Here is a 144,179-nt window from a genome sequence, read left to right on the forward strand (position 1 = left end):
ATTGCGGTGGAGTACGTTACTTATGGTATTGACTGAAACCAATGTCCCTACTGCCATGAGATCTTCCCGGAGCTCCTTCCTTGTTGTCCTTGGGTTAGCCTTGACTCTTCAGACAAGCCTGGCCTCGGCACGGGTGGAAACTTTCAAAGGCTTTCCAGGCTGTGGAAGGCTAACAGTAGTTCCATAAGCCTTCCACTTCCGGATGATGGTCCCAACAGTGGAGACAGGTAGGCCCAACTCCTTGGAAAGGGTTTTGTACCCCTTGCCAGCCTTGTGACCCTCCACGATCTTGTCACTGATGGCCTTGGAATGCTCCTTTGTCTTTCCCATGTTGACCAAGTATGAGTGCTGTTCACAAGTTTGGGGAGGGTCTTAATTAGTCAGAAAAGGCTGGAAAAAGAGATAATTAATCCAAACATGTGAAGCTCATTGTTCTTTGTGCCTGAAATACTTCTTAATACTTTAGGGGAACCAAACAGAATTCTGGTGGATTGAGGGGTTGAATAATAAATGACCCTCTGAATAAACTTTTCACAATTTAAAAAAAAAAAAAAAAAAGAAATAACATTCTTTTTTGCTGCAGTGCATTTCACACTTCCAGGCTGATCTACAGTCCAAATGTCACAATGCCAAGTTAATTCCAAATGTGTAAACCTGCTAAATCTGCAGGGGGTTGAATACTACTTGTAGGCACTGTATATTTTTTATTCTACTCCATGGATACTATCATTTAAAAATAAAGAACATTAGCACACTGTTTGGTTGCAAACCTGATCATTTTATTACTTTTTATTTTCCCCTTCTTTATTTTTGCATTATAACATTTTAATAATTGCAACCAATTGATACATTTCCTCATGCAATTTATTTTTTGACATTTATCTAATACATTTCAGATTACAGAGATATAAGATTATATCTGGTAGAACATTATAACACGAGAGCAAAAAAGAATGTAACATATATAGGTAATGTCATATTCTCATGGTGCAGAGTTAAATGCGTCGCACATTTACTCATGCAGCTTTTATTACAATTACCAAATACTTCTCAGATTACAGATATAAGATTATTAGTAATTAGTGACATTAGTGATAGAAAGATACAAGAATACACTGGAGTAATATTCTCTTAGCACAAGGCACATTCTACCTATTACACACATTTCTAGGCTGGAACTTGGCTCCGTCCTGTGATTGATTATAAATATCTGAGATTATATCACCTCTGTAAGAAACACAACTTTACGAGAATGTTTAATAAATACCCATAAATATTTCTCTTAACAGACCGCAAATCCCTACAGTGAGCTCAGTGCGGACACTGAATAAGCCGGGAATGGCGAAAGATTAATGGGAAAGTGTAATCAGAAAGTAACTTATAGTTTAAAAGTTGTCTGTCACCCCTAAAACATTAACTAAACCTCTTATACAGGTACAGGAGAATGTAAGGGACTTAATTCCTATACAATTCATCCTTTTTTTTTTTAGCTGGCATAAAAGAAAAATGTTTCTTTCATATGCAAATGAGGGAGAATAAGCCCCCTTGGTGTGGCCAAAGTGCTCAGTGCACCATTACGCCCTCCTAAAAGTCTAATAGGGAAAACAAAAAAATAAGGTAAAAAAAGTTTACAAAAAAAATAAAAAAATCAAATAAACTTTAACCACAGTTTTAAATTCTGAAATTAAAAAGTAAGCATATTTGACATTTCCTCATCTGTTAAACACATCAAGAGCTTGTGATTTTCTATTTTTAAGCTTTCATTTTTCTTCTCTTTCCTCAAAGAGCCATTACTTTGTATTTTTCCATTAAATTAATTTGTTTTTGTGTAACAAGGGATTTTTGATGCTGAACGAGTTGTAGTTTTGAATGTCACCATTATTTTTTGCATTCATTGTGCAGAAAAGATACAAGTGGGTAAAAAAATGAAATTCAGCCATTGATTTTTTTATAGCTATCAATGGGCAGCAAAACTGACCAGAAAACGTGATTCTCCAGATTTGTACAATTACGGCACAACTGAATTTATAAAGGTTTTGTTCATTTAAGCAGTGAAAGAAAATGAAAAAATGTGGGAACAAAAATTGTTCTATGTCACTGAGTCTAGTTACATTTTCATTTTTCCATGCATGGAGATATGTGAAGGTTTCATTTGTTGTACGGTGAGCTAATATTTTTATTGATGCCATTTTGGGGTCAATACGTTTCAATCACTTTTTATAGCAATTTTTGGTAAAATAGAAGTAACAGTTCCAGGACAAAATATAGAGGCATGCAGAAGAAACACTGGTTGGTGAAACACTTAAAAGCTGACCTAAATGGCACAGGAACCTCAAGTCACCAGACGGGCAGTATAAATTACCGCAAGTACTTTGCATCAGGAACGTCGAATGTCAGTTGTCTGTGTTCTGCTCCCCTCTACTGGCAGAATCGCCATCCTTAAGTAGGTGCTTTACACACTGCGACATCGCTAGCGATGTTGCAGCGTGTAAAGCACCTTTTACACCATGATTAATGTGCATGACAAGTCCTATGTCATCTACAGGTCCCCATGAACCTTTACACTAGCGCATTTCAAGTGACAGCCTACAAAGGCGCCAAGCTCTGTAATGTGCTTATGCTGGCACTGACTTCATGCCATCTACATCAATTAAGGTAGGAAAATGGTTTAATCTGGTGAGCAGACTCCAGACCACCAACAACCATCAGACTGGACCGTGCAGACGGGAGAATTATAAAAGTATTTTTTTGGCATATGCATCAGGAGTTGGGGCTTATATAGAGGATGAGGGAAGAATTAGTTATTCGTGCAGGTTATATTAGGAAAACCTGAATACAGAATCATTTTAAACCCTCCCATATCCTAGTGATCATCCCCTTCAACTCCCGAATCATGATCTCCCAGGTCCTAATGCCCCCCTCTGTCAGGTGTCAGAGTATGATTTATTCAGATCTAACATTTCCAGATCCTTATGTTTGCTCTTATCTGTGTCTTTCTCCAGCTCATTGTCCATCACTCACATATATATTCTCAGCACCTTTATAATAATTGATTCACATATAGGAAAATATGTAAAGTAAATCTTTTGCTCTCATCTCCGATTCTTTCACAGTCTCGATCATATTCTAATCTACCGGTCACTTTATCCTGTTAATTCATTGGTCTCATTTAGACCATGCAGGTGTAAACTCTGTAATCAAAACATCCAGTAGGATTTGAGTCTAATTAATAATTCTTTGAACCGACATGATATGTTGGAATTGTGGTTTATAAAATCGGAATTTATACTTAAATGATGATTGCTGAATCTGTTTCTCATTGTTTTGGTTTTTGTAGGTACAAAAAAAATAATCTCTGTGGGGCCTCCAAATATCCTTGTTAGAGAGGATCTGATCTGAGACTCCAGAGAGGAATAAATATTATTACACGTGAGTCCTACAGGAGTTTAATTTTTTCATTTATCTGAATGATGCTCCGAGATTGTTTTTTTTTAATATGTATACTGGTTGTTTGAATTTGCGCGTTGCTCTGTCAGTAAATATTGCTTGACTGTTGTGTTGAGGTTCCTATGCAACTCAGTTCAGCTTAAGTGCAGGGATCCACAGTTCAACATGGTGTTTCCTCTTACTAGAACCATGCCTTCTTTTATTCCAAAAAATGTAATAAGAAAGTATCAAAATTTTGTTTCTATCGCAAATGCGAATGGAGCTCAGCTTAGCTTTATCGCCACTTTTGCTGTCAGATGCTGGCTGTATTAAACTTTCAGCATCTACAGGATAAGGTCCTGATCTCATTCCATACATGAGATCCATCCTGGGACATAGCAGTATAACCTAAGATCGAAAGAAGTAAACTTCAATCTTTGTACATAGAACAATTTGTTTAACCTAAACAGTAAGGCTATGTGCGCACTTACCGGATTTTGCCGCGGATTTTCCGCGGATTTGCTGCATGTTTCGCTGCAGAAAATGTTCATAACATCTCTGCAGTGAATCACCAGCAAATCCTATGGAGAAAAAAAATCCTGTGCGCACTGGGCGGAATTTGACAGCTGCATGTTTTGCTGCGGGAATCCCGCAGCAAAAACAAGTGCATGTCACTTCTTTTCCGCACATCGCTGCGGGATTTCACTCCATTGACTCCAATGTTAATCATGAAATCCCACAGGGAATAACGCAGGCATCAAATTCTGTGCGTTTCACTGCGTTTTCCTGCGTTATTCCCTCCGGTATTTCGCGGTTTACCTCCGGTAATGTACATCGCCTGTCTGCGGTTTTGCAGGGAAGTGATGTCATTACAGGAAGAGGAAGCCGTGCAGAGAGTAAACACACACACATCACAGACACAGAACACATAGACACAGACACATAGAACACACATAGAAAGCAAACGGAAATATAAAAAAAAAACACGTGGGCTCCGCTGTATATTTACCGTCCAGCCGAGGTAAACACACAGCGGCGGCCCGGTATTCTCAGGCTGGGGAGGGAGAGGGGCAGGGTTAATGTCCCCCGCCTCACTCCTCCTCCGGCAGCCGAGAATATCAGCCGCAGCTGCCCCGGGACTGTCGCATGCATTATGCGGCAGCACCAGAGTGTCCCCCGGCTCTTCCTGCCGCCGTGTAGCAGTGGCAGCAGGGTAATACAAGGGGTTAATGATGGTGGATCACCGCCATTAACTCCAGGCTTGATCATGGCAGCGTCTATGTGACAGCTGACATGAACAACCTGTAAGTAAAGTGAATAAAACACAGACTCCGAAAAATCCTTTATTTTAAATAAAACAAACAAGCCTCGTTCACCATTTTATTAACCCCTCCCGTACCAAAGCTCCGGCGTAATCCACAGGTCCTGCGCTGCTTACATCCAGCCGCGACTGTCACAGACACAGCGCTGAATGAATGCAGCAGACAGCAGAGGTAATTACCGGTCATTTCCCACGGCCGGTAATGTGAACTCACTGCCGACCGTGGGAAATGCAGCGATCTGTCCTCTATCTATCCCTCTATCTATCTATTTATCCCTCTATCTATTCTTCTGTCTATCTATCTATCCCTCTATCTATTCTTCTGTCTATCTATCTACTATCTCAGAATTAAATGACTTTTTTTTTTTTTCTTTTTTCCAATGTGCTTTATTGCATTGAATGCAATAAAGCACATCCCAACCCGCACGCGGCAAAACCGCGGCAATACCGCGAACAATACCGCGGTGAAACCGCAGCAAACCGCGGCAAACCGCATGCGGTTTTCGGGTGCGGTTTGCCGCGGTTTTTTACCGCGGGTGCGGTAATCTTTAAGAGCATGCGGAATTTTCTCAAGAAAATTCCATTTCCCAGTGCGCACATAGCCTAAAAGCCATAAACAAAAAATTATCAAGTTGGCAAAATTCAAATTTTTTTGTTACCACACCTCCCACAATAAATGCAATAAAAAGTCATCAAAACATCATAGCTACCCCAAAATGTAACTATTACAAATTACATCTTGAAATGTAAAAATATATATTTTTTTCAAAGGGAAAAAATTGTGGGTCTTGAAGAATGACAAAACAATCCATTTTTTTTACATTACGATTAGAATTTTTTTTAAACCACTAAAAAGTGAAATAACAAAAAATATTGTCACCATTAATGATGTGCAAATCTTTTGAAATTCAAAGTTGTCGGCTTTGTTGAATAAAACAAAAAAAAAGCTCTTCAAAGGGAATAAACTCACACAAATCTCATTACCGAAAAGCGTGTAATTGCTCATAGAGGGGAGAAGAGAGAAAAAAAGAAAACCTCAATGACTTAAGAGCTTACACTCTACAGGAAAGAGACAACCTCGCTGACCATAAGAACATTACACTCTACTGGAGAAAGAGGACCCCACTGACCATAAGAGCTTACACTCTACCAGAGAGAGAGGAACCCACTGACCATAAGAGCTTACACTCTACAGGAGAGAGAGAGGACCCCACTAACCATAAGAGCATAAATTCTACAGGAGTGAGAGAGGACCCCCACTGACCATAAGAGCATACATTTGACAGGAGAGAGAGGACCCCACTGACCATAAGAGCTTACACTCTACAGGAGAGAGAGAGAGGACCCCACTAACCATAAGAGCATACATTCTACAGGAGAGAGAGAGGACCACACTGACCATAAGAGCATACATTCTACAGGAGAGAGAGGACCCCACTGACTATAAGAGCTGACACTTTACAGGAGAGAAAGGACCCCATTGACCATAAGAGCTTACACTTTACAGGAGAGAAAGGACTATACTGACCATAAGAGCTCATTACCTGCCCCAGGGCCATGGGGTACTCGGTTCTGGACGTTGGATAATGGGATTATGTCATGGGGGCCTGTGCCCGGTCCCGTGGCCCTGGTGGTCGCTGAAAGTCAGTAAATAATAATAAAAAAATGTAAAATAAAATAAAAAAATAAATAAATAAAAATAAAAGTATTTTGTGGCGCCACCTACGGTTCCAGTATGGTTACTGGGGCCGCAGGTCAGACCTCTGGGGTGATGATTAGGCAGCCAGTTGTTTACACTTCCCATAGGTCCCCAGGGCAGTTTTGGTAGTACACAGATATGGCAGTTTTTCTTCACAGCCTTTTCAACTGTCACTTTAGTGCAGCAGCCTATGGCTCCTCAGATTAAGGAAATAAAGTGCGTCACACCAATGCATTAACTCTGACCAGGTTTAACTTGCATGTGTTATTAAAAAGGGGTTCAGTTTCTGATGTGACAGTTTTGGGTAATCTGGGAACAGTTCAGGATCTCTGCACCAGGTTAGTTGTGTGGCCTCCCTGCTGCGCTATGTTTCTCCTTGGTACTAGGTTGCCTGTAGCTATACCTTGTCCCTCTCTCACTGTCTTCACCTGTATGGCAGGCGGCGGGAGCTTCTCTAAGGGGCACTGCTGTACTCACTGCGGTCCCTAAGCTCTGTGTAGCGGCTTTGCCTTCAGGTGCTGCTGCGGCCAGGAGATCTGGAGTCTCCCTGGCCTCCGGTCTTTATTGCTGGGCAGATTAGATCCCTCACAATCTCGGACGCCGGTGTTGTTTATTGTGTAATACTATGGTATACCATTATATTATTGTGAGTTGGTGGGTAGACTCATACCGTGTTATCTAGTGTGTTTGTCTATTTTAAATGATTTTATGAATTTTTTGACACAATAAAAATTGTTTTTCATAATAATATTAGACTCTGCTTCCCATTATGCAGTTCTTTTCTTCTAAATATTGGGCAGATTAGATCCCTCACAATCTCAGACGCCGGTGTCCGGTAATCAGCGCTGTTCCTCTGAGATGAAACGATCTGGCTCCACCTCCCCGGTCACTCCTCTTTTGCCTCACTCCTGACCCTCAGTCTGTCACACAGTTACTCGTGCGGGCGTAGCACAGCCCTCTCCATTTTGATGTCTTCCCTCTCCACACTGGAGCTTAACTCCAACTGTCAACTGTCTCTCTGACTCCACCTCCAAACCTGGATATAAAGGGGACTGCACCTGAACTTGGCTTGTAGAGCTCCCCCTCCAGGCTTGGAGTGGAAGTGTTGTTTGTGAGATTACCTGATGTGGAGATCCTTCCCTGCCCCAGGTACAGGTATATTTGTGGCATCTGAACCCTGGGGTGCCACATTTACAATATACAGGAGAGAGAGAGAGGAGCCCACTAACCATAAGAGTTTACACTCTACTGGAGAGAGAGAGGACCCCACCGACCATAAGAGCTTACACTCTACAGGAGATCGAGTGGACCCCACTAACCATAAGAGCTTACACTCCACAGGAGAGAGAGAGGACCCTACTGACCATAAGAGTTTACACTCTACAGGAGAGAGAGAGAGAGGACCCCACCGACCATAAGAGCTTACACTCTACAGGAGAGAGACAGGACCCTACTGATAGTAGGAGCTTACACTCTACAGGAGAGAGACAGGACCCTACTGACCATAAGAGCTTACACTCTACAGGAGAGAGAGACAGGACCCGCTGACCATAAGAGCTTACACTCTACAGGAGAGAGAGAGGACCCCACCGACTATAAGAGCTTACATTTTACAAGAAAAAGAAACTCACCCAGTTACTCTGGAGATGGAAAACATCTCTGCCATACAAGCTATGCTCCACTGGGAGCCGCTGATCTGTGATGTTCAGGTACTGCCATTCTACAAGGCCTGATAATCCGCTTGATGTCACAGCTGCAAGGCATTATGAGGAGGCCACGCAGCCACACAAAAAAAATTAGCTTCCTCTCAGATGCTTCAGCAGGGTGAGAAATCATGTTGGTCAAATTGTAATGACCTAGGAAATTATAAGGCCAGGTCACTTTTCTTTTCTCAATGAATGGCTTATAAACAAAACCCAAAGAAATATAGTGGAATTGCAATTTTTTTTCAGCATATCAAAAAATAATCCCTCAATAGGTTATGTTGATGTGAAAGTAAAATGTTTTTGCTTTTGGAATGAGAGGAGAAAGAAAAAAAAGTAGGGGGGGGAAACATATCCAAGTCTCCAAGAGGGGAAGAGACTTCACATACAAGAGCTAAGAGATATATGCTCGGTGGCTCAGTGGTTAGTCTTGCAGCGCCGGGGTCCTGGGTTCAAATCTCACCAAGAACATCTGCAAGGAATTTGTATGTTCTCCCTGTGATTCCTTGGGTTTCCTAAGGGGTTGTCTGTTTTCCTCCCACACTCCAAAGACATACAGATAGGAAGATTAGATTGTGAGCCCTGATGGGGACTGTGTTTCTGATGTATATAAAGTGCTATGGATTTAATAGCGATATATAAGTGTATAAATATTAGTCTTAATATATATTACACATCAGTAGAGGATTTCCCGCATCTTCTCCTCTGCACAGGTCATTAGGATGTTCACTTACGTCTACAGGGGATGGATCTGAGGAAACCTTGTTTGAAATCCTGTCCCATGAAAGCATAAATGATTGGATTCATGCAGCTGTTAAGGGTAGCCAGGAGGGTAAAAATAGTGTATAGAATATGGTTCACAAGGTAATGTGTATGATACCGGGATATTAGTGGGCAGATATAATATGGAAACCAGCAGATGAAGAAACACGATATAACAGCGGTGATGATCCTCGAGGATCTCTGAGATCTCCGGAATATCTTACGTTTTCTAAGTTTAAAGAAAATTGTGACATAAGAGGTGACGATGATGAGAAAAGGGATCACAAACATTGTAATGAATCTGATCAGCTGCATGGTGTGATGTAACTCTGCGTAATAAAGACTTATATAATCATTATATAGACACCATTCATATACATCACCTACATGGTATACATACACATAATATAGTACACCCGCTACAATGAGGCTCAGCCCCCAGATGATCGCTGCACAGATTCTCACCACATTACAGGTTCTATTGACTCTGGCCCAGAATGGCCACATGACGGACACCCAGCGGTCAATGCTCATGGCCGTCAGGAGGAGAACACTGGAGGTCATGTTTATATTAAACAGGAACATGTTCACTATGCAATATGCAGGATTTGGGAATTGTGAGAAATATGCAGCCCACTCCACAATCCTCAGAGGCAGAGACGCACAGCACAGGAAGTCCGCGATGGCCAGGTGGAGGAACCACACGGCACCGATCGTCTTCTTCATCCTGAATCCGGCAATCCAGATGATTAATCCATTACCGATAATCCCGAGAGCAAAAACAATGCTGAGTAATGTAATTGATGTCTTCTGTATAATATTTTTATAATAATAATAGTCATAGTATTCATGAGATGACCTGTGAAGACAGGATAGGGTGGACATTAGGGACTTTTTGAATTTATATTTTCATAATTGTCTACTTTGCAGCCAGGGGCTGACATAAAATTGAGATCACTGAGGTGCTAGAGGTTATAACACCATATCCCCCCCAATCTCCCCTTCTAGAACAGGAGATCAAAGAATTGTTTGTTTCTTTAGACTTTATTTGACCAATAAAACCATAGGAACCTTTTACAATTTATGTAAGATAATGTTAGAAGAGTTATACGACTGATCCTTAATACATATGACAGAACATTCATGAGTATGAGTCCAAAGCAATATATACGAGATCATACCTATAAATGTTTCCATTCTACACTTTCCACAAACTTTAAACATTTTACAATAAAAATGTAATACAATATTACATAAGAACAGCAAATTCCTGACAGGCTGCAATACCCATCACAAGCACTGGGTGCGCACATGCAAAGAAACAGCAGAGACATGAGAACCCTCCATTAATCCCCAAATAATGTGCCTTAAAGTCAATTTTTCAGAAAAGATTATCCATTAGCAATTATCCCAAAGGCACAAACAAGTGTGTAGTGTGTACAGTATGTGATCGTATGGCTGACGTGTGTGTACAGTATGTGATCGTATGGCTGACATGTGTGTACAGTATGTGATTGTATGGGTGCAGTGTGTGTACAGTATGTGATTGTATGGGTGCAGTGTGTGTACAGTATGTGATTGTATGGGTGCAATGTGTACAGTATGTGATTGTATGGGTGCAGTGTGTGTACAGTATGTGATTGTATGGGTGCAATGTGTGTACAGTATGTGACTGTATGGGTGCAATGTGTACAGTATGTGATTGTATGAGTGCAGTGTGTACAGTATGTGATTGTATGAGTGCACTGTGTACAGTATGTGATTGTTTGGGTGCAGTGTGTACAGTATGTAATCGTATGGCTGACGTGTGTACAGTATGTGATTGTATGAGTGCAGTGTGTACAGTATGTGATTGTATGGGTGCAGTGTGTGTACAATATGTGATTGTATGGGTGCAGTGTGTGTACAGTATGTGATTGTATGGGTGCAGTGTGTGTACGGTATGTGATTGTATGGGTGCAGTGTACAGTATGTGATTGTATGGGTGCAGGGTGCAGTATGTGTACAGTATGTGATTGTATGAGTGCAGTGTGTGTACAGTTTGTGATTGTATGGGTGCAGTGTACAGTATGTGATTGTATGTGTGCAGTGTATAGTATGTGGTTGTATGAGTGCAGTTTGTGTACAGTATGTGATTGTATGGATGTAGTGTGTATACTGTATGTGATTGTATGGGTGCAGTGTGTACAGTATGTGATTGTATGGGTGCAGTGTGTGTATGGTATGTGATTGTATGGGTGCAGTGTGTGTACAGTATGTGATTGTATGGGTGCAGTGTGTATAGTATGTGATTGTATGGGTGCAGTTTGTGTACATTTTGTGATTGGGTACAGTTTGTGTACACTATGTGATTGTATGGGTGCAGTGTATAAAGTATGTGATTGTATGGGTGCACTGTGTGTACGGTATGTGATTGTATTCCTGAAGTGTACAGTATCTGATTCTATAGGTGCAGTGTGTGTACAGTATGTGATTGTATGGGTGCAGTGTACAGTATGTAATTGTATGGGTGCAGTGTACAATATGTGATTCTATGGGTGCAGTGTGTACAGTATATGATTGTATGGGTGCAGTGTGCAGTTTTTGATTATATGAGTGCAGTGTGTACAGTCATGGCCAAAAGTTTTGAGAATGACACGAAAATGATATTTTCACATGATCTGTTGCCCTCTGGTGTTTAATTGTGTTTGTCTGATGTTTACATCACATACAGAAATATAATTGCAATCATATTATGAGACCAAAAGGTTCTATTGACAGTTAGAATGAGTTACTGCAGCAAGTCAATATTTGCAGTGTTGACCCTTTTTCTTCAGGACCTCTGCAATTTTCCCTGGCATGCTGTCAATCAACTTCTGGAGCAAATCCTGACTGACAGCTGTCCATTCTTGCATAAGCAATGCTTGCATTTTGCCAGAATTTGTTGGTTTTTGTTTGTCCACCCATCTCTTGATGATTGCCCACAATGGGATTAAGATCTGGGAAGTTTCCAGGCATGGACCCAAAATCTCTATGTTTTGTTCCATGAGCCGTTTAGTGATCACCTTTGCTTTATGGCAAGGTGCTCCATCATGCTGGAAAAGGCATTGTTGGGCGCCAAACTGCTCTTGGACAGTTGGGAGAAGTTGCTCTTGGAGGACATTCTGGTACCATTCTTTATTCATGGCTGGGTTTTTAGGCAAGACTGTGAGTGGTGCGATTCCCTTGGCTGAGAAGCAACCCCACACATGAATGGTTTCAGGATGCTTAACAGTTGGCATGAGACAAGACTGGTGGTAGCGCCCACCTCTTCTTCTCCTAATAAGATGTTTTCCAGATGTCCCAAACAATCGAAAAGGGGATTCATCTGAGAAAATGACTTTACCCCAGTCCTCAGCAGTCCACTCCCTGTACCTTTTGCAGAATATCAGTTGGTCCCTGATGTTTTTTCTGGAGAGAAGTGGCTTCTTTGCTGCCCTCCTTGAAACCAGGCCTTGCTCAAGCAGTCTCTGCCTCACAGTGCGTGCAGAAGCACTCACACCAGCCTGCTGCCATTGCTGAGCTAGTTCGCCACTGCTGGTAGTCCCATCCCGCAGCTGCAACAGTTTTAAGATACGGTCCTGGCGTTTGCTGGTCCTTCTTGGGCGCCCTGGAGCCTTTTTGGCAACAATGGAAGCTCTCTCCTTGAAGTTCTTGATGATGCGTTAGATTGTGGCTGAGGTGCAATCTTTGTAGCTGCGATACTCTTCCCTGTTAGGCCATTTTTGTGCAGAGCAATGATGGCTGCACGTGTTTCTTTAGAGATAACCATGGTTAACTGAAGAGAAACAATGATACCAAGCACCAGCCTCCTTTTAAATTGTCCAGTGGTGTCATTCTTACTTAATCATGACTGATTGATCGCCAGCCCTGTCCTCATCAACACCCTCACCTGTGTTAATGGAACAATCACTAAAACAATGTTAGCTGCTCCTTTTAAGGCAGGAATGCAATGATGTTGAAATGTGTTTTGGGGGTTAAAGTTCATTTTCTTAGCCAATATTAACTTTGCAAGTAATTGCTGTTAAGCTGATCCCTCTTTATGACATTCTGCAGTATATGCAAATTGCCATTAGAAAAACGTAAGCAGTAGACTTTGTAAAAATTAATATTTGTAGCATTCTCAAAACTTTTGGCCATGACTGTACAGTATGTGATTGTATGGGTGCAGTGTACAGTATGTGATTGTATGGGTGCAGGGTGCAGTGTGTGTACAGTATATGATTCTATGGGTGCAGTTTACAGTACGTGATTGTATGGGTGCAGTATGTGTACAGTATGTGATTGTATGGGTGCAATGTGTCTACAGTATGTGATTATATGGCTGAAGTGTGTAAAGTATGTGATTTTGGGGTGCAGTGTGTACAGCATGTGATTGTATGGATGCAGTGTGTGTACCGTATGTGATTGTATAGGTGCAGTGTGTACAGTATGTTTATGTATGGGTGCAGTGTGTGTACATTATGTGATTATATGGGTACAGTTAGTGTACAGTATGTGATTGTATGGGTGCAGTGTGTACAGAATGTGACTGTATGGGTGCAGTGTGGACAGTATGTGATCATATGGCTGAAGTGTGTACACTATGTGATTGTATGAGTGCAGTGTGTGTTCAGTATGTGATTGCATGAGTGCAGTGTGTGTACAGTATGTGATTGCATGAGTGCAGTGTGTGTATAGTATGTGATTGTATGGGTGCAGTGTACAGTATGTGATTGTATGGGTGCAATGTGTGTACAGTATGTGATTATATGGCTGAAGTGTGTACAGTATGTGATTGTATGGATTAAGTGTGTGTACCATATGTGATTGTATGGGTGAAGTGTGTACAGTATGTTTATGTATGGGTGCAGTGTGTGTATATTATGTGATTGTATGGGTACAGTGTGTGTACAGTATGTGATTGTATGGGTGCAATGTGAAAAGCATGTGATTGTATGGGTGCGCTGTGTGTACGGTATGTGGTTGTATTCCTTAAGTGTACAGTATGTGATTGTATGGGTGCAGTGTACAGTATGTGATTGTATGGGTGCAGTGTACAGTATGTGATTGTATGGGTGCAGTGTGTACAGTATGTGATTGTATGAGTGCACTGTATGTACTGTATTTGATTGTATGGGTGCAGGGTGAAGTGTGTGTACAGTATGTGATTGTATGGGTGCAGTGTGTACAGTATGTGATTGTATGGGTGCAGTGTGTACAGTATGTGATTGCATGAGTGCAGTGTGTGTTTACAGTATGTGATTGCATGAGTGCAGTGTGTGTACAGTATGTGATTGCATGGGTGCAGTGTACAGTATGTGATTGTATGGGTGCAATGTGTGTACAGTATGTGATTATATGGCTGAAGTGTGTACAGTATGTGATTGTATGGATTAAGTGTGTGTACCATATGTGATTGTATGGGTGAAGTGTGTACAGTATGTTTATGTATGGGTGCAGTGTGTGTATATTATGTGATTGTATGGGTACAGTGTGTGTACAGTATGTGATTGTATGGGTGCAGTGTGTAAAGTATGTGAATGTATGGGTGCACTGTGTGTACGGTATGTGGTTGTATTCCTTAAGTGTACAGTATGTGATTGTATGGGTGCAGTGTACATTATGTGATTGTATGGGCGCAGTGTGTACAGTATGTGATTGTATGAGTGCACTGTATGTACTGTATGTGATTGTATGGGTGCAGGGTGAAGTGTGTGTACAGTATGTGATTGTATGGGTGCAGTGTACAGTATCTGATTGTATGGGTGCAGTGTGCAGTAAGTGATTGTATGGGTGCAGTGTGTACAGTATATGATTGTATGAGTGCAGTGTGTGTACAGTATTTGATTGTATGAGTGCAGTGTGTGTACATTATGTGATTGTATGGGTGCAGTGTGTACAGAATGTGATTGTATGGGTGCAGTGTACAGTATGTGATTGTATGGGTGCAGTGTGTACAGTATGTGACTGTATGGGTGCAGTGTGTGTGCAGTATTTGATTGTATGAGTGCAGTGTGTGTACATTATGTGTTTGTATAGGTGCAGTGTGTGTTCAGTATGTGATTATATGGGTGCAGTGTACAGTATGTGATTGTATGAGTGGAGTGTGTGTAAAGTATGTGATTGTATGGGTGCAGTGTACAGTACGTGATTGTATGTGTGCAGTGTGTACAGTATGTGATTGTATGAGTGCACTGTGTGTACTTTATGTGATTGTATGGGTGCAGGGTGAAGTGTGTGTACAGTATGTGATTGTATGGGTGCAGTTTACAGTATCTGATTGTGTGGGTGCAGTGTACAGTATGTGATTGTATGGGTGCAGTGTACAGTATGTGATTGTATGGATGCAGAGTGTACAGTATGTGATTGTATGAGTGCACTGTATGTACTGTATGTGATTGTATGGGTGCAGGGTGAAGTGTGAGTACAGTATGTGATTGTATGGGTGCAGTGTACAGTAAGTGATTGTATGGGTGCAGTGTGAGTACAGTATGTGATTGTATGAGTGCAGTGTGTGTACATTATGTGATTGTATGGGTGCAGTGTGTACAGTATGTGATTGTATGGGTGCAGTGTGTACAGTATGTGACTGTATGGGTGCAGTGTGTGTGCAGTATGTGATTGTATGGGTGCAGTGTACAGTATGTGATTGTATGGATGCAGAGTGTACAGTATGTGATTGTATGAGTGCACTGCATGTACTGTATGTGATTGTAGGGGTGCAGGGTGAAGTGTGAGTACAGTATGTGATTGTATGGGTGCAGTGTACAGTAAGTGATTGTATGGGTGCAGTGTGTGTACATTATGTGTTTGTATAGGTGCAGTGTGTGTACAGTATGTGATTATATGGGTGCAGTGTACAGTATGTGATTGTTTGGGTGCAGTGTACAGTATGTGATTGTATGAGTGCAGTGTGTGTACATTATGTGTTTGTATAGGTGCAGTGTGTGTACAGTATGTGATTATATGGGTGCAGTGTACAGTATGTGATTATATGGGTGCAGTGTACAGTATGTGATTGTATGAGTGCAGTGTGTGTACAGTATGTGATTGCATGAGTGCAGTGTGTGTACAGTATGTGATTGTATGGGTGCAGTGTACAGTACGTGATTGTATGTGTGCAGTGTATAGTATGTGATTGTACGGGTGCAGTGTGTGTACAGTGTGTGATTGTATGTGTACAGTATGTGATTGTATGGGGTGTAATGTGTCTACAGTAGGGGATTATATGGCTGAAGTGTGTAAAGTATGTGATTGTATGGGTGCAGTGTGTACAGGATGGGATTGCATGGATGCAGTGTGTGTACAGGATGTGATTGTATGGATGCAGTGTGTGTACAGTATGTTCATGTATTGGTGCAGTGTGTTTACATTATGTGATTGTATGGGTACAAGATGTGCACAGAATGTGACTGTATGGGTGCAGTGTGTGTGCATTATTTGATTGTATGGGTGCAGTGTGTACAGTATGTAAACGTATGGCTGCAGTGTGTAAAGTATGTGATTGTATGGGTGCAGTGTGTACAGGATGTGATTGTATGGATGCAATGTGTGCACCGTATGTGATTGTATGAGTGCAGTGTGTACAGTATGTTCATGTATTGGTGCAGTGTGTGTACATTATGTTATTGTATGAGTGCAGTGTGTGTACAGTATGTGATTGTATGGGTACAGTGTACAGTATGTGATTGTATGGGTGCAGTGTGTGTGCATTATTTGATTGTATGAGTGCAGTGTGTGTACAGTATGTGATTGCATGAGTGCAGTGTGTGTACAGTATGTGATTGTATGGGTGCAGTGTACAGTATGTGATTGTATGGGTGCAGTGTACAGTATGTGATTGTATGGGTGCAATGTGTGTACAGTATGTGGTTATATGGCTGAAGTGTGTACAGTACGTGATTGTATGGATGAAGTGTGTGTACCGTATGTAATTGTATGGGTGCAGTGTGTACAGTATGTGATTGTATGGGTGCAGTGTGTAAAGTATGTGATTGTATGGGTGCACTGTGTGTACGGTATGTGGTTGTATTCCTTAAGTGTACAGTATGTGATGATATCGGTGCAGTGTGTGTACAGTATGTGATTGTATGGGTGCAGTGTACAGTATGTGACAGTATGGGTGCAGTGTACAGTATGTGATTGTATAGGTGCAGTGTGTACAGTAAGTGATTGTATGAGTGCAGTGTGTGTACAGTATGTGATTGTATGTGTGCACTGTATCAACTGTATGTGATTGTATGGGTGCAGGGTGCAGTGTGTGTACAGTATGTGATTGTATGAGTGCAGTGTGTACAGAATGTGACGGTATGGAGGCAGTGTGTGTGCAGTATTTGATAGTATGAGTGCAGTGTGTGTACAGTATGTGATCGTATGGCAAAAGTGTGTACACTATGCGATTGTATGAGTGCAGTGTGTGTACAGTATGTGATTGTATGGGTGCAGTGTGTACAGTATGTGATTGTATGGGTGCACTGTGTATAGTATGTGATTGTATGGGTACAGTGTGTGTACGGTATGTGATTGTATGGGTGCAGTGTACAGTATGTGATTGTATTCCTGAAGTGTATAGTATGTGATTGTATGTGTGCATTGTGTGTACTGTATGTGATTGCATAAGTGCAGGGTGCAGTGTGTGTACAGTATGTGATTGTATGGGTGCAGTGTACAGTATGTGATTGTATGGGTGCAGTGTACAGTATGTGATTGTATTCCTGAAGTGTATAGTATGTGATTGTATGTGTGCATTGTGTGTACTGTATGTGATTGCATAAGTGCAGGATGCAGTGTGTGTACAGTATGTGATTGTATGGGTGCAGTGTACAGTATGTGATTGTATGGATGCACTATGTGTACTTTATGTGATTGTATTCCTGAAGTGTATAGTATGTGATTGTATGTGTGCATTGTGTGTACTGTATGTGATTGCATAAATGCAGATTGCAGTGTGTGTACAATATGTGATTGTATGGGTGCAGTGTACAGTATGTGTTTGTATGGGTGCAGTGTGTACAGTATGTGATTGTATGGGTGCAGTGAGTGTATGTGTCGCCCTGGGCAAGCCAGGGGACACAGGTCACACACCACCACACCCTACATCCCAGGTAGGCACATCTAAGCTGAACCAAAAATCCTTGTTGCCTTCCTCCAGAGGCTGATGATTCACACCAGGGGGTGGGCCAGGCGGTTGGCTCCGCCCACCGAGGAGATCACAGCTCTGGAGGCAGGAAGAACCAGGCAGATAGAGTTTGGAGGAGGAAGTGGAAGGGGTGGAAGATAAGCCCAGGCAGAGCAAGAGTGAAGTCTAGCTGAGGGCTAGCAAGGAGAAAACAACTAAGTGGAAATGAAGGAAAGAGGAGTAGTAAAGGAGGAAAGCAAGAGTGGTGACAGAGAGAGAAAAGCCTGAAGGTCCAGCTGTGTGCAGGACAGGTCAGCAAAGTCAGCAACGGCGGTGACTGTCTGGAGGGGGACCGTTTGGAAGTTCCTGGAAGGACCCCGTAGGCTGTGTGCCCGGTGGTCTGAAGCAGTGTTCCGAAGGACAGTCAGCACCAGGGCAGGGGCCTCTCGGACCCCGGCAAGGTTTGGAGTCGCCGTAAATTGCCGAATCCGTCAGTGAAGGGAACGTAGATCCCCCAACAACCAAGTCCCGAGTGAACGCAACAGCCCAACCTGTACAACAGAGACACCGCCACCGCCAGGGCACCAGTTTCTGAGGGCCAGCGCCTGCAGGCAAAGAGTAGAGCTCCCCCGGTCCAACTTGAAGACGGGGAGCGGGTTACCGGTGGGGACCAATCGCAACCAACTAGTACACCGAGGTGCAAGGAAGAGGGACATCACCGTCACCTACTGGGAGAGCAATTGCAGCCATCCGTGGGACCGTCTTACCAGCCGTTTGGTTTACCGTACAAACTGTGTCAACATCTCAGGCTGAGTGAGTACCACAGTGCCGCAAGGCACAGCGCTGCCCCCGCGTCCCTGCGCCCACCAGGCCCTGCACCTCCCAAGCCGTCACCGGGCCCCGGGATCACCAACCCCTACCCACGGAGGGGCAACACAACACCTGGCTGCTCCGCATCACCATCCCCGGGATCCCCGTATTGAGCAGCGGTGGTGAAATCACCACAACCGTGGGTGGCGTCACGGACTATAAACAATCCACACACCCAACAAACCCCTTTCACTCACGGGCGAGGAGTGCCGCTCGAGAACCCCCGGGATCCGGCATACAGCTCGAGCCACCACTGAGCAGCGGCCGCCGGACCCGAGCAGAAGGGGTGAGCGCGGTGTGCTGACACCCTCCTCCCCGCCCGCGACAACTTGGCGTCACGAACAGGATCTTACCGCTCTGCCATCTGGTAGAGGTGCGCCTTGTTACCGCCGGAGGTATCCGGCAGGAAAATTTCAGAAGCCGCCATCTTTGGCGCGAAAAGTTCCCGCTCGAGCGTCTTCTCGAGCAGTAGAGGCGCGAAGGTCAAAACCCCGCCCCGAGAGAGGAGGGGCCGGAAAGAGCTAAGGGGGACGCGATGGCGGCTGGCCGCATGTAGCTGCGGCTATGAAGGCAGGGACGCCAGGACTCTGCAAACATACCGTTCCTGGAAGCAAAAGAAGAAGCCATCATGTGGATGCCGTCCCGTGACACCGTAGCCCCCGCGCCTGGAACCGCGGCGTGGGTGGAGATCCGAACCGCGCAGCTCTACCGAAGGCTGCAGGTCAGGATGCAGCTCCTCATGGAGGAGTGGGAGGCCGACATGGCGGACGTGGTAGCCACCGTGCGGAGACGCGAGGAGGAAGCGGAGAAAGGGAGGGTGAGTGACCCACGTCCCGATGCCCTTGGAGGGCCGGTCATCGCGGCTGTGGGGCCCGGTCCAAGCCCTCTTCCCCCGTTGCCTCCCTCGCCACCCGTTCCGGAGGCCGTGACCCCGCCACTAGGCCTGCTACCACCGCAACCGGTAGCAGTACCCAGCGTCCCCGCCCAAGCGGGCCGACCTGTAGCCGGAGCCCGCGGCACACCGGAGGTGTTACCGTGGAAGACGCCGAAGGAGAAACCGGAGGCATCCCCTGAAAAAACCCCCGAGCCGGAGCCAATGACCCGCTCCGAGTCGAAGGCCCAGCAGCGGAAAGCCCCTATGCCCATCCCCCACACCTCGGCTGAGGTAGCGCCGGGTTGTTGTTGCAAGGCAGCGCCCAAGGCCAAGACACCGCGGGACCTGTCGCCCATACTCCTGACAGTGGGCAACGTCCAGGATGCCCCGCGGGGCCCGACCCGTGCGCCGGCGCTGGCAGCAGCGCCATATTGGGACAGGGAGCCGGTACCGCTGGGCCTGGAGATCACTGAGAGGGAGCGAAAGAAGGCCGAACTGGTGGCCAGAGCGATCCGGGAGAAAGAGAATCTCCGGCAAGCAACCTCCCGTGTCCGAGGACCGTTGTACGTGGGGCAGGTGAGGCGGTTTGATGTCCGCCGGGGCTACGGGTTCATCTACGAGCCGGGCCTGGAGGCCGAAGTTTTTGTAGCCCGGCGGGATGTGAATGCCCACCTGCCTGAGGAACATCCCGGCCGCAATCTGATGCCGGGTGACATCGTACAATACACCCGGTACTTTGGGGAGCGGGGGTGGTTTGCGCTGGACGCCAAACTAATGAGGGGCCCGGAGGCCCGAGTGAGCGCAGACCTCCCTCCCCTGGCAGCGGCATCAGAGCTGGAGCAACCGGAGTAGGGCAGTGGATGCCCACCATACCGTCCCCGTTGGGACCACCACTTTGTTTGTTTGTTTGAAAGAATAATAAGAAAGATGATTAACCGAAGTTTCACCTGATTTGCTTGTGATTGAATCGGCCGGAGCCGGCACCATTGTCCCCGTGGGGACCGTTTAAAAGTTACTTGCATGGGAACTATCCATGGACAAGCCCGTGAACTTGCAGGGCAACCACATACGTTAGTGGCTTGTAAATATGTTGTTTACCGTTACCGTTTTCCGCAGGCCGCCTCCGGAGAGGCAGGTTGGAGGGAGGGCCCAGAGCAGAGCAGGCTAGGGCCCAGCCACCAAAGGAACCGGTGGCTACCCTCTGGAGGGAAAGGACAGATCCCGCTCGGGTACCGTGTGCTGGACTGTGGGTCAAGGGGTACTGCCTGGGCTTTAGGGGCAGCATCAGGGCCAGGTTACTTGGGTGGGAGAGAGCGGAAACCGTAACCGTAAACCGTTTGCAACGTTAAAAGAAATGTGCCTCCCGTTTTGGGAAGAGTTATTGAAAATGTATATATGTTATTTTACCTTGTTATCCCTTTTTGCAGAAAAATAAATCCGGTGTAGGACGGCAGCCCGCGGACGGTCTGCATTTTGCTAAGGGGGAATGTGTCGCCCTGGGCAAGCCAGGGGACACAGGTCACACACCACCACACCCTACATCCCAGGTAGGCACATCTAAGCTGAACCAAAAATCCTTGTTGCCTTCCTCCAGAGGCTGATGATTCACACCAGGGGGTGGGCCAGGCGGTTGGCTCCGCCCACCGAGGAGATCACAGCTCTGGAGGCAGGAAGAACCAGGCAGATAGAGTTTGGAGGAGGAAGTGGAAGGGGTGGAAGATAAGCCCAGGCAGGGCAAGAGTGAAGTCTAGCTGAGGGCTAGCAAGGAGAAAACAACTAAGTGGAAGTGAAGGAAAGAGGAGTAGTAAAGGAGGAAAGCAAGAGTGGTGACAGAGAGAGAAAAGCCTGAAGGTCCAGCTGTGTGCAGGACAGGTCAGCAAGGTCAGCAACGGCGGTGACTGTCTGGAGGGGGACCGTTTGGAAGTTCCTGGAAGGACCCCGTAGGCTGTGTGCCCGGTGGTCTGGAGCAGTGTTCCGAAGGACAGTCAGCACCAGGGCAGGGGCCTCTCGGACCCCGGCAAGGCTTGGAGTCGCCGTAAATTGCCGAATCCGTCAGTGAAGGGGACGTAGATCCCCCAACAACCAAGTCCCGAGTGAAGGCAACAGCCCAACCTGTACAACAGAGACACCGCCACCGCCAGGGCACCAGTTTCTGAGGGCCAGCGCCTGCGGGCAAAGAGTAGAGCTCCCCCGGTCCAGCTTGAAGCCGGGGAGCGGGTTACCGGTGGGGACCCATCGCAACCAACTAGTACACCGAGGTGCAAGGAAGAGGGACATCACCGTCACCTACTGGGAGAGCAATTGCAGCCGTCCGTGGGACCGTCTTACCAGCCGTTTGGTTTACCGTACAAACTGTGTCAACGTCTCAGGCTGAGTGAGTACCACAGTGCCGCAAGGCACAGCGCTGCCCCCGCGTCCCTGCGCCCACCAGGCCCTGCACCTCCCAAGCCGTCACCGGGCCCCGGGATCACCAACCCCTACCCACGGAGGGGCAACACAACACCTGGCTGCTCCGCATCACCATCCCCGGGATCCCCGTATTGAGCAGCGGTGGTGAAATCACCACAACCGTGGGTGGCGTCACGGACTATAAACAATCCCCACACCCAACAAACCCCTTTCACTCACGGGCGAGGAGTGCCGCTCGAGAACCCCCGGGATCCGGCATACAGCTCGAGCCACCACTGAGCAGCGGCCGCCGGACCCGAGCAGAAGGGGTGAGCGCGGTGTGCTGACACCCTCCTCCCCGCCCGCGACATGTACAGTATGTGATTGTATGGGTGCAGTGTGTGTACATTATGGGATGGGTACAGTGTGTGTACGGTATGTGATTGTATGGGTGCAGTGTACAGTATGTGATTGTATGGGTGCAGTGTGTACAGTATGTTATTGTATGAGTGCAGTGTGTGTACAGTATGTGATTGTATGTGTGCATTGTGTGTACTGTATGTGATTGCATAAGTGCAGAGTGCAGTGTGTGTACAATATGTGATTGTTAGGGTGCAGTGTACAGTATGTGATTGTATTGGTGTAGTGTGTATAGTATGTGATTGTATGAGTGCAGTGTGTGAACAGTATGTGATTGTATGGGTGCACTGTGTGTACTTTAAGTGATTGTATTCCTGAAGTGTATAGTATGTGATTGTATGTGTGCATTGTGTGTACTGTATGTGATTGCATAAGTGCAGAGTGCAGTGTGTGTACAATATGTGATTGTATGGGTGCAGTGTACAGTATGTGTTTGTATGGGTGCAGTGTGTACAGTATGTGATTGTATGGGTGCAATGTGTGTACAATATGTGATTGCATGGGTGCAGTGTGTGTACAATATATGATTGTATGGGTGCAGTGTGTGTACAGTATGTGATTGTATGGGTGCAGTGTGTGTACAATATGTGATTGTATGGGTGCAGTGTATAGTATATGATTGTATGAGTGCAGTGTGTGTACAATATGTGATTGTATGGGTGCAATGTGTGTAGAGTATGTGATTGTATGGGTGCAGTGTGTACAGTATGTGATTATTAGAGTTGAGCGCGGTTCGTGGTTCGTGGATCTCCAGTTCGCGGCTCGAGTGATTTTGGGGGCTGTTCTAGATCGAACTAGAACTTGAGCTTTTTGCTAAAGCTCGATAGTTCTAGATGCGTTCGAGAACGGTTCTAGCAGCAAAAAGACCAGCTAATTACTAGCTGACTTTCCGCTGTAATAGTGTAAGTCACTCTGTGACTCACACTATTATGACATTTCAGTGTATAGTGTGCGGGAACAGCGCATTCAGATCACTGCTGTTTGGATAATGGCGATCGACATTTTTTTTTCTGCTCTTCCTTCCCTAAGCGCGCGCGTGTAGTGGGGCGGGCCAGCATGTCAGCCAATCCCAGACACACAAACAGCTAAGTGGACTTTTAGCCAGAGAAGCAACGGCATGTGTGATAGGATGTCCATGTCACATGTCCCTGCATTATAAAAACGGGTAATTGCGCGTCCGGACGCCATTATCTGCCTTCTGTTTCTGGGTGTCAGTCACCTCTCACGCAGCTCCTGTCTCCGATACTGCTGTGTACGCTCTATACACAGCGCTATACAGATAGGGATAGAAGTTTCTATTAGCCCTTGTAAGGGCTAATTCCAGCAGGCTCAGACCCATAGGTGACAGTCAGCTCAGTGGAAACAGATTTTAACAGCTACAGATAAGAGCGTCTGTGTAGCTAAGGTCAGGGACTTCCTCGCTGCATTTCCCCATTAGGAGGGATAGAAAGTGAGGCTTCCTTTCCTCTACACAGACCCACAACCCTGCCACTGTACCCTCCTGCCCTTTGCACACTCAAGCTCATTGTTACTAAGCCATTATACTAGCAAACACTGTGGAAACTTAGTGGCATCCTAAAAGTGGCTGTTGGACTTCATTATTGTCCCACTGGTGCAAAGATATTTGCGGCACCTCTGCATTGCACACGGAAACTCATTGTTACTAAGCCATTACACTAGCAAACTATGCTTCCAGCTTAAGGGCCGTAGTTGCATTGTCAGGGATAGTTATTGTTGTTTATTCTGCTGTTAATAAAGCTAGACCACCGCTGCAATCTACACTACCTCTCAATTTTTACTACCACATTTTAAGTGCACAATCTTGTCGCAATCAAAATGAGTGGCAAAATGACAGATGCTGGTGGAAAGGGGAAGAGGCGTGTTGGAAAAGGAAAAAAAAGGGTTTGTCCGTGGGGAAGGTGGCAAAGCTCCATTAACTTCTGCTGGAGATAGACCATCTTCCAGCAAAAGTAAGACATCTAATACTTACAATCTGATGTGCTCCCTTTTTTGACGGACACGAACAACTGGAACAAAGGTAGATGATGGCAAAAAAAAGAAAATGCTTGAATGGATCTCAAGTGGTCCAACAAGTGCCCTCTCCGCCACCTCAACTACTGCATCCAAAAATCACCAGTCCTCTGAGTTGTCATCCGAATCACACTTGCTTTCTCCCAGCTCTCAAGTCTCCATCCGCCCTACACAGTATGGTGGAACTGAGATGGCTGAGTCTGCAGAGCTGTTCAGTCATACTATAGCCTGGGAATCAGAGGTCTGCTCCCAAGCTACAGTGAGTATAGACCTGTAAATGGTCTGCAGTGATGCCCAGAACCTTTGTGACTCTCATTCAGGCCGTGAGGACCAAGTTTCTGAGCATAATGTTGACCCTTATTCACAAACTGTAACACCTGTTGTTATAGACAATGAGGAACATACTGATGACAATGAGATGCAGATACCAGATTGGGATGACAACTTAAATATTGGTTCACGTCAGCAAGAGGCTCGGTCTGAGGGTGAGGAGAGTGCAAACACAACGCTTGATGGGGAAGTTCTAGATCACACCTACTGTTAACCCATAGTCAGGCACTCGAGGAGGTCAACAGAGGCGGTGGATGAGGATGCTACTGACGACGAAGTTACCTTGCGCCTTCCTGGACAGAGGAGTAGTACTGGTAGCACGTCTACAACTGCATCCTCAGCCACCACTCTGCCTCTGCTCACTAGTTGGGGGGGCTCAGCAGGTCGCATGCCCTCTAAGCCTTGCCTAGCCTGGACCTTTTTTGACATAGAAAAAGATCGCCCAAATCATGTGATATGTAAAATTTGGAGTGATTCTGTTAGTAGAGGGCAAAACCTCAGCAGTTTGACAACTTCTTCCGTGAATCGTCACATGAATAAATATCAAAAGTCCCAGTGGGAAGGTCACCGTGCTGCAATGCGGCCTAGCGGAGCAAACCATCCACCGCCTGCCCCTTCCAGTGCATCCGCGCGCTATTCATCTTCTAGGACTGTGGGGAAAGCTGTCACACCTGGTTTTCCACGCACAACTTCCACCACTGTAACCGCGACAGGCAGTTTGCTTGGTAGGTCATCGTTTGGTTTGGAAGGGGAAACAAGTGCGTGTGTACAGCTCTCTCAGACATCGATAGCACAAATGTTGGATGAAGGCAACATCATGTCTAAACCTGCACTTTCCTCACAAAGCTGCAGTTTTCCAGGGACACCCTACTCAACACCGTCTACACACAGCAGCCAGATCTCTGTCCCTCAGATGTAGACAAATAAAAGGCCATTTCCTGCGACCCATGACAAAGCTAAGAGGTTGACTCTATCCCTCTGTAAGCTCTTGGCTACCGAAATGCTGCCTTTCCACCTGGTGGACACACAGGATTTTAGAGACCTTATGTCTGTCGCTGTGCCCCAGTACCAGATGCCCAGTCGCCACTACTTCTCTAAGAAAGGTGTGCCCGCACTATACCAGCATGTCGCACACAACATCACCGCTTCCTTGAGAAACTCTGTGTGTGAACGGGTGCATTTCACCACCGATACTTGCAGTGTGTGTACAATGTGTGATTGTATGAGTGCAGTGTGTGTACAGTGTGTGATTGTATGAGTGCAGTGTGTATACAGTATGTGATTGTATGGGTGCAGTGTATATACAGTATGTGATTGTATGGGTGCAGTGTGTGTACAGTATGTGATTGTATGGATGCAGTGTGTATACAGTATGTGATTGTACGGGTGCAGTGTGTATATAGTATGTGATTGTATGGGTGCAGTGTGTATACAGTATGTGATTGTATGGGTGTAGTGTGTGTACAGTGTGTGATTGTATGGGTGTAGTGTGTGTACAGTGTGTGATTGTATGGGTGTAGTGTGTGTATAGTGTGTGATTGTATGGGTGTAGTGTGTGTACAGTGTGTGATTGTATGGGTGTAGTGTGTGTATGTTACTTTAGACATTTCCCACACATAATGTCTAAGCCTTAGGGGCACTTTGCACACTGCGACATTGCAGGCCGATGCTGCGATGCCGTGTGCGATAGTCCCCACCCCCGTCGCAGCAGCGATATGTGGTGATAGCTGGCATAGCGAAAATTATCGCTACGCCAGCTTCACACACACTCACCTGCCGTGCGACGTCCCTGTGGCCGGCGACCCGCCTCCTTGTTAAGGGGGCGGGTCGTGCGGCGTCACTGCGACGTCACACGGCAGGCGGCCAATCGGAGCGGAGGGGCGGAGATGAGCAGGATGTAAACATCCTGCCCACCTCCTTCCTTCCGCATAACCTACGGAAGCTGCGGTGACGCCGGTAGGAGATGTTCCTCGCTCCTGCGACTTCACACACAGCGATGTGTGCTGCCGCAGGAGCGAGGAACAACATCGGACCGTCGCGTCAGCGTAATTATGAATTACGCCGACGCTGCACCGATGATACGATTACGACGCTTTTGCGCTCGTTAATTGTATCATCTAGGCTTTACACACTGCGATGTCGCATGCGATGCCGGATGTGCGTCACTTTCAATTTGACCCCACCGACATCGCACCTGCGATGTCGCAGTGTGCAAAGTGCCCCTTATCCTTTCTGATTGCTATTTTTATTTTTCAGTATTTTTTGTCTATTTGTTTTGTTTTTTAATATTTCTAATAAATTTGTAATTTTATAGCGATTTGAACCCAAAAGAAACCCACACAAAATTAGAAGAACAAACAAGCTTCTTGCAGATGTTCTCCTTGGTGGGTTTTCAACCCAGGAAATATGTTACGCAAACAAAAGTAATGATAATTATATATTTCTGTAGTGCCAACATATTCTGCAGCACTTTACAGTTCAGATGGGACTTGTGCAAATAAGATAAGTCATTAGAGAGTAAGACATAGTTCAACTCATACCAAATGGAGTAAGGTCCCTAGTCAGAAGCCTACAATTTATGAGGGTATAGGCATAAAACTGAAGGGCAAGATAAAGTTTTTTTCATGCAAGTGTAACATCTGCCTAGATTCACAGTCTCAGGATGGCTGTTGTCATGAACAGGCTAGAGGCTAACCAGCCACTAAGCAGGATCCAAGAACCCCAAAACCCTTTAACCCCTGTACAGGGATTTGGAACTACTACCCTTGGAAGGCTGCAATCTCAAAAAGAGTAGTCATCAGGCAGGGTAAAAGCAGGAGATACAGAAAAGGGACAAAATCAGCAGACAAGAGTGTAGTCAGGAAATCAGGCTAAGGTCAAAACTGGAGATGACAGCGAGGTACAAAAATGGCAGGCAGGAGAGTAGCCAGAGAGCAGGCAGGGGTCAAAACAAGGGAATCAATATACAGTGTAGGGCAAAAACCAGAGTTAAGCAAGATAAACTAAACTCCATATGTGGCGGCGACCAGCAGATATGCACAAAACGCCTTTTTCTTTCAAATACTGTTCCCTAATCTCTCTATATTTCTGTTAGTGAGAACTTCTCCTTTGCTGAGATAATCCACCCACCTCACAGGTGTGGCTTATTAAGATACTGAGTGGACAGCAGGATTATTGCACAGGTGCACCTTAGGCTGGCCAGCATGATTACTGCACAGATGTGTCTTAGACTGGCCAGCATGATTATTGCACAGGTGTGTGTTAGACTGGCTAGGATGATTATTGCACAGGGGTGCTTTAGGCTGGCCAGCATGATTATTGCACAGGTGCACCTTAGGCTGGCCAGCATGATTATTGCACAGGTGCGCCTTAGGCTGGCCAGCATGATTATTGCACAGGTGAGTCTAAAGCCTGCTTTACACATTGCAAATTCGCATACAATATTGTATGCGATTTCCAACGCCCCCATCGTATGTGCAGCACGTTCAATTTGTTGAATGTGCCGCATAAACGATTAACCCCCGTCACACGTACTTACCTACCATACGACCTCGATGTGGGTGGCGAATGTCCAGTTCCTGGAGTGGGAGGGACGTTCGGCGTCACATCGACGTCACGCGGCAGCCGGCCAATAGAAGCGGAGGGGCGGAGCTGAGCGGGACGTAAACATCCCGCCCTCCTCCTTCCTTCCGCATTGTGGGCCGGGAGCCGCAGGAGGCAGGTGAGATCTGTTCATCGTTCCCGGGGTGTCACACACTGCGATGTGCGCTACCCCGGGTACGATGAACAATCTGACGTTCAATTCGTCAGGAATGAACGACGTGCATGCGATGAACGGTTTTTCGTTCAATCGCAATTGCACGTCGCTGTCACACGCTACAACATACCTTACGATGCCGGATGTGCGTCACTTACGACGTGACCCCGCCGACACATCGTAAGATATATTGCAGCATGTAAAGCGGGCTTTAGACTGGCCAGCATGATTATTGCACAGCTACGAATTAAGCTGGCCAGCATGTGTCTTAGGCTGGCCGCAATAAACAGCCACTCTAAAATGTGCAATTTTATCACACAGCACAAACAACAGATATGTTGTAAGTTGGGAGGGGCATGCAGTGTACATTCTGACTGTAGGAATTTTCACCAGAGCTGTTGCCAATGTTCTCATCAAAAGGATTAGATTAATTTATAATGTACTATTCTTCCCAAACCGCTACAACTATACTTGCTAGTGAGGTGGAAAATTTCCCCCCACACTAACTCCTTGTTTCTGTAAAAAAAAACCTCTTTGGTCAAAAATAAAATATTTGTGCGTTAATAGAAACTGTATCCCCAGAATAAAAAAATCTATGATGGAAATTGAATATGAGCTAAATTTATTCAAAAAGTATCTGAGACTATCCATAACGATATTGTGTGGAAGGGAGGGAGACAAGCTCTCTATATCACAGCAAGGCCAATGATATTCTATTTTCCAACAAAAATCCTGCATGCCAATGAAACCAGACTTAGGCGGGCTTTGCACGTTGCGACATCGCAAGCCGATGCTGCGATGTCGCATGCGATAGTCCCCGCCCCGTCGCAGCAGCGATATCTTGTGATTCCTGGCGTAGCGAACATTATCGCTACGCCAGCTTCACATGCACTCACCTGTCCTGCGACGTCACTCTGGCCGGCATCCCGCCTTCTTCCTAAGGGGGCGGGTCGTACAACGTCAGAGTGATGTCACACGGCAGGCGGCCAATCAAAGCGGATGGGCGGAGATGAGCAGGATGTAAACATCCTGCCCACCTTCTTCCTTCCGTATAGCCGCCGGCGGCAGGTAAGGTGATGTTCCTCGCTCCTGCGGCTTTACACACAGCGATGTGTGCTGCCGCAGGAACGAGGAACAACATCGTACCTGTCGCGGCAGCGTAATTTTGAAAAAGTCAGAGCCTACACCGATGATACGATAACGACGCTTTTGTGCTCGTTAATCGTATCATCTAGGATTTACACACTACGATGCCGAAAGTGATGCCGGATGTGCGTCACTTTCGATTTGACCCCGGCAACATCGCACGTGCGATGTTGCAACGTGCAAAGCCGCCCTTATTGTCACGAATATAAGTGGGTAAACTTAAGGCCACTTCACACACAACAAAATCGCTAGCGAGATATCGTCGGGGTAACGGATTCCGTGACGCACATCCGGCCTCGTTAGCGATGTCGTTGCGTGTGATTCGTACGAGCAACTGCTAACGATCAAAAATACTCACCTTATCGTTGATCGTTGACACATTGTTCCTTTCCCAAATGTCGTTGCTGGTGCTGGACGCAGGTTGTTCGTCGTTCCTGATCCTGAGGCAGCACACATCACTACAGTTAGGTCCAGAAATATTTGGACAGTGACACAATTTTCGCGAGTTGGGCTCTGCATGCCACCACATTGGATTTGAAATGAAACCTCTACAACAGAATTCAAGTGCAGATTGTAACGTTTAATTTGAAGGTTTGAACAAAAATATCTGATAGAAATTGTAGGAATTGTACACATTTCTTTACAAACACTCCACATTTTAGGAGGTCAAAAGTAATTGGACAAATAAACCAAACCCAAACAAAATATTATTATTTTCAATATTTTGTTGCGAATCCTTTGGAGGCAATCACTGCCTTAAGTCTGGAACCCATGGACATCACCAAACGCTGGGTTTCCTCCTTCTTAATGCTTTGCCAGGCCTTTACAGCCGCAGCCTTCAGGTCTTGCTTGTTTGTGGGTCTTTCCGTCTTAAGTCTGGATTTGAGCAAGTGAAATGCATGCTCAATTGGGTTAAGATCTGGTGATTGACTTGGCCATTGCAGAATGTTCCACTTTTTAGCACTCATGAACTCCTGGGTAGCTTTGGCTGTATGCTTGGGGTCATTGTCCATCTGTACTATGAAGCGCCGTCCGATCAACTTTGCGGCATTTGGCTGAATCTGGGCTGAAAGTATATCCCGGTACACTTCAGAATTCATCCGGCTACTCTTGTCTGCTGTTATGTCATCAATAAACACAAGTGACCCAGTGCCATTGAAAGCCATGCATGCCCATGCCATCACGTTGCCTCCGCCATGTTTTACAGAGGATGTGGTGTGCCTTGGATCATGTGCCGTTCCCTTTCTTCTCCAAACTTTTTTCTTCCCATCATTCTGGTACAGGTTGATCTTTGTCTCATCTGTCCATAGAATACTTTTCCAGAACTGAGCTGGCTTCATGAGGTGTTTTTCAGCAAATTTAACTCTGGCCTGTCTATTTTTGGAATTGATGAATGGTTTGCATCTAGATGTGAACCCTTTGTATTTACTTTTATGGAGTCTTCTCTTTACTGTTGACTTAGAGACAGATACACCTACTTCACTGAGAGTGTTCTGGACTTCAGTTGATGTTGTGAACGGGTTCTTCTTCACCAAAGAAAGTATGCGGCAATCACCCACCACTGTTGTCATCCGTGGACGCCCAGGCCTTTTTGAGTTCCCAAGCTCACCAGTCAATTCCTTTTTTCTCAGAATGTACCCGACTGTTGATTTTTCTACTCCAAGCATGTCTGCTATCTCTCTGATGGATTTTTTCTTTTTTTTCAGCCTCAGGATGTTCTGCTTCACCTCAATTGAGAGTTCCTTAGATGGCATGTTGTCTGGTCACAGCAACAGCTTCCAAATGCAAAACCACACACCTGTAATCAACCCCAGACCTTTTAACTACTTCATTGATTACAGGTTAACGAGGGAGACGCCTTCAGAGTTAATTGCAGCCCTTAGAGTCCCTTGTCCAATTACTTTTGGTCCCTTGAAAAAGAGGAGGCTATGCATTACAGAGCTATGATTCCTAAACCCTTTCTCCGATTTGGATGTGAAAACTCTCATATTGCAGCTGGGAGTGTGCACTTTCAGCCCATATTATATATATAATTGTATTTCTGAACATGTTTTTGTAAACAGCTAAATCACAAAACTTGTGTCACTGTCCAAATATTTCTGGCCCTGACTGTACGTGTGACACCCCGGGAACGACGAACAACAGCGTTCCTATGTCCTCCGGCAACGAGGTGTTCGTGTCATTAATGCGGCTGCTCTCCGCCCCTCCGCTTCTATTGGCGAGCCGCTGTGTGACGTCGCTGTGACGGCGCACAAACCCCCCCTTAAAAAAGAGGTTGTTCGCCCCCCACAGCGACGTCGTTAGGAAGGTAAGTACGTGTGATGCACACTACCAATTTTGTCCGCCACGGGCAGCGATTTGCCTGTGATGCACAAACGACGGGGGCGGGTGCTTTCGCTAGCGATGTCGCTGCGTGTAAAGCGGCCTTTAGGCTTGTAAATAAAAATCAACCCTTGATCCTAAATTCTCATTAAGTGAGCCAATTCTGTAATGATAGGCTTGAACGAGGGGGGAACTGCTCCTTATGGATTTTTGGCATAGTGTGATATATGGGGATAATGGGACACTCAACAAATAAGAAATTTTTAAATTATCATCAATCGCTCCTGTATATATTCCTTCTTCTAATGGATTTCCAAGCTCCTCTTTACACATATATGTTGGATCTTTTTTAATTTCCCAGCATATATCACTATTATTCAGCCTTTCATGATTATGTGCCGTCCTGGCAAAACCAGGGTGTCATAGAGGTCTGCATCCATGTTTTTGGTGCAGATCTCACACTCCCTTGGGGAGTTTCCCACACACAGAAACACACCATCCAATCAGGTCTCACTCACCCCCTCCCCAGGAAAAGGGAGGGGCGGGAGGAGCTTAGAAAGAGCAGAGCAGAGTTTAGTTTCAGTCAGTCTGCAGGAGGAGAGGAGTCTGGAAGCAGCCCCTGTGTGGGGCTAGAGAAAGTGGTAGTAAGGGCCTCAGGAATAGGCCAGCCACTTGTGGGACCCGTAGTGGACTGGGAGAGGGTAGTGGCCCCCTGGTGCCAGCTGTTGGAACCCAGTCCGGACCTGTGTACGGAGCAGACACAGACATCAGGCAGGAGAAGAGCACCTGAATCACACACACACGGGTGTGGGACACATCCTCACAGCAGCCGGCCGTGGGCACCAGTTACCAACCATTTGGTTTGCAAAGGACTCTGTTTCCTGACCACACACATCAATCCAGCTTCATCCAGCACCATGATAACTGAACTGTAAGTGTACTATTCCCTGCAGTCCCTGCCACCACCACAACTTCTCACTGGGCCCCGGGACTACACCTCCCCTACCTGTGGAGGGGATTCCACCTTGCTGCCCCACACCACCAGTCCCAGGCACGGTCCCCAGAGGCAGCGGCGGTGCCACCACCTCATTATCGCAAACCACGGGTGGCGTCACGAACATTCTCCCTTACCTAATCACCTCTTTGCTGTGGAGCCTGGGATCACAGACCGGGTCACGCCACCGTGATAACCACCGAAGTGACCCCGTGGCCCGGATCTAAGTACCCCCTATCCCTGGGTGACACAATTACAGCTATAGTATAATGCTGTATCTAGTACAATGATTCCACCCACTCTATCAACCGGTCTCATCATGACATCCTTGTTATTTTTAAGAGTTTTTAATGCTATATTTTTTTCTTTAGTGAGATTGCTATAGGTTTCCCCTAGATGCTCATCTAAAGCTATCTATAGCTATAGGTACAGAAACTGATCTAGAACACTCCGTCTGAATTTTAGAGGGTAAAAATGGCAATTAGACTTGGGGAAAAATGTATTAAGCGTCATATCTGACTCATGGCTTTCTGATTCTAAATGTCTAAGCTTTGATAAATGCACCAATTCTTTGAAGTCAAATATGCAAACATCATCCATAACAGAGAAATCTTGTTTTTTTAAAATTTCATCAGCACAAGCACCTTCTTTGATGTCTTGAGCAAAGTGACATTATGTTTTAAAAAGAGAAAAGACAGTAGATGACAATAAATGGCTTCAACCAACCACTAACCATGAGTAGAGTTGAGCGCGGTTCGCGGTTCGAGGTTCTCCAGTTCTAGGATCGAGTGATTTTGGGGCCTGTTCTAGATCGAACTAGAACTTGAGCTTTTTGCAAAAGCTCGATAGTTCTAGAAACGTTCGTGAACGGTTCTAGCAGCAAAAAAACAGCAAATTCCTAGCTGGCTTTCCGCTGTAATAGTGTAAGTCACTCTGTGACTCACACTATTATGACACTTCAGTGTATAGTGTGCGGGAACAGCGCATTCAGATCACTGCTGTATGGATAATGGCGATCTCCATTTTTTTTTTTTCCTTGTCTTCCTTCCCTAAGCGCGCGCGTGTAGTGGGGAGGGCCATTATGTCAGCCAATCCCAGACACACACACAGCTAAGTGGACTTTTAGCCAGAGAAGCAACGGCATGTGTGATAGGATGTCCATGTCACATGTCCCTGCATTATAAAAACGAGTATTTGCCCGTCCGGACGCCATTATCTCTTCTGCGTCCTTGGTGTCAGTCAACACTGGCGCAGCTCTGTCCTGAGTCCTATCGCCGATACTGCTGTATGCGCTCCATACACAGCGCTGGACAGCTTAGGGAGAGCACTTTCTATCAGTCCTTTTAAGGGCTCGTACCGGCAGGGTCAGAGCCATAGGTGACAGGTCCTGAAAACAGAGACAGCGTCTGTGTAGCTAAGGTCAGGGATTTCCTCGCTGCATTTCCCCATTAGGAGGGAATAGAAAGGCAGGCTTCCATTCCTCTACCCAGAGCCCCACAATCCTGGCACTGTACCCTCCTGTCCTCTGCACACTCCAACTCATTGTTACTAAGCCATTATACTAGCAAACACTCAGTGTACCTAGTGGCATCCTAAACGTAGCTATTGGACTTCTGTATAGTCCCACTAGTGCAAAGATATTTGCAGCACGTCTGCCTGCATTGCACACTCAAACTGATAGTTACTAAGCCATTATACTAGCAAACACTGAGTGAACTTAGTGGCATCCTAAACGTGGCTGTTGGACTTCTGTATAGTCCCAGTAGTGCACAGATATTTGCAGCACCTCTGCCTGCATTGCACACTCAAACTGATAGTTACTAAGCCATTATACTAGCAAACACTGAGTGTACCTAGTGGCATCCTAAACGTGGCTGTTGGACTTCTGTATAGTCCCAGTAGTGCACAGATATTTGCAGCACCTCTGCCTGCATTGCACACTCAAACTGATAGTTACTAAGCCATTATACTAGCAAACACTGAGTGTACCTAGTGGCATCCTAAACGTGGCTGTTGGACTTCTGTATAGTCCCAGTAGTGCACAGATATTTGCAGCACGTCTGCCTGCATTGCACACTCAAACTGATAGTTACTAAGCCATTATACTAGCAAACACTGAGTGTACCTAGTGGCATCCTAAACGTGGCTGTTGGACTTCTGTATAGTCCCAGTAGTGCACAGATATTTGCAGCACCTCTGCCTGCATTGCACACTCAAACTGATAGTTACTAAGCCATTATACTAGCAAACACTGAGTGAACTTAGTGTCATCCTAAACGTGGCTGTTGGACTTCTGTATAGTCCCAGTAGTGCACAGATATTTGCAGCAAGTCTGCCTGCATTGCACACTCCAACTCATTATAACTAAGCCATTATACTAGCAATTTATGCTGCCAGTTTAAGGGCCGTAGTTGCATTGTCAGGGATATTTATTCTTTATTATTCTGCTGTTAATAAAGCTAGACCACCGCTGCAATCTACACCACCTCTCAATTTTTACTACCACATTTTCAGTGCACAATCTTGTCGCAATCAACATGAGTGGCAAAATGACAGATGCTGGTGGAAAGGGGAAGAGGCGTGGTGGAAAAGGAAAAAAAGGGTTTGTCCGTGGGGAAGGTGGCAAAGCTCCATTATCATCTGCTGAAGATAGACCATCTACCAGCAAAAGTAAGATGTCTACTACTTTCCGTGGACAATCCGATGTGATCCCTTTTTTACGGACACGAACAACAGGAACAAAGGTAGATGATGGCCAAAAAAGGAAAATGCTTGAATGGATCTCAAGTGGTCCAACAAGTGCCCTCTCAGCCACTTCAAGTACCGCATCCAAAAAACACCAGTCCTCTGAGTTGTCATCCCAATCAAACTTGCTTTCTCCCAGCTCTGAAGTCTCCATCAGCCCTGCACAGTATGGTGGACCTGAGATGGCTGAGTCTGCAGAGCTGTTCAGTCACACTATAGCCTGGGAATCAGAGGTCTGCTCACAAGCTACAGTGAGTATAGAACAGGAAATGGTCTGCAGTGATGCCCAGAACCTTTGTGACTCTGATTCAGGCCGTGAGGACCAAGTTTCTGAGCATAATGTTGACCCTTTGTCACAAACTGTAACACCTGTGGTTATAGACAATGAGGAACACACTGATGAAGATGAGACGCAGATACCCGATTGGGATGAAAACTTAAATATTCGGTCAGGGCAAGAAGAGGCTCGGTCTGAGGGGGAGGGGAGTGCAAACACAACAATTGATGATGAAGTTCTAGATCCCACCTACTGTCAACCCACAGTCAGGCACTCGAGGAGGTCAACAGAGGCGGTGGAGGAGGATGCAACTGATGACGAAGTTACCTTGCGCCTTCCTGGACAGAGTCGGAGTACTGGTAGCACGTCTACAACTGCATCCTCAGCCACCACTCTGCCTCTGAGCACTAGTCGGGGTGGATCAACAGGTCGCATGCCCTCTAAGCCTTGTCTAGCCTGGTCCTTTTTTGACATAGCAAAAGATCGCCCAAATTATGTGATCTGTAAAATTTGTCATGGTTCTCTTAGTAGAGGTCAAAACCTCAGCAGTTTGACAACTTCTTCCATGAATCGTCACATGAATAAATATTATATGTCCCGGTGGGAAGCTCACCGTGCTGCAATGCGGCCTAGCGGAGCGAAACATCCACTGCCTGCCCCTTCCAGTGCATCCGCGCGCTCTTCATCTTCTAGGACTGTGAGGACAGCTGTCACACCTGTTTTTCCACGCACAACTTCCACCACTGTAACCGCAACAGGCAGTTTGCTTGGTAGGTCGTCAGTTGGTTTGGAAGGGGAAACAAGTGAGTGTGTACAGCTCTCTCAGACATCGATAGCACCATCGTTGGATGAAGGCAACATCATGTCTCCGCCTGCACTTTCCTCACAAACCTGCATTTTTCCAGGGACACCCTACTCAACTCCGTCTACACACAGCAGCCAGATCTCTGTCCCTCAGATGTGGTCAAATAAAAGGCCATTTCCTGCGACCCATGACAAAGCTAAGAGGTTGACTCTATCCCTCTGTAAGCTCTTGGCTACCGAAATGCTGCCTTTCCGCCTGGTGGACACACAGGATTTTAGAGACCTTATGTCTGTCGCTGTGCCCCAGTACCAGATGCCTAGTCGCCACTACTTCTCTAAGAAAGGTGTGCCCGCGCTACACCAGCATGTCGCACACAACATCACCGCTTCCTTGAGAAACTCTGTGTGTCAACGGGTGCATTTCACCACCGATACTTGGACCAGTAAGCATGGACAGGGACGTTACATGTCGCTGACTGGGCACTGGGTAACTATGGTGATAGATGGTGAAGGGTCTGCTGCACAAGTCTTGCCGTCCCCACGACTTGTGTGTCAATCCTATGTCTGTCCAAGTTCCGCCACTGCTTCTGCCTCCTCCACCTCATCTGGGTCCTCCACCTCTGCCCCAAGCCTGCCTGGTAAGGCCACCAGCGTTCTCACTGCGCAGAAGGAATCACGCACCCCTCATTACTATGCTGGCAGCAGAGCGCAACGGCATCAGGCGGTCTTTAGCTTGACATGTCTTGGGAATAAGAGTCACACAGCTGAGGAGTTGTGGTCAGCTCTGCGGTCCGAGTTTAATAAATGGTTGTCTCCACTCAACCTGCAGCCTGGTAAGGCCATGTGCGACAATGCTGCAAACCTGGGTGTGGCCCTTCGCCTGGGCAAGGTGACACACGTACCTTGTATGGCTCACGTGTTGAACCTTGTCGTCCAGCAATTTTTAGCACACTATCCCGGCCTAGATGGCCTTCTGAACAGGGCACGAAAACTGTCTGCTCACTTCCGCCGTTCAAGCGCCGCAGCTGAGCGACTTGCATCGCTCCAGAAGTCTTTCGGCCTGCCGGTTCATCGCCTGAAATGCGATGTGGCGGCACGCTGGAATTCAACTCTTCACATGTTACAGCGACTGTGGCAGCACCGCCGAGCCCTGGTGCAATACGTCATGACGTATAGCCTGGGCCAACGAGATGCAGAGGTGGGGAAGATCACCCTGATGGAGTGGTCTCAGATCAAGGACCTATGCACCCTTCTGCACAGTTTCGACATGGCAACGAATATGTTGAGCGCTGACAATGCCATTATCAGCATGACAATTCCAGTGATTTACATGCTGGAGCACACACTAAACACTATTTGGAGTCAGGGGGTGGGACAACAGGAAGGGGATGAACTTCAGGAGGATTCATATGCGCAAGACACAACAACATCACCAAGGTCCAGACGTTCATCATCACCAAGGTGGCAGGCATGGGACCATGGGGGACAGGGATCAACAAGGGCGCATGGTAGCAGGCGAGATGTTGAGGAAGGTGCAGGAGAACATGAAGAAATGGAGGACGAACTGTCCATGGACATGGAAGACTCAGCAGATGAGGGAGACCTTGGTCAAATTTCAGTTGAAAGAGGTTGGGGGGAGATGTCAGAGGAAGAAAGAACGGTTAGCACCTCTATGCCACAAACACAGCGTGGACTTGGTCCGCATGGCTGCGCAAGACACATGAGTGCCTTCTTGTTGCACTACCTCCAACATGACCCTCGTATTGTCAAAATTAGAAGTGATGATGACTACTGGATTGCCACACTATTAGATCCCCGGTACAAGTCCAAATTTTGTGACATAATTCCAGCCATAGAAAGGGACGCACGTATGCAGGAGTATCAGCAGAAGCTGTTACTTGATCTTAGCTCGGCTTTTCCACCAAACAACCGTGCAGGTGCAGGGAGTGAATCTCCCAGTTGTAACTTGACAAACATGGGACGGTCTCTTCATCTTCAACAGTCTACCCGTACCAGTAGGACCGTATCTGGTGCTGGTAACAGCAATTTTATGGAATCTTTTCATAATTTTTTTAGACCCTCCTTTGCAAGGCCACCAGAGACAACAAGTCTGACACATAGTCAACGGCTGGAGAGGATGATACAGGAGAATCTCCAAATGAACATCGATGCCATGACTTTGCAAATGGAGCCATGCTCATTTTGGGCTTCAAATCTTGAAAAATGGCCAGAGCTCTCCAGTTACGCCTTGGAGATTTTGTCGTGTCCAGCTGCCAGCGTTGTCTCTGAACGTGTCTTCAGTGCTGCTGGGTGTGTGCTGACAGATAAGCGCACGCGTCTGTCCAGTGACAATGTGGACAGACTGACGTTCATCAAAATGAACAAGTCATGGATCCAGAACGAATTTACTACCCCTGTGTCATCCTGGGGAGAGTAAATGCTTGTGGATTTGGAATGTGCTTGATGCAAATCAAAACATCCTGTTTTCAACTAGGGCACAAGTGCTGCCACTGATAAGGTGTCTGTGTGGGGCCCAATTTTTGGAAAAAAGGGAGGCTCCGCTTGGAGTAACCCTTGCTTACATTGTTTTTAAAAGAAGCCAAAATGAACAGAGCTGGGATCAGGAAAGACTTTGCTACCAACCCCGGTGTCATCCTGGGGACGGTAAGAATAGCGTATTTTTTAATGTGCTTGATGCAAATCTAGCTGGGAATTGTACAACTGGGGCACAACTGCTGCCACTGAAGGGGTGGGTGTGTGTGGGGCCCAATTTTTGGAAAAAAGGAAGACTCCGCTTGGAGTAACCCTTGCTTACATTGTTTTTAAAAGAAGCCAAGATGAACAGAGCTGGGATCAGGAAAGACTTTGCTACCAACCCCGGTGTCATCCTGGGGACGGTAAGAATAGCGTATTTTTGAATGTGCTTGATGCAAATCTAGCTGTGAATTGTACAACTGGGGCACAAGTGCTGCCACTGATAAGGTGTCTGTGTGGGGCCCAATTTTTGGAAAAAAGGGAGGCTCCGCTTGTAGTAACTAGAGATGAGCGAACCGGTCCCGGTTCGGCTCGAGGTCGGTTCGCCGAACGGAGGTCCCGTTCGAGTTCGGTTCGTCGAACGTTCGACGAACCGAACTCGAACTGCATAGGAAACAATGGCAGGCAATCACAAACACATAAAAACACCTAGAAAACACCCTCAAAGGTGTCCAAAAGGTGACAAACAACTCACAACACAACACAAACACATGGGAAAGTGACAAGGACATATACTCATGCGAAAACAAAACAGCTGGACAAGGAAAAAGAGGAGGACACACAGATATAGGCATGGCACGCCCTTCTAAAGTCATGTAAAACACCGCAAGGTGACTCCAAGCGGAGTCTCCCTTTTTTCCAAAAATTGGGCCCCACACACACCCACCCCTTCAGTGGCAGCAGTTGTGCCCCAGTTGTACACTTCACAGCTAGATTTGCATCAAGCACATTCAAAAATACGTCATTCTTATCCGTCCCCAGGATGACACCGGGGTAGGTAGCAAAGTCTTTCCTGATCCCAGCTCTGTTAATCTTGGCTTCTTTTAAAAACACAGCAAGCAAGGGTTACTCCAAGCGGAGTCTCCCTTTTTTCCAAAAATTGGGCCCCACACACACCCACCCCTTCAGTGGCAGCAGTTGTGCCCCAGTTGTACACTTCACAGCTAGATTTGCATCAAGCACATTCAAAAATACGCCATTCTTATCCGTCCCCAGGATGACACCGGGGTAGGTAGCAAAGTCTTTCCTGATCCCAGCTCTGTTCATCTTGGCTTCTTTTAAAAACACATCAAGCAAGGGTTACTCCAAGCGGAGTCTCCCTTTTTTTCCAAAAATTGGGCCCCACACACACCCACCCCTTCAGTGGCAGCAGTTGTGCCCCAGTTGTACACTTCACAGCTAGATTTGCATCAAGCACATTCAAAAATACGCTATTCTTAACCGTCCCCAGCATGACACCGGGGTAGGTAGATAAAGTCTTTGCTGAACCATGACTTGTTCATCTTGGCTTCTTTTAAAAACAATGTAAGCAAGGGTTACTCCAAGCGGAGTCTCCCTTTTTTCCAAAAATTGGGCCCGACACACACCCACCCCTTCAGTGGCAGCAGTTGTGCCCCAGTTGTACACTTCACAGCTAGATTTGCATCAAGCACATTCAAAAATACGCTATTCTTAACCGTCCCCAGCATGACACCGGGGTAGGTAGATAAAGTCTTTGCTGAACCATGACTTGTTCATCTTGGCTTCTTTTAAAAACAATGTAAGCAAGGGTTACTCCAAGCGGAGTCTCCCTTTTTTCCAAAAATTGGGCCCCACACACACCCACCCCTTCAGTGGCAGCAGTTGTGCCCCAGTTGTACACTTCACAGCTAGATTTGCATCAAGCACATTCAAAAATACGTCATTCTTATCCGTCCCCAGGATGACACTGGGGTAGGTAGCAAAGTCTTTCCTGATCCCAGCTCTGTTCATCTTGGCTTCTTTTAAAAACACATCAAGCAAGGGTTACTCCAAGCGGAGTCTCCCTTTTTTCCAAAAATTGGGCCCCACACACACCCACCCCTTCAGTGGCAGCAGTTGTGCCCCAGTTGTACACTTCACAACTAGATTTGCATCAAGCACATTCAAAAATACGCCATTCTTATCCGTCCCCAGGATGACACCGGGGTAGGTAGCAAAGTCTTTCCTGATCCCAGCTCTGTTCATCTTGGCTTCTTTTAAAAACACATCAAGCAAGGGTTACTCCAAGCGGAGTCTCCCTTTTTTCCAAAAATTGGGCCCCACACACACCCACCCTTTCAGTGGCAGCAGTTGTGCCCCAGTTGTACACTTCACAGCTAGATTTGCATCAAGCACATTCAAAAATACGCCATTCTTATCCGTCCCCAGGATGACACCGGGGTAGGTAGCAAAGTCTTTCCTGATCCCAGCTCTGTTCATCTTGGCTTCTTTTAAAAACACATCAAGCAAGGGTTACTCCAAGCGGAGTCTCCCTTTTTTCCAAAAATTGGGCCCCACACACACCCACCCCTTCAGTGGCAGCAGTTGTGCCCCAGTTGTACACTTCACAGCTAGATTTGCATCAAGCACATTCAAAAATACGCTATTCTTAACCGTCCCCAGCATGACACCGGGTAGGTAGATAAAGTCTTTGCTGAACCATGACTTGTTCATCTTGGCTTCTTTTAAAAACAATGTAAGCAAGGGTTACTCCAAGCGGAGTCTCCCTTTTTTCCAAAAATTGGGCCCCACACACACCCACCCCTTCAGTGGCAGCAGTTGTGCCCCAGTTGTACACTTCACAGCTAGATTTGCATCAAGCACATTCAAAAATACGTCATTCTTATCCGTCCCCAGGATGACACCGGGGTAGGTAGCAAAGTCTTTCCTGATCCCAGCTCTGTTCATCTTGGCTTCTTTTAAAAACACATCAAGCAAGGGTTACTCCAAGCGGAGTCTCCCTTTTTTCCAAAAATTGGGCCCCACACACACCCACCCCTTCAGTGGCAGCAGTTGTGCCCCAGTTGTACACTTCACAGCTAGATTTGCATCAAGCACATTCAAAAATACGCTATTCTTAACCATCCCCAGCATGACACCGGGGTAGGTAGATAAAGTCTTTGCTTAACCATGACTTGTTCATCTTGGCTTCTTTTAAAAACAATGTAAGCAAGGGTTACTCCAAGCGGAGTCTCCCTTTTTTCCAAAAATTGGGCCCCACACACACCCACCCCTTCAGTGGCAGCAGTTGTGCCCCAGTTGTACACTTCACAGCTAGATTTGCATCAAGCACATTCAAAAATACTCCATTCTTATCCGTCCCCAGGATGACACCGGGGTAGGTAGCAAAGTCTTTCCTGATCCCAGCTCTGTTCATCTTGGCTTCATTTAAAAACACATCAAGCAAGGGTTACTCCAAGCGGAGTCTCCCTTTTTTCCAAAAATTGTGCCCCACACACACCCACCCATTCAGTGGCAGCACTTGTGCCCTAGTTGCAAACAGGATGTTTTGATTTGCATCAAGCACATTCCAAATCCACAAGCATTTACTCTCCCCAGGATGACACAGGGGTAGTAAATTCCTTCTGGATCCATGACTTGTTCATTTTGATGAACGTCAGTCTGTCCACATTGTCACTGGACAGACGCGTGCGCTTATCTGTCAGCACACACCCAGCAGCACTGAAGACACGTTCAGAGACAACGCTGGCAGCTGGACACGACAACATCTCCAAGGCGTAACTGGAGAGCTCTGGCCATTTTTCTAGATTTGAAGCCCAAAAGGAGCAAGGCTCCATTTGCAAAGTCATGGCATCGATGTTCATTTGGAGATACTCCTGTATCATCCTCTCCAGCCGTTGACTATGTGTCAGACTTGTTGTCTCTGGTGGCCTTGCAAAGGAGGGTCTAAAAAAATTATGAAAAGATTCCATAAAATTGCTGTTACCAGCACCAGATACGGTCCTACTGGTACGGGTAGACTGTTGAAGATGACGAGACCGTCCCATGTTTGTAAAGTTACAACTGGGAGATTCACTCCCTGCACCTGCACGGTTGTTTGGTGGAAAAGCCGATCTAAGATTGAGTAACAGCTTCTGCTGATACTCCTGCATACGTGCGTCCCTTTCTATGGCTGGAATTATGTCACAAAATTTGGACTTGTATCGGGGATCTAATAGTGTGGCAAGCCAGTAGTCATCATCACTTCTAATTTTGACAATACGAGGGTCATGTTGGAGGTAGTGCAACAGGAAGGCACTCATGTGTCTTGCGCAGCCATGCGGACCAAGTCCACGCTGTGTTTGTGGCATAGAATTGCTAACCGTTCTTTCTTCCTCTGACATCTCCCCCCAACCTCTTTCAACTGAAATTTGACCAAGGTCTCCCTCATCTGCTGAGTCTTCCATGTCCATGGACACTTCGTCCTCCATTTCTTCATGTCCTCCTGCACCTTCCTCAACATCTCGCCTGCTACCATGCGCCCTTGTTGATCCCTGTCCCCCATGGTCCCATGCCTGGCGCCTTGGTGATGATGAACGTCTGGACCTTGGTGATGTTGTTGTGTCTTGCGCATGTGAATCCTCCTGTAGTTCCTCCCCTTCCTGTTGTCCCACCCCCTGACTCCGAATAGTGTTTAGCGTCTGCTCCAGCATGTAAATGACTGGAATCGTCATGCTGATAATGGCATTGTCAGCGCTAAACATATTCGTCGCCATGTCGAAACTGTGCAGAAGGGTGCATAGGTCCTTGATCTGAGACCACTCCATCAGGGTGATCTGCCCCACCTCTGCATCTCGTTGGCCCAGGCTATACGTCATGACGTATTGCACCAGGGCTCGGCGGTGCTGCCACAGTCGCTGTAACATGTGGAGAGTCAAATTCCAGCGTGTCGCCACATCGCATTTCAGACGATGAACCGGCAGGCCGAAAGACTTCTGGAGCGATGCAAGTCGCTCAGCTGCGGCGCTTGAACGGCGGAAGTGAACAGACAGTTTTCGTGCCCTGGTCAGAAGGCCATCTAGGCCGGGATAGTGTGTTAAAATTTGCTGCACGACAAGGTTCAACACGTGAGCCATACAAGGTACGTGTGTCACCTTGCCCAGGCGAAGGGCCGCACCCAGGTTTGCAGCATTGTCGCACATGGCCTTACCAGGCTGCAGGTTGAGTGGAGACAACCATTTATTAAACTCGGACCGCAGAGCTGACCACAACTCCTCAGCTGTGTGACTCTTATTCCCAAGACATGTCAAGCAAAAGACCGCCTGATGCCGTTGTGCTCTGCTGCCAGCATAGTAATGAGGGGTGCGTGATTCCTTCTGCGCAGTGAGAACGCTGTTGGCCTGACCAGGCAGGCTTGGGGCGGAGGTGGAGGACCCAGATGAGGTGGAGGATGCAGAAGCAGTGGCGGAACTTGGACAGACAGAGGATTGACACACAAGTCGTGGGGACGGCAAGACTTGTGCAGCAGACCCTTCACCATCTATCACCATAGTTACCCAGTGCCCAGTCAGCGACATGTAACGTCCCTGTCCATGCTTACTGGTCCAAGTATCGGTGGTGAAATGCACCCGTTGACACACAGAGTTTCTCAAGGAAGCGGTGATGTTGTGTGCGACATGCTGGTGTAGCGCGGGCACACCTTTCTTAGAGAAGTAGTGGCGACTAGGCATCTGGTACTGGGGCACAGCGACAGACATAAGGTCTCTAAAATCCTGTGTGTCCACTAGGCGGAAAGGCAGCATTTCGGTAGCCAAGAGCTTACAGAGGGATAGAGTCAACCTCTTAGCTTTGTCATGGGTCGCAGGAAGTGGCCTTTTATTTGACCACATCTGAGGGACAGAGATCTGGCTGCTGTGTGTAGACGGTGTTGAGTAGGGTGTCCCTGGAAAAATGCAGGTTTGTGAGGAAAGTGCAGGCGGAGTCATGATGTTGCCTTTATCCAACGTTGGTGCTATCGATGTCTGAGAGAGCTGTACACACTCACTTGTTTCCCCTTCCAAACCAACTGATGACCTACCAAGCAAACTGCCTGTTGCGGTTACAGTGGTGGAAGTTGTGGGTGGAAAAACAGGTGTGACAGCTGTCCCCACAGTCCTAGAAGATGACGAGCGCGCGGATGCACTGGAAGGGGCAGGCGGTGGATGGTTCGCTCCGCTAGGCCGCATTGCAGCACGGTGAGCTTCCCACTGGGCCATATGATATTTATTCATGTGACGATTCATGGAAGAAGTTGTCAAACTGCTGAGGTTTTGACCTCTACTAAGAGAACCATGACAAATTTTACAGATCACATAATTTGGGCGATCTTTTTCTATGTCAAAAAAGGATCAGGCTAGGCAAGGCTAAGAGGCCATGCGACCTGTTGATTCACCCCGAATAATGCTCAGACGCAGAGTGGTGGCTGAGGATGCAGTTGTAGACGTGCTACCAGTACTCCGACTGTGTCCAGGAAGGCGCAAGGTAACTTCGTCATCAGTTGCATCCTCCTCCACCACCTCTGTTGACCTCCTCGAGTGCCTGACTGTGGGTTGACAGTAGGTGGGATCTAGAACTTCATCATCAATTGTTGTGTTTGCACTCCCCTCCCCCTCAGACCGAGCCTCTTCTTGCCCTGACCGAATATTTAAGTTGTCATCCCAATCGGGTATCTGCGTCTCATCTTCATCAGTATGTTCCTCATTGTCTATAACCACAGGTGTTACAGTTTGTGACAAAGGGTCAACATTATGCTCAGAAACTTGGTCCTCACGGCCTGAATCAGAGTCACAAAGGTTCTGGGCATCACTGCAGACCATTTCCTGTTCTGTACTCACTGTAGCTTGGGAGCAGACCTCTGATTCCCAGGCTATAGTGTGACTGAACAGCTCTGCAGACTCATCCATCTCAGTTCCACCATACTGTGCAGGGCTGATGGAGACTTCAGAGCTGGGAGAAAGCAAGTTTGATTGGGATGACAACTCAGAGAACTGGTGTTTTTTGGATGCGGTACTTGAAGTGGCTGAGAGGGCACTTGTTGGACCACTTGAGATCCATTCAAGCATTTTCTTTTTTTTGCCATCATCTACCTTTGTTCCAGTTGTTCGTGTCCGTCAAAAAAGGGAGCACATCGGATTGTCCACGGTAAGTAGTAGACATCTTACTTTTGCTGGTAGATGGTCTATCTTCAGCAGATGATAATGGAGCTTTGCCACCTTCCCCACGGACAAAACCTTTTTTTCCTTTTCCACCACGCCTCTTCCCCTTTCCACCAGCATCTGTCATTTTGCCACTCATGTTGATTGCGACAAGATTGTGCACTGAAAATGTGGTAGTAAAAATTGAGAGGTGGTGTAGATTGCAGTGGTGGTCTAGCTTTATTAACAGCAGAATAATAAAGAATAAATATCCCTGACAATGCAACTACAGCCCTTAAACTGGCAGCAAAAATACTAGTATAATGGCTTAGTTATAATGAGTTGGAGTGTGCAATGCAGGCAGACGTGCTCTGCAAATGTCTTTGCACTAGTGTGACTATAGCCATTATAGAAACAGCAGTGATCTGAAGGCGCTGTTCACGCACACTATACACTGAAATGTCATAATAGTGTGATTCACAGAGTGACTTACACTATTACAGCAGAAACCAAGCTAGGATTTAGCTGGTTTTTTGCTGCTAGAACCGTTCTCGAACGTTTCTAGAACTATCGAGCTTTTGCAAAAAGCTCGAGTTCTAGTTCGATCTAGAACATGCCCCAAAATCACTCGAGCCTAGAACTGGAGAACCACGAACCACGAACCGCGCTCAACTCTAGTAGTAACCCTTGCTTACATTGTTTTTAAAAGAAGCCAAGATGAACAGAGCTGGGATCAGGAAAGACTTTGCTTCCTACCCCGGTGTCATCCTGGGGACGGTTAAGAATAGCGTATTTTTGAATGTGCTTGATGCAAATCTAGCTGTGAATTGTACAACTGGAGCACAACTGCTGCCACTGAAGGGGTGGGTGTTTGTGTGGCCCAATTTTTGGAAAAAAGGGAGACTCCGCTTGGAGTCACCTTGCGGTGTTTTACATGATTTTAGAAGGGCGTGCCATGCCTATATCTGTGTCTCCTCCTCTTTTTCCTTGTCCAGCTCTTTTGTTTTCGCATCAGTATATGTCCTTGTCACTTTCCCATGTGTTTGTGTTGTGTTGTGAGTTGTTTGTCACCTTTTGGACACCTTTGAGGGTGTTTTCTAGGTGTTTTTATGTGTTTGTGATTGCCTGCCATTATTTCCTATGCAGTTCGAGTTCGGTTCGTCGAATGTTCGACGAGCCTGTGATACCAATGTGATATGACTGAAGTTTGAATGTAATTAGATAGGAATCATAATCAAAAGATAGGAGTGATCCCAGATATTATTTGACCTATCAATAATTCAGTATCAAAGAGATGTCCTTTGGAAGGCCAATATGATGACCAAAGAATACATGTCTTGAAGCAGTTTCAAGATAATGGGGAAGTCACATTTACAGTTCCATTTACCGGAAACTTGTGGTTGGCTTAAAGACAGGTTTAAGGAAGCTTGCATATGAAATTTCCGGCTCATTGCAATATTTCACTAACACTATGGTCAAACTGTGGTCGGCCAGTCGTCAACTGGCAGGATGTGCAGGAAATGTGCAGGAAGCTGGCAGTGCCCACAGCAGTTTGTGGTCAAGTTACATGAACATGACTCAGCTGTCACATGCTGGTGACCATTTAAACCCAACCTACAAAGTTTTCCTATAAAAAATACACCGGACTCGCTTAATGTTGGGGAAAACCTTCCAGGACATTGAAGTGTACGTACGCACTGCTCCTGTGATGCAAGATGCCATGTTGTTCCCTTATCACTAAATCGAGTTCCCTCCGATGTGAAAGGATTGCTACGACAAACGGTAATGTTGATGCATATTTCTGTTATTGTATAAGATTATATGACTATTCTAAATGCCTATGTACCATTAACTATTCATGTGCTATTAAAATAAATAGTATCTTGCTATAAAGAATATTAGTATTCGTGCCTGATTAGGATATCAGTGAGCGCTTCGTAAGTACGGGCTTTCAGCCCCCTTTTTAGTAGAATTTAGCAAGACATAAATTGGCGTAGTCGGCAGGATTACTTCTATAAGAAGTAATTAACGAATTTTTGTAATTTAGAAATTAAAAACATATATTTGGCAAATTTCCAGATATATTTTTTCAATCTTTTTGCATAGTGTCAAAATGTTCAGAAAACGTAAGGATAATGTTAAGGAGGTTGTTGTGGAGATCCCCACCTGGATTGAGGCTCCCTACAATCTTATAGCTCATGAATTGGTCAATTGTGGATTGGCAGAACAATGGCAGAATAAGCATAAGGGTTGTGTACCTACTGATGTTGTGAATGTACTCAGTAGTGCCTCTGTGAAAACAGGTGATGTAGTGTCTTGTGGATTGGTAGAACAATGGCAGGACAAGCTTATGGGTAGTGAAGCTACTGATGTTGTGAATGTACTCAGTGGTGCCCCTGTGAAAGCAGGTGATGTAGTGTCTTTAGCACGGCACAAACAATGGCAGGATAAGCTTAAGGGTAGTGAAGCTACTGATGTTGTGAATGTATTCGGTAGTGTCCCTGTGAAAGCAGGTGATGTAGTGTCTTTAGCACGGCACAAACAATGGCAGGATAAGCTTAAGGGTAGTGAAGCTACTGATGTTGTGAATGTATTTGGTAGTGTCCCTGTGAAAGCAGGTGATGTAGTGTCTTTAGCACGGCGCAAACAATGGCAGGATAAGCTTAAGGGTAGTGAAGCTACTGATGTTGTGAATGTATTCGGTAGTGTCCCTGTGAAAGCAGGTGATGTAGTGTCTTTAGGACGGCGCATCTGGATTTTGGCAAGTGCATATAGTGTAATGCATGAGCGTAATCTAAAGATGCAGAAGAAAAGTTCCCAGATGGAACAAAAAATGATAGAATTAGGTTGCCTGAAAACAGTTCTGGAATGTAATACCAGACTGTTGAAGGATAAATTGGAACATTATCAGAATGTGGCACAAAAAGCTGCCATAAAAATTGTTCAAAATAAGTACAAGAAAAGAAGAGGAAAGGTAAATAAAACCCAAATTGCTCAAAATAAGTACAAGAAAAGAAGAGGAAAGTTAAATAAAACCAAAGTACATAAAAGTATCGTCTCAGCTTCTATAAACTGGGATCCCGATACTTGGGATGGGGATGTGTGGGATTCATCTTCATCATCTGATGAGGAGGATTACCATAAAGGGAGCATTCAGGCTAACCCAGTAAGGAGGCGCCTAGAGAGGACAGAGAATGAGATCATCCGGGAACATGTCCGGGATGGTCAGGGAAATCTGCAATATGACAAAGATGGTAATGCCATCACAAATGAGAGAACAATTCCTCATGTAAAAAATCGAGTAACCATTGAAGATTACTCTCAGGGAGAAGTTGATAGCATTTTAACACAGTTTAGACAAAAACCAGGAGAAGGAGAAATTCCCTGGTTGGTCAGGGTGCACGATCTCGGAGGAGGTGGAGTGCACTTTGACGCCGGAGACGTGGCAAAATTTGTCACCATGTCTCGTGACCCAGTAATTCAGAGATCAATAAAAAATTATTTTGTTGATCATTATGAGCATGGTACTCAAAACTTAATTATGATCTTAGCCCATGCTTTTCTGGACAAATATCCATCAGCAGCAGACTTTCCTATCAATGATAAACCTTGGTATACCTTAAAAGATGGTATGGAAAGGCTGAAGGAAGAAGCAATGAGGAATGCTCTTCCTCTTTTGGGACTGGATGATGATTATCTCCAGTACCCATTGACAGCCAGCATAAGTAATAGGCTGGTTAAACATGCTCCTCCAGCATACAAAACAGTTATTTTAACCTTAACTGTAGCGCTGACTGGAGAATCAATCGGTGTAGTTCTAGGGAGGATGAGGGAGTTACAGGATATGGGACAGTGGGATAAACCGTCCCCTGGAGGCCATGTTGGTAACAGTAAGCCAAACAATCCTGATTGTAAAGAGAAATCAGTAGGGGAGGCCCCATGGGTGCCTCGAAAAGACATGTTCCAGGCTTTGCTTAAAGCCGGGATCAATAAGGAAAGGATTGATGGAAAGGAGACAGGAGAATTATGGAAGTTGTACAAACAGAAAGTTCTATCTGCAAAGAAAGTGACCACTACAAATGTGGAGGGGGGCTCAAAAACCCCCAAGGTAAAGAAATCAGAGGGAAAAAGGGAAAAAACCCCAAAGAATGTGTCTTGGGAAGATTTTCAGTCAGTTTATCCATGGGAAGAACTGGCTGCAGCCGTGGCCACAAAGGTCACGGAAGGAAGGGCTAATACACAGACTGAAGTCTGTGTAAATGAAAGTTCAGAAGGAAGTGATTTACCATAGGTAGCCAGCCAAGCCCCCCTATTGATAAAAAGGGACAAACGTCCCTACGTCAATCTTAGCATACATTGGAAAGGGGGAAATGTTCAAAGAGTCCCAGCTTTGATTGACACGGGGGCGGAGGCTACTTTAATTCATGGAAACCCAGAAAAAATAAAAGGACCTCGAGTAAAAACTGCTGGACTAGGTGGTCAAGTGATCATCGGGGTTCAGACACAGGTAGCTTTGAAGATAGGTAATTTACCTATCAAGGAGTATACGGTACTGATAGTACCTATACCAGAATATATTTTGGGAATTGATATCCTAAAATGGATGACTCTTAATCTAACCGAAGGAAAATTCTCCTTTGGGGTTATGTCTTGTCATAAGGAAATGCAGATTTCACATTATATCAATGATATAATGATACAAGGACAAGATGAGCAAAGTGTGAAAGATCAATTGACAAAACTGGTTGCTCATATGAGGAGTAAAGGATGGGAAATCAATGATGCCAAGGTTCAAGGACCGTCTCAGGTGGTAACATGTCTAGGGATTCAGTGGAACAAGGGGCACAGAGAGATCTTGCCCAATGCCAGACAGAAAATTATTAATTTTCCGGTCCCTAAATCCAAACAGGAGACTCAGTCTTATATTGGATTGTTTGATTTTTGGAGACAACATATCCCTCATTTGGGACAACTGTTGGCTCCTTTGTACAAAGTAATGAGGAAAAAATATGAGTTCCACTGGGGAGAGGAACAGCAAAATGTGTTTGAGATGGTCAGGGAAGTGTGGCAAGACATTGAAGGGATTATTACCACTGTATTTCATGTCGATGCTCATGTCCCTACTAACTCACTTGAACGTTTGTTTAATTCAGAAGCAGATAAAGCAGCAGCCATCAGACAAGTCAGTCCAACAGTTGACAAGGCAAGGTACAGCTGTTTGGGCACACCAGAAAGAGCGACGCCTTATTCAGCAGGTTTAGACCTCAGTACATTGGAAACTGTCGTGGTACCCCCAGGTAAGGTAAAACCAATTTCAACAGGATTGGGTTGCCAGATGCCAAAGGATCATTATGGTCAAATAGCCACTCGTTCTAGTTTAGTGTTAAAAGGAGCCATAGTGGTGGGAGGGGTAATAGAGGCAGATCATCAGGGAGAAATCAAGGTACTGATGCTAAATTTGGGAAATGAACCTTTGATATTGATGAAACACCAGAAGGTGGCTCAGATGTTGATAATTCCAATAAACTTGTCTGAGATAAGAGAAGGAACTGCCCCAGCAGAATTAACAATACGGGGTACTAAAGGTTTTGCATCCTCTAATATTACAAATGTAGGAGCAAAAATATGGATTCAAAACCTCCAAGGACCGCCCTCAGAGGCAGAAGTAATAGCGGTCGGAAAAGATCGTACTTTCCTGATGAGACCAGGAGTGGGGAAGTGGGAATATGTCCCACAAGAAAAATGTTATTTACGAGAATAATAGTGTATCTTTATTTGCAGATGGTGTTGTAAATAAGCGGAATCCATGGTATCGGTTACTGGGAAGAGCTCGATAGTGATGAGATGGAGAAATTCCTGTGTTTGATGTTTGCCTCTTTGGTCGTTGGATGGACAAGTCTACATCAGGAGGAACCTATGGCGAATACATCTCTGATGCACCATCACATTTTCAACACACAGATTGCTGGATCTGTACACATTCTTCGCTTACAGCCACCAGTATCCCTTATCTGGATGTCCTGGTATCGATGGAGGAAATCTTAAAGTAGAAAAGTTGTTCTGATCATCTTGCTGATAAAGACACTCGAAGTGTTCGTCTATAGAATACTACAGTACCCATTTCCATAGTGGGATGGATCAATCTTCCATGGTGGCAAGGCAATTTGAATGCAACAGTCACCAATTTGCAATATCTGGCTTTTAAGGGAGGAATTTGGGTACCAAGAAATAAGACTGGACTGACTAACCTGGGATTCATCCCTATGGGGAATATAAAAATAAGTTTTGGGACAGCTATAAATACTGTAGATGCTTTTAAACCCAGCTTAAGTGGAAAGGACAATTCATGATATGTTATGGCCTTATGCCAATATGTTCATAAATGGGACTAGTGAAACTTGTAGTAACATATCGGGAAATGTAATGTGTAATGATTCCTTTAAATATCGAGCAAATGCCAAAACACGATATTCAAGGGAGCTTTTCAGATAATATTGCTTGTAGTTTTAATATACATAGTAGTGAAAGTGATTATATTTGTGATTCAACGTTTATCCAAACAAACGAAGAAATCAAAATCTGTGGCAAAGTCAATGTTAGTGTCCTATTAAAAGCGATATTTCTTGGTCATGGTATGGTATATTCCGAGTGATCTTCTTCTAGTGGAATACTGATGATGGAAAATAATCCCTGGGATCAAGGACCGATTGTGATACCAATGTGATATGACTGAAGTTTGAATGTAATTAGATAGGAATCATAATCAAAAGATAGGAGTGATCCCAGATATTATTTGACCTATCAATAATTCAGTATCAAAGAGATGTCCTTTGGAAGGCCAATATGATGACCAAAGAATTAATGTCTTGAAGCAGTTTCAAGATAATGGGGAAGTCACATTTACAGTTCCACTTACCGGAAACTTGTGGTTGGCTTAAAGACAGGTTTAAGGAAGCTTGCATATGAAATTTACGGCTCATTGCAATATTTCACTAACACTATGGTCAAACTGTGGTCGGCCAGTCGTCAACTGGCAGGATGTGCAGGAAATGTGCAGGAAGCTGGCAGTGCCCACAGCAGTTTGTGGTCAAGTTACATGAACATGACTCAGCTGTCACATGCTGGTGACCATTTAAACCCAACCTACAAAGTTTTCCTATAAAAAATACACCGGACTCGCTTAATGTTGGGGAAAACCTTCCAGGATATTGAAGTGTACGTACGCACTGCTCCTGTGATGCAAGATGCCATGTTGTTCCCTTATCACTAAATCGAGTTCCCTCCGATGTGAAAGGATTGCTACAACAAACGGTAATGTTGATGCATATTTCTGTTATTGTATAAGATTATATGACTATTCTAAATGCCTATGTACCATTAACTATTCATGTGCTATTAAAATAAATAGTATCTTGCTATAAAGAATATTAGTATTCGTGCCTGATTAGGATATCAGTGAGCGCTTCGTAAGTACGGGCTTTCAGCCCCCTTTTTAGTAGAATTTTGCAAGACAGAGCCGAACTCGAACGGGACGTCCGGTTCGATCATTTCTAACCATGAGTGGAAAAAAAGATTGTGTTGTAATTAGAGTTGAGCGCAGTTCGTGGTTCGCGGTTCTCCAGTTCGCGCTTCGAGTGATTTTGGGGGCTGTTCTAGATCGAACTAGAACTCGAGCTTTTTGCTAAAGCTCGATAGTTCTAGATACGTTCGAGAACGGTTCTAGCAGCAAAAAGCAGGGCTTTTTACAGCTACAGTGTGCAGGAGCCATCGCTGGCAGCCTGCCACAAGCTGGTAACCAAGATAAACATCGGGTATCCAACCAAAGCGCTTTGGTTAGTAACCCGATATTTATCCTAGTTACGTGTGCAGGAAGCCGACACTTCCCCGCTCAGCTCACTCTGCCCCCTCCTGCACGCGGCATGCACACATACATACACATACACACACACACACACTCACACTCACCTGTCTCCAGCTAAGCAGTCCACGACACTGACATCCTCAGTGCCACATGACCCCGCTAGGCTTCACCCACTTCGCACTCCGCCGCCAGCACACATGGCTCCGCCCACCTGGCACTCTGCACACATGGTCCGCTAGGCTCCGCCTACCTGACACTCTGCACACATGGTCCCGCTAGGCTCCGCCCACCTGGCACTCTGCACACATGGTCCCGCTAGGCTCCGCCCACCTGACACTCCGCACACATGGTCCCGCTAGGCTCCGCCCACCTGGACCTCTGCACACATGGTCCCGCTAGGCTCCGCCCACCTGGCACTCTGCACACATGGTCACGCTAGGCTCCGCCCACCTGACACTCTACACACATGTTCCCGCTAGACTCCGCCCACCTGACACTCTCCACACATGGTCTGCTAGGCTCCGCCCACCTGACACTCTGCGCACATGGTCCGCTAGGCTCCGCCCACCTGGCACTCTGCACACATGGTCCCGCTAGGCTCCGCCCACCTGACACTCTGCACACATGGTCCCGCTAGGCTCCGCCCACCTGGCACTCTGCACACATTACCCCGCTAGGCTCCGCCCACCTGGCACTCTGCACACATGGTCTTGCTAGGCTCCGCCCACCTGGCACTCTGCACACATGGTCCGCTAGGCTCCGCCTACCTGGCACTCTGCACACATGGTCCCGCTAGGCTCCGCCCACCTGACACTCCGCACACATGGTCCCGCTAGGCTCCGCCCACCTGGACCTCTGCACACATGGTCCCGCTAGGCTCCGCCCACCTGGCACTCTGCACACATGGTCACGCTAGGCTCCGCCCACCTGGCACTCTGCACACATGGTCCCGCTAGGCTCCGCCCACCTGACACTCCGCACACATGGTCCCGCTAGGCTCCGCCCACCTGGACCTCTGCACACATGGTCCCGCTAGGCTCCGCCCACCTGGCACTCTGCACACATGGTCACGCTAGGCTCCGCCCACCTGACACTCTACACACATGTTCCCGCTAGACTCCGCCCACCTGACACTCTCCACACATGGTCTGCTAGGCTCCGCCCACCTGACACTCTGCGCACATGGTCCGCTAGGCTCCGCCCACCTGGCACTCTGCACACATGGTCCCGCTAGGCTCCGCCCACCTGACACTCTGCACACATGGTCCCGCTAGGCTCCGCCCACCTGGCACTCTGCACACATTACCCCGCTAGGCTCCGCCCACCTGGCACTCTGCACACATGGTCTTGCTAGGCTCCGCCCACCTGGCACTCTGCACACATGGTCCGCTAGGCTCCGCCTACCTGGCACTCTGCACACATGGTCCCGCTAGGCTCCGCCCACCTGACACTCCGCACACATGGTCCCGCTAGGCTCCGCCCACCTGGACCTCTGCACACATGGTCCCGCTAGGCTCCGCCCACCTGGCACTCTGCACACATGGTCACGCTAGGCTCCGCCCACCTGACACTCTACACACATGTTCCCGCTAGACTCCGCCCACCTGACACTCTCCACACATGGTCTGCTAGGCTCCGCCCACCTGACACTCTGCGCACATGGTCCGCTGGGCTCCGCCCACCTGGCACTCTGCACACATGGTCCCGCTAGGCTCCGCCCACCTGACACTCTGCACACATGGTCCCGCTAGGCTCCGCCCACCTGACACTCTGCACACATTACCCCGCTAGGCTCCGCCCACCTGGCACTCTGCACACATGGTCTTGCTAGTCTCCGCCCACCTGGCACTCTGCACACATTACCCTGCTAGGCTCCGCCCACCTGACACTCTGCACATATGGTCCCGCTAGGCTCCGCCCACCTGGCACTCTGCACACATGGTCCCGCTAGGCTCCGCCCACCTGGCACTCTGCACAAATGGCACTGCTAGGCTCCGCCCACCTGGCACTCTGCACACATTACCCCGCTAGGCTTCGCCCACCTGGCACTCTGCAGACATGGTCCCACTAGGCTCCGCCCACCTGGCACTTTGCACACATGGTCCCGCTAGGCTTCGCCCACCTGACACTGCACACATGGTCCTGCTAGGCTCTGCCCACCTGGCACTCTGCACACATGGCACTGCTAGGCTCTGCCCACCTGGCACTCTGCACACATTACCCCGCTAGGCTCCGCCCACCTGACACTCTGCACACATTACCCCGCTAGGCTCCGCCCACCTGACACTCTGCACACATTACCCCGCTAGGCTTACCTGCGGTGATGAAGTCCCGACCTCAGCGCTGTCACTGTCCTCCATGGCCGCTTGTCACATTACCTTCTCTCGCTTCCGACCCGAGACTGACTAGCGGTGACGTCACGGGCCGCTCGCGATACTTGGCTGTGAAGATGATTGAAGTCAGTGTGCAGGAGATCAGCGCAGGTAATGTACCTCGCTGACAGCAGCACCTCTCATCCCCTGCAGTGACCTGGGCTGACCCATTGATGTTAGCTCAGGTCACTGCACTGCTCTTCCAGCCAATGGGGAACATCCTGCTCTTCATTGACTGGGACAGTGTGGATCGTCATGGCAACCCCTTGGATTACACCAGACCTGGATTTATTTTTCTTTCTAATAAATTGGTTAAAGAGGGAATGTATTGGGGAGTGTTTTTTCAAATAAAAAATGTGATTGTCGTCTATTTTTTTTTATTACTGACTGGGTTGGTGATGTCGGGGGATGTCGGGTATCTGATAGACGCCTGACCTCACCAACCCCAGTGCTCGATGCCAGGTGACATTACACTTCTGGTATTAACCCCATATATTACCCCGTTTGCCACCGCACCAGGGCACGGGATGAGCTGGGGCGAAGCACCAGGATTGGCGCATCTAATGGATGCGCCACTTCTGGGGCGGCTGCGGCCTTCTATTTTTAGGCTGGGGAGAGTCCAATAATCATGGACCTCCCTAGTCTGAGAATATCAGACCCCAGCTGTCTGCTTTACCTTGGCTGGTGATCCAATTTTGGGGGGACCCCTACGTGTTTTTTTTTTAATTATTTATTTAATTTAAAATAACAGCGTGGGGTGCCCTCAGTTTTGGATTACCAGCCAAGGTGAAGCTGCCAGCTGTGGTAAGCAGGCTGCAGTCGTCTGCTTTACCCTAGCTGGCTACAAAAATAGGGGGAACTCTACGTCATTTTTTTTTTCATTTTTTTGGCTAAATACAAAGCTAAGAACCCCTTAGTGCCACATGAAAGGCACCATAGGGTGCAAAATTAGAAAATGCAGGAGAGTGGGACATTATGTGTCTTTCTGCCATTATAATGACAGAAAAGACTAATATGAAGTGCACAAGCACAAGAAAATCACCAGAGCGCTCTACGCTGTGAAAAGCAGTAGAAAATGGCACTGGAGTGAACATGTGACCGCCTCATGTAGGATGAAGCTATGGATCCTGGGTAAATTTATGTATTTTCACTCCTTCAGTTTTTTTGCAGTACGCCAAAAAAACGGAAGGCACACGGCTGACAAACAGATGACATACGGACCCTCTACGGAACGGAAACGGATGCCACACAGATGCACCCGTGAAAAAAAAACGGACTGTTTTTTGCAGACCGCAAAAAATGGATCGGTCGTGTGAATGTAGCCTTATTCTGATCTGCCGTTTATAAACAGCAGGCAGAAATAAGTGAATAGCGCCCCCCGGCGTCAGAAAATCTCCGGGGTTTCAGGCGTAGCTGAGACCCTGGAGATCCTGATTCAGGACGGTTTTTCCGGTCCCCGCTCACGTGATCACAGGTATACAGCGTATACCGATTATCACGTTACAGTAAATAACAGCGCCGGTAAAAAATTATTTATCTCCCATCTGGCATGAACAAACATGATAAATCTACTCCCCGGTCCCCTCCGGTCCCCCGGTGTAGCCAAAGTGCCCCCCCTGATGCCCTCCCAGAAATCCAAGATGGCCGCCGGCACAGCAGCGCGCCGGCCGCATTCACCCTACTCCTCTGATTTCTGTCGCATGTGCCATGACACATGCGACAGGAAACTCCTCCCCAGGCCCTGCCAGGTCACCCCCTATAACCACACCGGTGTTCCCCGGTGTCCCACGGTACCTGTGCAGCGTTGATCCCCCGCGGCCCTCTCCTTCACAATAGACGCTGCCGCATGCACAGAGCGGCTGTCAGCTCAAGTTCCTGTGTTCAGACACAGTGAGTGGTGGTTATGCATCTGTAAGCTAAATGGGCGGCACGATGGCTCAGTGGTTAGCACTGCAGTCTTGCAGCGCTGAAGTCCTGGGTTCAACTCCCACCAAGGACACCATCTGCAAGGAGTTTGTATGTTCTCCCCATGTTTGCGTGGGTTTCCTCCGGGTACTCTGATTTCCTCCCACACTCCAAAGACATACAGATAGGGAATTTAGATTGTGAGCCCCAATGGGGACAGTGTTCCCAATGTATGCAAAGCGCTATGGAATTAATAGTGCTAAATAAATGAATAAATTATTATTATTACTGCAATGCCCTGCTCATGAGGTAAGGAACATAGTTGATCAGGAGAGCTATATACTACATTTCCAAATGCAGGCATTTGCTTTTATAGTTTCCCTGCTGAACAACTACCAAACATGAGTCCGTTATACGCCACAAGAAAACACATCTAAATAGCGAGCTCTGTTGTTTAGTATTCATTCAGCTGGATAACTGGACTTAAAGGGGTATTCCATCTCCAAGATCCTATCCCCAATATATAGTAGGTGGAATAGCAATAATATCAGCAAATACCAATATTTGGAAATGTAGAATAGTTCTCCTGATTAGGCATGCCCTTACCTCATGAGCAGGGCATTGCAGCTTTGGTAGCAACCGTTACGACATGGACTCTGCTGCTGTGGACCCGGGGAGAGTGGGTGCAGATTCATTGCACCCACACTCCTCACATGGAGGGTCTGCACTCCTAGAAAATGGGGGATATGATCCCGTTTTTTCCTTACAATAAATTTGTGAAAGAGGGAATGTTTTGGGGAGTTTTCTTTCAAATAAATGTTTTTTGTCGATTTTTTTTGTTAGTACTGACAGTTTGTGGCGTCGGGTATCTGATAGACACCATGACATTACAAACTGCTGGGCTTGATGTCAGGTGACTTTACAACTAGTATCAACCCCATTTATTACCCCGTTTGCCACTGCACCAGGGCACGGGATGAGCTGGGGTGAAGCACCAGGAGTGGCGCATCTAGTGCATGCGCCACTTCTGGGGCGCCTGCGGCCTGCTATTTTTAGGCTGTGAAGGCCCAATAACTATGGACCTTCCCACCCTGAGAATACCAGACCACAGCTGTCCGCTTTACCTTGGCTGGTGATCCAATTTGGGGGGGACCCTACTTTTTTTTTGTAATTATTATTATTTATAAAATAATTATAAAAAAAGAGCCTGGGGTGACCTCCACATTGGATCCCCAACCACGGTAAAGCTGCCAGCTGTGGTTTTCAGGCTACAGCCGTCTGCTTTACCCTAGCTGGCTATCAAAAATGGGGGGACCCAACATCATTTTTTTTTAACTGTTTTTTAAATAAAAAAAATTAATGGGCTTCCCTGTATTTTGATTGCCAGCCATGGTAACGCCAGGCAGATGGGGGTGGCAACCCATAGCTATCTGCTTTATCTGCACTGAGAATCCAAAATACCGCGGAGCGCTACGTCATTTTTTTTAAAGATTTATTTTTACAGCACTGTCATGTCAAGCAATCAAAATACAGGGAAGCCATTTTTGTTTTTAGTTATTTAAATAAATAATTAAAAAAAATATATATGGGCTCCCGCTGCATTTTTTGTATTGCTAGCTAAGGGTAATCCAAGCAGCTACTGGCTGCTAACCCCCACTGCTTGGTGTTACCTTCACTGGCAATGGAAAATCCAGGGAAGCATTTTTTTTTTTTTTTTGCCAAAAAACTACAAAAAAAATGACGTGCGCTTCACCATATTTTTGTATGCTAGCCAGGTACAGCAGGCAGGTACGGGCTGCCCGTAACCCCCAGCTGCCTATTTGTACCCGGCTGGGAGCTAAAAATATAGGGAAGCCCTTTTTTTAATTAATTCATGAATTTTATGAAATAATTTAAAAAGAAAAAAAACGATGTAGGCTTTGCCCCATTTTTGTGTCCAGCCGGGTACAACTAGACAGCTGGGGATTGGAATCCACAGCACAGGTTAGCCCGAGGTTTCTGGGCCCCTCTGCTGTGAATTGCAGTCCGCAGCCGCCCCAGAAAATGGTGCTCTCATAGAAGCGCCATCATCTGGCGCTGTATCCAACTCTTCCAACAGCCCTGGAGCCGGGTGGCTTGTTGGGTAATCATGAGTTAATACTGGCGTTGTTTTACTAGCCAGTATTAAGCCAGAGATTCTTAATGTCAGGCACGTTTGACCCGGCCATTAAGAATCTCCATTAAAGGGTTAAAAAAAAGACACCACACAGAAAAAAAATACTTTAATAGAAATAAATACGCAGACACATTAGAGACTCCATCTTTATTACCCCTTGTCACCCCTCCACGATCCTGCTCTTCTGTCTTCTTTCCCCTTCAACACATGCAGCTCTGCTCCATCAGACAGCACAGCTGCATAGGGGAAGACGCTGTGCTCCGTGCAGAAATCACTCTGTGAGAGTGAACACAGGCTCCCGACTCTAAGCGGTGGCATGGGTTGCCATAGCAACGCTGCTCCGATCACGTGATTCCGGTGCCGCTGCGTGCTGGTAGCGGGTCGTCCCCGTCACCAAGCGCGTTGCTATGGCAACAGTGATCTCCGTGATTGACCGGCTGTGTCAGCCGGTCAGGAGCCGGCTTCTGCGGACACTGGTAACTACGGTAAACATCGGGTAACCAAGAAGCCCTTTCCTTGGTTACCCGATGTTTACCGTAGTTACCAAGCGCAGCATCGCTTCCACGCGTGCTGCTGGCTGGGGGCTGTGGTCACTGGTTGCTGGTGAGATCTGCCTGACAGCTCACCAGCAACCCATGTAGCGACGCTCCAGCGATCCCTGCCAGGTCACGTTGCTGGTGGGATTGCTGGAGTGTCGGTTAGTGTGACGGTACCTTAAGGGAACGGGGAAGCAGAGCGGGGAGTCAAGCTAGAGCATGTCGCTGGTACACGGCGATACACAAACGTGCACCATGTAACAGAGAGATGCAATGACAGGTCCTACATGACGCGTCATAGTCATGTGACCAGTCTGTAGCCAATGAGATAACAGGCATGTGACTGGTCACATGGCTATTTTTCACGTCACGATAGGTCCTGCATCACTGCTGGCAGTGCTGGTTACCGGGAGGATTCAGCGATCATCGGATGGAATAGCGGCAGGAGACAGAGTGCAGGAGGGATCGCGGGGACCGGAAAGTGTTATGGCAATGTTTATTAACTGTATGTGTACATTTATAATGTGTTTTTATGTGTTTGTGATTGCCTCCTATTGTTTCCTATGCGGTTCGAGTTCAGTTTGTCGAACGTTTGCCGTACCGAACTCGAACGAGACGCCCGTTCGGCGAACCGAACTCGAGCCGAACCGCGACCGGTTCGCTCATCTCTAGTTGTAATTCATAATCTCTGAAAAAAGGCAAAGAAAGCAAAAATCAGCCAGGGTATGTAAACTTTTGAGCACAACTGTACATGCCTAGTGGAGTAAAGTTGTAGCCTCCAGTATATTGGCTGCACTATTTAACCCATGCACTGTCGAATGAATAAACATTGCCACAATATCAAGCAAGGCATCATGAATCATAGTGTTTCCAAACACTTCATAAAGGAACATAAAAAAACCCCGAATAATTTAAATCTAATTATAATTGAACAGATCATGGATCATGGTTCAGATCAATATGGGGATCTAATAAGAATGAAGTATTACTGGTTATATAAAATGGGCACCCTAATAACCGAGGGTTTGAATATTGCCCTTGAGAGTGAATAAGGAATTTTATGCAATGTGTTTGTTATCCCAAATAATTCTAAATGATTTTTATTAATATAGTATTATTGCATCTTTTTTAATATATTTATATTTTATTAATGGAATTTGATTAACTCTCTAGTTTTAGAGAAACATCTATGACCAGGTTCAGTTTTAACATTTAATTGTTTTTACATATAATTGTGTTATTTTGTTCTACTATATCTGTGTCAGATCTATGGAGAAGATCAACTGGTTATTAATTCATTGTTTTTGTATACACTAATTAGTTAATAAATTGATTGCATGTCCTGTTTAATATATTACAAGAACAAGAGAAAAGGAGTAATATTTGCAAAAAATGTGGAGCCCACCTGCAGCGGTCGCCTCAGGGACACAGCTCCACCTCCAGGGATGCCGCAGCGACTTCTCTTTGGAACGTCTGGTGACAGGTATGTCTGGTTATTTACATCTGGGTCGTGACGCCACTCACGGTTTGCGGTCAGGGTTAGGGGTGACCGCCACTGCAGCTTTAACGAGCGTCTGGGACTGATGGAGTGTGCAGTTTGATGGTGTGGCCTCCCAAGAGTGAGGCTGGCCCCAGGGGCTCGGGTGTGTGTGTGTGTGTGTAGAGCAACAGGTCACAAAATAATCCAGTCTCAGTCCAAAGAGCCTTGCAACTGGTTTTTACTCACTTTCAAATGCTTCAAGTGGTATCCCGGGCGATGCTGAGATGAACCGGAGGGAGAACCAGGTATCCTTCAGGCTGGTGTAAGGGTAACTGTTAGCTCGCCTTCCTAGCACTTCTTGTTTCGGATAACCCCCGACTTGAAGTATAATGGGATTCATCCAGGGAAGTCGCAACTACCTTTTCTCCCCTTTCTGGCCCGTTTGCCGGCAGCGTGGACCAAGTAAAGACAGCTCCAGGTTCTATCCCACTTATGGGCCCCCTCATTGCTGCTGAGGCTTGGACTCTAATGGTTGGTGTGGCACCTCGAGTACCCTCACAGGCAGGTTTAGCAGACCACTCAATGGATGTCTGGCTCTAGGGACCTGTTCCCCGTGCGTGCCTGGTTTACCAGAAGTCCCCGTACTAAACTTCCCCGCTTCTCCTGAGGTGTCTTTCAGGCTGACTATGTGGCAAAGGTTCTCCCCCGCCAACAGCCACTACACAAGCAGGGTCTGACTAGCGTGTCCGCTCTCTTGCATCCCTACTTCAGACTGGCTTCCTCCAGCTCCTTTTTCTGACTGCCACTGCAACCTAGCAACCAGCACCTCCTCTTGACCCCTTGATGAGATGTGGAAGCTACTGCCCCCTCTTGGGTTTGCCCAAGGGTCCCCTCAATGGTGTGGGAGACCTGGTCACTATGTGTCTGTGCATACACACCCTATTCCAGCCTTTAGGATTACTTATTTGCACTCACCCAGCATGGGTGCAGTACTCAGTGGCGCCTGACCAGGTCAGGGGTGCCACAAAAGCAAACAACTTTATTGGAAAATCACTATACAGACATAGTGATTTTCCAATAAATTTGTATGTTTTTGTGCACACATTACTCCTTTTCTCTTGTTCTTGTAATGAATTCTGAGTAGTGCACTCACCAGTCCAGCCATACTAAGGCTAGTCAGGCGACTATAAGGTTAGCTTAGTGATTAGAATCTTGTTATTAACCTGTTTTATATCTGTAGAGTATCTTTGTTCATCACAATGTAAGAGCACCTGAGGAAGAGGACAGCATTAGTCCTTGAAAAGCACAGTGCAATAAATTATTAATCCTTTTTCTATGGTCTGCAGCGCCCTGTTATACACCATTTTCTTTGTTAATTCTTAATGTCTATCTCTTTACATCATTGCAATTGAGAAGGTGTACGGTGCAGTGGACCAGGAATGATCCATCCACCTCCACCGCAGGAGGGATTTCTTAGAATTACACAAGCTCCCCTGCCCGGCCATATTCCTGATTGCATCCATTGTTACGGACCCGACCGCAGCAGCCTGAGGAAGAACTGATGAACACTTTCCCCATCACAAGTGGAAATATCACGCTCCACTAGCAGCTGTGGATCTCCTTGAGTGTCATAACCCAATATGCATGGGCCTTTCCAACCTGAGAATACCATCCACCAGCTGTCTGCTTTATTTGGTCTGGGTATCAAAATTGTAGGGGACCCCATGCCTTTTTAAGAAAACAATATTTATCTAAGTAATTAAGAAAACATGTGGGGGGTCACTAATATTTTGATATACAACCAATATGCAGCACACAACTGGAGGCTGCAGCCTCCAGCTGTTGCTTTATATGCACTGGGTATAAAAATACGGGGGACCAAATGTCATTTTTTCCAATTATTTATTTATTTTTACATTTCACTGCAGGTACCCAGATAGCTAGTGTGAGGGAAAACAATCACAGACACAGGCACAAAGCGTGGGGAAGCAGTATGACTGCAACCAATCACAGATGCTGTCACAGAGGGTGGGTGGGAGAAGCAGGAAATGTTCATAAGGTTTAATGAGCAGACATGTAAGCAGTGTTACAGCCATGCAGAAACTTGGTAAGTATAATTGACTGGTGCCCGGTTATGTGACCCTGGGGGTCGCTCAAAAATAAAAGGAAATAAAAGGAGAATAATAAAAAAAAATGTTTTTCATGTCGCCACTTGCGCTATGCGGCTATATGGGGAAAGCCGCCGCTGCAAGGTCCCTCACTGCTGGGACTGGAGATATTGAACAGCTTGGATGTTGTGGACCTCTGCAAGTAGAGCTAAGCCCCAGGGGAGGATGATGGTTGTTGTAGTATGGTAAATATTGGTGATGCAGAGGTGCAGGAAGAATTCAGACAACACAGGGGGCAGGGGGTTTAACTTGTTCTTTACTCACTGGTTCTATGAAGCTGCAACCCAGCTGGTGCTGGTCTCTACCAATCTGGACCGCAGGTAATCTGGTATTCCCTTAATCCCAGTGTCGGTGTGGTGACCTGGTGAGCATTACTTCCATGCACGCATCTGCAGTTGGTGGGTCCCCGTGGCCTGAAGCGTTTTGGGGTCCCCTCCTGTTGTCATAGTCCTGGCCCATAATGCAGGCAGCTTGAACCTCTCTTGGGTTTTGGGTTGGACCTCTGTCCCAGTTGCCAGGTTCTTTCTTTGCTACTGTGCTCTGGACTCTAACGTTGGTGAGGAACCCTGATAATTCCCTCACTGGGCAGATTTATCAGGTGAACTTAAAGCGTCTTCCTGAACTAGGGCTCTGCACCCCACTGGTGCTCAGTCACATGAATACTCACACCGTACTCTCCCTGGCGACCATACACCTTGAGCCCAACAAGCCACTTTTCACTTTCTCTCTGGACGTCGACTCCCTACTCCCCTTTTTTAGATGTCCGTTCACTGTCAACTGTCCTTACTAGCCCCTCCCCTTCCCATGTTTCTGACTAGCGGATTGGATAAGTCCCGACCAATAGGTGGCCATCCATCAGATCTGTCTCTAGCCTGTTACCCAGTCTGGAAAAAAGGGCATGGATGTGTGTTGTCTGAATGGTATTTACCGGCACTGGTCTTCCGAGAACCCTTAGTTAGCACTGCACCTGTTAATGGGTGCAATACCCTGTGGCACCTGACACCTCAGGGGTGCCACGTAATTGTCTTGCTTTAATCCTCATTTTGCTTCCTTTTACAGCCCTTGATCTAAGCAGCCAAACTCAAACAGTAACATGGACTTCCCTGAGAAGTCTGTGTTCTAGTTCCGTGCATGGACAATAAGTGTCTGGTACGCACCCTGAACTTTAGAGTTCTAGATTGCCAGCTGCGCACATGCTGAGCCTAGATGCCATTACTTGAAACCCTGACTGCCGACATCTTCAGAATGACCGGACGCCGCACAGAGCAGTCGCCCGCCGAGCAGAACGGAGCAGCCGAGCGACAAGCAGAACGGAGCAGTCGAGCATCGAGCAGAACGGAGCAGCCGAGCGCCAAGCAGAATGGAGCAGCCAAGCAGAACGGAGCAGCCGAGCGGCAAGCAGAACGGAGCAGTCGAGCATCGAGCAGAACGGAGCAGCCGAGCGCCGAGCAGAACGGAGCAGCCGTGCGCCGAGCAGAACGGAGCAGCCGAGCGCCGAGCAGAACGGAGCAGCCGAGCGCCGAGCACAATGGAGCAGCCATGCACAGAGCAGAGCGGCCCCACACAGAGCAGAGTGGCGCCACCCGATGCACAGAACAGCGTCGCAATAGACCAGCAGCTCCAGCAGCACACGACATAGTATTACCCCTGCCTCCTTTGACCTCTCTGCACAATTCCCCGGTGAGCTACATTCGGATTTTAAGACGCACCCCTCATTTTCCTCCCAAAGTTTTGGGAGAAAAAGTGCGTCTTATAATCCGAAAAATACGGTACTTTAATAACTGTAAAATCAAAGCTTTTCTGTACTATAAAAACTCTATAAAAATGTGGCTTCACATCTGAACCAAAAACACATCAAATAAGAGGGAAAAGACATAAAAAATGCAACAAATGTGCAATAATCTGAGGCATAGTTAATGGGTAATTTGATTCTGAAACCTGCAGAAAGCAAAGAACAATATTTATTGAAAGTGTGAACACGGCCTAAAGGCCGCTTTACACACTGCGATATCGGTACCGATATCGCCAGCGTGCGTACCCGCCCCCATCGGTTGTGCGACACGGGCAAATCTCTGCCCGTGTCGCACAACATCGCCCGGACCCGTCACATGAACTTACCTTCCCTGCAATGTCGCAGTGACCGGCGAACCGCCTCCTTTCTAAGGGGGCGGTTCGTTCAGAGTCACAGCGACGTCACAGCAGCGTCACTGAACCGCAGCCCAATGGAAGCGGAGGAGCAGAGATGAGCGGGACTCCCGCCCACCTCCTTCCTTCCGCATTGCGGGCGGGAGGCAGGTAAGGAGAGCTTCCTCATTCCTGCGGTGTCACACGGAGCGATGTGTGCTGCGGCAGGAACGAGGAACAACTTCGTTACTGCTGCAGTAACGATATTCAAGAATGGACCCCCATGTCACCGATGAGCGATTTTGCACGTTTTTGCAACGATGCAAAATCGCTCATAAGTGTCACACGCAACGGCATTGCTAAAGTGACCGGATGTGCGTCACAAATTCCGTGACCCCAACGGGATCACTTGAGCGATGTCGTAGCGTGTAAAGCCCGCTTTACAGACAAAAAAGCCAGATGTCATACAGTGAAGCATAAAAAAAGGAGAAAATTCTACCTGCTACAACACTGAATGAATGAGCAAAAAATAAAAGCATAAGTCTTAACTAGAGATGAGCAGGACACACATATGAGGTCACGTCCGCCTGAAAATTCGAAAGTCGCACCGTAGATGTGGGAAGGTAAAAGATTCAAGGCTTCATGTCCAGTCGCCGGGTTCCACTGACCGGGATGCTTGACCGGAGTAACATGAATTGATCCGCTCATCTCTACACCCAACCATCCTGGATATAATAGGACCATCCCGTATTTTGGTCTACGCCCTGCAGGCTCGGGTGTCTGCTGAATGTCCATCACTGCCACCGCCCCTCTGACAACGTCTACTGCCAGGATAGAAAGAAATGGCAAATGGGTGTGTTTTGGATGTGGCGCATGCAACGCGCCACATGATTTGTGCCTCTTTCTGTTCTTCACAAGTTGTGAGGTGAGATGTTAATGGATGACTCTGACATGTAGAAGGGTTTGATGTATCAACCTGAGTTTCCACCATTTTGGTAGGAATAATGGCGCTGCAGGTGGAGCGGATTTATCCCTATGAATATTGATGTAATCGGGGCGGAGGCTCGGATATATTTGTGAATGGAGTCTGCACTGATATCTCAGAGAAATGAAGAATTAGGAATATAAACTTACCAGTAGACGTCATTGTTGTCGTCCAAAGTTGTATTAGATGTGGTCAGATTATCATCACCAGGATCCATTCTGAGGATTTATCTACAAGAAAAATAAATAATAATAATATTAATAATAGTAATAATAATAATAATAATAATAACAGACTATTATATGATTATCATGTCTGTGCAGAAGAAGTTGTGCCATTTATTAAAGGACTAGTTTAGTTGTTTTTTATTTACTATCCCCTCTGTCAGTAATCAGTAATGTGTGTAGAGATTATATTACATTACTGACCAGTCTCCGTCTTTTGCTGTTTCCAGCTTTTCCTTTGTTCTGAGTCTCATAAACTAACACTGAAAGTGCTCTCCGCTCCACACAGAAGACGCTGAGTGATGCGGCAGGACAGAACTGCGGTCACATGATGATGGAGCTGACAAAAAAAAATTGATGGCATTTCAAATCTTGCAGTGTAAACAGTTACATAACTGAACATGGCATAGACTAAAACAGACGGTTGCACTCTGAAATGCTAAAGCATGCTGACCATTAATGTAAAAATATAGATATGCATTACTGCTTAGGAAAATCTAGGAAAAGAAATACCTCAATTTTTACTAGATTTTTTTTAAGCAGTAATGCAGGTCTATATTCTTACATTCATGGTCTGCATGCTTTAGCATTTCAGAGTGCACTTGTCTTTTTTGGTGGCGTAGACTGAAGCAGCGCTGGAAATGGCAGAAGATGACAACTGGTAAAAATTGTAAAACTATAAAATACATACTGCTGCACTCTAGAATGCTAACAATGAATAAGGGAACTCTGGTATTGCTTTACTGCTGTAGGAATATTTGAGAAAAACAGATACCTAGCTTAGACATGCTTAGATTGGCCAATGCATGTGAGCCTGATAACCACAACAAGGTGATCTCTTATATATTGAGACCCTAACTTGAAATGCCTCTATCTGGGTTAAAAACTTACACGTCTGGGGAGAAAGGATCCTGCTATAAAGGGGGATGGAAACAGCCTGGTTATAGGGAGGAGAGTACAGTAGTGATGAGCGAGTACTAAAAAGCTCGGGTGCTCGAAGCTCGGGCCGAGCATCCCAAGATACTCGTGTACTCGGGCCGAGCAACGAGCCCAATGTTATCCTATGGGAGACCCGAGTATTTTTGTGAAATGACCCCCGGCAGCATGGAGAAACCCTAAAAATGTCACAGAAGTCTCAGAAGAGTGCTCAAATGACATGGCAACAGCATGGGGAAGACCCCTTGAAGCATTTATCACTCAAAAGTCACAGCTGTGAACAATTTTGTCCGCGTTTCACGCCATTTTTACGGACTCACCAGAAAACCTTCCAAAATGACCCCAAAATGATTTTTCATGGCAGAAATGTTAAGGGCACATACCCAATAGTGAGATAGAGCTGGTGTATGTTACTTTTTGAGATTAATACATGAAAGATTTTACGTGAAAACATTGTGTGGCACTCCGATGTCCCTGAGAAGAGACGTACATGAAGGCCTCTTGAGTCTAATGTGCCCATTTTGAGGAAGTGAGTCTTTGTAGTATTTTCCTTTGCCAGGGCAGTCCAAAATTGTGAGGTTCACCAATGCCCCTGCATAGAGACGTGCATGAGGGCCTGTAAACCTGAAGTGCCCATTGTAAGGAAGTGGGTGTATTATAGTATAGCCCTTTGGCAGGGCAGCCAAAAATTGAGAGGCTCCACATTGTCCCTGGATAGAGACGTGCATGAGGGCCTCAAAACATTAAGTGTCCATTGTCAGGAAGTGGCTGTATTATAGTATAGCCCTTTGGCAGGGCAGCCAAAAATTGGTAGGCTCCACGTTGTCCCTGGATAGAGACGTGCATGAGGGCCTGTAAACCTGAAGTGCACATTGTAAGGAAGTGGGTCTATTGTAGTATAGCCCTTTGGCAGGGCAGGCAAAAATTGAGAGGCTCCACATTGTCCCTGGATAGAGACGTGCATGAGGGCCTGTAAACTTGAAGTGCCCATTGTAAGGAAGTGGGTCTATTGTAGTATAGCCCTTTGGCAGGGCAGCCAAAAATTGAGAGGCTCCACATTGTCCCTGGATAGAGACGTGCATGAGGGCCTGTAAACTTGAAGTGCCCATTGTAAGGAAGTGGGTGTATTATAGTATAGCCCTTTGGCAGGGCAGCCAAAAATTGGGAGGCTCCACGTTGTCCCTGGATAGAGACGTGCATGAGGGCCTGTAAACCTGAAGTGCCCATTGTAAGGAAGTGGGTCTATTGTAGTATAGCCCTTTGGCAGGGCAGGCAAAAATTGAGAGGCTCCACATTGTCCCTGGATAGAGACGTGCATGAGGGCCTGTAAACTTGAAGTGCCCATTGTAAGGAAGTGGGTCTATTGTAGTATAGCCCTTTGGCAGGGCAGCCAAAAATTGAGAGGCTCCACATTGTCCCTGGATAGAGACGTGCATGAGGGCCTGTAAACTTGAAGTGCCCATTGTAAGGAAGTGGGTGTATTATAGTATAGCCCTTTGGCAGGGCAGCCAAAAATTGGGAGGCTCCACGTTGTCCCTGGATAGAGACGTGCATGAGGGCCTGTAAACCTGAAGTGCCCATTGTAAGGAAGTGGGTCTATTGTAGTATAGCCCTTAGGCAGGGCAGCCAAAAATTGGGAGGCTCCACGTTGTCCCTGGATAGAGACGTGCATGAGGGCCTGGAAACCTGAAGTGCCCATTGTAAGGAAGTGGGTCTATTGTAGTATAGCCCTTTGGCAGGGCAGCCAAAAATTGGGAGGCTCCACGTTGTCCCTGGATAGAGACGTGCATGAGGGCCTGTAAACCTGAAGTGCCCATTGTAAGGAAGTGGGTCTATTGTAGTATAGCCCTTAGGCAGGGCAGCCAAAAATTGGGAGGCTCCACGTTGTCCCTGGATAGAGACCTGTTAGGTTCTTAGTGCCTCCGTGCTTGCATTTAAAAACCGCACGTGTGTGCCTGTTGGTGGCAGCTTTCCGCTGCACTTGTGTGCATTTTGCAAAAACTTGGATATAACGCACAAGTCTAGTGAATACACATCAGCACAGCATTGCAAAATGCGCAAGGGCGTTGTCAACGAACAAGGAAGTGGACGTGATGGTGGTGCAGGCAGAGACCGAGGTCGTGTGCAAGCTCTAATTTCGCCACAACAAAGGGCCACATCTACTCGCTCGCACGTCCTGTCCCAAATTCTTGGGGACCGCAGCAGTACACCGCTCTTGAACCAAGACCAGTGTCAACAGGTTGTTAGTTGGATAGCGGATAATGCTTCCAGTCAGATTGGCACCACCACAAACACTCTGTCTTCCACACGGTCAAGTGTCAGTAGCCGTGATACTGCACCGCACATTTCAGAACCTGATCCTCCTTCCTACCACCAGGCCGAGTACACGTCCATGGACATTACTGATCCCACACTTGGACACTCGGAAGAGCTGTTCGTTCACGTTTCCATTCACACATTCTGGCCTCTCGCCAGCTCCTGTTGAAGTGGGTCATGAGGAGATCGTATGTACAGATGCCCAAATATTTCAGCAGCCATTTTCTCCCGAAGTTTGCAACGTGTCTCAACAAGGGGTGGACGATGATGAGACACAATTGTCAGGAAGTCAGGAGGAGCAGGGTGCGGAAGACGAAGACGACGTGGTGGCTGATCCAGTAACTGACCCAACCTGGCAGGAGGATATGCAGAGCGAGGACAGCAGTGCACAGGGGGAGGGAGGCGTAGCATCCCAACAGGCAGTAAGAAGCAGGGTGGTGGCCCCAGGCAGACGTCAGGCAACTGTTCCCCGGAACAACACGACACAAGGTGCCTGTACAAATGTTAGGTCTTCCCGAGTCTGGCAGTTTTTTAAGTTGGCTCCAGATGATTCTAAAAAGGCCATTTGCAACAACTGCCGTGCCAGCATCAGCAGGGGTACCAAAACTAGCAGCCTGACCACCACCAGAATGATCAGGCACATGTCAGCCAAGCACCCGACTTTGTGGGATGTACAACAGAGTCGAGGAGCAGTGCTTGCTGATGTCACTGCTACATCTTCGCTTGTTGTGCATGCGAGCCAATCCCCTGTCCATGCTGCCCGCGAACAAGCCTCCTCCGGCCCTGCACCTCTGTGTTGCCCACGCAGAAATAACACCATCATCAAGCACGTCCTTGTCCCAGCGCAGCGTTCAGTTATCCATTCAGCAAACCTTTGAACTCAGGCGCAAATACACTGACAACGCCCCACATGCCACACTTCTAAATGCTAACATTTCGCGACTGCTTGCGCTGGAAATGTTGCCTTTTAGGCTGGTTGAGACAGAAGCATTCCGCGACCTGATGGTGGCAGCTGTCCCACGTTACTCGGTCCCCAGCCGCCACTATTTCTCCCGGTGTGCCGTCCCCGCATTGCATAACCACGTGTCACAAAACATCAAACGTGCCCTGAACAACACTGTTTCACCCAAAGTCCACCTAACCACAGGCACGTGGACAAGTGCATGTGGGCAAGGCCGCTACATCTCGTTGACGTCACACTGGGTTAATATTGTGGAAGCTGGGACCCAGTCTGAGCGAGGGACGTAACACGTCCTTCCCACACCAAGGTTTGCAGGCCCTACCTCAGTCAGTGTTTCACCCACACTCTACAGCTCCGGAATGTCATGCTCCTCAGCCTCCTCCTCCTCCTGCGCATCCTCATCCACTTTACCCTCCACACCAGTCCCAAGCTGGATTTGTCGCGGGCGGAGGAGGGGACGCTGCGCTCTCCCACTGCTCGGGTCCGGCTGCCGCAGCTCTACGGCTGCTGCTGCTCGGTGGCTCGAGCGATGGCCGGATCCCGGAGGCTCGAGCGGCGCTCCTCGCCCATGAGTGAAAAGGGGTGGTTTGGGTTTTGGGGATATTGTCCGTGACGCCACCCACGGTTGTGGTGATTGTGTGGACACTACCGCTGCTCTGGACGGGTATCCCGGGAGCCTGTGACAGGGAGCAGCTTTGTTGTTATTTCTCCCCTCCGTGGGTAGGGGGGTTGGTTGTCCCGGGGCCCGGTGATGGGGTAGAGATGGATGACAGGCGGGTAGCGGGGCCTGATGAGGTGCAGGGTCGCAGGGGCAGCGCTGTGCCGCACGGCACGGAGGTACTCACTCAGCCCAATGATGATGACACAGTTCACGGTAAAACAAGTGGCTGGATGGACGGGTCCCTCGGACGGCTGTGGTTGTTCCTCCCTGCAGGTTAGTGATGACTGTCTCTCCCTGCACCTAAGTTCAGTGTTGGTAGTGATGGTTTCCCACCGGTAACCCGCTCCCCGACCTGGATATGGGCCGGAGGAGACCCTTTTGCCCACAGGCGCTGGCCCTGGGAGACGGTTGCCCTTGGCGGTGGCGGTGTCTCCCCTTCACGGTTGGACGGTTGCCTTCTATCGTGACTTGGCTGTTTGGAAACCCTGAGGTCCCCTTCACTAACGGATTTGGCAAATTCACGGCGACACCAAGCCTTGCCGGGATCCGAAAGGCCCCTGCCAATGGTGCTGTCTTCTCTTTGTATACCGGTCCGGTACGGCCGGGTCACCACCCGTCCACGGTCCTTACGGCAGACTCCAATCGGCCTCCACTGCAGACGGTCACCACATCCTGCCAACCTTGCTGTCCTGTCCGGGCCACACACCTGGACCAACTTCAGGCTCTTTGCTGTCACTTTTCTCCTCTCTACTACTTTCCTCCTTCCACTTCCTTAGCTTAACTCTCACTGCCTGTGTTTTCCCTCCTCCTTGGTGAGTGGAGACCAACCGCCTGGCTCCACCCCCTGGTGTGGACAACAGCCCCTGGGGAAGGCAACAAGGATTTTGTGTTTTGACTATGATATGCCTGCAGGGAGTGTGGGGTGTGTAAGTGTTGTGCTCTGTGGCCCCTGGCTTGTCCAGGGCGACACAGAAGCACTGCAGCACTGCCTCGGCGAAGCGGCAACAGGCTGTGCTGAAGCTAATCTGCATAGGTGACAAACCCCACAATGCAGAAGAGGTGTGTACAGCTCTGAAACAGCAGGCAGATCACTGGCTCACACCTCTGAACCTAAGCCAGGAAAGGTTGTGTGTGACAATGGCCGTAACCTGGTGGCGGCTTTGAGGCGAGGCCAGCTGACACATGTTCCATGCGTGGCCCATGTGCTCAACCTCGTGGTTCAGCGGTTTCTAAAGTCATACCCAGAGCTGTCTGCTCTGCTGGTAAAAGTTCGCCGCCTGTCTGTACATTTTCGAAAGTCACCTACTGCTTCAGCCGGCCTTGCCGGCTTTCAGCGCCTTTTGCATCTTCCGGCTCACAGACTGGTGTGTGATGTCCCCACGCGTTGGAATTCAACTCTGCACATGTTGGTCAGGATATGTGAGCAGAAGAGGGCAGTTGTTGAGTACCTGCATCACCTAAGCCGTAGGGAAATGGGTCAAACTCCACACATAACACCTGAGGAGTGGAGATGGATGTTCGACCTATGTACCATCCGCCAAAACTTTGAGGACTCCACCAAGATGGTGAGCGGCGATGACGACATTATTAGCGTCACCATACCGCTTCTCTGCCTTCTAAAATGGTCTCTGCTCAAAAAACAACCATGATGCATTTCAGGCGGAGCGCGATGAGTTTGAGCAAGAAACAGTAGTGGGTGTGGGTGATAACACACAGCCCAGCCTCGTCTCATCACAATGTGCAGTGGAGGACTATGACGAGGAGGAGGATGAAGACATGGAGCAACTCACTGGCCAAATTGAGGATATGACATGCAGTCATATCCTCGGTTCAGCGTGGCTGGCCAGAGGACAGGGTAGATGAGGAGGAGGAGGAGGAGGAGGAGGAGGACAGCATGTTCAGTCATCGTGTTGGTCAGGATACTGAAGTGATGGCTGTTAAGAGTCTGGCACACATGGCTGACTTTATGGTAAGCTGCCTGTCTCGTGACCCTCGCGTTAAGAACATCTTTGCCGACAATCATTACTGGTTGGTAACACTGTTACACCCACGCTACAAGGAGAACTTTATGTCTCTTATTCCCGAGGCGAAGAGGTCAGGCAAAATGCAGCAGTTCCAGAAGGCCATAGTCACGGAAGTAGGCAAAGCATTCCCCTCACAAAACGCTAGCGGCATAGGTCAGGAATCAGTGGACAACCAAGGCGTACAGCCGAGAGGGGCACAAGTCCAATACGCCAGAGGTAGGGGAACAGTCTTTAAGATGTGGGACAGTTTTCTCAGGCCCTCACATACCACAGCCCCTGAGGTGCGGGGTAGTGCCACAAAAAATCCTAAGTTTGCCCAGATGCTCAAGGAGTACCTTGCAGATCGAACAACTGTACTCCGACATTCCTCTGTGCCTTACAATTATTGGGTATCCAAGCTGGACACGTGACATGAATTGGCTCTCTACGCCTTGGAAGTCCTGGCCTGCCCTGCCGCTAGTGTTTTGTCAGAGCGTGTTTTTAGTGCCGCAGGTGGAATCATTACAGATAAACGCACCCGCCTGTCAACTGTAAATGTTGACAGGCTGACTCTGATCAAGATGAACAAGGGTTGGATTGGGCCAGACTTCACCACACCACCAGCAAATGAGAGCGGAATTTAAAGTTTGCCATGTACCTACACTCACCCATGGGTACACACTTCTGGACTTTGGCTAATCGCTGGACTGCTCCTCCTTCTCCTCATGCGCCATCATGATGACCGTTACAATAGTTAGGCCGTTGTTTCAGGTATACCCCCAGTGGTAAATTTTTTCGACCAGTCTTTCAGAATGGACATTACAACGACAGGCGACCCGCTCCTTTGCAATGGGAACAATGTTTTGAGGCCCTTATGCACATCTCTATCCAGGGACAATGTGGAGCATGACGCTGCCACCGACTGCAACACACACGTGCGGTTTTTAAATGCAAGCACGGACGCAATAAGAACCTAACTGGTTTTTAGGAGCGACAATTACTGAGAAGTCTGACACTATCAGCCACTGCTGACTGACGTGTATTATACACTAGACTTGTGCGTTATATAATAGTTTGTGCAAAACGTGCACCTGTACGCTGCCACCGACAGACACACACGTGCTGTTTTTAAATGCAAGCACGGACGCAATAAGAACCTAACTGGTTTTTAGGAGCGACAATTACTGAGAAGTCTGACACTATCAGCCACTGCTGACTGACGTGTATTATACACTAGACTTGTGCGTTATATAATAGTTTGTGCAAAACGTGCACCTGTATGCTGCCACCGACAGACACACACGTGGTGTTTTTAAATGCAAGCACGGACGCAATAAGAACCTAACTGGTTTTTAGGAGCGACAATTACTGAGAAGTCTGACACTATCAGCCACTGCTAACTGACGTGTATTATACACTAGACTTGTGCGTTATATAATAGTTTGTGCAAAACGTGCACCTGTACGCTGCCACCGACAGACACACACGTGCTGTTTTTAAATGCAAGCACGGACGCAATAAGAACCTAACTGGTTTTTAGGAGCGACAATTACTGAGAAGTCTGACACTATCAGCCACTGCTGACTGACGTGTATTATACACTAGACTTGTGCGTTATATAATAGTTTGTGCAAAACGTGCACCTGTACGCTGCCACCGACAGACACACACGTGCTGTTTTTAAATGCAAGCACGGACGCAATAAGAACCTAACTGGTTTTTAGGAGCGACAATTGCTGAGAAGTCTGACACTATCTGGACTGTTTTAGACTGTGTACACCAGCCCCAGATATGATGAAGGCTGGTATACGGTCACCACTAGGAATGGCTATATACCCTGCCTGCCTGCCTGCCTGTATACTGCTACAATAGTCCTGACAAGGACTCTTCTGGTCACTAGCCTGTATTCCGACCTGGCTATACCCTGCCTGTATATAGCAACAATAGTCCTGAGAAGGACTCTGCTACTGTACTCCGACCTGGCTATATCCTGCCTGCCTGTATACAACTAGAATAGTCCTGAGAAGGACTTCTGGTCACACTGTTTGCAGCCCTGCTCCGGAACTAACTATAAAGGGCCGCAAAGCTTTCCCTGAATCAGCGACACTCTCCCTGCACTGACTGTCTGGATGGCTGTGTGCAGAGCACAGCACGCCCGCCGGTGTAAAGGCTCGGTGACGCTGTGCAGGCCGGCCAATCACTGCAATTCCACAACTAACAGGGCTGTGGCATTGCAGTGGTCTGCCAGCCAATCCCTGCATGAGGGCTGGCTCTCAAAAGAGCGCCAACATGCCGGGATGAAGACCACGAGTACAGCACGAGTATCGCGAGATTACTCGGTCCCCGCCGAGCAGCCCGAGTACAGCGATACTCGTGCGAGTACCGAGTAGTTACAAGCATGCTCGCTCATCACTAGAGTACAGTCAAAAAGAGATGCACTAGAAATATATCAAAAAGACTGACTCGTACATCCAACAGGTCAGGTCACATCCTATAGCAGTGATGTGATACCAGAGTTTCCTTATTCATTGTTAGCATTTTAGAGTGCAGCTGTATGAATTTGTGTAGTTATATTGTGTTTTCAGCTAGCACCTGTTCACACCTATTGGATGTGCGGGTCAGTCTTTTTGATATAGTGGTAAGAAAAGTAATACACTCTCTGCACACATTACTGATTGCTAACAAAGGAAACAATAAAAAAAAATCAGAGGGGTCCTGTAATCACATGTATCTCCACTTTATATTATGGGGGAATTTATATTTATATAAGACTGTATGGAGTTAAATAAGCCACACACTGTATAGTGCTTTGATTTCTACAGTGTACAAAAGTTTTGGCTCTGGGCAAAACTTGAAAATGTACAGAATATTAATATTTTTATACTTTATATGGCAGTGCAAGGACAATTTGCCACATATCTTCCGATATTGTGTGCCACAAATATGTCTCCATAGAAAGTCATTATCTGCTGTGGAATGACCTGCTTTTTAATATTAGCAGCACTTGCCTGGGCCTGTCCCGCCCACAGCTGTGACTCAGTCACAGGTACAGGAATGAAAAGCACCAGGTAAGTGCTGCCTCAAGCAGTTCTGCATTTGATGTTTGAGGCAATATGGCACCCCAAACAAAATATAATATTTAGTGTAGGACTGCCCCATGGGATTTGCCGGGACGTTGGCGGGGTGGCTCAAAATATTGCAATGTTTTGCCAAAAATCTCTAATTTATCAACAAATACAGTATAGAAATCGTGCTGGCTCCTTCTCTTTGAACTATGTAAAATATCACAGTGTAACATACCAATCAGTGATACCCATGTCAATATTCTTTTCATCACAATATTAAAATGATTGGTGTTTAGAATAATAAAACAATACTAGATAATAATACTTATCAAGTATAATCATATACTTCATGAGACTTAACATCCTTATGTTGTAGGTATAATTTAGTTTTCAACCAATAGATTTCAAGGGTTTCCATCTTTATTACTCAGATTTTATTAACTTGAAATATATTTATTAAACCTGATAATATAAAAAAAGTCTAACCATAAACCAAAATAAATTAATACATAAGTGAATAAAATGTTTTTTTCTCAGAAAATGAAGGGTTTTTCTTTTAACGCTCTCATCACCATATTTAACCAAGCCATATTCTTGTGCTAGACATTATATGATTTAATGTTGATGTGTTTTCTCAATTGAGATATTAAAATAAAAAATAGAATAAAAATAAAATAAGAAAAATAGAATAAAAATAAGTATAAAATAAGTAAAATGCCAATTTTGGTGTGTGTGACAGAAACAGAGTAATTATGTTAATATCTTCATATTCCGCATGATTTCATACCTGTCCTACCATTGTATTACCAAAATAATCAAGTTATGCAACTTTGCATGTAATACCTTTCTTTAGTGTAAAAAATGTCTAATTACTGTAATTCTTTATTTTATTATACCCAATAGTAATACCATTGCACCTTATTAATATCTCTTCTGTGCCAAAATTTTGTGAAGAATATGTATTGCTCAAATGGGATTATGTAATCAGGATCAAAAATACATTTTGGGCCTTAATAACCTGAAATATTATTTTAGGAGATCTTAGGAAATCATTCATATATCATGACCTAAGTTAAAAAATATTTATTACTAAATCATATGTATACAATTATATATCAACCTTTATATCGTATGTGTCTAAAGAAATGCTTACCAATCTGTGTACCAAAAAATTCTATAAAAATACAGAAGAAGGTATATATATATATATATATATATATATATATATATATACAGCGCCCCTGGGCCACTCAGGGCACTACTAGGAACTGCATCCTCTCGGGGATCGCTGCAAGTTGCGCGGCAGCAGAAGGACCTGTGGTGACATCACAGTCATGTGATATCACCGTAGGTCCTGCACTGCGGAACTCCCAGACCCGACCTGGAGACCGCGCCGCTATTCAAATGTACGTGCCTCTTTCAGACGTGCGTACATGTGAACAGTGCGGCCGGTGACAGGACTGAGGCGGAGGAGCTGCTCAGCCCCGCACTGACACAGCAGCCGTCATCACACTGCCGCCGGAGCAGCAGAGAAGAGGACCCACAGGGCTGCAGGTAAGCGCTAAGGAGCCAAAGAAAAAAAAAAAGTATATTCTCACCTCTCCTCCTCGATCCCTCGTTGCCTCCAGCTGCTTCTTCCAGACAACAGGACACAGCTCCGGCTGTGAGCTCCCAGGCACGTCCGATGGCTGTAGGACCTGACAGTGATCACCTGATGCGGTCACCTGACGCATCAGCTGAAAGTAAGTCTCGCTGTGACGCCGGCTTTTTACCGCCTGGCTGGCTTAAACGATCAGCTGATGCCATCAGGAGACTTCATCACTGATTACCGGCAGCTCCTGCAGCGATCGGACATGTGTATTTTTTTTTTTTTTTTGCACTGATGCATCAGCTGATTGTATAAAAGCCGTTTATACAATCAGCTGCTGTGTGATGTGATTCAGGCCCTTGAACCTGACACATCATCTGATCGCTATGCCCTCCAGCAAACCGATCAGATGATATTGGATCCGGATTGGACGGCGCAGGACCCTTGACCCAGGATTACTGCGGAGGGGGGTTCTTTATTTCAATAAAGAAGGAGTCACTAATTGTGTTGTGTTTTATTTCTAATAAAAATATTTTTCTGTGTGTTGTGTTTTTTTATCTGTATAATAATTAAATTATTAAAGTAGTAAATTATAATAGAAAGATGGGCACCGCTTCTGCATTTTTCACCCACTACTGATTTTGGCTACAAATATTGATGTAAGATACTGACAAAATACTGAAAGTGTGATCGTGGCCTAAGTATGTGATAACTTATTCATCAGTGGTTGTCTGATTGCTGGGACCCGAAATGATCGGCAAAATGTGCAACTTCTATCCCCCATTACACTAGAGCTCGTGTCTGACCTGACCCCTGATCCATTCATTACCTCAGTGGCTGCGAGCGCTGGGCTTGTTTTCATCTGACTGCTCCACAGAGGATGAATAGAGCTGCGGTCACACATCCCACCCCACAGAGGATGAATGGAGCTGCGGTCACACATCACACCCCACAGAGGATGGATGGAGCTGCGGTCACACATCCCTCCCACAGAGGATAAATGGAGCTGCGGTCACACATCCCACCCCACAGAGGATGAATGGACCTGCGGTCACACATCCCACCCCACAGAGGATAAATGGAGCTGCGGTCACACATCCCACGCCACAGAGGATGAATGGAGCTGCGGTCACACACCCCACCCCACAGAGGATGAATGGAGCTGCGATCACACATCCCACCTGCTGCCGCTGCATTGTATAATGGGCATATAAGTGTCCTGTCAGGGATAAAAGTTCCCCAATCTTTCGGTCGGTGCGGTTTCCACTGGTCTGGTTCCACCGATCAATAAGTCATCACCAACCTAACCTGTGGAACGGTGATAACTTGACACCAAAGATCCCATTACTGCAAACTACTGTAATTGTACAGAGTTATTGTGTGTGTGCCCAAAGTTTTTGAAAGGTCTGGCAGAAGTGACCAATCTGTGGCTGTCACTACTGAACCTACAACCAGGCATGGCCATGCGTGATAATGGTTGTAACCTGCTGGCAGGTCTGAAGCTTGGCAAGCTGGCACACTTACCATGCCTGGCCCATGTGCTCAACATAGTTGTTCAGCATTTTATCTGAAAATGATGAAAAAATACAACATGACCAAATAGGCAATTTGGGGATTGTAAGAAAGTGTCGATCATGCTGACAGAATCCTAGTAAGAAAAGAAATCCCACAATGTGCAGATTACTCTTATAATATATTGCTGCTATATCAAATAGAAACCTAATAAAAAAAAATAGATGATAGATAGATGGATAGATAGATAAATAGAGGGATAGATAGAGAGATAGATAGATAGATAGATAGAGGGATAGATAGATAGATAGATGATAGATAGATAGATAGATAGATAAATAGAGGGATAGATAGAGAGATAGATAGAGAGATAGATGGATAGATGGATGGATAGATAGATAAATAAAGGGATAGAGAGATAGAGGGATAGATAGATAAATAGAGGGATAGAGAGAGATAGAGAGATAGATAAAGAGATAGATAGAGAGATAGATAGATAGATAGATAGAGAGATGGATGGATTGATAGATAGATAGGTTTCATTACCTACCTTCCTTCTCCTCCAGGATCTCTTCTCCTTGGTCAGTGAGAGCAGCGGATCCTCTGTCTATAACCAGCATTACTCCTGTATACATATATCCACTTCACTGACCCCCAATCCATCAGACACTTCCACTAAGTGCAAACAATTATCAAAGTACAGAATTACAGTTCTTTATGTAATTTATTTAGTTGTTAGTGAAACATCTGGATGTTTTGGTTTATACATATTTTATACATATCATTTTTAATGCTTTTTCTTGACCTTTATACAAGTGTCTGCACTTTTAGTCTATTATGATAATAGAGCAATATAAGTGTTTTTGTTTTATTTATTGATTTATTTATTAATTATTAGACAGAGCTGTGTAACAGAAGACAGCTGTAATCTCTACAGTGGGAGAGTTGTGTACAGAGGGACAAGTCACTAGCTGCCATTTTTCTGAAGCATAATGGGCCATCCAATGGTTAAAAAATGTAAACCATTTTTATATTCATCTCACCACTGACTTCTCCAGTCCCTACGTTACTCACCACCACCCATTCGGGGCATCTTCAAATTCTGCTTCTTCCTTCTCACCATAGAATATTTGTGCATTCAAGACTTCCAGAAGACCTGGAATCTGGGAGGATTCTGCACTCACGACCGGGATGTCACATTGTACATCATGACACTGTTGACCTCCCACATGCTTGTGCAGAACCACAACTGGCCCCATGACACCTGAAATTTCCTCCACCGTGCGAGAACCTGAAGATGCCATGAAAGTGATGGGGAATCTGAAGGCACAACAAGGACCAGATGGGTGACGATGAGTTGTGAAGGTCCTGGAGAGGTCAGTGTTGAGGTGGGTATAATAATTTCTTTCATATTATGTCTATTATGTTCTGGGGACTTGAAAAACCCTAGAACATATTGAGGAACATTAAAGAACACCTTCTCCACAAATCATATTTTCACTTATCTATAGGATTAATCTTCAGCATGTCTATCCTTTCAATGCAGTAGGGTCAAAAAATTTCCCCATTGTGATCAGTGCAAGATCACTGAAAAAACTGCACTTGACCATGGATGTCAAGTGAGTACTGTTGGAGAAGGTGGAGACTTTGGCGAATGGTTTAATCTAAGAAACATTGATGAAGCTTGGAGCAAACTCAGATAAAACTCTGACGAGACTATGAACAAAAGCAATGATGAAACTAGGACGGTTTTAATCAAACGTTAGAAAAATGGAGTCTGAATGAGCCCTTACTGGTAAAATCAAGGTCACACATCATATATACCTGGACTGATGCTGGGACTCCTGAATGGAGTCCATTGCCAGGAGGCCGTTGTCTCATGTCAGAATAAACAGCCGTCTCCGAATATTCCAATCCGAGCACAATCCATGGAAGAGTCATTCAGACCCCAAATATTTATCATTTACAAGGAAAATATTCCCAGCTTCATCAGTGATTAAGTTCAGAGTTTCATCAGTTTTTCTCTAATGGGAGTAAAGGAGTTTCTCCAGCTTCTCCCATCTATCAGACTATGAAAAAGGCACAGTGTCTGCATGGCATCAAAGTGCAGTACGATTTTCTCACTGACCCATGGACTTGTATTGAGAAGTTTGATCTGATGCTCAGATAAATATCAGACAAGTCTCTATGATTTGATGCAGAACATTCAGTCCGAGCAACAAATCAGAGAGAAAAATCACCCCATGGACGATCAGAGGTACAAATGTGATCCATGAAAAATATGGCAAGAAGATTTTACGTGTGAATGAGCACTTAGTCATATGTGTGATACCGGCCCAAATCTGGGGAATTTTGAAGTTATTTTTCCAGGACAAAACAGGCTGAAAATTCTATTGTCCTTTTGATTTTTCAGATTTTTTCCTTTTCTGTTTTAGGGGAAAACCTTATTATTTATTCTTACTAAATTAGTCTACAGGATACTAATATACAAGAATTTGACGGCTAATTTTTTTTCTGTAAATGTATCATTTTCTTTTACTTACTTTTATAAATTTGAAAAAAAAATATGAAGTACAAGTTTCCTTCAAGTCAATATTTCAAACTTGTGGTGATCATGGCACAAACAGAGACTAACATGAAGTATTTTCTCATCAATAATTTGCATCAATTTTATGACTTTTCTATTCCAATACTAACACAAATCAAGTGATAAATTGCCTATAGATTTTTTTTTATTAAAGCTATACATTTTTTATTCTGGAAAAAATAATTACTGTATCTTCTAACCTTGCAGAAACGTTTTTTCGCTGTAAGGCCCCTTTCACACGTCAGTGATTCTGGTATGTTTGTGCTTTTTTTTAAACGTACCAGAATCACTGACATACGCAGACCCATTATAATCAATGGGTCTGCTCACACGTCAGTGATTTTTCACTGCACGTGTCTCCGTGCGGCGTACCCGCGTGTGCGTGATTGCTGCACGGAGACATGTCCATTTTTTTTCTGGCATCACTGATGTCCCACGGACCACGCAGTGGTGTGGTCCATGAGACACATGCCAGAAAAAAACGTGCTTATAAAATAAAAAACATTTTAACTCACCCGGCTTCAGCCGCGCTCTCTGCAGCCCGTCCTCCCTGCTGCTTCTGAGCCGGCTGATTACTGTCACGCATATTCATGATGCACGACACAGCCGACCCGGAAGCAGCTGCTGCGGGGGTCAGCGCCGGCCGGATGCTGCACCGCGGGGGCGATCAGCACCATGGAGAGCGGGAGCGCTCACAGGTGAGTTAATCTCTAAGTGCAATCATGGGCCACGGAGAACGGAGCCCGGATTGCACTTAGACGACCCACGTGTGCCGTGATTTACGGCACACGGAGGGACATGTGCGTGTTTTACACGCCAGTGAAAAACGTCAGTGTTTTTCACTGACGTGTGAAACGGGCCTAAGAGGCAGATAATTCTGGAAGCCATTGTAACACATTTCATTTTCTCCAGATAATCCTGTGACTGCAGTTAGGGGATTGAATATGATGAGATTGCCCCTAAAGAAGGCTTTACACGCTGCGATCTTGCTAGCGAGATCATAAGCGATTGTACCTGCCCCCGTCGGTTGTGTGACACGGACAAATCGCTGCCCGTGTCGCACAACCTTGCTTTCCCCTGTCACACGCACTTACCTGCTCTGCGACGTCGCTCTGGCCTGCGATCCGCCTTCTTTCTAAGAGGCGGTTCACGCGGCATCACAGCGACATCACACGGCAGGCATCCAATAGGAGCGGAGGGGCGGAGATGAGCAGGACGTAACATCCCGCCCACCTCCTTCCTTCCTCATTGCCGGTGGATGCAGATATGGAGATGTTCCTCGCTCCTGCGGTGTCACAGATAGCGATGTGTGGTGCCTCAGGAATGACGAACAACATCGCTAATAAGCAAAAAACAATTTTTTGTTTCAGGACGACCTCTCCGTAGCAAACGATTTTGACCGCTTTTGTGATCGTTTAAGGTCGCTCATAAGTGTCACACACTGCAATATCGTTAATGACGCCGGATGTGCGTCACAAACACCGTGACCCCCGACGATAATTCATTAACGATATTGTAGCGTGCAAAGCCCACTTAAGTCCTGGTGCCTGAGGGGTCCCAAAAAGCCCCATACACTTAAGAAGACTCCAGCCTCCAGCACATGACAGCTGTGGGGTCTTGGTGCTGATTTTGTATTGAAACCCAAGGGGGAGTTCAGCAAAACTCCCAAAATTTGAGCTAAGTGTGTTCCCTCAATCCAGGGGGATATGTGATTTGTATTGAATAAGTTTGGTGTAAATCAAACCTGCCTGTAAAAGTGATAAAAGAATATATTATACTCACTTCTCCTGGTCCCTCCTCATATCTGTACTACCTGAAATTCTAATACTTAAAGGGGTTTTCCTGATACGAAATAAAAGAATCTGGTCTCTTCAAATAAAAAGCACCCCATCTGTCCACAGGTTTTTTGTGGTATTGCACCTCTTTGCTTTTAACATCTATAAAGTTGACCTACACAACCAGACACAATGCATGGACAGATCTGTAAGGGATCAGCCATGTTTTTGTCCAAATTGGTAGAAGAGAGATCTCTTACCGGCTGCTTTTGCAGAGATGGTTTTGTAGAACGTCCTCCGTCTCCTCCACGGCTGAAGCTGTCACAGTGTTACTGACAATACTGCAGGATAATATTGTTTGCTGGGTTATCAGTCTGTGATGGGAGTGTATGATATGGCGGTACATCGGTATCTGAGTCACTGTGACTTATTGTGTGATTAGATGATCAGATACTGAAACGGTTGAAGCCCTTAATGTGATGAAATAAATGTAAGATGTAAAGGGAATGAACACAAAGTTACACAAGAATAATCAAGAGCAAGGAATGCCACTGCTCTATCAATAGTCAGTCTGTCTATGACCTCTGTCACCACCAACAATTGGGTACAGTGAGGCTTAACATCATCTCCACATCGTGCCCAATCATGGTGGTCAGCCACTGCCTGCAGGGAAGGATGCATCATGGTGACCAGCAATAACTAGATGTTGAGGTCATTTGTTGTGGACTTTACATCAGGCCTGAAACACACATCCGTGAAAAACACGCACGTGTTTTACGGTCCATTTTTCAGGTCCGTATCCCATTTTTGTGTCCATTTTTATGGTCCATGTGGCATCTGTGTGAATTGCGTATGCTAGCCGTGTGTGCGTGTGAAATGTAACTGACATGTGTGTGTGTGTGTGTTGTCCGTGTGAAATGTCCGTGTGTGGAATGCGCAATGTCGTTGCTACATACCCGCTGACACCAGACAGAGTCACACACTGAGAATGAACTCGTGTGAACTTCACCGACTTCATTGTCATTCTGCGGCTCTGTCTGTGTCGTGTACTGATTAGCGGTCACCCTTGAAGGACTCACCGGTGACCGCTAATCCCCTGAGTGACTGTAGTGAGCAGCGTGATTAGCGCTGCCGTCACTCAGGCTACCCGCGGCTAGCTGGATCCTCCACCGTGACTGCAACTCACCTGTGACTCCATCGCTGTCACTCGGACGACTTGCTGTCACAGATGGAGGATCCAGCAGCCATGAGTAACCTCAGTTACAGCACAGCTGATCGCACGGCTCACCTCAGTTGCTGTGTGGAGCTGTCAGGAGCGGCGGTGTTCTTCTGCTGCTCCTGTCACCTTCATGTAGCAGAGCTGGAAGCGACATGGGACCTCCGTGGATTACGCCAGATATGGATGGGTATTTGGGGCATAATAAATTGGTGAACGAGGGTTTTTTTAGTGTTTTTTTATTTCAAATAAAGGATTTTTCGTTGTGTGTTTATTTACTGTAACTTACAGATTAATCATGGAAGGTATCTCGGGGAGACGCCTGCCATGATTAATCTTGGACTTAGTGGCAGCTATGAGCATCCATTAATACTTTATTACCCGGATTGCCAACGCACCAGGGCAATTTGGAAAGAGCCGGGTAGAGTCCCAGAACTGTCGCATCTAATGGATGCAGCAATTCTGGGCGGCTGCTGGCTGATATTGTTAGGCTGCTGGGCTTCACATAACGTGGAGCTCCCCATCCTGAGAATACCAGCCTTCAGCCGTGTGACTTTACCATGACTGGTATCAAAATGGGGGGGAACCGCACGTCATTTTTTTTTTAATTATTTATTTATTTTTTTACTGCACAGTATAGACCCTCCCACCGGCGGCTGTGATTGGTTGCAGTGAGACAGCTGTCACTCAGCGTGAGGGCGTGTCTCACTGCAACCAATCATAGGCGCCGGTGGGCGGGGAAAGCAGGGAATACGAGATTGATTAATGAGCGGCCGGCTTTTTCAAAATAGTAAAAGCTGTCGGATTTTATTGAACAGCTGTACAGCGCCGCGCCGGTGATCGGGAATCGGTAAGTATGAGAGAGGGGGGAGACTGACCAACAGACAGAGAGAGGGACAGACAAGACAGAGAGAGACCGACCGATGGACTGAAGGAGATTGACCGACATTCACAGGTCAATCCACAGGAAAAGAAAGAATGACCGACATCGCTACAAAAAAGCACAAAACGTACACGGAGCATACAGAGATGCATCCATGTCACGTTATTCTGCGCACATAACCATTGACTTTCATGGGGTCCGTGTGTGCGTGTTCCGTGCAGAAAATGGACATGCTTCCGTGCAAAATGGAAACACATACGGATTATGGACACAGACACACGGACCTTATGGCATAACACACGTGTGACCTCAATGATAGATTAACATTGGTGCATGTTTGTCCGTGTCTCCGGTACATATGGAAACGGACCAAACACGCATGTGTTTAACGGATGTGTGTTTCAGGCCTCACACAAACCAGTTGAGCAGCAAAGGAAAAAATGCTCCAGTTATAAAGCAAAAAAAGTTGAATCTATTGTGAAAAATATTTTAGAGACATATTGGTATTTGAATATTGGAAAAGAAGCATATTGCCCTTTATCCCGATGATATACTCCTATTCAGTGACACGCACAATTTGTAACCAAGATGACTGCAGTTTAATTAATTTTATATAGTTTTAACAATATTAGCTGTCTACTTCTATATGATATAATGAAAGGGTGAACGATGGGTGTGTGCTGTTCCTATTTGTTTTAGTTAAAACTGTTATTTAATGTTTTTGATGCTTGTCTCTGCTGCCATCTACTGGTCAGACCTTTCGGCTCCTCTGTTTCTTTTTGTCCAGCCCATGGGAGTGTCTGCTGCTCCTCTTACATAACTTCCTGGCATGTTCAGTTATAACACCCCTTATTGGAGCTGCTGGAAGCAAAGTCTTCTGACCTTAGTGGCTCCAGAGACAAGCATCACAAGAGAACCACAATGTCAGGTACTTGGACCGCTGTACTCCTGTATGTCCTTAACCTTTGGAGAAAATATACCACCATTGTTTCATCTCAGCATGTGCATGTTTAACTCCGGAGTGCTCTGGTCATGTCTGTCTCACCTATAGGAAAAACGAAGGTAAGATTCTCACGCCATCCCACAACTACGCGCCTTCAATCACCTTTAAGTGGGGACAGAATAGGGTGAATATCAAATACATCTATAAAACACCAGGCACGGCACTTCTATGTGTTAATAAGGATGGGAGAATTCTGATCTTTGACTACTCCATTGTAGCCCAGGAGGACTACCAACCAAAATTAGGATACCCAGTAGATTACTGGGGACGGTTTATTATATACCTCATAATGCTTCCCAAAAAGCATCTAGTAATAAGTGGTATTTTGAGCACTTACTTATTTTGTCTATGACTAATACCGAGTTAATGGTCACTTTATGAGAGATCTGTACCTTTTGGTATTGATTCTACGTACATAAGAAGGGGGTATCCAAGGCACTGACCCTGGAATAGTTTTGCCCCCAGTCTGGGATATAGCTAAATTAGCTGGTAGAGTCTATATAGTGCTTTTACAGTCTCCTAACCATCTTTTTGTGTGTAAATGGTGCTGTGTCTGTTAATATTGTGCTGATTTTACTGCACTTTGCACTTCTTCATCTTGGTGGTGGATATGTAATTAGGTAGTAAGGAACAGTGAGGGACAGCCGCCGTGGAATGGGGGCACCACATTCTTAGGGTGCTTAAAGCCCCATTGGTAGGTAGGACACAGATAAGGGACAGATATATCCTTGTTGGTCCATATAACATCAATCTATCCTATATACCTACCTCAGACCCCTCCACAGTACTTCCTATACCTTTCCACATAATGTGTACCTACACACTACATGCATTTTGTATGTTTTGATTGTTTGTTCATTTTGAGAGTTTTTTAATTGGTACAAATAAATTTACATCTTTTATGGGTATTTAACCCTCCGTCACATACAATAGGCCTGACAGGCACATCTCTTTTACTTTCATTCCTCCTTCCTCACCAGATTGTGAGGAAATCCCCTCCCTCCAGGCAGTCTCCTGTCTCTAGCAGCTCTGTGAAACCTCATACGACAGTTGGATTGCAGAGCTTCAGGAGGACAGATATAACTGCGCTAATCTCTCAGGCTCATTGTATGTGAACAAGTCACACTCAATAAAGTTGGTATTTTATGTTTTTATTCTTCACATGCTCTGCAAGTGTAATTTTTCTGGGGAAACTTCAGGATCTAATTCTGATTGCATATGTGTGTAATAGTACTTAAGGTACCTTAAAATTCAGTTTGTTGCCATAAATTTTCTTTGTACAGTTTTTTGACAGAGTCGAACTGGGGACTATTTGGCGGGAGTTTTGAAATGTTTGTATTTCAGAGTTATTAGTTTTATGTTAAGTAAATGTTTTTTTTTTTTTGGACCTGATTATGTGTAGTCTCTTTTATTACATCCCTATGAAGGTCACTGATCACTTTTAGAGCACTGAAATTGCAAACATTAGATATTATAGGTATTTTTCTAGCCTGCGCCTGACAGTCACATTGTATGTGAACTCGTTAGAACCGATATTGTATGTGACGGAGGGTTAAATGTGTATGGTCTAGTTATATGATATAGTAACCTCAGTGATCAATCACTTCAAGCTCTATATAAAGCTGGCCATACAGAGTAGATTGCAGTTGGCGGAATTAAATGATTTCAAAATATTCATTAAATGATCTAAAGTGTATAGTCGGGAAAGAAATGGTGTTTGCATATCTAATTTTGTACTGCTCACTTGGAAATTGCAAACTGGACATCAATATAAGCAATGCTAACACTATCCTCCTGCTTGTCTTTCTGGTAGCTATGTAGGATTCACAAGTTGTCCTTGTCATGAATATCTAGTTTTCTTTGTAATTTTCTTCCTATTCCTATTGAGGATGCACATATTATATTTTTCAGTTTATAAGATGCACTTTTCCTCCCAAAAATTTGAGAGGAAAAAGAGGGGTGTGTCTTATAATCTGAATGATGCGTACTGGGAGTGATGTAGAGGGGTTGCAGGAGAAATACTGCGGGCGCTGTGATAGGCTGTGGACCGCAAGTGCTGTGCTGGGGCTGTGGCTGGGGCTGAGGGTACTGCTCTGTGCTGAGACTGATGGCACCATCCTAAAAATGGCGGTAGTGCGGACTTCAAATAATGGCTCCTGGAGTTGGTGCATGTGCAGATGGAGCTCTCGGCTCAACATTCCATCTGCACATGTGCCATCTCCAGCCTATTGATCTCCCAGCAGTGGACTTAAGGAAAATGGTGCCCGGAGGTGGCACATGCACAGATGAGATCTTGAGCCGAGACTCTGGGAGCCATTTCATTGAAGCCCAAATGGTTGACAGTTCCTGGAAGTTGCTTGCCTCACTGCACCTGCAGCGAGCATCTAGGACACCCACCGCACTGTACTACTTCACCACCGCCCCTGCCTCCTGTGACCCCACTCCACCACCTTTTCCTGGTAAAACACCACCAGATTGTAAGACTGACCCCTTTTTTACCTTTAATTTTGTCCTGTGTCTTATAATCAGGCACATCCTATAAACCAAATAATACAATAACTCCCATACATCCTTAATTCAACAGGACAGTCTCGATTTTAGTAGATCACCCTGGGGCTTTTTCCTGACTTCTTATATTCACTTTCAGTGGGATGTCTTCTATTTATCAACCTGTAACTCCTCTTCCTCTAAGGCCTGTTTCACATGTCAGTAAAAAACACAAACGTTCTTTACTGACGTGTAAAAAACGCCTATGTCCCTCCATGTGCCGTGATTGATGGCACATGGTGGTTGTCCATGTGCTATCCGTGATACGTGATCCATACTCCATGATTGCACATAGACATTACTCACCTGTCCTATTCCTGCTCTCCATGGTGCTGAACTACTCGGCTCTGCAGCATCTTCCCGCAGCTCTCTGCAGCTACTTCCAGGTCGGCTCTGGCAGCATTCATGAATATGCATGAGCCGGCCAGGAAGCTGCAGAGAGCACGGGCCACTGAAAGCATAGCTGGAAAGGTGAATATAAAATGCTTTTTATTTTATATGTACTTTTTTTCTGGTACGTGTTTCACGGATCACACCATATTGGGATCCGTGGACCATCAGTGATGCCAGAAAAAAATGGACTTGTCTCTGTGTGACAATCACGGACATGCGTGTATACCGCACGGAGACATGGTCAGTGAAAAGTCAGACAATTGATAATAATGGGTCTGTGTATGTCCGTGATTCTGGTACACATAAAAAAGCACATACGTCCCAGAATCACTGATGTGTGAAACGGGCCTGAGACAGGGATGGCATTTCTCTGCTCACACATACTGTATTAATTTAATTTTCTCTTGGGATCCAGTTTTTGCAGGAATTGAACCTACAACATGTTTTAATAGGGACCGTAGCTACAGTTAAAGGCCGCTTTACACGCTGCGATATCAGTACCGATATCGCCAGCGTGCGTTCCCGCTCCCATCGGTTGTGCGACATGGGCAAATCGCTGCCCGTGTCACACAACATCGCCCAGACCTGTCACACATACTTACCTGCCTAGCGACGTCGCTGTGACTGGCGAACTGCCTCCTTTCTAAGGGGGCGGTTCGTTCAGCGTCACAGCGACGTCACAGCAGCATCACTGAACCGCCGCCCAATAGAAGCGGAGGGGCGGATATGAGCGGGACGTAACATCCCGCCCACCTCCTTCCTTCCGCATAGTGGCCGGGAGGCAGGTAAGGAGAGGTTCCTCGTTCCTGCGGTGTCACATGTACCGATGTGTGCTGCCGCAGGAACGAGAAACAACTTCGTTACTGCTGCAGTAACGATATTTGAGAATGGATCCCGATGTCGCCGATGAGCGATTTTGCACATTTTTGCGACGATGCAAAATCGCTCATAGGTGTCACACGCAACGGCATCGCTAATGCGGCCGGATGTGCGTCACAAATTCCGTGACCCCAACGACTTCACATTAGCGATGTCGTAGCGTGTAAAGCCCACTTTAGAGTCACAGCCTACACTGACCTCTTTGGCAGGAATTTGTATATTAGAAGCTGAATTGCAGGCTCTGAATCCACAAACAGATTATACTGGTACAGAAAGGTACATTGTACTGTATATACCAGTGCATATTAAGAATACAAACTGTGAACATGGAGGAGACAGACAAAAAACACACCTGGATCTGGTTTACATGTTTTGAGGGACAACCTCTTCATCATAACCTGGTTATTAGTTTGTATTTTTAATAGGCAATAAATGAGTTAATTTTCAGTGCTGGATCCTTCCCTTTTTGTTTTTTCCCTGTTGGGTTTTTTTTCTGATCCGTGCAGGTCTTGCAGGTGAGCTGTTTTGTTCTTTTCTTTTGGCTTTGTAGAGATGGAGGGAGAGCCGCCGTGGAATGAGGGTACCATTTAAATTAGGTTGTTAACTCCATTAACAGGTAGGGGCAGATCCTTTTTAGGGATTGTTTAACTATGTACCTGACCAAATGTCACATTGACATATAGTGATAGATTGTTATCCTCACATTGAGAACCTGAATTAATAATTAGACCACCTATTTAGAATGACATATTTGTCTTGATGTAAATATTACTATCGAGATATGATCTTCTCCCTCCCAAACGATCACTGAGCTATGTTGATACAATTTTCTGTGTGTGCTCACAGCTTGTAAGTTGTCTTTCGTATGTGTTGTGTCTATCTGGGGTAATTTTTAATCAGAATTACATTGAATTGATGCTTTAGATTTAATAATTGTCAGGACTCTGGTTATTCTGATTGGCTTTTGGGCTTCTTTTGCCCTCTTCCAAGATGGCTTCCCTGCATTATTCCTCTCCATGTGTTGTTTGTCCTCCTGCCTTTATAAACCCCAGTCCATCCTCCAGTCCTCTGCTTGAGCATTCTGCCTGGTTTCCTACTCCTAGTGGCATCTCAAATTACTCCAGCAAATCCTGTGTGAAACTCCTGTTGCTGCTCTTCAGAGGTTCTGCCAACTTCTACTCACCTGCTGTCTCCAGCTGCTGATGCCCCTGCTGCGGCTCTTGCCTGACATACCTTGCTGACACATAAGTTGGCTTGCTTAATTAACTGCTCTGTTGCTTCCACCTTTGAATTGATGCAGTAGCAGCGCACGGCACTGTTCTGGACACTAGAAACTGTTCTGCATCAGTTTTCTGAACACTGCATACTGCTCTGCATCTCGCTTCGGACTTTCAGAGACTTCCTTAGGGAGCTTCAAAGACTGCATTGTTAAATCACATTGTCCTGTGAGCTTTTCAAGAGACTTTCCTTAAAGGCTTCATTTATTTTTTGAGTAAAAAATCCGTATAGATCCTGTATCCGTTCCCTGGGTGGCTCTCTAACCCCGGAACCTTACCACCTGTCTGTCTCTCAAGAGTTGGGGTGTGATCTGACATAGCCTCGATGGTATCTCCGTCTCCAGGCACCAGGAGTTTATACAGGGGAACACCTGCTACATCCAGGCTGGAAATTCCATGCTCAGGTACTAAGAAATCTTAGGCTATGTGCCCACGGGACTCTGTATCTGCGGATTTTTCAGCATCAAAATCCGCAGCTTTCCCCCGGAATCCGCACCTTTTCATAGGTGCGGATTTTGTGTGGATTTGACGCGGATTTGACACAGATTTTGTTGCGGATTTTGCGATTTTTTTTTTTTTTTTTTTTTTAATTCAATTGAATAGGCAAAATCCGCATGAAAATCCGCAACAATAATTGACATGCTGCAGATTTTTCTGCACGAAAATCCGCATGATTTCCACTGCGGAAAAATCCGCAGCGTGGGCACAGCATTTCCCAAATGCCATAGAAATGGCTGGGGAGTAGCTGTGCTGCAGATTTCTGGAAAATCCGCAGCTTTTCCACGAGAAATCCGCGGCAAAATCCACGCATTCTCCGCAGCGTGGGCACATAGCCTTATAGCGCAGAGACTGCATTTGCTTCTAGACTCTTCAGACTGGTGGCTGCTTGTCAGGTAGCTTGCATCGGACACCCAAGATGGGCGCCCCGTGTCTTTGTTGTTACAATCCTGCTATACTCCTGTATATTTGTAGCGGTAATACGCTAGGAGTGCGGGAAATTCAAATCCATCAAGAAAAGCTAGCCTTACGTGGAGCGCATGGTTCAGAGCAACACCTGAAGGTTTCCGCTGAACTGCAGTATAATAATCCATATTGCTTTAGAATGGAGTTTATCCTTGTGGAATCCCTGGATGTTCCTGGATTGATTTATCTATTTTCATTTACTTGTGGAAAATTTACAACCCCTTCTCCAGCTAAACAACATAAACATTTATTATCCTTTTTAAAACAGATGGTAGCCGCCGGCCGGGGCTCCATATTTATAAGCATCTTTTAGAGTCTTTAGCATTTTTTGAGTGATTATTTTTGTGCAAATTTATGTGTTTTTTTTATTGTTGTGTAAATTTGTGTTTTATATAATCTTTTTTGTGCAGATTATGGTGTTCCCAACATTATGGTTAGATTGATAATTTTAACCCCTTCTGTGGGGCTTGCTTCCTTGAGACATCCTGTCTATGTTTTTATATTTTATAATCAATAAAGATATTTTTTATATTAACTTTTTCTTCTTGCTGGTGATATATAGGAATTCCTTCCATATATACCCTTTTTCATTTAATATTTACACTCTGTGTTTAAGGACTTGATTATTTTTCCTCTGCACTTGGTTGCTAATCACAGTGTGTTACAATTCAAATGTTATCCCTTATAAACTGGGTTCAGTTGTGTCTTTGCTCCACGCAAATAGATTCCTGAGTTATCCACTATAATTATTACAACGTCATTAAGTACAAAATTGACTTTGTCAGTAAGGGATTATTGATAATAATAATAATAATAATATTAATTTCATACTTGTTTTAAAATTCCACTCATTGAATTCATCCAAGAAGTTATTTACAACAATTTGAAGTAATTAAAAAGAAAAATATTGGCTGTATAAATTTAATACCTTAACACCACATGACTTGAGTAACATTACCAACATTTTAATTTTCACAACTTTTATCTGAGCAATTTCTGATTAAGCAATTTTGACTTAAGCAATGTTAATGGTTTGTAGTGGTTTATATTTAAGCAACTTTTCTTGTTCACCTAAGCAGAACATTATGCGAATACAAACTAATTGATTTTATTTTTTAGCGTAATTCTACTTAAGTAGTTTTTATCTGACAATTATCAATTTTAGCTACTTCCATTTCAATATGTTTGTGTTAGTTAACTGTAGTAACCTTCATTTAAGCCTTATATTTAATTTATCCTATTACCTTTTTAGCCTTTTCATATTTTGCAATATCTATTTCAACATTCTTCTATCTAAATTGTTGTATTTAGTTTTTTCTTTTCACTTTATAATGTGTTTGAACATTTACCACTTTCCATTCCCCTTTTTTAAGACTATGGTTAAATACTTTATTTTAGTATTACCTACTTACATATTTTTAATTTATTATTATTGTTTTCCTATTGTTTTACTTTTATCAATTTCATTTTTTATCATCCATAAAATCTCACCTTTCTTTTTCCATAAATCCATTCATTTCTTTATAGTTTTTGTCTATTTTCAATTTATTCCTAAAAATTTAAGGGTCTTAAATTATTAAAACTCTCTGTGAATTGAATTTCCTTGGAAAATCCATGTGATTGGGCAAATTAAAATTTAGCTTGATCAGTTCATTTCTAAAAAAAAAAAACATATCACATTGTAACATACTGTAGAATAGATACTGCCTTAAAAAAATATTTTTTGCATTAGTTACAAAAGTAATTTTAACATCATTTGATTACGATTGTCTTTATGTTGCATTATAAGATTTTTATAATTGCAACTTGATGCATTTAATACATTTGATCATGCAACTAATTTTGACATTTATAAATACATTTCAGGTTACAGGCATGTAAAATGATATTTGTAAAATATTTTAACATGTAACATATAGATAATGTCATAGTCTCATGGTGCAGGATATGTCTGACCTCGGGACCAACATCTACACTGGAATTTGGGGTCCCCCGTCCTGTGAATAATGTATAAATGTCTGAGATGGTATTACCTCTAGAAGAAACACAACTGTGAGGAATAAGATTAATATCCACAGAGACATTGCAAGGCAACATTATTGTATTATTATTGGAACAGAGTGAAATACTTAGTGCGTTTTCTCATGCAACTTTAATAACGCCACATTTTTCTTATTTTACAGACATTTAATATTATTAGTAATTACTAAGATGTTTTAACATCAGTGTTACAAAGATATAACAAATATATTCAAAGTAATATTCTCCAGGCACAAAAAAAAGTTCTATCATATTGCGTAAGATTAATAGGAATGTGTCGGGGAATTGGTTACCAACAAAATCCTAACTAGTCCAAATAAAATTCAAACTTGTTTTATAGCTTTGAAGGGTTTTAGTTGCTACTGTGTTTCCCCGAAAATAAGACATCCCTCAAAATAATTTGCAGTAAGATAAGGCACAGCCACAATAGTGGAAAATATTGAGGTGCATTTGTTGGCTTCCATACCATACATGCAAGTGTAAGATACAAGGAACTCTCAGGGATAAATATTCAGGCAATTTTATTCCAAATGCAGTTTAACATGTGATGTTTTGGCCACGTGTTGGCCTTCACCAACAAACTTATGTCATTAGCTAGCCAGAGTAAACGTGGAGGCAGCAGTATCCACCGATATGCTGCATAGCGGTGGATACCGCTGCCTCCACGTGTACTCTGATTATCTAATGACATAAGTTGTCTGGTGAAGGCCAACACGTGGCCAAAACATCACATGTTAAACTGCATTTTGAATAAAATTGCATGAATATTTATCCTTGAGTGGACCTTGTATCTTACTCATCCCCCGAAAATAAGAACTAGCAGTTTTCTGCAAAGCCTAAATATAAGACATCCCCCAAAAATAAGACATAGTCGTGGTTCAATAATGAAATGTCCATTCAGCTAAAAAAAAGTTAAAGAATACTGCAGGATACTTTATTATAGAAAGCAGACAATCTCCCAAAAGAAAGAAGAGAGAAGACCCCACCAGCATACTCACCAGACGCCGATCGGGAGCAGGACTTGTGGTGGAACACGCACATCAGATCACAAACACACAATCACACATCAGATTACACACACACTTACCACATCTAGCAATATCGATTGCTTCTTGGCTGCTTAAGGACCTGTGATGCTGTGCACTGTGCAGTGGAGCTTCCAGGACCTGTGAGTGCAACGCATCATGTGACACTGTGCACTGTACAATGGAGATTCTAGGACCTGCGGATGGAACATATCATACAGACAAGAGAGTCCCCTGCTGGCTGGAAGTGGTGAGTGTGCGCGCGCGATTGTATGTGTGATATGTGATGTGTGTATGCAATCTGAAGTGTGAATGTGCGTGTCTGTGATCTGATTTATGTGACAGCCAGAAGCATTGGAGGACAGCGAGGAGCATACCTGCTGTGAGCACCCACTGGAGATCATGGGGGAATGGGGTGACATGAGATCCACGCAGATGCCCAGGGTCTGGTAAGTATGACGATCCTGGGAATGGGAATCTGCATTTTTCGGGGGTAAACTTACTCCAAACCATGTCTCCCTGAAAATAAGTCCTCCCCCGAAAATAAGACCTAGTGCTTTTTTTCGGGGCAAAGAAATATAAGACAGTGTCAAATAAGTGTAGTGTCATATAGTGTAATATAAGACAGTTATCATAAATGCGGGGAAACCCTCTTGTCACAACGTGTCCTGGTGTACTTTGGTCAGAAACAGCCTTCACTTTGATGTGACCACAGTTGCAACAGTCACAGTGGCACATAAAAGCCATGAATTACCCCATATGTCATTGGCTGGGAAGCCCTTTCCAACCATGATGAATGCAGTACGTCATATGTCAGGAAGGGGTTAAAGGGTTGCTGACCTTTATCTGGTGAATTACCGCAGTCCAACAGCCTGTATAGAAGCTCCATCTGCCCCCAAATATCACAAAAAATACCTTCTGTAAGTTCCTTTCAGCATATGCTAATCATCACGATCAGGCCTGATGGGAAAATGGGCGAATCATGCTGACAGGGAACTTATATTCTTCAATTAGTGATATATATAGAAGAATTACAATTTATTTATGCCCAATTTCACTTCACTTGGGATTTTGTTTAGCACATTAAATGGTAAAATGAAGGGCGTCTTTTGAAAACTAAATCTCATTCTGCAGGAAACCATCCCTCATTCCTCTGCGTTGGTGAAAAAATAAAATGCTGTGGTTCTTGGAATGAGAGTAGAAAGAAAACAAAGTAAAATAATGAAAAAGGTCAAATATCCAAAGGGTTAAGAGGTTTCACATAGAGGAGATAGCAGGAATATACCGTATTTTTAATTTTATAAGACGCACTGGATTATAAGATGCACCCCAAATTTAGAGGAGGAAAATAGGAAAAAAATGTTTTTAATATTAAAATGAGGGTCCGTATTACAATCGTAGTGTGTCTTATAATATCTCACCAGAAGAGATCAGTGGAGGTGGAGTAGCTCAGGAGGGTCACAGGAGACGGGATCGGTCGGTGATGCTGCAGGCTCGAAGGAGGAGTTGTCATGGCTTAGGAGGGTCAGTGGATTGGGGGGGTCAGCAATACTGCACACTCGAGGGGTCACGGCAGTAGGTGCCATTGATCTGCCGGCTCCATTGTATTGCCCGTGGTTGATGAGATTGATTTCAAGAAAATGGCCATGGAGTCACTTGACCATTTTCTTGAAGTTCATCGCATCCACCGGAGATGATTCAATGGAGACCGCATCCTACTGTTAGATCAATGGCACCCGCCACATCGCAACCCTCAGTCCTGTGACCCTCCTGATCCGCTCCACTGCAGTAACACCACTTCCTCTGAGCCCTCAGTATTGCTGACCCTGCCTCCTGTGACCTCGCTCCACCACTGCCACTCCGGTAAGCCCCATTTTATCACCAATTTTTTGGGGAAAAAAGTGCATCTTGTAATTCAGGAAATACGGTATATTACACATCAGCAGTGTGAGTATTTCCTGTATCTTCTTCTCTTCTCAGGTCATTAGGATGTTCACCTAAGGCTCTTTCTAGTATGGAGGGGATGGATCTAAATAAATCCTGTTGGAAATCCAATCCCATAAAGACATAAATGATTGGATTCATGCAGCTGTTAAGAAAAGCTAGACTCGTAATAATGGTATTTACTATAAGGACTGAAAAGCTATTTTGAGAATACCAGTTTGTTAGTGGCCAGATGTAATATGGAAACCAGCAGATAAAGAAACACGATACAACAGCGGTGATGATCCTGGAGGATCTCTGAGATCTCTGGAATCTTTTACTTTTTCTAATCTTGTAGAAAATGGTGACATAACAGGAGAAGATGATGAGAAAAGGGATCACACACAATATAACTAGTCGGATCTGCTGAATGTTGTGATCTAATTTTGGGTTATAACAATCTAATATATATTTATATAGACACCACTCACTTAGATCACCTACACGGTATCTATACATGTAATACCCTAAACCGGCTACAATGAGGCTCAGCCCCCAGATGATCGCTGCAGAGATTCTCACCACATTACAGGTTCTATGAGCTTTGGCCCAGAATGGCCACATGACGGACACCCAGCGGTCAATACTCATGGCCGTCAGGAGGAGAACACAGGTGCTGATGTTTATATTAAACAGGAACATGTTCACTAGGCAATATCCAAAATCTAAGCGGTATGAGAAATATACAGCCCAGTCAGCAATTCTCAGAGGCAGAGACGCAGAGCACAGGAAGTCCGCGATGGCCAGGTGGAGGAACCACATGGCATTGATTGTGTTCTTCATCCTGAATCCGGCAATCCAGATGACTAATCCATTACCGATAATCCCGAGAGCAAAAACAATGCTGTATAATGTAATTGCCATCTTCTGTACAATCTCATCATAATTATAAAGATCATAATTCGCATTGTATTTTTCATCAGGTGACCTGAGAAGACATGATAGGGTAGACGTTAGTAAATATAGTTCATAGCTTCATAACCTTGTACCTTGTATATAGTGGGTGCATGAAAGACGAGGCTGACAACAAAGTGGAATCACATTGTGATGCTAGATATCACACCATCAAATCCCCCCATTCTTTTTCAGGAGATCACATATCTCATTTTTAAATTTGACTAATCTGCTCCATAAGACTAATATGACCGCACAGCGTTCAGAGGGATATATAAAATATCCAGATGTCTCAATAATTATTTACCTTTCCACAAACTTTACATTTTCTACACTATAAATCTAATATAATATTGCACCAGGCTAGCAAATCCCGAACAGGTTGCAATAACCATCACAACCACTGGGTGACCACACAACCTTCATGTATGGAAAACTTGGATATTTTTCTGGCAGACCTTTCCAATGGTAAAAAAAAATGCTGCAAAAACTCTGTAAGAATTCACATGCTCCTTCTTTAAAAAATGCAGCATTATTCCATTTCAGTCAGGGGAAAAAAAAGGAATCATGTGTATGAGATTTTACAATTTTATTTTCTCATTTTAAGGAGTGGGACTCCTAGATTGGTGAAGCCTATGCACCAAAGCGGGCTTTACATGCTGTGATCTCGCTAGCGAGATCGCAAGCGATCATACTCGCCCCCTTCGGTTGTGCGACATGGGCAAATCGCTGCCCGTGCCGCACAACCTCGCTTAACCCCGTCAGACGCACTTACCTGCCCTGCGACGTCGCTCTGGCCGGCGAACCACCTCCTTTCTAAGGGGGCGGTTTGTGCGGCGTCACAGCGACGTCACACGGCAGCCATCCAATAGAAGCGGAGGGGCAGAGATGAGCGGGACGTAACATCCCGCCCACCTTCTTCCTTCCTCATTGCCGGTGGAAGCAGGTAAGGAGATGTTCATCGCTCCTGCGGTGTCCCACACAGCGACGTGTGGTGCCGCAGGAACGACAAGCAACATCACTAATAAGCATAAAACGATTTTTTGTTTCAGGACGACCTCTCCTCGGCAAACGATTTTGACCGCCTTTGCGATCATTTAAGGTCGCTCATAAGTGTCACACACTGCGATATCATTAATGAAGCCGTATGTGTGTCACAAACACCGTGACCCCGACGATAATTCATTAACGATATTGTAGAGTGTAAAGCCCACTTTAGTGCAAGACCATATAAAACACCAGATCAAAAACTGATGGGAGGGATTGCAATACAGCCTGAAATACACATAGAGGATGGCTTCAGAAAACATTTTTCCCTTTTGGAAGGAGTGGTACTTCAAAACTGGTAAAGAATATGCACTATGCGCAAGAGCTATCAAAAATGATAAGGAGGAACTCCAAAACAACATGGAAAACACATAGAATTGGGACTTATGTGCCCAACAAGGAGACTTGGATTTGAGTCCACTACTCAAAGTACAAGTGGCACGACAAGGATCGTCAGACATCCAACTTGGATACTGTTCCAGCTAAGGTGGAAGGCCGTTCCTTCTTTGCTGGCTCAGGGCATCAGGCAGCTGCCGGGGCTTCCAATACATTGAAGCAGGGGTTCCCAGATCTTTTTTTATCTCCTTGGAGAGTGATGACGTTTGCCAATAATAATTCATGAACCATGGGGGGGGACTTCTCCAACCCATTCAGGCGAGTGCCAGCATCATATTTTTCAGAGATCAAGAAGCCGTTTCTCACTCATAACTTTTAGAGGTCCAGGAGCCAGCCCTTAATCAGTTTTTAGAGGGCCTGCAGCCAGCCAATGCTCATAATTTTTAGAATGCCAGCGGGCGATCCTCACTCAATTTTTAGTGGAACAGCAGTCAGCCCTCACTTGTAATTTTTAGAGATCCAGCAGCCAGCTCTTATTCATAATATTTAAAAGGCCAACCGCTGGCCCATACTCATAATTTTGAAAGGACCAGCAGCAGGCCCTTGCTCAACTTTTAGAAGGCCAGTGGCCGGCCCGTACTTATCATTTTTAGAGGGCCCGCAGGTGGTCCAAACTCGTATATTTTAGAGGGCCTGCAGCCGACCATCACTCATAATTTTTATAGGGCAAGCAGAGGACCCTCACTCAATTATTAGAGGGCAAGCAGCTGGCCCATACTCATAATTTTTAAAGGACCAGCAGCCAGCATGTACTTATAATTTTTAGAGGCTCAGCATTGAGCCCTCACTCAGCTGACACAACCAAGATGATAAACACCTATGAGACCATAATCAGTGTAACCATCTCTGCACTGAATGGAGCTAATAGCCATTTTAATAGGGAAAATAATAGACGTAGGCCTGAAAAGGACATTTGGTTTGAGGTTGCAGAAGCAAGATTTCAAAGGCTAAAATTGCTGCATAAATGCCTCTAATACACTATACCTTTTCCAGCAGCTTGCCCTACACTAAATACAGCTAAGAGTGGTAATATTAGAGAATATATTGTTTTAGGTAGTAGCAGAAATGTATATTAAGCTAGAATTCTTGTCTTCATGCCTCTAATACACTCTCCCTTCTCCATCATCTTGCTCTACGCTTAATATAGCCAAGAGTGGTATTACTAGAGAATATAATAGATTTTTACATAGCAAGCAATGTCTGTAAGGCTAAAATCCCTGTGTACATGCCTTTAATACACTATCCTTTCTCAAACAGCTTGTCCTTTACTAAATGCAGCTAAAACTGGTATTATTAGAGAATATATTTTTCACGTAGCAGAAGCAAGGTCTGTAAGGGTAAAATCCCTGCCTATATGCCTTTACTACACTATCCCTTCTCCAGCAATTTGCCCTAAACAAAATGCAGTTGAGTAGTATTATTAAAGAATAGAATACATTTTTATGTAGCAGCAACAAGGTCTATAAGGCTAGAATCCCTGCCTACATGCATCTAATGCACTATCCCTTTTCCAGTATCTGGCCCTACACTAAATGCAGCTAAGAGCACTGTTATATACAAGGACTGTTGGTTTAGTGTCGCACCTGCAGGTACTGTCACACTATAACACACTCTCCATTTTCTTGCAGGACCTCTGACTACACTATTTCTGGGTACAGTGTGACGATCATGGCATCACCTTCTCTTAAATAGAGCCGATAATGCCATGCTGCCAACTAATCACAGTAAAGCCAGTGACTAATATTTCTAAGGCATTACTGTGATTTCCAGGCAATACCAGCATATTTAGTGGCTGAAAAAAGTGCAAAACATGTGAGATGGGGACCCAAGCACTGCCCTAATTCCAGGATATTCAATTGAGTATCGAGCTTCTTGACCAACCCAATGCTTGATTGAGTACTGAGCAGTGTTAATCATGCTGGCTCATCACTTATGAAGACACAGATGTCCGAGCAGCTGAGAAGTCAAGGAACGTTAAAAGCTCCCTTAAAGTTATTGTTTTGGAAGCTTCTAGAAGACCTGTTGGCTCTGATCTCTGGTAATCTAAAAGGTTAATGGAGCTTCCAGCCACCGGGTCTCTCAGGGGCTGGGAGGCCCACAAACCTTAAAGGAGCCTTTAAGTTTCTAGGAGTTCGAAGCTGTTGGGACACCTAGAGGCTGTGAACTCTGGTAAAAGTTCGCATCCTCCAGATGTCCCAGCAGCTGAGAACCCCACAACATGTAAAGGCTCCTTAAAGGCTTCTTTATGGTTTATGGGCCTCATAGCTACCAGACTGCCAGCCTGGTGTGCTGTCATATCCAGCAATTCAGCAATCATGCACTCAGGGCACCGGAGTTCACACTCGGGGGCTCCCCTGCTGCTCTAAGTCAACTCAGTTGAACCTGTTGTGAGATTGCCATACTACCGGACTGCTGTACATGGCTGTACAGCAGTCTACTTTACCTGCGCTGATTATCACAAATAAGCGGGGAATCGCACATCAAAGTGGTGTAATTCTCTGACATCTTTGTTTCCAGAAGCAACCTGTGTTTCAGAGATTCAGTTTCACCACTTTTCCATCCATTCCATTTTTATGGCCCCACCAGACATCCTAGGAGGGTCTACCAGAAAATTATTCCAGTTTCCCATTGACTTGCATCAGATTTGTTGTTTGTGATAAATACAAGAATAGTACCAAATATTCTAGACGAATAATCCAAACCCGAATATTTCACTATTCGTCCATCACTAGTCATGAAAGAACAGTCTCAGAATCACTGGGATTTGTTGAAGTTTTCCAAAGTTCGAAAGTGTGAAAGGGTTAAGGAACCCCTAAAAAAGAGAACGTGTAAAACACTTTAGTAGGAACATAATCAGATGTGACAGACGTCTTTCACTGTGGTTATAGCAGATCTGGATATATCTGTTGGTTTCTATAGGATCTTCTGCAAAAAAACTCTGCTCTGTGCCTATTTATCTTGACAAAAAATGAATGCAGAGAAAGTCTTTGTCTGGCTCTGATCACATCTGTGTTATTATACAGGGAAGAAAGATGTTGTCCCCGAGCAACGTACGACTTTTCTAAGGAGCCTCTGTGTGCAAATGGGACCTTGGGTGGGCTGCATGACACACATGAGACACCAATGCCCACTTAGCCAACCAGAAAGTTCACTTTATTCTTTACAACGTTATGACAGACATAGCCTTCCTTTACATCTCTCCTCTCAGTGTAGTGTGTGGTACTACCTCTCAGCCGATCCCCTTCCGCTATCTTGGATCTTGTCCTCAAGCTGCGGTGTCTGTATCTCTGTCCTCTTGATTCTACTCACCTTTGTCCAATTCTGGGCCCCGGTGGCTCTCTAGTTTGGCAACTCTCCAAGTCCACCAGGGTGAGCCATAGGCTCCAGACCTCTCAATGTTACCTCAGGGTTCCCCGACTGGCCCTAGCAGTGAGGCCATGTCTTCTCACACTTAAAACATTTTCTAGACTAGCTTCACTTGGGATCTCCAAACCATCCTCTTTCCCGCATTTGTCACTTCCTCTTTTACCCGAACTCTTTCATCCTGCCGCTATCTCAGCCCAACCACTAAGTGGTGTTATTGCTAACAGTCCCGCTCTACTATGTCTGGAGCCTGCACCCAGCTAGCAGCACAACATATTAACATTATGCATCAGTAATTAATATAACACACAGAATACATGACATAACTGGTTAAAGGACACCTTCTACACAAGAGCCACAATACACAACTGAATCCTCTGCTCCACAGACACCACTGACGACTGATGGACGACACTGATGTGTAGAGGAGTTTGATGGGTTATCCAGAGTTTCCATTATTGTGGTAGGAATAATGGCGCTGCAGGTGGAGCTGATTTATCCCTATGAATATTGATGTAATCGGGGGGAGGCTCGGATATAGATGTGAATGGAGTCTGCACTGATGTCTCACAGAAGAAGAAAAAGGAATATAAACTTACCAGTCGTTGTTGTCAAGAATTGTATTAGCTGTGGTCAGATCCTCATAATAATAATAATCATCAATAGAGGCCATTCTGAGGATTTACCTAGAAAACAAATAAATAAAAATAATAATAATTATACAGCAGACTATTTTATCATCATGTCTGTGTATTAGAAGTCATGTTGATTAATTAAAGACCACGGATGCATTTTTTTTTTTAAATATTATTGTTCCCTCTGTCAGTAATCAGTAATGTGTGTAGAGATTATATTACATTACTGACCAGTCTCCGTCTTTTGCTGTTTCCAGTTTTCCTTGTCTCGTTCTGAGTCTCATAAACTAACACTGAAAAGTGCCCTCCGCTCCACACAGAAGATGCTGAGTGATCCGGCAGGACAGAACTGCAGTCACATGATGGTGGAGTAGACTGGAGCAGCGCCGGAAACGGCAGAGGATGACGACTGAGAAGTGATGCAATACACCTTCGTTATTCACATTTGCCTCTACCTTACATTGTGAAGTAATTTATCTAATATTTAAAGCTGAGTGTGTGTGTGTGTGTGTGGGTGTGTGTGTGGGTGTGTGTGTATGGCTGCTAAAGGAATCCTCACCGTCGCATGTACAATCACAACATTTTGCAAAGACACTCCATTTGACTCAGGGAATGTCATAGACTATGTTTTGAGGGGAATATTTAACCCCACACTTTACAGTTTTTGGATAAAAACCTGCCTGCTTAAAGTTTAAAGTCAATGAGCTGTGAGCCATAATGCAGCCAGAACTTCAGAAAAATGTTGAGGTGTCACAATGCAGCCAGGGAAAGAGACAGAAAGACAGAGAGAGACAGACAGACAGAGAGACAGACAGACAGAGACAGACAGGAAAAGAGACAGAAAGGGAAAGAGACAGACAGAGAAAGAGAAAGACAGGGACAGATGCATACAGGCAGAGACAGACAGACAAAGAGACAGACAGACACAGATAGACACAGACAAAGAGAAAGACAGAGAAAGAGATAAATAGGGAAAGACAGGGACAGATGCATACACGCAGAGACAGACAGACAAAGAGACAGACAGACACAGATAGACACAGACAAAGAGACAGACACAGACAAAGAGAAAGACAGAGAAAGAGACAAATAGGGAAAGACAGGGAAATAGACAGACAGAGACATACAGGGAAAGAGATAGAGAGACAGATAGGGAAAGAGACAGAGAGACAGATAGGGAAAGAGACAGAGAGACAGATAGGGAAAGAGACAGAGAGACAGAGACAGACAGGAAGAGAGAGAGACAGATAGAGGCAGACAGGGAAAGAGACAGACAGACAAAGAGATAGAGACAGACAGGGAAACAGACAGACAGGGAAAGGGACAGACAGACAGACAGACAAAGAGATAGAGAGAAATAGACAGACAGAGAGGGAGACAGATAAAGACTGGGAGAGAGACAGAGAGACAGTTACTATCCCGGGCAACGCTGGGTACTACAGCTAGTATTTATATAAAGCTGAATGAAGTAAGATTAGCGGCACACTGTATAGGTCTTGGTGACTGACTGCATCCAGTAATAATGGCACTGGGCAAAGTTTGGAAAATGTTTAGAATATTATTCTATTATTTTATAAACAATTTGCCACAAATATGTCTCTAAGGAAACTTGGATCCTACCGTTGATAAAGACATACATTTCTGTTGTGAAATTACTTACTACTAGTGATGAGCGAGAACTAAAATACTCAGGTGCTCGTTTCGGGGAAGACGCCCGGACACGTCAGACTCCTAAGTCGCTGCTGAAAACAATGTTGCCAGAGTAGTATGCCCCTGTAACGCCAGACAAGAAAACTTACACAACTGACAGTAAAATAGATTTTAAGGGGTAAAATGGTAAAGAAACATTCTTTTGTAAAGACCTGATTCTAAGGAAAATTTAACTTGAGAGGAAAACTGCATTCTCCACCCCTTTGGCTATATTCACACTAAGGTTATGTGCGCACGTTTAGTATTTAGTTGCAAAAGTTTAATGTTCCATTTCTACATCTCTTCCCAGGAAAACCACAGTGCAAAAACACAAGTTTACTATTCTTTTTTTTTGCATGCATAATTTCTCACTGTCACTATTGAACAATGCGGACAAAAAATTCTGATCGAATTGACATGCTGCAGATTATTTTCTGCACCAAATCTGCAAGTAAAAAACTCAACATGTGCACTACACTTCAGGTTCCTCATTGACTTTGTTTGCATAAGGATTTGCTTCCAGGTTTATGCCAAAACTGCACTAAAAAACACATCAAGAAATGTGGTAAAAATGCACTATGTGCACACAACCTTAGTATCCTTGCAAAAACACAGCAGTTTCCTTTTCAATTGGGTAAAATAAACAATCGTGTTCCTTAGCTTTATGAAATCTCATCGCTTTTGCTTTGACTGTAAAATTAGCTTTTAATTTGCATAAAACCCATTAAAAATTCAGCCAAAAACCGCTGCATAAATGCAATATCTGAACATAGCCTTAATGGCTTCCACAGCACTCAGCACCCATCGCTTATGACTACAGGAGATGGCATAGTATAGTGAAGAGATGTCAAACTCAAATACATAGAGGGCCAAAATTAAAAAATAGGACAAAGGCGAGAGCCAATCTAGTTGAAGGCCTCACATAATCCTCCATTCAAAAAATTGGGCCCCATATAGCCCTCCATACAGAATAATGGGCCCCATATTGCCCTTCATACAAAATAATGGGCCCCACACATCCACCATACAGAATAATGGATGCTACATAGTCCTCCATACAGAATAATGTGCCCCTCATAATCCTCCATACAGAGTAATGGGCCCCACATAGCTCTCTATACAGAATAATGGGCCCCATATTGCCCTTCATACAAAATAATGGGCCCCACACATCCACCATACAGAATAATGGATGCTACATAGTCCTCCATACAGAAAAATGGGCCCCTAATAATCCTCCATACAGAGTAATGGGCCCCACATAGCCCTCTATACAGAATAATGGGCCCCATAAAGCCATCCATGCAGAATAATATGCCCTACATAGTGCTCAATATAAAATAATGGACCCCACATAGCCCTCCATACAGAATACTGGGCTCCACATAGCCTTCTATACAGAATAATGTGCCCCATGTGGCGCCCCTGACCCGGTCAGGCACCACTGAGTACTGCACCCATGCTGGGACAGGTAATCCTAAGGGCCAGAATGAGGTGTGTACGCACAGACACATAGCAACCAGGTCTCCCACAACTTTAGAGGGGACCCTTGGGTAGACTCCCTGGATAGACCCCCATGGTATTCCACGTCAGGGGGTTATCCGAACACAGAGTGCTAGGAAGACGAGCTAACAGGTTACCCTCAGACTGGCCTGAAGTATCCCTGGTCTTACCTGGTTTATCACAGCAACGCCCGGGTCAGCTCACTGCAACATCAAGAGTGAGTAAAAACCAATTAAAAGACTTTTGGACTCAGCCTGTGTTATTCCGGGACCCGCTACCCTGATCACCTAAGCCCCTGGGGCCTGCCTCACTCACAGGAGGCTACATCATCTGGCTGCAGACTCCATCAACCCCAGACGCTCGTAAAACCTGCAGCAGCGGTCATTCACATCCCTGACTGCAAGCCGTGAGTGGCGTCACGACATATAAAAAAAACTGACATTCCCTGTTGCTATATTGAACAAGCCCTGTGGCGTCCCTGAACAGGACCAGCTCCCCTGGGGCGTCACATCTTTCTTTTTGGCGTCACAAACAGGATCGTGGACTAGACCCGTTCAGAGGGGTGACAGTGTGCCTCGGCGGTCCAATTGAAAAATTTGAACCGCCGCCATTTTTGCCCCCGCTGAAAGTGCGTCATCAAAAGGCTGCAGCTCGCGCAGACGAAGTAACTGCCCACGGAGAGGAGTGACCATCCCAGAAATCCCCAGAGCGCTCTGACCCCGCGAAAGGAGGAGATGAGGGGGCTGATCTGTCCCCGGACAGCTGGGACATCCCTAGTCCTGTGGGAAGGGAAACGAAACTACGGCCAAAACCTGAGAGGAAGCTGATGATCGAGGGAAGGAGCAAGATGGCGTCGGCAAAGGGTGATCAAAGGGAGCAGGGCTGGTCAAGGCCCATGACGGTGGAGGAGCTAGAAGCGGAGGTTGAGAGAATTGCTGACCGCATGGAGGAGCAGCGGAAACGTCAAGTAGCTGCCTGGAGAAACAGAATGCTGGTGGTGATCTGAAGCCTGCGGCTGTCCGTGCAGCGGGGCCTGCCTGGAGGCGCCACCCATGCTCAGCCTAAACCACCGCCAGCGACAGAGACCCCGCCACTGGATGTCTTCAGCCCAACTCCAGGTGAGTCCGATGCTACCCCTTCCTTACCTGGTGTGCTGATCCCGCCGGCACTACCATCGGAAGCCGGTGCGACGCCTATGCCGACCCGACCTGAAGCGGTCGCAGCACCCTCTCTGCTGGAGAGGGGTCCAGGTGCCTTGCCCTCAGGTTACTTGGTTGCTAAAGACCCGGTCATCGAGCTGCCACTTACCAGACCTGAAGCGGCCGCACTGCCCTCTCCACTGGAGAGGGATCCTGAAGTCCTGCCACCGTCCTCCCTGGCTGCCGAAGGTTCGACCCCAGAGCTGTCACTTGCCCGACCGGAGGAGGTCGCAGCACCCTCTGGAAGAGAGGCCATGTTGGTTTATCTAAAGCCAAGGCCGTGCTGCTGTTTCGCCACCGACTGGAAGAGGTCGCAGCACACTCTGTCAGGGAGGGAGAACAGGTCCAGCAGCCAGTGGCAACCGCCACCCCATCACCTACCCGACCTAACCAGGTCACAGCAAACTCCAGCAGGGAGAAAGAGATGTGGAGTGCTTTGCTCACCTGGTGTTCCGCTTATGACCAGGTGATGTCACTGTGGAGGGAGGCCCACCCCAGGGCCATTTCAGCATTGCAAGCCCACAGAGAGTGACGACGGGTGAGAGCCGGTCGCCCACACCCCCTTGTGAAGCCCATCCTTGGGAGTGAGCAGTTGGAGGCCCGGGACCTGCAAGAAAAGCAGTCCCTGCGGCGGGCCGGATCCCCTCCACCTGGGAGTAGTGAAGGAGTTCAATTGCCGTAAGGGGTGGGGTTTCATTGTGGAAGCAGGGGTAAAAGAGGGGATTTTTGTGTCCCGGCGGGACGTGCAGTCCTATTTGCAGTGGGGTCACCCTGGCCGTGACCTGTACATGGGGGATGTAATGGAGTTTACATGGCATATGGGGGAGAGAGGCTGGTTCGCTTTGGATGTGGTGCCATGTCCAAGGGGAACCTCAGTGAGCCCAGGCTCTACCTCCACCGCATCGACCAGTTCTCCATTGTCACCATTGCCAGGTGACGCCCATGACACGACCTCCCGGGGTCAGTGCACCAAAGTACCAAGCACTGACCTTGGAAGGCGGAAGTCAATTTAGTTAATATAGAAAAAGTACACTGACGCTGACACCTGCCCAGACACTGCCCGGTGTAGTAACCGTTGGCAGGGGAGAACGGTCACTTGGTGAAACAGAGAAGGTGTTCCTGGTGACTAGGCACGTATGGGGTACAGGTCCCTAGAGCAGACTCCTGTTTAACTATCTGCTAAACCGGCCAGTGAGGGGAACTACAAGTACCTCACCAACCTTACAGAGTCCAAGCCTCAGCAGCAACGCAGGGACCCATAAGGGGACAGCACCTGGAGCCATCTCACTTGGTCTACGCTGCCAGCAAACATGCCTAACACAAGGGAGAAAAGGCAGTTGCGACTCCCTGGATAGACCCCCATGGTACTCCCCGTCAGGAGGTCATCCGAACACAAAGTGCTAGGAAGGCGAGCTAACAGGTTACCCTCAGACTGGCCTGAAGGAACCCTGGTCCTACCTAGTTTATCACAGCAACTTGGACTCAGCCTGTGTTATTCCGGGACCCGCTACCCTGATCACCTGACCCCTGGGGCCTGCCTCACTCACGGGAGGCTACATCATCTGGCTGCAGACCCCATCAACCCCAGATGCTCGTAAAACCTGCAGCGGCGGTCATTCACATCCCTGACTGCAAGCCGTGAGTGGCGTCACGACATATAAAAAAACTGATATTCACTGTTGCCATATTGAACAAGCCCTGTGGCGTCCCTTAACAGGACCAGCACCCCTGGGGCGTCACACCCACATAGCCCTCCACACAGAATATTTGGCCCTACATAACCCTCCATACAGAATAATGGGCCCCACATAACCCTACAAACAGAATAATAGGATCCACATAGCCCTCCGTATAGAATAATGTGCCTCACATAGCCCTCCATACAGAATAATGTGCCCCACATAGCCCTCCATACAGAATAATGGAGCCCAAAGCCAAAGGTAACCAAAGAGAGGCGACCAAGGAAGTACCAGTACATCCTTGGTCGTATACGGGTTAGGAAACCTAAGCGTTTGTCGAGTAGTTCCCAACTAAACTCCAAAACAGACCTGGCACAAGGTGATTATTTTTTTTTTATTAAAATCTCAGTACATATTGTGCTTCTGGGCTTAAAGGAGTAATCCAGTCTAAAATGATAAGTCTGTGACTGCAGACTGATGAATCCTGCCAGTACATACACTGTGAACTGAGAGGATTTGCCAGTTTCTGAGCTGGGAACTGAGATCATGTGAGCAAAATTGTCCATGTTCTTGGCCAAAACCTGACTAGTGGGTGCGACCCAGCTTCATACAAGTGTATTTAGTATTGCCACATCTACTGGATTGCCATGCCTAATAGTCAGACGTGCTCATTCTATACACTTGTATTGAGCGATACCACGCCCACTAAACAGGAACATACATATTGCGCATATGTGTTCACGTGGCTGCCGTTACCAGCTCACAAACTGACAAATTCCGACAGCGCACATGTATGCACTGGAAAGCTTCAAGGATTCATACGTTAGCCTAGTGTGACTGCTGACTTTTCAGTTTAGACCAGACAACCCCTTTAAGGTATTCTTTTTTAAGTGGCATAGACATAGACATAAAAGATCGTCTGCTATATATAAAGATCTGATCACTAAGGAAGTAGATACACAGGCTTCTCTCAGAATATAATCAAAGGATTTTTTTTTCAAACTTTTAATTAGAGACACACCTGTAGATGTATTTTAATGCACACGTGAAAAACACTGTTTCTTTGTGCAACATCATAGGAAAGTCAAAAGGAATCAGCTAAGATCTCAGAAAGAGAATTGAAGATTTGCACATCTGGTTCATCCTTGGGTGCACTTTCCAGATACCTGAAGGTACCTTGTTCATCTGTACAAACAATAATATGCAAGTACAAACAAGATGGCGATGGACAGCCATCATACCACTCAGGGGGGAGATGGGTTCTGTGTACCAGAGATGAACGTTCTTTGGTCAGACATGTGCATATCAGCCCAAGAAGAAAAGCAAAAGACCTTGTGAAGATGCTGATGGAAGCTGGTAAGATTGTGTCATTACCCACAGTGAAAAAAGTACTGAATCAATATACGCTGAAGGGTCACTCTGCCAGGAAGAAGCCATTACTCCAAAAGAAACATAAAATAAACAAATTAATATTTGCAAGTGCACACAGGAACAAAGACCTTAATTTTTGGAGACATGTCCTGTGGTCAGACAAAACTAAAATTGAACAGTTTGGCCATAATGACTATCATTACGTTTCGAGGAAAAAGGGAGAAGCTTTGAAGCCTAAGAACACCATCCCAACTGTGAAACACGGTGGTGGCAGCATCATGTTGTCAGGTAGTTTTGCTGCAGGTGGGAATGGTTCCCTTCATAAAATAGATGGCACCATGAGGAAAGAAGATTATGTGGCAATACTAAAGCAACATCTTATGACATCAGCCAAGAACTTAACACTTGGGTGAAAATGAGTCTTCCAAATAGACAATGACCAAAAACATATGGCCTAACTGGATCCTAAGTGGCTTAAGGATAACAAAAGTCAATGCTTTGGAGTGGCCATCACAAAACCCTGATTTGAATCCTATTGAAAATTTACGGGCAAACCTGAAAAGGTCGGTGCAAGCAAGGCGACCTACAAACATGGCTCAGTTACAACAGTTCTGTCAGGAGGACTGGGCCCAAATTCCTACCAACTATTATGAGAAGCTTGTGGAAGGAGATCCAAAACATTTAAGGCAAGTCATACAGTGTAATCGCAATGGAATCAAATACTACTGACATGGAGGGAAACCTTTGACTTTGCATAAAGGAAGAAAAATGCCTTAAAACATTCTATCTATCATTATTATGACATTTGTCAAATATAAATAATTTTGGTTCCTAATTGACCTAAACGGGAAAGATGTATTCTGACTTCATGTCGAATAGTGAGAAAAACCTGCAGATGTGTCTTTATAGAGAGTGGATGGAACCTTTTGGTTTCAATGATAGATAGATAGATAGGTAGATTTACATATACACACATTATATATATATATATATATATATATATATATATATATATATATATATATATATAAACAGATAGATGATAGATAGATAGCTAGATAGATTTCATTACCTTCCTTCCTTCTCCTCCTTCTCTTTGGTCAGTGAGAGCAGCGGATCCTTCATCTATAACAAGCATTGCTCCTGTGTGTGTATATATATATATATATATATATATATATATATATTCTCTTCTCCGCCCCCCAATCCATAAGACACTTCCGCTAAGTGCAAACAATTATCAAAGTACAGAATGATTGTTTTTTATATTTCTTACTTAATTGTTACTTAAACATTCAGATGTGATGGCTTATACATAATTAATATCAGTTTTAATGCTTTTTCTTGAGTCTTATACAAATATCTGCGCTTTGAGTCCATTATTGGAAAAGTACAATAGAAATATTTTTTGTTCATGTAGATAATGATAAAATCAGGTAAGTATTCATACATTAGAATCAAGCCAATCTCCTCTCCAGGTGGAAACAACAGGTCAATCTTTCAAATCAATTAAATGTATAGCAATGAAGATAAAATATACCTTTTAATAATTTATGTATAATATGTAGGATCCAATAATTCCGGCACCAAACAAGTGCAATAACCAAAGGACAAACACCAATACATATAAAAAAATCATTTAATCTCACCTAATCCGGACTTGGGACGTTCTGACACACATCTCCAGTTGGAAAAACAATGGAGCAGATAATAATAGTTAACCCTGTCGTGACCCTGTATGACTCCTGCCATTACAATGACAGTTCCCAAGTATGGGAAATAATTAACCCCAAAGAAACAACCAATACCCTCTCTACGTGTTTCCTCCACAATAACGTGGATTCCTCAGTGGAGCAATTATGGGGGATACAAAAAATGTGTAAATTGCAGTGGCAAAATAAATTAGGTCAGCGAGTGTCTGCTTCACCCTCCAATAGCAAAAATCAATGTAAGACTCAACATATTTAAATCACCCGCTCTGACAGCGTCTATTGTCACTTCTGGGTGTTGTTCATGTCTGGTATAATGTTGGGCATGTGTGTTTCAATCCATCTCTCTATAGTGTATAACTCACTCCTGGTTTACGTTCAACCCCTCTGATCACATCTTTCTATTTTTGTGCCAGGTTGCCTAGCGATGATCGCACATGTGACCTCTGTTATATACTCTCATGATCTCGCGAAGTAGCCACTATCGGCTGATCCCATCTCTCCAATTCTGTAGTGTCATGCATCACATGCCGGCGTTGGAGGTAACTAAGCAACCTGTACACAGGCGCATTAAGCAGCATTGTTCCACGCCGGTGTTGGAGGTAACTAGGCAACCTGTACACAGGCGCATTAAGCGGCATTGTTCCACACTGGCATTGGAGATAACTAAGCGACCGGTACACAGGTGCATTAAGCGGCATTGTTCCACACTGGCATTGGAGATAACTAAGCGACCGGTACACAGGTGCATTAAGCGGCATTGTTCCACGCCGGCGTTGTAGGTAACAAGACAACCTGTGCGCAGGTGCATTGAGCGGCATTGTTACACACCAGCATTGGAGGTAACTAGGCAACCTGTGCGCAAGTGCATTGAGCGGCATTGTTCCACACCGGCATTGGAGGTAACTAGGTGACCTGTGTGCAGGTGCATTAAGTGGCATTGTTCCACTCCGGTGCTGGAGGTAAATAGACAACCTGTGCGCAGTTGCATTGAGCGCCATTGTTCCACGCCGTCATTGGAGGTAACTACGCAACCTGTGCGCAAGTGCATTGAGCGGCATTGTTCCACACCGGCATTGGAGATAACTAGGCGACCTGTACACAGGTGCATTAAGCGGCATTGTTCCACACCGGCGTTGGAGGTAACTAGGCAACCTGTGCGCAGGTGCATTGAGCGGCATTGTTCCACACCGGCATTGGAGGTAACTAGGTGACCTGTGCATAGGTGCATTAAGTGGCATTGTTCCACACCGGCATTGGAGGTAACTATGTCACCTGTGCACAGGTGCATTAAGTGGCATTGTTCCACACCAATCCGGCAGCATCACAGGTTGGCATTAGGAGTAACCAAGTAACATATGCGCACGCGCATTCTGCAGCACTAATCCCCACTGGTCCAGCAACCTAATGTGTCACAGTCCGGCTTAGAAATAGCTGGGCAATATGTGCGCAGGTGCGTTGTACAATATTATTCCACCAACCTCAGACGTTCACACTATTATCAGGCAACCATATTATCACAATTATAAGAAGCAAATGCATTCAACGCCACCACATAAGTGCACATACTAGGCACATTAAAGGCTGAAAGATTATATATAGAGTGTGCAATAAAAAAAAAATTCTCCATGTATACACCCTCAAGATTCATAAATGTAGACATGGCCATGCGCTTAATTAAAACTAAAAAATACTTTTGCATTGGTTACAAACAAATCGTAACATCATTTGATGATTTTTTTTCTACTTTTTTTTTTCTTTATTTTTTATCATAACATTTTTATAATTGCAACTTGATACATTTCCTACATTTCTTTTTCACATTCATGAAATACATTTCCGGTTACAGAGATATAAGATTATATCTGGTAGAACATATAACACGAGAGCAGAAAAGCATGTAACATATATAGGTAATGTCATATTCTCATGGTGCAGGATACGTCCGACCTCGGGACCGACATCTCCCCTGGAATTTGGGGTCCCCCGTCCTGTGAATAATGTATAAATGTCTGAGATGATATTACCTCTAGAAGAAACACAACTGTGAGGAATAAGATTAATATCCAGAGACATTACACTGCCACATTATTTTTTTATTATTGGTACAGAGTGAAATACTTAATACATTTTCTCATGCAACTTTAATAACGCCACATTTTTCTTACTTTACAGACATTTAATATTATTAGTAATTACTAAGATGTTTTAACATAAGTGTTACAAAGATGTAACAAATATACTCCAAGTAATATTTTCCAGGCACTAAAGCATTCTATCCTATTGATTAAGATTAATACGTGTCGGGTAGTTGGTAACCAACAAAAGCCTAACTAGTCCCAATAAAATTCAGACTCATTTTATAGCTTTGAGGGGTTTAGTTGCTAAAAAAATAAATATATTTTATTTACAAATAAGGAGCTTCAGTGCACCCTTGGTGTGGCCAAAGTTCTCTGGACACAGTTACGCCTCCTCAATTTGCATACCGTCATGTCTTGATTGACTGCGCACAATGCAGTTGCTCACACAGTGCTATTGCTCCACACTCTGCAGCTGCTCACAGTGATATTTCTAGCTCTCATTTCATGCTCCTGACTGCAGTAAAGTACCGAGCCGCGGACATCACTGACTCAGAGGTTCTGCTCCTCCACACGGATACTACAGATACACTACGCAGTGTCAGTGCCAGCTCTCATCATTGGCTCCAGTACAGTATTGACCAGCAGCTACAGACAGGAGTATGATGGATATAAACTTTATGTATTATACAGCTGCCATTTGCCTCTAAAGGGTGCTTTACACGCTGCGATATCGGTTTCGATATCGCTAGCAAGCGTACTCGCCCCCGTCGGTTATGTGTCACTGGCAAATCGCTGCCCGTGTCGCACAACATCGCTTACACCCGTTACACATACTTACCTGCCTAGCGACGTCGCTGTGACCGGCGAACTGCCTTCTTTCTAAGGGGGCGGTTCGTTCGGTGTCATAGCGACGTCACTAAGCGGCTGCCTAATAGTAGAGGAGGGGCAGAGATGAGCGGACGTAACATCCCGCCCACCTCCTTCCTTCCTCATTGCCGGCGGGACGCTGGTACGGTGAGTTTCCTTGTTCCTGCGGTGTCACACACAGCGATCTGTGGTGCCGCAGGAACGACAAACAACCTCGTTACTCACCTGACAATGATATTTGGTGTTTGGACGACCTCTCCAAAACCAATGATTTTTACCACTTTTGCGATCGTTGAAGGTCGCTCGTACGTATTACACAATGTTTCTAACGAAGCCGGATGTGCGTCACAAACACCGTGACCCCGACGATAAATCGTTAGTGATATCGCAGCATGTAAAGCACCCTTAAGCAGCGATCATAGAACTCATCAACATAGCTGACTCTTTTAAATGCTTCTATCAATCATTGACAATGGCTTTAAGGGCATGCTCACATGAGCGTGGAAAACGGACGAATGCAATGTGAGAAAATCTCGCATTACACTCAGACCAATATTAGTCAATGAGGGAGAGCAGTTAGTCAGCTTTTCTCGCATCCAGATTCTGGATGCAAGAAAAGTCGCAACATGCTGCGATTTTCTGCCAGAGCCGTATCACTCGCACCCATTTAAGTGAATGGGTGCGGGAGAAACATCAGACTGCACTCGGATGTTAGCCCAGTGCACTGCGATATACGCACAGCCTGACAATGGAGGAGATGGGGGATTAACCCCTCCCTCTCCTCGCACCACCCGTCCTCAGCTTCACAGCTGTGACCCGATTGCAGGATCGAGCCAGGAGTCATTAGCATATCACATCCGATACTCTCGCATCAGCTGCCATACATTCGTGTGGGTCCAGCCTAAGGCAGCAAATCCTTCCAAGGCAACATGATCATGGGTTGTCACTTCTCGTCACTGCCATATTGGTTCTCACCATAGAATGAGCTTCATAAGAGGTAGTGATTTGTCCAATAGACTGTAATAATAGACTATTACAGTGCATGGAACCAGTAATCAAAAGGTTCATCTTACCAAGGAAGACTGAAAAATAAAGCAATAAATAAAAAAAAAATAAAAAAATCACACCCTTCTCCATTGTTAAAAAATGTGAGATGTGAGATGTGAAGCCTATTCGACATGGCCACATCTATTGGACACTTCAAGACCAGAGGTTTTCCTGTTTTTTTAGCTTTAGTTTTTCTTCTCCATCTTAAGAGTAATATTTTTTTAGTTTTTCACCAACATATCTTGTTTTTGTAGAGCAAGGTTTATTTCTTTAACAAAGAGTCATCATTTTTTATTTTTTCACTAACATCTTCTTTTTGTAGAACAAGTTTTTTTTTTAATTTGGTAACAAGTTGTAGTTTTGATGGACACCATTGATTTTAGCATTCAATGTTCTGAAGAACAAGAAAAAAATCAAATTGGGGTAAGAAAAATTAAATTCAGAGTTTTTGTTTTTTTGAGGGAGTATTTTTATGGTGATCAATGTCCAGCAAAAGTAACCGGATGACATTATTCTGCAGGTCAGTACAGTTAAAATGTTACCAAATTTGATGTGTGAAGCTTGTTTTTAGTGCAGTAGGCTGATAGTCTTACTGATACCATTTTGGGCTAGATGCATTTTAATCACTTTTTATTGCATTTTTTTTGGGGGGGGAGAGGAGGAACAGCTCTGGGAGAAACTGCATAAACTCACAGAGGAAACATGCTGCAGTCAAAAGCTGAATTGAAAGGTACTGTCAAGCTGCCACCAGGGGGAGCTGGAGCTCTGCAGGAGAAGACACTACACGGAGCAACAAGAACCAGGAAGTGGATACATAGTGTGTGCTTATACACTGCCTCCCAGCACAGCTGGGGAGCAGAGCTGCAGGGCATGTGAGGAATGGTCTGGCAGGCCAGGTCAAGCACAGGACAGGCAGAAGGAGGACCGGAGGAATGAACAGAAGCGGGGTCGAGGTCAGGCCGGGGTCAGTACCAGAGGAAGCAACCGAGTGGAGAGGTAGGAGAGGGGACAAAGGAATGGAGGGATGACTAGGGGAAAGAACACAGACAGGGCACGGGGGCGCAGGTGCAGACGGATCAGGATAACACTTACGGGACTAGCTATCACAGGCAAAGCAGAGTTAAGCTTATAGCCAGCGCTGCTTCACCGGAGATGACAGTTTTTAAAGCATCCAAGCTCTGGATGTGAGGCCCCGGAGAAGGCTCTGCCCCCTATCCATGTGGACAGGGAGGCAAAACAGTGACAGGTATATGAACATCAATTCACTAGATGAGCAATATAAATTAGTGCAAGGACTTAATTGACATAACACGTTTTTACCTCGGCTTGAGGTCTTCATCAGGATCTATAAAAACATCCCATAGAAATATAAAATAAATACTCGTTTCCCCAAAAGTCACATCACATAATAACAATCAGTGATGATGACAACACGATAACCATGATAAACCACAATAAAATCCGGAAGTCATCTTCTTATGGCTGGCTATATGCAGGTAGAGACTCAAACTGCCAATCACTGATTCCGAATCTCCTCGGGCAAGGTTCGGACAAGTAAACGTTCAATTCTGACCAGTGTCCCTTTTTGTGATAATAACTCTGGAACACTTTAACCTCTTAAGGATGAAGCCAGTTTTGTACTTAATGCTCAGGCCATTTTTTGCAATTCTGACCAGAATCACCTCTTCTGGCTTCGCAAATATTTGCCGAATAGGTCGCCTATTCACGAAAATTCGATTTGCAATGTAAGTCCATGGGAAACCCGAATAACAACTATTGGGAACTATTCAGGCTTCCCATAGACTTACATTGCGCCTCGAATATTCGCATAGCGGCGACCTATTCATCGGATATTCGCGAAGCCAAATATTTGAAGTATTTGATCATCCCTAGTTATAACTCTGGAACACTTCAGCATATCCCGGTAATTCTGAGATTGTTTTTTCATTACATATTGTACTTCATGATAGGGGTAAATTTAGGACAATATTTTTTGCTTTATTTGTGAAAAAATTGGAAATTTGATGAATATTTTGAACATTTCTCAATTTTCAAACTTTTTATTTTTATGCCCTTAAACCAGAGAGTTGTCACCCAAAATAGTTAATTAATAACATGTCCCATATGTCTACTTTATATTAGCATTCTTCAAACCCAATATTTTTTTTTTAGGAAGTTAGAAGGGGTCAAAGTTCATCAGCAATTTCTAATTTTTCCAACAAAATTTACAAAACCATTTTTTAAAGGACCACATCACATTTAAAGTGACTTTGAGAGGCTGAGTTAACAAAAAATACCCAAAAGTGATACCATTCTAAAAACTGCACCCTTAAATCTTCTCAAAGCCGCATACAGGAAGCTTATTAACCCTTAAGGTGCTTTACAGAAATTAAAGCAATGGGGAAGGAAAAAAAATAAATTTTACTTTTTCTCACAAAAATGTTACTTTAGCCCCAAATTTAGCATTTTACAAGGGTAACAAGAGAACATGAACCCCAAAATATGTTTCTCATTTTCTTCTGAGTTTGCTGATACCCTATATGTGGTGAAAATCTACTGTTTGAGCTCACGGTAGGGCTCAGAAGGGAAGGAGCGCCATTTGACTTTTTGAATGCTAAATTGTCTGGAATCGTTAGCAGATGCGATGTTGCTTTTGGAGAGCCCCTGTTGTGCCTAAGCAGTTGAAACCCAGAACAAGTGACCCTAATTTGGAAACTAGAGCCCTCACGGAATTTTTTGTAGTTGTGCACTTTAAAGCCCCAGATGCTTCACGGAATTTTATAATAGGAATGAAGCAAAGCCAGGAAATCACCAGTAATACTAGTCCTGGCGGCGGTTACCTACATTGAACTCTGGAGCTCTCACCAGAGCTCCGGAGTGCAGCCTGGACTGAACTCGGGGTTTGCAGGACTGACCCGCGAGTGCCAACTGATTCCACGGCGATTGCAGTTCAGTTCATTTCACAGCAGCGGACAGGACGGGCTGAACTCCGGGGCTCAGGTGAGAGCTTCTGAGTGCAGCCTGTGGTTAAGTTCATGACAGATGCGGACAGGCCAGGCTGCACTCAGAAGCTCTCACCTGAGCCCCGGAATTCAGCCCATCCTGTCCGCTGCTGTGAAATGAACTGAACTGCAATCGCTGTGGAATCAGTTGGCGCTCGCGGGTCAGTCCTGCAAACCCTGAGTTCAGTCCAGGCTGCACTGCGGAGCTCAGATGAGAGCTCCAGAGTTCAGTGCATGTAACTGTGCCCAGGCCTGGTATTACCGGTGGTTTCCTCTGGTAGCCAGTCCGATTCTGGGCAAAGCAATCACTGTGAGGTAAGACCACATCTTTGCTCACTGATTGAAGTGATTGGAGTGATCACACATCATTGTATGATTGCTCCAATTAGTGCTGGGGCTTGTGACGCCCCATTTGCCAGGCTTCAGCCTATGGTCAGTGCTGATATTGCACCGAACATAGCTGGACGTCAATGTTTGCTGAAAACATAGAAATCACTGTGATTGGCTGTTCAGAATTTATCAGCCAATCCCAGTAATCATAAATGCGGGGAAACCCTCTTGTGGCATGACGTGCTGGTGTCCTGTGGTCAGAAACAGCGTTCACTTTTGTGTGACCACTGTCGTAATAGTCACGGTGGTGCACGAAAGCCATAAAGTACCCCATACGTCATTGGTCGGGAAGCCCTTTCCAAACATGACGTACACAGTACGTCATATGTCGGGAAGGGGTTAAAGGGTTCCTGACCTTTAACTGGTCTATTACTGCAGCCCAACAGCCTGTATAGAAGCACCATGTGCCCCCAAATATCACAAAAAATCCTTGTACAAGTCTCTTGCCCCGTATTTTTTTTAGAACATCACATGGTAAAATGAAAGGCATCTTTCAAAACTAAATCTCATCCTGTAAGAAACCATCCCTCATTCCTCTGCGTTGATGAGAAAATAAAATGTTATGGCTCTTGGAATGAGAGTAGAAAGAAAACATAGTGAAAAAAAATTAAAAAGGTCAAATAGCCAAGCGGTTAAGAGGTTTCACACAGAGGACATAACAGGAATATATATTACACATCAACAGTGCGAGAATTTCCTGTATCTTCTCTGCTCAGGTCATTAGGATTTTCACCTAAGGCTCTCTCTAGTATAGAGGGGACAGATCTGAAGAAACCTTGTCGGAAATCCTGTCCCATAAATACATAAATGATTGGATTCATGCAACTGTTAAGACAAGCCAGGCTGGTAATGCAAGTATTAACAATATAGTCTGTTAAGTCATCATCATAATACTGGGGTATCAGTGGGGAGATGTAATATGGAAACCAGCAGATGAAGAAACACGATATAACAGCGGTGATGATCCTGGAGGATCTCTGAGATCTCTGGAATCTCTTACTTTTTCTAATCTTGTAGAAAATTGTGAAATAAGAGGTGACGATGATGAGAAAAGGGATCACACACATTATAAGGAATCTAAGCAGCTGCATGATGTGATATAACTCTGAGTTATAACGAAATGTGTAATAAGTAAATAGACACCATTCACCTAGATCAGGTATACGGTATCTATACACGTAATACAGTACACCTGCTACAATGAGGCTCAGCCCCCAGATGATCGCTGCAGAGATTCTCACCACATTACAGGTTTTATGAACTTTGGCCCAAAATGGCCACATGACGGACACCCAGCGATCAATACTCATGGCCGTCAGGAGGAGAACACTGGTGGTCATGTTTATGTTAAACAGGAACACGTTCACTATGCAATATGCAAAATCTAAGGGGTGTGTAAAAAATAAAGCCCAGTCAGCAATTCTCAGAGGCAGAGACGCACAGCACAGGAAGTCCGCGATGGCCAGGTGGAGGAACCACACGGCATTGATTGTGTTCTTCATCCTGAATCCGGCAATCCAGATGACTAATCCATTACCGATAATCCCGAGAGCAAAAACAATGCTGTATAATGTAATTGCCATCTTCTTTACAAAATCAAAAGTCGTATTGTATTTTTCAACAGGTGACCTGAGAAGACAGGATAGGGTAGACATAAGTAAATATAATTCATAGCTTCATAAACTTCTATATGTGGGTACATGGAGGACGGGGCAGACATAAAAGTGGAATCACAATGTGGTGCTAGTGTAGCACCCCTGAGACCATCAGGGTGCTACAAGGTTCTGCATCCCTACCAGGATGAAGGGCCTATCCCCTTAGGGACCCAGAACCCCAGTTCCGGTGTGACGCCCTGGCAAAACCAGGAGTCACAAAGACTAGGCCCCTGCATAACATCTTCCCTCACAGGGTTACACACAGCCGACCTGAAACTCTAGCCACCCCCCTCAGTGAAAGACAGGCACACCAGTGGGCTGGACCAGGCAGATAAGAAACGCCCACCTAGGGGTCTAGACAGCCCGGGGCGGGAAAACAGTCAGTTCAGTTTTAGTTTTAGCTTTCACAGTGAAAGGCTGAAGGTCAAGTTGAGAGGAGTGGAAGCTGGGGCTAGGTGTAGCTCCAGCAGGAGGAGAAGCTCAAATTGACAGGCGCCGGGATTGGAGCCCTGGTGCCTTGACTAGCTGGCAGACGGTGATCTCCATGAGCAGGTGACAGGAAGATGGCAGCCGGAGATCCGAGGTGGACCGGGGCAGGGTTGGAGCCCGCCGGTATCGACACCGGAGAACTGACCCAGAAACTGTGCTCCGAGGGGGCCGCAAGCATGCCAACGCTCCGATACCCGTGCCAGACCCCAGCCCGACCGGAACCCAGAAGAAGTCCCGTCCAGTCCAGAGCCATGCTGCAGCCACAATGACATCACCCCCGGTCCCGAAGAAGGCAGCGCACTCAACAATGACAGCCCCGGCAGTCCGCCCGGCCGCAACAGAGGCGACGCCTGACCAGAAGTCGGCAGAGGCTGAGACGCCGACCGCTCCCCAGTTCCCAGTCCTGGCTGAGGTGCAACTAGGATGCACCTGCAGGGCAGCAGAGAGGGACACAACACAGCGGAGCCCTCCATTGCCAGTGATTCCGGTCATAGCCGGCACAGAGGGTGTCCAGCTGGGCTCGGCCCCCACGGAGGTAGAAGCAGAGTGCAAGGCCAGCGCCCCGTACTGGGAGCAGCAGCGGCGCCAGCTGAAAAAGGAGATCGCGGCCCGGGAGAAGATAAAAGCAGAGGTGTTTTCCCAGACCTGCACCAAGAAGGACCACCTCCGGGACGCCACCTTCCGGGTGCAGGGCCCAACATACCAAGGGCAAGGCCGGCATTTAGATGCCCAGCGAGGATGGGGCTTCATCTACGAGCTGGGCCTGGAGGCCGAAATTTTTGTTTCCCGAAGGGATATGGCCCCTGCACTTGCCCGTTGGACACCCACACCGAGACCTGGAATTTGGAGATGTGGTCTCGTACACCTGGCACTGCACAGAGAGGGGGTGGTTCACCCTTGATGTGAAGAATATGGGTGCCCAGCTGCATACCCACCCCTCTCCACCAAAATTCACTTGCCAAAAATAAGTTGAGGTAGCGGAATCCCGGCTACCTCAGAGTGAGTCCCCGTTGGGACTGTTTCCTTTTTGAAGTTCCTGTAACGTTTTAACATGGACCATGGCAGTGAACTGGCAGGCCAACACAAAAACTGTTGGGCCTTGTAATTAGCCCCTGACCAACCTTCTCACCCTGCCGCAGTCTCTGGAGAGGCTGGTTGGAAGAAGGGCCTGCGGTAGAGTCGGCCAAGACCCAGTCACCACCAAAACCGGTGACTACCCTCCTGGCCAGGGGTCCCCTGGACGTAGGGCCCTTGAGATAGACTGCTGGGTAAAGAACTTTTTACCCGGCCCTAAAGGGCAACACCCGGACCTGTCCTGGACTTGAGTAAAGCGGTGCGCACCAGTGCTTAGTGGTGGCACCAGGGGGCAGGTTGCTTTGGGTGGGGGTGAGGTGAGAAGGACCTGGTCCGTCCTGTCCCGGTTTATATGCAACGTTTAAGAAAAGTGCCTCCCCCTGGTACGTCTGAGCGAGCGGGCCCCTGCCACCGCTATCCCTTGCACCAAACCACCGGGTCCCGGGGCAACCATCTCTACTTACAGAGGGGTTAACATCCAGCTGCCATCACATCTCCCCCGGGTATCCCACAACAGCAGCTATAGTGTCCCACTTTACCACACACCATGGGTGGCGTCACGAACCGAGTATGGCCTAGCCCGTACAACCACCCCTTTTTCCCTATTTCATTTGGCATGTCCACGTGACCCCCGGGTCCGGAGAATCCCTAAAGCCAAGCCAAACCCAGGTAATCACAGTTTTTCCCAACAATCCCCCATACAATGGTACCCAGCTAGGGTGGGACCAATGGATGGCCGCCTAGAGGTGAAGCTAGTCCAGTCCACTAGTTGACGAGGTGGGAGGGGCAGACTGTGGAGAGTAGTCAGTTCAGAGTTGACAGTGGAGATGTAAAGGTGTGACTGAGCGACATCCTGACTTGGGTTAACAGTGACCTGGTACCCAGGAGAGGTGGTTGCCGGTGGAGTATGGTTGAGTACTCCCGGAACTACGCACCAACGGGGTACAGGATCCTAGGACAGGAAAGAGCTTCAAGCCAACCTGTTAACACCTGCACAGCAAAGTGGACCATCATGGACCTCGCTGACCCTAAAGAATCCAAAAATTCAGTAGCAAAGAGAGAGCTGGGGATGGGACCAGAGACTCCAACCCCACAGGGTTCACGCTATCGTCAGGTGGACAGAAGTGGACAAACCACAGAATGGGGACCCACAGTGTTTTATACGACGGGGACCCTCTTACCAGAGACAAGTGCAGGGGAAGAAAGTACCAGAGAACAAGATTGGCACTGGGATGAAGGGGATCTGGAGGAGTTATGAAAAACATAACTATACAATAGGATAAAGAGTTGCACACAAGTCACAATGTACAAACTGCTATGGGAATACTAGACTGAAAAATACAATGAACTATCTGAAAAAGTGAAAAACATGAAAATGGAATATGCTTTATCCTATTGTATAGTTATCTCTTTGAGTCTTGCACCATGTTCACACCATTGGTGTTCCAGATGTACATTCTTTAGCTAGTATGCATTTTCTGTCTGAGAACCCTTAACCACCCACAGCCATTTGTTTCACTTCACATATATAGCTTGGTCCTTTGCTTCCTATACAGAGCAAGTTTTTATCTGCCGGTGAGGTTACATATAGGTTAGGGACCCCAAAAATACGGATTACCTTGGCGTTGGTTTTGGGGCTCTTTTGCATTGATCAATACAAAGGCTAAATATCTCTTATATTCCTATTATTTATAGCAGTTATGCAGATTCCATTTTCATGTTTTTCACTTTTTCAGATAATTAATTGTATTTTTCAGTCTAGTATTCCCATAGCAGTTTTGCTTTTCATCATTCCCATATACATTGTGACACATGACGCTAAAAGACACACAACAGAAGATGTAAATAGTGCTGAACCCGCACATGCGCACCAGCCATACAGACCCACGACAGCCATGTTGACCGATGGCATAAGGAAAGATTATATTAGCCACTATGCAGATCAAGCGCACATTACAGCCGCCATTGGAATACAAAAAACTTCCTAAATCACACAGTCACACACCATGTGACCCATCGGTTCACATAATTTGTCACAGGGTCACATGAGGCTAAGGTCCCTTTCACACATCTGTTTTTGCCATCAGTCACAATTCATTGAAATGTGAAAAAAATGGATCCGGTGCTGGATCCGCTCTTTACTCATTGACTTGTATTAGCGACGGATTGAAACGGATGGCCTCACGTTACATCCATTGTAAGACGGATCTGTTGAAAAATGTGATGGAGATGACGTCCATAGTAACATTTTTTGTGTGCATCGAAAAAATGGACCACGACGGATCTGTCGCCATCCATCGTTTGTTGTAATGGAAGCCTATGGGGAAAGGATCCATCTTCATCCATCGTTTGTTGTAATGGAAGCCTATGGGCGAAGGACCCGTCGTAATCCGTCAAATGATAGATCCGTCATCGGATTCCATTTTTTATAACCGATCGTTCCCAAAAGTGTTGTAAAATCATTGCTGGTCAGGAAAAAATAGTACGACGGATCAGTTTTTTTACAGGATCCGTCGCATCAATCACAAAACGGATTGTGACTGATGCAAAAAAACTAATGTGTGAAAGAGGCCTAATAAACGCACAACGGAAGACCTAAATGGTGCTGAACCCAAGCATGTGCACCAGGTTCAAGGCAGCCATGTCAACTAATGGCAAATATGCCTACATAATGAAGATCATTATTTAGCTATAACCGGCTATTAATATGTAAGTTTATAAAGTGTAAAAAACATAATAATATATCATAATTATGCTAAGACACAACTCATAAGACCCCCAAAATAAAACTAAACAACGGTGTAAACACTAATTATACCAAAAATGTATGTTAAAAGTGAACTCATGCTTGTTATAAACAACACATGTTCTCATACTGTATATACTGATGAAATCCAAAATGTATAATAAAATTGTAATCAAGGTGACTCATGCGTATATAAAAATAAATACAGTGCCTTGCGAAAGTATTGGGCTCCCTTGAATTTTTCAACTTTTCCCCACATTTCAGGCTTCAAACATAAAGATAGAAATGTTAATGTTCTGGTGAAGAATCAACAACAAGTGACACAATTGTGAAGTTGAATGAATTTTATTGCTTATTTTAAACCTTTTTTTAAAATAATGAGAAACTGAAAATTGGTGCGTGCAATATTATTCATCCCCTTTAAGTTAATACTTTGTAGCTTCACCTTTTGCTGCGATTACAGCTGCAAGTCACTTGGGGTATATTTTACAATTCATTATTACTAATTTCCACCGCGTCTCTTACCACCAGTATCTTATATGCTCATGTTAATTACTGGTTCTATGGTTATTATGATTTACTTGTAAATCCTTTTAGCATATATTTTGTGATGTCTCATCTAGTTATCCTGAATGTAATTTTCTTTTGGGAAACCCGGATTGTTTATAATCACACACACTGCTAATAGATAATAACATATTATGCTTTGTGATGTGGGGCCTCCAATCCTGAGTGAGTTGCTGTACATTCGCGCTGCCGTGGTGACAAGCTGCGGACCGGCCTGTCGCGTCTACAGGGTCATGTGACTATGAGTCATCACTCTGTCACGTGCCTCTGACGCGGCCGCCGTTCTCCGTCCTGTTTATCCATGATCGCGTGAACGTCACCATGCTCCTCACTCACAATTGGTTGCTTTACTGGTTATAAACCACGTGCTCTCTGATGCTGTTACCGCCCCCTGACGAAGGTTTTTCGAAACGGCCGTCAGGCTGGTTCCTGCGTTTATTCTGCCACCCAGCTTATCAGGTAATTGTCCTGTCCTGTCCTAATCAGCTAACCGGCTGGTTGTCAGATGCCTTGGGGTGGTGTCACACACAGCGACAACGACAACAACGTCGCTGCTACGTCATCATTTTCTGTGACGTTGCAGCGACGTCCCGTCGCTGTCGCTGTGTGTGAAATCCAGCAACGAGCTGGCCCCTGCTGTGAGGTTGCTGTTCGTTGCTGAATGTCCAGCTTCATTTTTTGGTCGTCGCTCTTCCTCTGTGACGCACACATCGCTTTGTGTGACAGTGAGAGAGCGACGAAATGAAGCGAGCAGGGAGCAGGAGCCAGCATCTGGCAGCTGCGGTAAGCTGTAACCAAGGTAAATATCGGGTAACCAAGAAAAGACCTTTCCCTGGTTACCCGATATTTACCTTCGTTACCAGCGTCCGCCGCTCTCACACTGCCTGTGCTGCCGGCTGCTGCTCCCTGCACATGTAGCTGCACTACACATCGGGTAACTAACCCGATGTGTACTGTAGCTAGGAGTGCAGGGAGCCAGCGCTAAGCAGTGTGCGCGGCTCCCTGCTCTGTGCACATGTAGCTGCAGTACACATCGGGTAATTAACCCGATGTGTACTGTAGCTAGGAGTGCAGGGAGCCAGCGCTAAGCGGTGTGCGCGGCTCCCTGCTCTCTGCACATGTAGCTGCAGTACACATCGGTTAAATAACCTGATGTATACTGTAGCTAGGAGTGCAGGGAGCCAGCGCTAAGCAGTGTGCGCGGCTCCCTGCTCTGTGCACATGTAGCTGCAGTACACATCGGGTAATTAACCCAATGTGTACTATAGCTAGGAGTGCAGGGAGCCAGCGCTAAGCAGAGTGCGCGGCTCCCTGCTCTGTGCACATGTAGCTGCAGTACACATCGGGTAATTAACCCGATGTGTACTGTAGCTAGGAGTGCAGGGAGCCAGCGCTAAGCAGTGTGCGCGGCTCCCTGCTCTCTGCACATGTAGCTGCAGTACACATCGGGTAAATAACCTGATGTATACTGTAGCTAGGAGTGCAGGGAGCCAGCGCTAAGCAGTGTGCGCGGCTCCCTGCTCTGTGCACATGTAGCTGCAGTACACATCGGGTAATTAACCCAATGTGTACTATAGCTAGGAGTGCAGGGAGCCAGCGCTAAGCAGTGTGCGCGGCTCCCTGCTCTCTGCACATGTAGCTGCAGTACACATCGGGTAATTAACCCGATGTGTACTGTAGCTAGGAGTGCAGGGAGCCAGCGCTAAGCGGTGTGCGCGGCTCCCTGCTCTCTGCACATGTAGCTGCAGTACACATCGGGTAATTAACCTGATGTGTACTGTAGCTAGGAGTGCAGGGAGCCAGCGCTAAGCAGTGTACTTACAAGGTCGCTGTTGCGTCACAGAACATAGTGACGTAACAGCAAAGTCGTTGTCGCTGTCGCTATTTGTGAACCCAGCTTTATGTTGGTGTTCTTTGTAAATAGCTCTCATTATATGAATGCACTAGGCTAATTTTGATAATGGGGTAATCTTATTAACTGTATCTGACAGCCACCCTGTGCTGCACTGGGAACATTGTGCCTAATTACAGTTAGGTCCAGAAATATTTGGACAGTGACACAATTTTCGCGAGTTGGGCTCTGCATGCCACCACATTGGATTTGAAATGAAACCTCTACAACAGAATTCAAGTGCAGATTGTAACGTTTAATTTGAAGGTTTGAACAAAAATATCTGATAGAAATTGTAGGAATTGTCACATTTCTTTACAAACACTCCACATTTTAGGAGGTCAAAAGTAATTGGACAAATAAGCCAAACCCAAACAAAATATTTTTATTTTCAATATTTTGTTGCGAATCCTTTGGAGGCAATCACTGCCTTAAGTCTGGAACCCATGGACATCACCAAACGCTGGGTTTCCTCCTTCTTAATGCTTTGCCAGGCCTTTACAGCCACAGCCTTCAGGTCTTGCTTGTTTGTGGGTCTTTCCGTCTTAAGTCTGGATTTGAGCAAGTGAAATGCATGCTCAATTGGGTTAAGATCTGGTGATTGACTTGGCCATTGCAGAATGTTCCACTTTTTTGCACTCATGAACTCCTGGGTAGCTTTGGCTGTATGCTTGGTGTCATTGTCCATCTGTACTATGAAGCGCCGTCCGATCAACTTTGCGGCATTTGGCTGAATCTGGGCTGAAAGTATATCACGGTACACTTCAGAATTCATCCGGCTACTCTTGTCTGCTGTTATGTCATCAATAAACACAAGTGACCCAGTGCCATTGAAAGCCATGCATGCCCATGCCATCACGTTGCCTCCACCATGTTTTACAGAGGATGTGGTGTGCCTTGGATCATGTGCCGTTCCCTTTCTTCTCCAAACTTTTTTCTTCCCATCATTCTGGTACAGGTTGATCTTTGTCTCATCTGTCCATAGAATACGTTTCCAGAACTGAGCCGGCTTCATGAGATGTTTTTCAGCAAATGTAACTCTGGCCTGTCTATTTTTGGAATTGATGAATGGTTTGCATCTAGATGTGAACCCTTTGTATTTACTTTCATGGAGTCTTCTCTTTACTGTTGACTTAGAGACAGATACACCTACTTCACTGAGAGTGTTCTGGACTTCAGTTGATGTTGTGAACGGGTTCTTCTTCACCAAAGAAAGTATGCGGCGATCATCCACCACTGTTGTCATCCGTGGACGCCCAGGCCTTTTTGAGTTCCCAAGCTCACCAGTCAATTCCTTTTTTCTCAGAATGTACCCGACTGTTGATTTTGCTACTCCAAGCATGTCTGCTATCTCTCTGATGGATTTTTTCTTTTTTTTCAGCCTCAGGATGTTCTGCTTCACGTCAATTGAGAGTTCCTTAGACCGCATGTTGTCTGGTCACAGCAACAGCTTCCAAATGCAAAACCACACACCTGTAATCAACCCCAGACCTTTTAACTAATTCATTGATTACAGGTTAATGAGGGAGACGCCTTCAGAGTTAATTGCAGCCCTAAAGGCTGCTTTACACGGTACGACCGATTGTGCAATTTCACAATCGATCGTACCCGCCCCCGTCCTTTTTGCGTCACGGGCAAATCGCTGCCCGTGTCGCACAAAGTCAGTAACCCGCGTCACACATACTTACCTCTCGTGCGACCTCGCTGTGGGCGGCGAACGTCCACTTCCTGGAGTGGGAGGGACATTCGGCGTCACAGCGACGTCACACGGCCGCCGGCCAATGGAAGCGGAGGGGCGGAGATGAGCAGGACGTAAACATCCCGCCCACCTCCTTCCTTCACATAGCCGGCGGCAGCCGCGTGACGCAGGTGAGCTGCTGTTCATCGTTCCCGGGGTGTCACACGGAGCGGCGTGTGCTACCCCGGAAACGATGAACAACTAAATTAAACGATATTATGGAACCTAGCGAGCAGTACACGACTCACGATTTGTGAGCGATACTGCGTCGCTAGGAGGTGTCACACAGGCCGGCATCGCCAGCGATGCCGGATGTGCGTCACAAAAAACGTGACCCCGACGATCTATCACACGATAGATTGTCTGGTGTAAAGCAGCCTTTAGAGTCCCTTGTCCAATTTCTTTTGGTCCCTTGAAAAAGAGGAGGCTATGCATTACAGAGCTATGATTCCTAAACCCTTTCTCCGATTTGGATGTGAAAACTCTCATATTGCAGCTGGGAGTGTGCACTTTCAGCCCATATTATATATATAATTGTATTTCTGAACATGTTTTTGTAAACAGCTAAAATAACAAAACTTGTCACTGTCCAAATATTTCTGGCCCTGACTGTATATGATCAACGGCATGGGCTTTTATTTACACTTGCCGTAATCTTATCAAACGTTGGGTGTTCTTAGCCCATTGGCTAAATGGATACTGATTCTTGTGTCCCCAGTACACAGGGCAATTGTTGCACATACAGTAAATATAAAAAGAGATACATATAATGCCCAGCTATTATTAAAATTACTGCTGGGGTTTGTGTAGGCTATATATGGTGTTTGTATAAATAATAAATTGAGGCCAATATAGTCGATTTTTGTCTGGACAATTGCCCTGTGGGACTGGATTACACAGCCTTATATGTGCTGATGTGACATATAATAAGCCTATGCCATTTATAATATAGCTGTTTGATCTTTGGCAGATATTCAGCAGGTACTGCGTGATTGTATGCTTAATTTTGTCGTTTATTGACTTTTATTGTTGTGCCTCCATCTCTGGTTCCTTAAAGATCTATATATGTACAAATTTTTGTAATAAATGCCTTGTAATAGGAATTGGGACTGTGTTCGCCTCTGTTTCTTGCTCTTTTCTTGTCTGTGATATAGCGAATGTCCAACATAATTAGTATAATCCATGTTTTATTGTGACCAAATATGTAAGAATATGAAGTTTTCACTGCAATTACTTCTGTCCGTGACCCTGTATAACTTATTCATTACTAAACCCCTTTTGCTGATTTTTATATATTTTTTTAATGTATATTAATAAAAAATGTTTTTATATTCTCTGACTTTGTTCATTGGCTGTTTACATATGGCTGAGTTTGGGTAATACTGTATAATGACTTGTATATAAGGCAAATTTAACAAGAGAGAAAAATTGTCTTCTCCAGCCCCTAGGCTATGTTCACACGTAGCATTTTTGCTGTGTTTTGCACTTTAATTGCTTCCAATGGTGAAAAAATGCTACAAAACGCTGAAAGAATTTAGATGCTTCTTCTTTAAAAAATGCAGCATTATTCCATTTCAGACAGGAAAAAAAGGAATTATGTGTATGAGATTTCACATTTTTTTCTGATTCGTAAGGAGTTGGACCCTAAGACTGGTGAAGCCTCTGTCTTGACAATAACTGAATGCAGTGAGGAAGTTTATGTCCGGCTCTGATCACATCTGTGTTATAATACAGGTGTAGTAAGGTGTCGGAACGACACATACGCAACACCAGAGCTCACCAGTGCCAACTATAAAGTACTCACACCGTTATGACAGACATGGCCTTCCTTTCTCTCAGGGTGTGGTACTACTTCTTGACCTGTCCCCCTCTGCTATCTTGGATCTTGTCCTCAAGCTGCGGGGTCTGTGTCTCCTTCCCTATATTCCATTCACTTTTGTCTGATTCTGGGCCCCAGTGGCTCTTTAGCTGGGCAACTTTCCAAGCCCGCCAGGGTGAGCCGTAGGCTCTAGATCTCTCATGGTTACGTCAGGGTTCCCTGACCTGCCCTAGCACTGAGTCCATGTCTTCTAACACTTGAACTCTATTCTAAACTGGCTTCTCTTGAGACCTCCAAACCATCCTCTTTACCGCATTTGTCACTTCCTCTTTAACCCTAAAGGCCCCGTCACATGCTACGATATATCTAACGATATGTCGGCGGGGTTACGGAGTTTGTGACGCACATCCGGAATCGTTAGAGATATTGTACCGTGTGACACCTCCGAACGACTGTTAAGGAGCAAAAATACTCACCTTATCATTGCTCGACACGTCGTTCATTTTCATAATGTCATTCCTCCTTCTGTGCGCCGGTTGTTTATCATTCCTGAGGCAGCACACATCGCTACATGTGACACTCCGGGAACAACGAACACAGCTTACCTGTGTCCCGCCGGCAATGCGGAAGGAAGGAGGTGGGCAGAATGTTATGTCCCGCGCATCTCCGCCCCTCCGCTTCTATTGAGTGGCCGCTGTGTGACGTCGCTGTGACGCCCAACGTCCCTCCCCCTTCAGGAAGAGGATGTTCGCCGCCCATAGCCACGTCGTTAGGGAGGTAAGTATGTGTGACAGGGGGTTAACGACTTTGTGTGCCATGGGCAACTAATTGCCCGTGACGCACAAACGATGGGGGCGGGTGCGATCGCTCTTGCGATCGAACGATATATTGGCGCATGTGACGCTGCCTTTACTCTTTCATCCTGCCGCTATCTCAGCCCAACCACCAGGTCGGGTTATTGCTAACAGTCCCGCTCTACTGTGTACCGGAACCTGCAACCAGCTAGCAGCACAACATATTAACATACGCATCAATAGTTAATATAACACGCAGGATGCATGACATAACTGGTTAAAGGACACCTTCTACACAAGAGCCACAATACACAACTGAATCCTCTGCTCTACAGACACCACTGACGCCTGATGGACGACACTGACGTGTGGAGGAGTTTGATGGGTTATCCAGAGTTTCCATCATTGTGGTAGGAATAATGGCGCTGCAGGTAGAGCTGATTTATCCCTATGAATATTGATGTAATCGGGGCGGAGGCTCGGATATAGATGAGAATGGAGTCTGCACTGATATCTCAGAGAAATGAAGAAATATAAACTTACCGGTCATTGTTGTACAGAGTTGAATTAGATGTGGTCACATTATCATCATCATAATAATAATCATAATCATAATAATCATCACCAGATGCCATTCTGACGATTTACCTAGAAAACAAATAAATAATAATAATAATAATAACAATAATAAAAAAATTAATAATTATACAGCAGACTATTTTATCATCCTGTCTGTGTATTAGAAGTCATGTTGATTAATTAAAAGACCACGGGTGCATTTTTTTTTATTTTACTGTCCCCTCTGTCAGTAATCAGTAATGTGTGTAGAGCCTGTATTACATTACTCACCAGTCTCCATCTTTTGCTGTTCTAAGTCTCATAAACTAAGACTGAAAAAGTGCCCTCCGCTCCACACAGAAGACGCTGAGTGATCCGGCAGGACAGAACTGCGGTCACATGATGGTGGAGTAGACTGGAGCAGCGCTGGAAACGGCAGAGGATGACGACTGGTAAGTATTGTAATACCCTCTACACATATTACTGATTGGTAACAGAGGGGGAAATTCTAATTCTCACAGACTAAAGGGTGCTTTACAAGCTGCGACATTGCTAGCATTTGCTAGCAATGTCGAGCGCGATAGCTTCTGCCCCCGTCGTATGTACGACAATGATGACATGATTTGACAACATGATTGCTGCCATAGCGAACATTATCGCTATGGCAGCGTCACACGCACATACTTTGTCAGTGACGTCGCTGTGACCGCCGAACAATCCCTCCCTCAAGGGGGAGATGCGTTTGGCGTCATAGCGACGTCACTGCGGCGTCACTAAGCGGCCAGCCAATAGAAGCGGAGGGGCGGAGATGAGCGGGACATAACATCCCGCCCACCGTCTTCCTTCCGCATTGCCGGTGGATGCAGGTAAGGAGATGTTCATTGTTCCTGCGGTGTCACACATAGCGATGTGTGCTGCTGCAGGAACGAGGAACAACATCCCTACGTATGAGACAACGATTTATGGTCTTTGGATGACCTCTCCAAAACCAACGATTTTAGTCTCTTTTGCGATCGTTTAAGGTCACTCATACGTGTTACACACTGCGATGTCGCTAACGGCTCCGGATGTGCGTCACAAACACCGTGACCCCGACGATAAATCGTTACCGATATCGCAGAGTGTAAAGCCCCCTTAAGAATGAAAAAGTGCCCTCCACTCCACACAGAAGATGCTGAGTGATCCGGCAGGACAGAACTGCGGTCACATGATGGTGGAGTAGACTGGAGCAGCGCTGGAAACGGCAGAGGATGACGACTAGGAAATATTGTAATATACTCTCTTTAATCACATTTGTCTCCACTTTACAATAGTGAGGAATTTATATTTATATAAAGTCGGCTGAAGTAAGATGACCTGCACGCTGTATAGTTCTTGGTGACTGAGAGTATCCAGAAATATTGGCATATTTTATTATGTTTTAAGGCAGTGCAGGGACAATTTGCCACAAATATGTCTCCAAGGAAAGTTGGATCCCACCGCTGATAAAAACATACATTTCTGTTGTGAAGTTTCTTACTTCCAGTGATGAGCGAGAACTAAAATGGTCAGGTGCTCGTCTCGGGGAAGACGCCCGGACACATGTGTGACTCCTAAGTCGCTGCTGAAGACAATGTTGTCAGAGTATTACACCCCTGTAACGACAGACAAGAAAACTTACAAAACCGACCGTAAAATGGATTTTCATGTATAAAATATTAAGAAAGATTCTTTTTTTTGTAAAAACATGCTTTTAAGGCAAATTTAATTAGAGAGGAAAACTACATGCTCCACCTTTTTGGCTATATTCACACTAAGGTTTTGTGCACACGTTGAGTATTTGGTTTCAGAAATTTCTGAACCATCTCTGAATCTCTTGGCTGGAAAACCGCAGTGCAAAAGCACATAGCCCTCAATACATAATAATGTGTCCACCATACTCCTCCATACAGAATTATGGGCCCCACATAGACCTCCATACAAAATAATGGCACCACATAGTCCTCCATACAGAATAATGTGCCTCACATAGACCTCCATACAAAATAATGGCACCACATAGCCCTCCATACAGAATAATGGGCCCCACATAGCCTTCCATACAGAATAATGGGCCCCACATAGCCCTCCATACAGTATAATGAGCCCCACATAACCCTCCATACAGAATAATGGGCTCCATATAGCCCTCCATACAGAATAATGGGCCCCACATAGCCCTCCATACAGTATAATGAGCCCCACATAACCCTCCATACAGAATAATGGGCTCCATATAGCCCTCAATACAGAATAATGGGCCCCACATAGCCCTCCATACAGTATAATGAGCCCCACATAACCCTCCATACAGAATAATGGGCCCCATATAGCCCTCCATACAGAATAATGGACCCCACATAGCCCTCCATACAGAATAATGGGCCCCACATAGCCCTCCATACAGAATAATGGGCCTCCCATAGACCTCCATACAGAAAAATGGCACCACATAGTCCTCCATACAGAATAATGGGCCCCACATAACCCTCCATACGGAATAATTGGCTCCATATAGCCCTCCATACAGAATAATGGGCCCCACATAGTCCTCCATACAGAAAAATTGTCCCCACATAGCCCTCCATACAGAATAATGGGCTCCCACATAGCCCTCCATACAGAATAATGGGCCCACATAGTCCTCCATACAGAATAATGGGCCCCACATAGCCCTCCATACAGTATAATGAGCCCCACATAACCCTCCATACAGAATAATGGGCCCCATATAGCCCTCCATACAGAATAATGGACCCCACATAGCCCTCCATACAGAATAATGGGCCCCACATAGCCCTCCATACAGAATAATGGGCCTCCCATAGACCTCCATACAAAAAAATGGCACCACATAGTCCTCCATACAGAATAATGGGCCCCACATAACCCTCCATACGGAATAATTGGCTCCATATAGCCCTCCATACAGAATAATGGGCCCCACATAGTCCTCCATACAGAAAAATTGTCCCCACATAGCCCTCCATAGAGAATAATGGGCTCCCACATAGCCCTCCATACAGAATAATGGGCCCACATAGTCCTCCATACAGAATAATGGGCTCCACATAGCCCTCCATACAGAAAAATGGGCTCCCACATAGCCCTCCATTAGAGATGAGCGAACCGGTCCCGGTTCGGCTCGAGGCCGGTTCGCCGAACGGGGGTCCCGTTCGAGTTCGGTTCGTCGAACGTTCGACGAACCGAACTCGAACGTATAGGCTAGAATGGGAGGCAATCACAAACACATAAAAATGCATGATAAATGTACACAAACAGTTAATAAACATTGCCATAACACTTACCGGTCCTCGCGATCCCTTCTGCACTCTGTCTCCTGCCGCTATTCCATCCGATGATCGCTGAATCCTCCCGGTGACCGGCACTGCCAGCAGAGAAGCAGGACCTATCGTGACGTCAAAATAGCCATGTGACCAGTCACGTGGCTATTATCTCATTGGCTACAGACTGGTCACATGACTATGACACGTCATGTAGGACCTGCGAGTGCATCTCTCCGGTACACGGTGCACATATGTGTATCGCCGTGTACCGGCGACATGCTCTAGCACACGGTCGACTCCCCGTTCCGTTAGGGACCGGCTGACACAGCCGGTCATTAACGGAGATCACCGTTGCCATAGCAACGCAGTTAGCGGTGACGTCACCGCTAACCGCGGCTCCGGGAGCACCGTTGCTATGGTAACGCGTCTGTCAGCGGTACCGCTAGCAGCCAGCACTGATCACTCACGGAGTGAAGGCTGCACGCTGCTTCCCGATTGTAGTGAGCATTGTAGTTAGGATGGAGGTTCCCCAGCCCCAAGTGATGCCCCTCACTACAATCGTCACTACTACTACACTAGAAAGAAAGAAGACAGAAGAGCAGGATCGTGGAGGGCTGACAGGGGTAATAAAGATGGAGTCTCTAATGTGTCTGTGTATTTATTTCTATTAAAGTATTTTTTCTCTGTGTGGTGTCTTTTTTTAACCCTTTATTGGAGATTCTTAATGGCCGGGTCAAACGTGCCTGACATTAAGAATCTCTGGCTTAATACTGGCTGGTAAAACAAAGCCAGTATTAACTCATGATTACCCAACAAGCCACCCGGCTCCAGGGCTGTTGGAAGAGTTGGATACAGCGCCAGATGATGGCGCTTCTATGAGAGCGCCATTTTCTGGGACGGCTGCGGACTGAAATCCGCAGCAGAGGCGCCCACAAACCTCGGGCTAACCTGTGCTGCGGATTCCAATCCCCAGCTGCCTAGTTGTACCCGGCTGGACACAAAAATAGGGCGAAGCCCACGTCATTTGTTTTTTAATTATTTCATGAAATAAGTGAAATAATTAAAAAAACGGGCTTCCCTATATTTTTGGTTCCCAGCCGGGTACAAATAGGCAACTGGGGGTTGGAGGCAGCCCGTGGCTGCCAGCTGTACCTGGCTAGCATACAAAAATATGGCGAAGCCCACGTCATTTTTTTGGTGGGCAAAAAACTTCTGCATACAGTCCTGGATGGAGTATGCTGAGCCTTGTAGTTCTGCAGCTGCTGTCTGCTCTTCTCCATACAGACAGACAGCAGCTGCAGAACTACAAGGCTCAGCATACTCCATCCAGGACTGTATGCAGAAGTTTTTTGCCCCCTGAAAAAATTATGTGGCTTCGCCATATTTTTGTATGCTAGCCAGGTACAGCAGGCAGGTACGGCTGCCCCCAACCCCCAGTTGCCTATTTGTACCCGGCTGGGAACCAAAAATAAAGGGAAGCCCTTTTTTTATTATTTCATGAATTTCATGAAATAATTAGAAAACAAATGACGTAGGCTTTGCCCCATTTTTGTGTCCAGCCAGGTACAACTAGGCAGCTGGGATTGGAATCCGCACCACCGGTTGGCCTGAGCTTTCTGGGCCCCACTGCTGCGAATTGCAGTCTGCAGCCACCTCAGAAAATGGCATTTTCATAGAAGCGCCATCTTCTGGCGCTGTATCCAACTCTTCCAGCACCTGCCTGCTATACCTGGCTAGCATACAAAAATATGGCGAAGCTCACGTCCTTTTTTTGTAGCTTTTTGGCAAAAAAAAAAAAAAATGCTTCCCTGGATTTTCCATTGCCAGTGAAGGTAACACCAAGCAGTGGGGGTTAGCAGCCAGTAGCTGCTTGGATTACCCTTAGCTAGCAATACAAAAAATGCAGTGGGAGCTAACATATATTTTTTTTAATTATTTATTTAAATAACTAAAAATAAAATGGGCTTCCCTGTATTTTGATTGCTGGACATCACAGTGCTGTAAAAATAAATCTTTAAAAAAATGACGTAGCGCTCCGCGGTATTTTTGATTCTCAGCGCAGATAAAGCAGACAGCTATGGGTTGCCACCCCCATCTGCCTGCCGTTACCTTGGTTGGCAATCAAAATACAGGGAAGCCCATTAATTTTTTTTATTTAAAAAATAGTTAAAAAAAAAAATTACGTTGGGTCCCCCCATTTTTGATAGCCAGCTAGGGTAAAGCAGACGGCTGTAGCCTGAAAACCACAGCTGGCAGCTTTACCGTGGTTGGGGATCCAATGTGGAGGTCCCCTCAGGCTCTTTTTTATAATTATTTTATAAATATTAATAATTACACAATAAAAGTAGGGGACCCCCCAAATTGGATCACCAGCCAAGGTAAAGCGGACAGCTGTGGTCTGGTATTCTCAGGGTGGGAAGGTCCATAGTTATTGGGCCTTCACAGCCTAAAAATAGCAGGCCGCAGGCACCCCAGACGTGGCGCATCCACTAGATGCGCAAATCCTGGCGCTTCACCCCAGCTCATCCCGTGCCCTGGTGCAGTGGCAAACGGGGTAATAAATCGGGTTGATACTAGCTGTAAAGTCACCTGAGATCAAGCCCAGCAGTTTGTGATGTCATGGCGTCTATTAGATACCCAACATCATAAACTGTCAGTACTAACAAAAACAAAAAATCGACAAAAGAAATTTATTTGAAAAAACAGTCCCCAAAACATTTCCTCTTTCACCAATTTATTGTAAGAAAAAAAATAAAGGGGTCCCACGACGACTCTGGACCGTCTAGAATATGGGGGGGAGACACTCAGGGAACGTATCCCCCATTTTCTAGGAGTGCGGACCCTTCATGTGAGGAGTGTGGGTGCAATGAATCTGCACTCACTCTCCCCGGGTCCACAGCAGCAGAGTCCATGTCGTAATGGTTGCTACCAAAGCTGCAATGCCCTGCTCATGAGGTAAGGGCATGCCTAATCAGGTCTGCTCACTGGTATATAGGTGCTCAGAGGTAATAATAGATAAAATTAGTGAGTAACCTCGGCACTCTAAATCTCCCAGACTAAGTCAGTAAGTCACAACGGATAGTAATGCAAAATCACTCTTTATTGGTCCGTATTAAGAAAAAAATTTTTTCATAAGCATATATGTTTTTGTCCAAAACAAGTTACAAATGACGTTTCGGCCTGAGCCTTCGTCAGATTGGACTTATCTGCATGTAATCATGAAAAATGACAATAATCAGTATCACATAAGAGTGAGAGAACAATAACATAAACTCGAACAATGTAGAGGTACAATTGGGATGCAGCAAAAAAATTGCAACACAGCAAGAAATGAAACACATGATACAAATGTCATAATACAGTACAAGGACAATATAGTAATGACAAATATGGGGTCAGAGTAGACTTAGACAGCTCTGGTACGAAAGAGATGTCAATCATAAAGTAACATGTGCAGTAGGTGTAGAGCTACACTATGCATGGCAGAGCTAATGGGTAGACCGACCATAGAAAAAGTAGAGAAAAAGTGGAGAAAAAGTGGAGAATAAGTGGAACATAAGAGGAGAAAAAGTGGAGAAAAAGTGGAGAAAAAAGTGGAGAAAAAGTGGAGAAAAAGTGGAGAAAAAGTGGAGAAAAAGTGGAGATTAAGAGGAGAAAAAGTGGAGAAAAAAGTGGAGAAAAAGTGGAAAAAAAGTGGAGCATAAATGGAGAAAAAGTGGAGAAAAAGTGGAGCATAAGAGGAGAAAAAGTGGAGAAAAAAGTGGAGAAAAAGTGGAGCATAAGAGGAGAAAAAGTGGAGAAAAAGTGGAGCATAAGAGGAGAAAAAGTGGAGAAAAAGTGGAGAAAAAGTGGAGAAAAAGTGGAGCATAAGAGGAGAAAAAGTGGAGATTAAGAGGAGAAAAAGTGGAGAAAAAGTGGAGCATAAGAGGAGAAAAAGTGGAGAAAAAGTGGAGAAAAAGTGGAGAAAAAGTGGAGCATAAGAGGAGAAAAAGTGGAGATTAAGAGGAGAAAAAGTGGAGAAAAAGTGGAGAAAAAGTGGAGCATAAGAGGAGAAAAAGTGGAGAAAAAAGTGGAGAAAAAGTGGAGAAAAAGTGGAGAAAAAGTGGAGATTAAGAGGAGAAAAAGTGGAGCATAAGAGGAGAAAAAGTGGAGAAAAAAGTGGAGAAAAAGTGGAGAAAGTGGAGAAAAAAATGGAGAAAAAGTGGAGAAAAAGTGGAGAAAAAGTGGAGAATAAGAGGAGAAAAAGTGGAGAAAAAGTGGAGAAAAAGTGGAGAATAAGAGGAGAAAAAGTGGAGAATAAGTAGAGAAAAAAATGGAGAAAAAGTGGAGAAAAAGTGGAGAAAAAGTGGAGCATAAGAGGAGAAAAAGTGGAGAAAAAGTGGAGAAAAAGTGGAGAAAAAGTGGAGCATAAGAGGAGAAAAAGTGGAGAAAAAAGTGGAGAAAAAGTGGAGAAAAAGTGGAGCATAAGAGGAGAAAAAGTGGAGAAAAAGTGGAGAAAAAGTGGAGCATAAGAGGAGAAAAAGTGGAGAAAAAGTGGAGAAAAAGTGGAGAAAAAGTGGAGCATAAGAGGAGAAAAAGTGGAGAAAAAGTGGAGAAAAAAGTGGAGAAAAAGTG

The 144,179-nt window shown here is 45.6% G+C and overlaps 3 protein-coding genes across 4 annotated transcripts in view; all 3 read right to left on the minus strand.

Annotated features, from left to right (window-relative positions):
- Window positions 1-5,246: 5,246 nt before the first annotated feature.
- LOC142256225 (C3a anaphylatoxin chemotactic receptor-like) lies at window positions 5,247-82,102 on the minus strand. Of its 2 annotated transcripts, none has more exons than XM_075327797.1 (3): window positions 82,037-82,102; window positions 68,370-68,450; window positions 5,247-9,770 (listed from the first exon to the last, which is right to left on the minus strand). In XM_075327797.1, exons 2-3 carry the CDS (start codon window positions 68,435-68,437, stop codon window positions 8,876-8,878), a joined length of 963 nt encoding a protein of 320 aa, XP_075183912.1. In that variant the 5' UTR covers window positions 68,438-68,450; window positions 82,037-82,102; the 3' UTR covers window positions 5,247-8,875. The 2 variants fall into 2 exon arrangements, with proteins under 2 accessions (XP_075183912.1, XP_075183914.1); XM_075327799.1 differs by lacking the exon at window positions 82,037-82,102 and adding an exon at window positions 68,649-68,764.
- Window positions 82,103-99,790: 17,688 nt separating this feature from the next.
- Window positions 99,791-106,430, minus strand: LOC142255741 (formyl peptide receptor-related sequence 1-like). The gene is made up of 2 exons (XM_075327196.1): window positions 106,357-106,430; window positions 99,791-100,985 (listed from the first exon to the last, which is right to left on the minus strand). The coding sequence occupies exons 1-2, from the start codon at window positions 106,428-106,430 to the stop codon at window positions 100,007-100,009; spliced, it is 1,053 nt and encodes a 350-aa protein (XP_075183311.1). The 3' UTR covers window positions 99,791-100,006.
- A 16,336-nt stretch (window positions 106,431-122,766) lies between these two features.
- The window catches only part of LOC142256288 (formyl peptide receptor 2-like), a 37,383-nt gene continuing 15,970 nt past the window's right edge, over window positions 122,767-144,179 (minus strand). The window contains exons 2-4 of the mRNA XM_075327904.1: window positions 137,780-137,894; window positions 136,246-136,350; window positions 122,767-124,558 (exon numbers count right to left, since the gene is read on the minus strand). Of these exons, the coding sequence (XP_075184019.1) occupies window positions 123,601-124,558; window positions 136,246-136,337 (1,050 nt within the window). The 5' untranslated portion in view covers window positions 136,338-136,350; window positions 137,780-137,894 and the 3' untranslated portion in view covers window positions 122,767-123,600. The remainder of the gene's footprint in view (window positions 124,559-136,245; window positions 136,351-137,779; window positions 137,895-144,179) is intronic.

Source organism: Anomaloglossus baeobatrachus, chromosome 11 (genome assembly GCF_048569485.1).
Source record: "Anomaloglossus baeobatrachus isolate aAnoBae1 chromosome 11, aAnoBae1.hap1, whole genome shotgun sequence".
NCBI lineage: Eukaryota > Metazoa > Chordata > Amphibia > Anura > Aromobatidae > Anomaloglossus > Anomaloglossus baeobatrachus.

Bases quoted from the DNA above. Each gene is read 5' to 3' on its own strand.
- LOC142256225 (XM_075327797.1), bottom strand. From the start codon at position 68,437: ATGGATCCTGGTGATGATAATCTGACCACATCTAATACAACTTTGGAC. The intron at 9,771-68,369 runs GTAAGTTTATAT...CTGTCTTCACAG, and splicing joins GACAACAATGACGTCTACTG to GTCATCTCATGAATACTATG.
- LOC142255741 (XM_075327196.1), bottom strand. From the start codon at position 106,430: ATGGCCTCTATTGATGATTATTATTATTATGAGGATCTGACCACAGCT. The intron at 100,986-106,356 runs GTAAGTTTATAT...ATGTCTTCTCAG, and splicing joins ATTCTTGACAACAACGACTG to GTCACCTGATGAAAAATACA.